The sequence below is a fragment of the Aptenodytes patagonicus genome, chromosome Z (genome assembly GCF_965638725.1).
Source record: "Aptenodytes patagonicus chromosome Z, bAptPat1.pri.cur, whole genome shotgun sequence".
In the NCBI taxonomy this organism is placed as follows: domain Eukaryota; kingdom Metazoa; phylum Chordata; class Aves; order Sphenisciformes; family Spheniscidae; genus Aptenodytes; species Aptenodytes patagonicus.
Genome location: NC_134982.1, coordinates 50,936,452 through 51,080,630, shown reverse-complemented (window position 1 = coordinate 51,080,630; position 144,179 = coordinate 50,936,452). Strand labels below are relative to the sequence as shown.

General features: G+C 41.9%; 2 protein-coding genes across 3 annotated transcripts; one reads left to right on the top strand and one right to left on the bottom strand.

Annotated features, from left to right (window-relative positions):
- The first annotated feature begins 29,530 nt into the window (after positions 1–29,530).
- On the top strand, positions 29,531–64,871 carry LOC143172972 (tubulin polymerization-promoting protein family member 2-like). Its single transcript, XM_076362899.1, has 4 exons — positions 29,531–29,636; positions 63,968–64,144; positions 64,305–64,458; positions 64,615–64,871. Exons 2-4 carry the CDS (start codon positions 63,975–63,977, stop codon positions 64,795–64,797), a joined length of 507 nt encoding a protein of 168 aa, XP_076219014.1. The 5' UTR covers positions 29,531–29,636; positions 63,968–63,974; the 3' UTR covers positions 64,798–64,871.
- Positions 64,872–72,970: 8,099 nt separating this feature from the next.
- SYK (spleen associated tyrosine kinase) lies at positions 72,971–133,781 on the bottom strand. Of its 2 annotated transcripts, XM_076362876.1 has the most exons (14): positions 133,754–133,781; positions 109,008–109,460; positions 107,388–107,548; positions 97,177–97,315; positions 95,600–95,681; positions 94,557–94,606; positions 89,700–89,768; positions 82,193–82,283; positions 81,330–81,507; positions 79,854–80,063; positions 79,225–79,414; positions 77,219–77,359; positions 76,866–76,978; positions 72,971–75,271 (listed from the first exon to the last, which is right to left on the bottom strand). In XM_076362876.1, exons 2-14 carry the CDS (start codon positions 109,419–109,421, stop codon positions 75,199–75,201), a joined length of 1,911 nt encoding a protein of 636 aa, XP_076218991.1. In that variant the 5' UTR covers positions 109,422–109,460; positions 133,754–133,781; the 3' UTR covers positions 72,971–75,198. The 2 variants fall into 2 exon arrangements, with proteins under 2 accessions (XP_076218991.1, XP_076218992.1); XM_076362877.1 differs by lacking the exon at positions 89,700–89,768.
- Between the last annotated feature and the right edge of the window lie 10,398 nt (positions 133,782–144,179).

The following is a 144,179-nucleotide window of genomic DNA, read 5'->3' as shown; positions in this document are numbered from 1 at the left end:
ATTAGGTTGAATCTCCTAATTCTACTGTAGCTTAGTTTCATAAGAAAACGAGGCTTATGCAATCTTTCTTTGTCATCAATCTGTCTGTCTGCTAGTCCCCCTCACAAGGAGATTCTGAGCTTGTTCAGTCTTCAACTGGATTTGAAGAGGGATTACAGGTAATTACGTTTTGACTAGATTTGTGAAAACTGCTTTCTGTCTAGAGGAAGAGAGGCAGAGGGGGTGCCTCTGCAGAGGGGAAGGCAGGTAAAGCATAGGTGTCAGCAGTCAGCACGGGGGTCCTTAGTGCAGCACACACTGTTTTGTGCATACAAAACATGCATGCACCAGGGATATAGCGGGGACTGAGGAGACAGGTTTGGGCAGAAGTGACTGGGGAAAGAAAGCTGATGGGAAAAAGACTTGACCTCCATAAGTAACCAGGTTTCATTTCAGTGTTCATGGAATAATTTCTTTTTCATATGGAAAACAACAGCAGAAGAAAAGGGAATGACTCTGTGTGGTAAAATGGTATGTGTGAGCTTCAAAGCACAGGGCAGGCTTTTGGTGTTTCTGAGGTTTACTTGGCTAAGTAAACATTATTCTGCTTTCAAAAGGAAGAAACCGAGACACTTCCTTCACAGAGATTTGACTTGCTCAAAGGCACCAAATGACTCAGCAGCAACCAAGTACAGCATACAGACATGTTTAGGTAGCTTAGAATCATAGAATCATAGAATCATTTAGGTTGGAAAAGACCCTTAAGATCATCGAGTACAACCGTAAGCCTAACACTGCCAAGTCCACCACTAAACCATGTCCCTAAGTGCCACATCTACACGTCTTTTCAATACCTCCAGGGATGGTGACTCAACCACTTCCCTGGGCAGCCTGTTCCAATGCTTGACAGCCCTTTCGGTGAAGACAGTTTTCCTAATATCCAATCTAAACCTCCCCTGGCACAATTTGAAGCTGTTTCCTCTCATCCTATCGCTTGTTACTTGGGAGAAGAGACCGACACCCACCTCGCTACAACCTCCTTTCAGGTAGTTGTAGAGAGCGATGAGGTCTCCCCTCAGCCTCCTTTCCTCCAGGCTGAACAACCCCAGTTCCCTCAGCCGCTCCTCATAAGACGTGAGCTCTAGACCCTTCACCAGCTTCGTTGTTCTTCTTTGGTCACACTCCAGCACCTCAATGTCCTTCTTGTGGTGAGGGGCCCAAAACTGAACACAGTATTCGAGGTGCGGCCTCACCAGTGCCGAGTACAAAGGGATGATCACTTCCCTACTCCTGCTGGCCACGTGTGGCAAGCAGCTTACACAGCTTCTTGCTGTGTAAATCTTCACCCGCCACGTGTCCTAGCCACCCCAGATACTCTCCTTCCTCAAGGCCCTGGAGACCAGCACTGGTCCCCACTCCTGCCTTTTGGGTTGCTCTTTGGGTCCTTTAAGTCTGCACCTGCTAGTACTGCAAGAGGAGAGTATTGCCTGTTCAAGCCCTGCAATTTCTTGACATCCACAAAGGTTGTTGTATGTGTTGTCACGACAAGGAAAACAGCTTCCAAATGACACTGGTTGTTTTGCTTTTCTGCCAGAAATGAGGAAATGTTTCTGAAGGAGGATTGCAAAGCAGCAAAGTAACCTGCAGAGAGCTCCAGGCAGCACAGACAAAAGTGCTCCTGGTACCTGAGTTAGCTTGTTTGAAGTTAACTTGGGTTTGTCCATAGTATCCTGCCCTGCTCACCTGCCTCAGATTTGGCAGCTGATGGTCATTGCTGTTTCATACTGCTCTTCTTTCCTGACCTGTCCATCACCTGAAGGACACTCAGAGACTATGGGGAGGAATAATCCCACGAGGCAGTCCATGCCTTCTCTTCAGATGCTACACTGCGTGGGAGGAAGCTTATCGGCGGTTTGGGCTTCTCAGCATTGGTGCGGATAGGTTTACAAACACCTTGTATTTGCTTTAGGAATGGTATTGCCCTTATGGTACAGAGCACTGCTTCAGTCCTGCTGCACCGCTGAAGCACTGTGTTGAGGCCAGATGCTCCATCGTAGATTAATCTGGGTGTTGGGGTAGAGGAGGGGGGAGGCAAGGAGCAAGAATTGCTCCCGGTACCATGGTTAGTATGTATATAGGAGTGCGGTCACATTGGCAAAGTGCTAAAGGTTGGAGGGGGGAGCAGGCATACTACTGCAAATTGCTGCTGCGTCTTCTAGTAAGACAAGCTGATTTCTCTTTGCTCAAATGAGCATCAGATGGGGAAAAACACTTTTAGAAAACTTAAGCCTTGATAGTACATTTATTTCTGGGACGGAATTATGCCTGCTGCTCATGTGACTTGACTTGAATGTAATGTGCTTGTGCGCACACACAGAGTTTTTGATTTTTATCACACGGCTGCCAAAAATAACATTGAAACATATAAGTTAAGCATGCCACTATAACACAATGGCATTTCATTACTGTTCAGGGCAGCTCAGGTTTCCTTCTGAGCGTATCACCAGCAGGCAGTAATGGAGGAGTACAGGGGGCAAGTAGAAGGAACAGTGCAACCTCATGGCATTTTATCCTAAATGTCAGGCATGGTCAGCATCCCCTGGTGAGTTCCCCAGTGTATGGATTTAGCATCTTCAGTAATTGTCTCTCACAGTGTTCAATTTAACATAAATATGGTAATATCAAATTGGCTGCTTCTGGAGTTTTTTCCAAATTACAGCAGTTGGTCTTACGAATAATTTCTCTCTAATCAGCTGAGTTTCTCTTTCCTCTGTAACTCTTCTTCTAATCTTATTTTCATAACTTGCTACCTCTCTGACTTTCAATTAACACTTCATCTACATTCTTCACTTAGACACAGTAGGTGTAGCCTTTTGAAATTCTTCCCTAATATGATTTTAGTGCTGTCACTTCAGTTAGGGGTATGGTAATGACTAACCTCTGCTCCTGTAGCTCTGTTGCTATGTTGCATAATGACTTTTCAGAAGTTCTGGATTAATGCAGGTCAGTTGACAATTTGGGGCCACACAGCAATGTGATGCCTGGAAAAAATCCATTTGTAATCTGAAAGATCTTACAGGAGTGTTGCATAACTTGAGGAACGTAATAGCTCATTAGCTAGAAGTCTGTAGAGTGAGGATGGGTAAACAAAACCTGATTAATATCACTTAAAAAAAAAGAGCTTTATTTCTTAAGTACTCTTCTCACAATACATCGTAGTAGCTTCAGGTAATGGTAGATATTGCAAACACACACTTCTGCTCTGGAGTCCTGTTTCTGGAGTCCTGTCACTTACCAATGCTCATCCTACGTGCTGGCACAGCACACCCTCTGCTCCGAGTTTCCTTGCTAAACATGCCAGGTGTGGTGCTGCCGTAGAAAACCTTGCTGTGCCGTTTTCTCCATTCTGGTTCGTTCTAGCCTGTATGCCGTCTGGCAGCTGTCAACAGGCAAACATAATAAGCAGAAAGAGTAAATCCCATGGTTTTCTTAGCAAGTAGGTTTTTAGGAAGTTGATGGAGGAAAACACAGCAGCTAATATCTATAAATTGTGAGTGCTCTTTCTGTCTAGAATATAAGTTTTTTTCCACCCTGATGACAAGATTATTTTTTTTTCTTTAGCTCATTATATAATGAGAATTCAAGATGAGATCATGATAGCAAGACCACAGCAGTTATCAGGGAGTGTCCTGGAGCACTGAGTAGCTGGCATGGTAGAGAGGGTTGTTATGAAATAGTTTTTAAAAATAATTCTGGAATCCTGCCCCTCTTTCTGCTTATTTTAAGGTTCATATGCAATGTGTTGAATGTCTATGTCCTGAATTATGTGGCTAGTGGATCCTCCCAGCTGGTCTGTTGAGTAACTGTTGACTAGTACGATCATGTTTCCATGTTAAAACTTTAAAAATAATTTAATGATAGCTATGTTTAGTGACATCATTTTAGCACCCATATGACTTAACTCTCCCTTGCACTTTGCCTGAGACCGTACAACAGCTGCGTTGTACCCATATACGTCCCATCACTTCAGGCACAGTCAAATTTTTAGAAAGAGGGAATTACACTGTCACAGATCACTGCATCTTCTTCAGCTGTATAGGTTCTAGTTTCACTACAGAGCTGCCTGAGCTTTCTTTAGTCTTCATAAATCTTTGGGGAAAAAAAGTTAAAAGTTTCCTAAAGGAAAGGCTGTACTGATTCTTTTTAATAACATTACTCCTTTCAGGGTGAAAAACATGAATTTGGAGACAGGATTTCTTCTTAAAATGGTGTATTGTATTTATTATCACTTAAGTGATGCAGGGCAATATTAATAGGATTATTCTATTAATGAAGGATAGTATTATTGAAATAATAGTTGAAAGATATTGATCTTTCCATTAGAAAGCTTTTGCACAGAGAACCTCTATTGTTTAGGGACAATTATTTCTGGAAAACCTCCTATCACCTGTCTTCCCTACCTAGCTGCTCTGCTATTTTCATGCAGCTGTGATTGGGTATCAGTTTGCATGTTAGCAATTCTGTTTATAGTAAGATAAAATGCACCATAGTTACTGGCCAAAGTTTGCTCTTAGCTACATTGCTAACAATTCAGGGTAAGTTGGCTAGTATCATTGACAGATGCAGAGCTGTGAACAGAATTTGTTCGCCTTTTTCTATCGATCAGAGATTTCTTTTTGTTCATTTAAGAATACATTCTTTTCATTTCCATATGTAGTGAAATAGTGCTTCTCATGGCCAACATCAGAATATTTTTCCATCAAGTAAGAAAAGCTCTTGCTGCAGATAATGGTGTAATCTCCTGATGTGGGTGGAAGGGCAATCTGTAAAAAATGAATATTGAGTGTGATGTCTCATATGTGGCTGTAACTGGCATGTAATAAAAAGCTCCCCTGCTATGCCTTATGTTTGTATTTCACAGGACAGCTAGTTTAGAGGATTCTGTCAAAAGTTTTACACTATCTTTACTATGGGAGAGATGGGATAACTACTTTTCGCCACTCCAACTCCAGTTCAGGTGTAAAGCTGTCGTATTTTAGCCTTCAAGTCTGTGTAGCAAAAATGTCTGAGCAAAGTCCACTCAGGGCCATGCATGGATTTAGCCGTCCCTGGTGTCTCTCCTTTTGAAGTCCGGGTTGCAGACTGGTCCTGTAGGTAAACCTGGCTGTGCTGTCAGTTTCACCCCGGAGAGGGTGATTTTTTTCATCTGATTTACATGACAGGCATACTTCAAAACCTGTCCTGAGGTCTCCAGTGGCAGGTGACAAAGCTGAGGTATTAACAAAGAGAAGAGGTGATAACACAACCTGTGTAATCGATCACCAGATCCTCAGAGCTTTGGTCTGAGTCCTCCAAGGGAGGAGCAGCCGCCGGGCTGCTAGGAAGGGTGTGTGGTCTGCCCCAGCTGGCTGCTGGCTACTGTTCCCGTCTGGTTATAAAATTCATTCTGGTTAATAATAAATTCAGTTAAAAACTAGCTAAATGAAACAGCCTGACGTGGCTTGTCAGACACAGTACTGTGTCAGGAAGCCAAAAGATGCTTTTGCTCCCAGTTTTCTTAGTCTTGTTTTGCAACAGCAGGCAAATTGCCCCTGCCCCCACTCAAAACAAATCCATTGTCAGTCCTGCTCGTTAGACAGACAAATTGCTTTGGGAAGAGGCTGTATTTCAGGATGTGCTCGTAAGGTGTCCAGACAGGCCTCGGCCGAGAGGGGAACCTCTAACGCTGTATGAGCATCTGTGCTAGATGTCACTGTTACAGCACAGAATGAGCCAGCGTGTCCTTGGATGACGAGTCCCCTGCTCTCTCTCTAACCTGCAGTAGGTTTGGGAGGCAGCTCGGTAAAACCAGTTTTCATAGAAGAAATCAGGTCTCCAGGGAAGAGACAGTGAAGTGAGAGGGACAAGAAGACTGATGCTGTTACGAGTTAAGAGGTTAAAATACAGTAAGAGGTTTGGGGTGTAGAGTAGAGCCTGGTTTGAGAGCAAAGGCATGATGGTTGCAGCTGATATAACAGGAGACGGCAAATCTGTGAAGTGGCTCAAGTAAGGGTCCAAATTTTTCACCTGTCCTCTATAGCCGTGGCAGGTCAAAGCACAATTATCCAGGCTGAGCTGGCAGGGTTGAGGGATCATCGTGCACGGGGCCTTTGCGCTCTGCCCAAGTTGTGACCGACCATGAACACAGAAGTGATTTCCCCTCCTGCTGGAATTGAACGCTCCCTGGCCTGATCCCAAGCCCCATGGGAGAAAATTGGAAAGCAGATAATGAATCAGTTTCTCCTCTTCTTTACTCAGTTGTAACTGTGAAGTAATTCAACTGAAACTGGAGTTGGAAGATTGCAAAGCTGGTGTTAGTGAGAAGAAAATGACGCCAATATGTTTTTCAGTCTAAGCAAGAAGAAAAGCTGTGCAACTTCATGAGGGCATTTGCTCAATCTCTTGTAAAAAATTAAAGAAGAGTCAAGAGAAGAGTGTAGAAAGTGTTTTAATAATATTAACACTTTATTTTATTTCCTAGCTACCTTGTTCTGTTCTTGGCCCTCCACTAGATGTAAAACATTGGGAACTGACGGGAGTCCAGAAAGCAGCAATGAAAATTATTAATGGGATGCTGTCATTTGCTTTACTAAGAAAGTGCTTGTAGCTGACTGATAGACAGTGCTGTGAAAGGGCCAGTTAGCATTATAGATGGAAGTGAAATAGAGATTAACAAGATTAAGATTATTTAATTGCCAGACAATAAAAAAGCTAAGATACATCATCTAACAGAAGGTACAGTACAGAGGTGAAGATTTAGTTGCGTTTATTAATCTCTTCTCTAATACAATCACTTAAATACATACCATGAAATTTAAAGGCAATGTTTCCAAAAAGGAGGAAAAAAAATACTTCTAATGCACTGCATAATGATGATATAGGGCATCACAGTTAGCATAAAGCACTTAAAAAAAAAAAGATTAGACATGTGTCCAAACAAACTGAAGTAGGCACTTGAGTTCCATAAAGCAAATGGGCACTGCAGGCATTTACCTGCATTTGTGAATTCTGTCCCCCTGAGGGCTGATGCTAAATGGGTGATTTCACACAGTAAGAAAAATCAGGTGCTTAAGTTATTCCACTTACTCACCTGATTTGCCTGTGCAACTGTAGCTACCTGGCCAGCTGGCTGAGCTGCAATTCTAGGAAGGAAACACTGATCAGTGACTCTTAAAAATGTGGCAGTGCGTGTAAAAATGAGTAAATGAAGGCACAGAGCTTCCGTAGCTACGCTAACCAAGCAAGCATTGTTTCACGGTTTTAGCTGATCACCTACTGACTTCCTCCGTCATATTTGAAGACAGGTCACTTAATGAAATAGTATACTAGGGATTTTGCATGTATCCAAAAGCAACATGAATCTCTTGCAGATTGGTTTTGCTGTTTCAAGAAAGCATGGTCACATACACAGTCTTGAAAGAAGGTGGGAGTAAAGCCAATGTAGAATTAACCACACTGAATAACTTGCACATTTTCAATGAAGTCTGTCATGTATTCTCTGCTTTTCAAAAGTGAACAAGGGCCAAAACCACCCACACCACTTGGACGTGCTATAATGAACTCCTGCTTCTCTGCAGTCTGAATTTAAGCCACTATCCTACACATACCACATCACAAGAAACCACTAATCCTAACCATGAGACCAGCACATTCATGTCTCTACAATACGTTCATTACACTCACAGTAATAAATGAATAAAATGTTACAATGGCTGTGCCATTAAACAACACCTGTTCAATACAATGGAAACAAGGCGCTCCATGATTAAATACATTATCGTCTTGACAAAGAACTGCACAACTGTTTGGCTAGAGCTGTGAAGCAAACAGTGTATTTACATATGAAAAGGAATCTGTGTACATTTGATGAATGACAGAATAATTGCTATATATGGCAAGGAAAAGGGATGTAAAATATTTCGTATACTCATTACTGCTATTGCAAGTAAATGGGAAAGGCCTTGATATAGCTGTAAATGTACCTTTCTTGACCACTGCAGCTGGGCGAAGCGTATACAGGCTGCTGGCAGCATTACAAGAGTAAGTTTTAATCCTAGAAATCTTAGCTGGAAAAGGTCTGGTATGATGTGTCCAAATCATCCCCTGGGAGCAGATGCAAAATGGATGTTTTGTCCACTTGAGTTTCAAGGGTCTCAGATGTGGGTCTTCCACCATTGCGCTTGGATGTCTGGTCCAGATTTTAATAAATAAGTCTGGTCCAGATTTTAATAAATTCCTGACAGTGATAATTTTTTCCTTTTTTTTCAGTGAACATTTTTCTCTTTTCTTGGTTTCATTCACATTAGTCTCACTATACCTTTCTAAACCACACACAGTTATGGGTCTTGGCCCTAGCCAAACCCCAGCCCAAACCTCTGGAAGCAGTGGGGGAAAAGTTAAAGAGGGTGGAGCACACCAAGGTGGGCTCTATACCTTCAGCAACAAGCTGCAGTATAGAAAAGAAGACGGGATCAGAGGGTTATAGACAAGATACTAGGTAAAGGCAAGGGAAAATGATCGTTTTCTACTTCAGTCACCTCTGCTACACACACGTGCACGCACATGCACAAACCGCGAAGGAGAAACTTTTCATTGCAAATTTCCCCTGAAATTGCTCTCCTCAGCAGTTATCTGGAGCTGAAAACTAGACCCAAAAGTAGAGATGCTGTCCTTCCCGCAATCCAAATCTTACTGCCCTGGTAGGAGGAGGAAGATGGCAACTTTGGTGCGATACAGTCACTGAAAGGGTGAGAAATAGCAGGTGAAGAGAAGGATCCCGGGTGGATGGGGAAGCACAGTAGGTTCTTGATTTAGGAATATCCATGTTTAGAGGTGTTGATCTGATCTGCAGAAATGCTAAGCCCTCACAGCAGAAACTGATGGCAGTGAGAACCATATTCAGCAAATATAGAGTGCTATCAAGTACTGAGAATTGTAGTTGGCATCTCAAACTAGTCCCCCAAATTAGCTTACAGGGTGGACAAATTCGACTTTATTCTTGCTGAAACACAGCTTCTTGTGCATCTAAAAATGGTCATAATGACATCTTACTTTTAGTAAATGTATTCAGGTTTATTTAAAGAAAAAAACCAAACAGAAAACAATGGGTACATATTATGATGTAAAAGCCAGATAAAAGCCCAAGAAAAAGAAAATTGTCTTTTCCTTATAGGGTTTGAAAGGCATGCAGCAAATGACACCTGAGATCCCATGCTGAATGAGTAGGATAAACATAAGTATCGAGTAACTGCCCATTCACTGGAATAAGGCAAGGTTCCAGTACAAGAATGTCTGACCACGTTTTATATTATGTACCCGCCTGTGGGTATGAGATGTGTAACTGAACGCGGCCACAGGAACTGAGCTTGGGGACCATTGGGGAGGCTCAATTAAGAGGCAGTGGAAAACCTTAAGCCTGCTGGTTAATTTGCTTATGCTCAAGGGCTTGATTTTGTAAGTCTTACTATTCTTTTCACAGTTTTCTTCTCCGGTGCAGTTCATGGGTATGGAAACAACGACAGTGCTTTCTGAAAGACAGGTGGCATGGCTGATTCCTCAGAGCACAAGACCACAAACCAAACCTCGTACTGTCAGCCTACGTTAATCTTTGCTATGGCTTGCTTAGATTAGTGACCCATCAAAATGTGGTGGTGTATAGTGACCCTTTCTTCTACACACACTTTTCCCCTTGTGTAGCTGATCTTTATATCTGGACAGTGTACTGCATGCTGCATAAGTAACAAATTCCTCTTGGGTCATAAGCATACCCAAGAAACAGTGATTGCCTGGTGAAGATTTTTAGGCTAGCAAGCAGGGATCTCTGTAATGAAATCTTGTACAACATTTGATCACTCTTAGAAGATCAGAACATTCCTTGCCAAACCCTCAACCTTTAAGTGGAAATAGGACACATTGCCCTCCCAAGAAGACACAGATAGGATGGTACAATTCTTCTGACACAGACCAGGAGGCCTAAAAGAAGCGTCTCATCTAAGAAGACAAGTAACCACAATTTTCCTCTTCTTACCAACTCTTGTCAGTAGGTTTGTGCGTTTGTGTTTTGGAACATAATGCATAGCAACCATGTGTGGGCAAGCAAGATGATATACAACTACTAGTGCTTTCATACCTGATGAATAGGACTAGAGCTCATAAAAATGTTATATTTGATCTGTTTCCAGTTATTCCTCACTTTAGTAACAAAATACAATTTATCAAAATAACAATGATAACTATCATTTACAAACACAGCATTTTATCAAAACTACAAACTGTAGATATACCAAACAAATGTCTTAAATATGGGGAGGGAAGGGGAAAGGTTATTTCCCTCCCCCCTTTTAATCACTAACTGGAATAAAAGGATAAATGACTGCACTGAATTCTTTTTCTTCTATGATTTTTTTTTTGGTGTTTCATTTCTTTCCCCATTTAACTTTTCAAGGATATTGACATTTGATAAAGCTGGTAGCAGCACAAAAGAGAAGGGCAGATATTCTTCCTTCTTTAGATTATCCCCAAATTCTGATCATCACACCGTTTGTTGCATCAAATGACCATAAGAAAAAAGAGGGGAAAAGAAAAAAATTTCTGAAACTAAAAATTTTGCAAAGAAAAAGCAGAAAAAAAGTAATTCTTCAAATTGTGAAATGATAAATTGGCCAATTGGACTTTTTAAAAGTGCCTCAGATCAGTTCTTGAACAATCAAGGTTTAGTTTATGGTCATGGATTAAGGAATGTTGCATTGTGTTGAGATTAGTATCAGACTCAGTAGAACATGTATACTAAACTCCCACTCTCATTTGTGAGTGTTCATCACTGTCAAGAATAAGCATAGCTGTAAAGAAGGAAATATTCAGTAATAGGTTTAACTTTAAATCAGAGCCACTGCCAGAAAAAGTGACCAGGATAATACAATTTTGCCTGCAAATGTTATTCTTCTTTTCTGATCTGAGTTAAACAAACTTTGTGGACCTAGTGAAAATAATGTGGCCTTACTCCATTGAAAAGGGTTCACATATTTTGTTTAACAATAGAGGGCATTGTGTTTATTCCCTTAGATCAATGTAGAGATATAATGTCACAAAGTAAGCAAACTCTTGTTATGTTCTGGCATTTTTGGCCAGTTTTGCCCTGAGCACACAGTTATTAGTAGATGATGAGGTAACTCTGTTAGTAACCAAATGAACAGAAAATATGTTAATGCTAAGATGAGCCAAGGAGGGCAGCTAGAACTCAGAAAAGGCACTTTTCTCCCACTTCTTGTTAGGCCAGTCAAAACCGAAATCCCAAGATTTACATGGTGTAATATCAGATATGCTCAATGCACGGGAAAAAAGCGTGGTCATAGCACAGTAAGACAGCAGATGTTATGACAGACAACCTTCAGCTGAGGTTGTCAGAAATTTGTGTGGCATCAAAGCATCCCCATCTTGCCAGATGTCCTACTCCATGAGCCAGATAGGCACCTACAAGCTGGCTCCCTGGCTGGCTTTTTCTCTGAGTCCCTGAGCAAAAGAGAAAGCTGATTAGCTTGAGATCCAAGCAGACTGCAGTACTAAGCACCACTGATAAATTAAACTCATTTACATTTTGCTCATAAAGATTCTTCCTTGAGAAGAAAAAGTTTCAGATGTGTTGTCTACTCCAGACGTATTACATACTCTCCCCCCCTGCCCCAGTTTAGGTTTTTAATTGAAAAAGAGGTATGTAGCTGGAAAAAGCTAGATCTAGACTTTGAACTACAGTGCACAATGCTGCTTTCTCAAGTAATAGACTGGGCACACCAAATTTGGAATGGAAACGCACAGGGAGTTTCCACCCCTTACAAAACTTACCCAGCAACAGCCCACTGACTAGGCTGGCACAAGGGAGCACAGAGTGTGACTGCTATAGAGCGGCATACACGTGTCCATCATTTGTAGAAAGTTATGTGTCTTATGTGACGTTGTCAGGTACTATATTTTTCAGTCATTCTCCCCCATAATTTTTTTACTTGAAAAGGCAGAAGACTGTTGACTTCATCTTTTCCATTGGGCAGATGCTCTTTCTTTTCCCCTCCCGTGTTTCTCAAGATTATTTAAATTAGATTTTAGCGATTTTAACAGACATGAGAGTTGTCATATTGAAAACCCTGACAATAAAGTCCTGCGTTAGTTTCATTTACGCAGATGATGACACAACAGTGTTGTACACAGGCTACAGCCAGCAGACCTTGGTCATATTCTGAACAGGTCAAGGGCAGGTTCTATGCATATGAAACTAATTTGGTTTTTTTTGTTTATTTCCTTTTGAGCTCTCTTCTAAAGCTGGTAATGATGGCACCATTTGCATTATCCTGATACCACAAGCATGTCTTGGCAGGGCTTATATTGTACTCTGTCTAGCAATCATAATGCCAGTCGCTAATGACCTAAGGTAGCCTAGTGCACTAGCCAGTACGTTTATGTGTTAGGTTAGTGTTATTAATGAGACAATTTCCCAAAAAGTAGTCACAAATAAAATCATAAATACGTAAAAATTCCTATAGCCCCACATGTACTTATGCACAGAAATGTACTTTTGTACTCGTATAGTTCCTAGTAATGCGGTGATTCTTCCAGTGGACACAGTAGTAGGACAATTGCATAGAGATTCATTTTCAGTTCCAGTAAGTGACAGTCTGTCTCCCTAAGTATGGTAAGTAAACAGCTTTGCAAGATTTTTATCCATATTTTTTAAAAATCATCTCTTAGGTTTTACAACTTAGGAATTAAAAATCTTGTCTATTTTAATGTCAGTTTAAAAAGGGCTAGGAGAGCTGCAAATAGTGTGCACAGTAAATCTGTGCCATGGCAGAAACAATCAGAAGAGTAAAGAGTAATGATTAAACATTTAATCAGAAGCATTATACTTTGTTGTGTTCTCTTTGTAGCTGCAGGAAAAGATGCTGTAACAGATCTTTAAATAGAAAACCTGAGGCTAAATTCTACTTCATCCATCAAAAGCAGCTGCTAGGAGATGACCTAATTTTAGTGGCTTATCAATTCCTTAGTGCTTGTTGGTTGATGTAACTTTGATCCTCTGATGCTAGATGACTTTTGTGCTGAATATAGCTAGAATTTAATGTGAATCTTTTGGATGGCTGCCCAGTCAAGCTGCATAATCCAAACAAAGAGAGCGAGCAGTAAATGATTCAAGCTACTCACGTGTACAATAATACAAATATATGTATCCTGATTCCTTTGGGCAATCAGCTCCATGTCACCAAGCACATATTTCAAATACAATGTCCTTGTGGGGTTTTTTGGTGGTGTTTTTTTTTTTTTTCCCAAACAATGCTTTGCTTTTCATTGGAAAAACAACACAAGATGCAGTGAGACTCAGCTGCTGCCAAGAAATAATGATAGAGTCAATAATTGCAGGACGTTTTTAATGAATGTTTTCCAAGCAAATCATTGCCATTTCAAAGGGCTGTTATTTCTATTTATGTAGAGATTAGCCTACACGTTATCAAGGAGAGGGAATGGTTCTATGTTTTTTTATCATTAGTTTTTGTAGCATTTTTAAGGGATTTTTTTTTAATACTAGAAAATGTCTTTGTCTCTCTATCTTACTCTTTATCTGGACTGTAACTTGTTTTCCTTTTCCTTTCTCTCTTTCTCTTTTTGGCTCTTCACTAAAACCATCTGTGACACACATGCAAGTTGCTGGGTGTGTGAGCAATGCTTCACACATATTTACTTGCCCTACTTGGCATTATTTGCTAGTCATTAAAGATTATGCAGGAGTTTTTCATGTCCCATTTTTTTTTATTCTCTTAGCAAGCTAAGGTAGGAATAAGAGAGTGGTCAGGCTGTTGTAGAGCTTCCCCCCCCGGGAGAGACTGTGTCTAGAGTTTAGACTGGGGAGGATTTAGACTGGGAGGATTAGACTGGAAGGATTTCTGGGTTTTCTTCCTGGCACTGACAATCATGCATTGTGTGAGCTTGGGCCAGTCACTTAGGGCCTGTTTTTCACACTCCAGTTGAAATAAATGGGAACTTCATGTGCTCAGCACCTCTGCAAAACAGGTCATTTATTTCTCCTCCTTTCATTTATGCACTGATAAATATAACAATCTTTTCCTTTGCATATGCAAACTGGGTAGAAGGATACAAATATGGACAGTTAAACATGCAAGTCCCTCATTTTGATGCACAATCGTCCTTTTTATACAACCAGGGATTTCTACATTTGTGAGCCTTGGGTTCTTTTTGGAAAAATGGGCCATAAATAACAAAATCTATACAGACTTGTCAGGGAGGCACAGCTGAAATCGATATGTTTGTGTAGCTTCTTTTCTATAGTTTCACTTCTGTTAAAAATACTATTAGCTATAATAATTATTTTAGCCTACTTTATTACTGGGTTAAGCCATGTTGTCAACGTGCAGATGCCTTGGGCTTTACATGCTAATTGTAAGTTATTACAAGACCCAGTGTTAGCTGTTTGACACACTTTTGGATTCTTAGGTGGGCTTAATTATCCTTTCATGGTACCTGTATTTCTTCAGTGACAGTAAGGGTGTCCAAAGTGGCTAGCCTGCAACTCAAGATTGCCCCAGTGAAATGCCTATACTGAGGCAGTATAGGCATTTCACTATGCCCCATGGACATACAGAAAGGGCCAGATCTGGTACGAAAAACAGGAGAAAGAAAATGTTTGTAATAAGCAGTCAGATTGACGTCTGTTTTCACTCTGCCTACCTTTGCTCAAAAAACCCCCCCAGTAATAAGAACAGATTTCTTCAATAGAAATGAGGGTGATCATTTAAATGCTGCTGTTCTTGATATAAAAATGTCGGTGGCTCCTGGCTCGTGTGTTCTGCTGGTATAGGAACTTGCTGGAAGTCAGAAGAACTGAGGGTCTTTCTTGCAGTCACAAGATACTGTCCACCAGCATCATTGCTGTTCTGTTTTAGAATGATCAAATTTTGGTGAACATCCCAGTTAAAAAAAAAAAAAAAATCAGTAGCTTTGTTGTGGAAAAATTTAAATGCTTATGTTTTGCCCAAAGTCTCACAAAAAGACCGGAGCATAACGAGGACATCCCACCTGGGGCTTCAAATCTGGATCCTGCTTGCTGGGACAGTTCCTCCTGTCTATGCTCCCTTCTTTGCCACTGTCCTGGTTTTGGCAGGGATAGAGTTAATTTCCTTCTTAGTAGCTGGTACAGTGCTGTGTTTTGGATTTAGGGTGAGAACAATGTTGGTAACACACCCATGTTTTAGTTGTGGCTAAGCAGTGCTTACACTAGCCAAGGACTTTTCAGCTTCCATGCTCTACCGACTGAGAAGGCTGGGGGTGCACAAGAAGCTGGGAGGGGGCACAGCCAAGACAGCTGACCCAAACTGGCCAAAGGGATATTCCATAGCATATGATGTCATGCTCAGCATATAAAGCTGGGGGAAGAAGAAGGAAGGGGGGGACGTTCGGAGTGGTGGCGTTTGTCTTCCCAAGTAACCATTACATGTGATGGAGTCCTGCTGTCCTGGCGATGGCTGAACACCTGCCTGCCGATGGGAAGTAGGGAATTAATTCCTTGTTTTGCTTTGCTTGCATGCGCAGCTTTTGCTTTCCCTATTAAACTGTCTTTATCTCAACCCACGAGTTTTTCTCATTTTTACCCTTCCGATTCTCTCCCCCATCCCACTGGGGGGGAGTGATCGAGCAGCTGTGTGGTGCTTAGTTGCCGGCTGAGGTTAAACCACAACAGCCACTTTCCGTAGGACTCCACAATGTTCCCTTTCTCATGGGACAGACAAGCCCATCACACAACTGAAATGCAGAGGGATGTCCATACATCCTAGGAGAAGCCTTTATTCCCAAGACCTTGCAATTTCACATGTCTCTGGCGCATGCACCAGTCATGGGCTCGGGAAATGCTTGCCTTTTCCTTGCCTGATGTACACACTTCTAGTGATGACATGGGAGGATTCACAGTGTGTGTACAACCCTCAGCTGCATTTCAGGCTGCAGGAATTGCCCCAGACAGAAGTTCTGCCACTCTTGTGGCAGAACAAAGAGGTGAACCCACAGCTCTTGTGCTATTGCCCCAGCCTTCCTGGTGTGCCACTCAGCTTCCCAAATTGAACCTGATAATTAGTGTTGTGTGTAACCATGAGCTTACCAGGATTCTTCAGTGAAACCGGACCAGCTTAAACATTTATGACCCAATTGTGTTCCCACTGGACTGGACAGATTATCATCTTCAATGGAAATAATCTTAGATGCTCTATAAGTGTCACAGAACAAACAAACAGCTGCTGCCTCTAGAAAGGAGCGATGTATTTTGAGAATGGGGCTGTCAGCCAGGGATTCCAGACTCCTCATGCTGGCCCTGGGCAGATCCCGTATTCTTGGTGCTTTGTAGTCCCCGTGCAGCACAGACAGAATTGTTTTGCCTTCCTTCGTTGTGGATGTGTGTGAAAATTAAATAAATCACTTGAAAATTAAGAGCATTCAAGTTATTATTTTGTACAGTCATCAGGAGCCTTATGCTTCTGATGTTTCAGTTAAAAATTCATACTGGTGGGATGTTTTTTTCTGCATTTATGGCTCTGTACTTCGTTGAGGGTTTTGTGATCCTTGTTACTAATGAAGAAAGCTCCTACCTTATGTGATATTCTAAAGACTAATTTCATTCTTCATGGTAGTGAGTCAATATTGCAAAATGTCAGGCTTTACTACTGTCAAGATGGGTATTAAGTAGTTAGGGCTAATAGGAGCGAAAGTGCCCTGCTTGCAGGGTGAGCTGCTAAGCAGCATCACCAACTGGCCCAGTGGCCTGCTTTACAGGGGAAGCCAGCTGAGGCAAGGGTGGGCTGGGAACCCAGATGCATCTCATTGACCTGGATGTGGCAGCTGTACTCTTCTACCTGTACTTAACCCACATTCTGGATATCTCTGGATGTGGGTTAACCTAGTTGCTGAATATCCCTGTGTGTTTTTCAACCCACTTGCTATGTTTGTGAATGCAATGTAAATGAGGCTACAGTGCTCTAAAGTATGATATTACCTGTGTGAAAACAGGCTTTTAAATCCAGCAATGCATAACATAGTTACAAAAGCAGATGCGCTCAAACATGTGAAATGACCCTGAAATGTTTTTGGAGGCCTACTTGTTCTTCCAGCATCCTTGAACTTTTACTTTTCAGCAGTGTGAAAACCAGTTTAGGCAGGGATTACTTGTTACAGAGTCATTAGCACTAAGTGTCGCTAAATGATCACAAATGAGCAGTTAGCAATTTGAAAGCACTCAAATTCTGAAATATTTGTTTAATGGAACCAATATCCTAACTAATGTTTGCTACAGGTCAAGTGAAAAAATGTGGATACAAAATCTGATATAATAAAATACATATCAAATTCTACCCTGCTTTCTGATTTTTATGCTTATTTGCACTTTATCCATGAAGTGCCATGTATAAAAGCTCATCTTCATAAACACTTACGCTTTGCGCCAAATTATATGCCACTGTAGTTACTCTGGATTGACAGTGCTAAAACTGAAAACTGAGTTTTCCCTGTCCAAAATACTACTATTTGTTCCTGCAGTCAGACATTTGTGCATGGAAGAACAGCATAAAATACCAGTTTTGCCTTTCAACAAGTGAACAGAGACTTCTGGGCATTTTTTGGCACTTTCTGAGGAAAAGATCTCATGTATGTGTGATTAAAGTACCAAACATTGATCACAAGCGCGCAGTCCCTTTGCTAGTAGTCCATAAAGATCCACCTGTCTAACTAGACTTTTGGAAAATACTTTGAGTAAAAAAAAAGTGTTCGTTAGTCAAGAAAGAGACTCCAAAAAATACCTTATCTTGACGTGCATCAGCATGTAAGATCCATGGTGTTGGAAATACAATGTCAGTGGTGATCGTACTTCATTCAAACTTTAGAAGCAAACTTAGTTCATGGCTTTTGCTGTAAATAGTGTAACAGCCACCATCAGCACTGTTTTTGGGCAAAAGCCTGGAAGCCCATGGTCCTTTCTGGGGCAGCAGGGCAAAATCAATGAGGGCAACTGTGCCCAGCAAGTGCCAACAGAGCTCTGGAGGCACCTGAGCAAGGCTGCAAGACCTCTGGGCAGACACGTCGAAGTTTTGCCTCAGTACATTATTGGAAATAGCTCTGTATGACTTGTCCCTGATCACACGTGATAACCATGGGTGAGCAGGGAATGAAACCAGGTCTTCCGCACCCTTGGCAAGGGCCTCAGGTAATGCACCATCTTTCTTACCTTTTTCTGATGTTTTAACTCAGAAGAAACTGGCACTGAAGAAACAGTGAGTCTGCTATAGCCAGCGTGACTCAGACAGCTATGAATTTCTTTGCTGTTTTGGTGATTTGTTGTGTAAAAAAACCCCCCAAAATTAACAGTGCTGCAATTATGACGGTTGTAACAGAGTTAGTTACCAGGCCTAGGTTTTCAAAAGCAATATTTCCTTAGTTTATTTTATGTTTTTATTTTCTTACAGCTTGAGAAAATTCAGGAAATAAGACGTGTTATTTAAGAATGCCCAGTGTCTTTTTTGGAAGGAAGAGCCAGGCTGTGCTACATTGCCATTAATGGAAATGAGAGTTAAGAGCCTAATCCTTTTGCAGCAGGGGAGATTAGAGCATATTGTGAATATGATTTCAGTATATATACTAAGTTTCCCAAGGGTATCTCATCAACAGCAACTTCAAAAGTTACTTTTATGCCACTTCCACTCAGCTGACAAGAACACTTGACATTTTGAGAAGGTTTAGAATAGAAAACATTAGCAGTTCGTGTTGATCATGTAACTCATTGGCAAAAACACTACTGTTTAAATATCATGTTCAGTCATCGCTGGATTGCAATCTAATGAGCGTAAAAAATGAGTACTTCTCAAAAGTGACTTGTTTTGTAACTTCTACGGTTACAAACTTGCAAAATGAAAAACATGGACATTTACTTCCCCCCAAATACCATTTTCAAGGACAGTGTCCTTTCGTGCCTTGGAAAGGCACTCCAAAGAGCTGTAAATAAACAGTCATGATTCTGTACTTTCTGCTCAGTGAAATCTCAATAGGAAATTTTCATTGTTATGAACAGGATGAGTAATCTTGCTAATGTCATAGTTACCCAGTATGTTCTAGCTTGTCTTTGAACACCTCCAGCTTTATGGATGTATTTAGCCATTATCAAGGAGTAGCGTTCCAGGTAATCCTCAAGTAAAAGGAAATGTAATGTCCTCTTTCCTTCAACTGACATAATCACTGCTTGACTTTTCCTCTAATTGACCGACCAGCTTTTAGAATTCACTTTGGCAAGGATTAAGGAGTGGGATTGCTGATGTCTTTAACTTGCATGTTTATTTAACTTCCTAGTACATAATCAGTTGAATAAAAATGACCTTCCCCTAAATATATCTGAGTGGCTATACTATATTATACTAATGACTGCAACATGCAGAAAGCCAAAACAAGTGTTTTGCCAGTATCAACAGAAATGATGAAAACACAGTTTGCAGCAATGTATGAGTTATTGCTGCCAGCTTGCAGTTCCCAAGTTAACTCTTGATGAAGTTATAAATTGTAACAATGAATACTGTTTCTATCTTGAGTCATACTGTGGGCCAATTTCTGCTGTCATAAATTGAGACTAAAACCATTACAATTAGATGGTTCTATTTCTGTCCAACTAAAATCAGAATTTTCCTTCCAAAAATCAAATAATGATGGTGTGAGATGGAAAAAGACATACATGGTGATTTCTGTTGCAGGGTTTCCACCAGTTCAGGTACAGAGGTGGAAGGTAACTCAGTGACTCAGTCTGGGAGTTAACTTATGCCAAGATGTGTGCTTCAGAGCCTTGTTTGCGAACAAGGAAGTAAAAGAAATCTAATTTCAAGCTCCATTGGAAATTGTGGGGAAGCAAACAGTGTCTGAGAGATAGAAAGCAAGGAATGGATAGGATAAAAATTCATGAGAGATATAAGGGGTTGGGGGAGGAATGGAATCGTTTATCTGAATCCTCCCTAAATGTCTTCAGAGACTTCATTCCAGACCATCCTAGTTTTAGCTTTTTAAAAACAAATCCTCCCTCTTATTTTAAATAGGGGTATGCTAGAATTAGAAGCACTTATCCAAACCACCCAGGCTTTAACTTTCAGGGTTCAGAAAAAATGGGACCTGGAACTGAAACAGCTTTGGTTTGGCTTTTGCAAAACCCAAACCACTCCCCCCCCACCCCCCATCAGCTAGGCTAAAGCCTCAACCAGAGAACTAGCAGTGAATGTGTAAAAACAGCACACACTAAAAAGAACAACTGCAATTCAGCTCTATGCAGTGCTGACTTACAGGATACTGGCAAGATAGTAGAACTGTTTCCACCCAGGAGTAGCTATGGAAGGAAGTAGGATAGTTTTGGGAGCATGGAGCTGTACTGATGTAACAGCAAGGCTGTCTCCACAGACTTCCACTGACGTTACATCCCAAATCTATCTGTGCTAGATAGCTTGCGTCTTGGCTGAGAATAGCTGAAAGTCTGAAACCTTTTCAAGTATAGTATGTGTACCCAGTTTCACTTCATTGCTTTGCTTCATTACTGTGGTAATCTTCACTGCGAGTGTTTATAGAAAGCTTGTTCTCCAGGTTAGAAAACAAGAATTGCTTTCATTGTTGGGCTTCTTCCAAGCTCCATTGTTAATTATAAACATATTTTCTTCAAATCTTTTTTCACAACCTTTTGTTTGGAAACATCACTATTTAAAGACCTGGGTAACGTCACAGTTTGCCAAAGGCCGTATTGTCCAAGGGGAAGAATATCCAGGATGAAATGCTTATCTTCTTTTTCCCCTTGTGCAATAATGCCTCGTTACTGTTGTTATTTGCAAAAGGGAGGATTTTTCTATTATCAGCATATCTCCTGTACTGCACTTTCAACATTTAATAGCCATTAAAAGAAATAAATTTTAAACGTGTTTTGCTACAGATGAGTTTGGATTAACTCCCCCTCAACCTCTAAAATCTTGGGGACTTTTTTAACAGTAATTTGCCAGGACTTTTTTAAAGTTTCTGGAGCAGAGCAAGCTTAGCAATTCTATCATAATATAAGCATTTTCAAATGAGAATATTCCTTCTGAAAATATGTCCACTAACAAATTATGTGGAAAAAATTAAAAAAGTCTCAGAAAAATTCCAGGCAATCTTAGTGCATTTGTCATGAAATAAATCTCCATTTTATGAGCGTTTCACTGATCCTTTCCAGTTCTTTTCATCTTCTTTTCTGTAATGTTTTGTTAGAGAATAGTCACAAACTATTTGTCTTTTCCAGGTAGAATACGGAAGGGTTGTTGCATGTATCCCTGGAGTGTCTTGGTCAGAGTTTTTACTGGAGAGAATACAAGTCACATGTACTTCCAATACTTTCCTGCACAGGGTCAACTGGATGCTCTGGGACATGTTTTGAAATAAAAGTGTAGCATAAAATTGTAAAACCTAACAATGACTTCTTACCCTGGAAAACTTCTGTACAGAACGATGATGTGTACAGAACAGTGATTCAGTATTAGTGTAATTTCCTGTAATACGAGAGCCAAATTTTAGGACACTGCATGGAAGACAAACATCTGCTGACTCACCCTCATCTTGCTCCATCTTCATATATTGCAATATCTCTGATCAGTATCAGCCTTGGGTTGATGCTGCTGCTGACGCATCTGTACTGTGTTAATTCCCTTCTATGGAAGGAGCTTAGGCCCAACTTAAGTGTGATGTGAAAACAGGTAAAATTCCCACCTGCTCTTTTACACTCTTTTTCCTATGCAGGAAAGGCTGAGGTTTGGTTTGGTTTGGTTTGGGTTGGGTTGGGTTGGTTTGGTTGGGTTGGTTTGGTTTGGGCTTTTTTTTGTTGTAGTTTGAGTTAACATCACAGACAGACTCATGGGTGGGTATATATCCAATACATATATTGCTCTAAGAACAGGTGGGAATAGCTGTAGAGACTCATTAGTTTTATAGTTGCACTGTTGTTGCCAGAAAATGACATGCTGCTTTTCCCCAGCCCGTTTTGAACTGGAAGAGCTGCCAGGATCACCCACTAGAACTGGAAAACAGTTACTCCAATCTATGACAGAATTGGCATAGAAAACAATTGTGAGATTTTTGATATTCCAAACAGAAGCGAAGGAAGGGACCTCAAACATCTCTGCTTTTTCTGCCTATCCTCTTTTTCTGCTGTAAGTGTAGGAGCATGCTGTCCTTCTGGTCCACAATGAAATTTCCTCTCAAGTGAAGCATCTAAATCTACAGTGGTCTCAGGGGACAGAATATGTTGTGGGAGCTCAGTGTCACCCTAAGTGAAAAGAGTGGAGGTGTTGGGTTTGAGGGCAGGTGTTTGGTCCTTCTACTGTTGCTGATGGGTTTTGGAGACTGGAAAACCTTCAGGCCTGGCCATTCCCAGGGAGTGGAGCAGATCAGCCTGCTGGCGTGGCATCCTCCACCATCGCCTTTTGCCTGCAGAGAGGCAGGGAGTACTGCCTTAACACAATAGCCATGGACCTGCTTTGTTCCTAGAAAGGAGAACGCCTCGCCCAGGAAGGATACAAGAGTTTTTTGAAGGCCCCCATAGTATTTCGGGTGCTGAGACTATGCATACCAGAGGGCGGGGGGAGGAGAGAGGAAATGCAAGATGCTGTTAAGTGTTGGCCTGAGAGTGGAAGAGTATGTAGCAACGTTAAATGTAGTTTGTCTCTGTGTGTAATGTTCTTTGTTGTGCTTGATAATTTAGAGAATTACAAACTGCACTTATGAATAAACAAATTGGAGCATTGCTGCGGGCATGCGGAGAGCACAATATATGCATGTGATGTTATGTAGTAAATAGTACAGTGTTGTCTTCGTGATATTGGGGCCACATGCTTTGCATGGAGGACTTAAACATTTACTAGCAGTAGAATCTATTGGGAAAGGCAATTGTTTCCTCATATTGGCTTCCTCCAAAGCCAGCACATTGAAAAATAGGCTGTTTCCTTCTCCAGACATTCCTTTTGAGATGACAGAACCATCCCCCCACCGCAGCCTTAGCACAGGAACATGTTGACTTAATGCTTTCTTTTCATTAATGATTTTGTATTTTGGACTTTGTTGATGTACTTCTGCTGCTATCTTAATGCGGATCCCAATTTGATCTTGAATTTAGGGAATGGAAAATCCTGATAAACATCCGGGCTGTTGTGAATGCAAAGGACAAAGCCTTTGTAGTAAAATGTCTCTGACATACGCCCATGAGAAGTGTTTGATGTGTTGGAAAAGGCATCTGTCTAAAAAAAAAATGTTTTTCCTCTTTGGCTTTGCTGAGCAGACTGTCGAAGTAAATGACACAAAGTAACCCTTCTTTTCCTCTCCTACTGCCCTCTTTTTTGTTTGATCTTGCAGCATTGTGATAATGGTGAGTCTGTAACTTGAAAGTAATTTCTGTAATGACTTATAGCATGAACAGAGGGGGTTTTATTTTCTGCTGCTAAAGGGAGATCAAAGTATGATCTAGAGATTAGACCTGTTTTGAGAGAGAGAACTGAGCAGCCTATTTCTACCTCTGTCACTGAATTGCTGTGTCAAACTGGGCAAGTCACTTAACTTCTCTGTGCCTTGGGCCTTTGCTGTGTACTGTAGCATTCAGCTCTTGCACTACTAGCAGATGTTTTGCATGGTTTAATCATAAATGACTGCCTGCACGCTAATTAGCCTCAGCCGGTGCAAAGTTCATTATCCTTGTTTTCAACCTTTACACCAATTCAGGGGATGTGATAGCTGGTTTTGATTTAGGTTTGGTCACAGCTTGCAGGAGAGGAAGAAAGTGCTGAGGTCTGCAGAAGAGATGCAGGCAATGGCATGGACTGTAGGCTGATGGGAATTCCTGGGCTGAGGGCTGTACTGTATGAAGGCATCAGAGAAGCATTATTACAGCGTTTTATCTTGGCGTGGATTAGTTTAAACAACAAGCTGAGCTACAAGCAGCAATATACACAGTGCAGGCCAACCTCCCAAAACCTCCCTGTGTCTCACATTGGCTGCGCTTGACTTTTGGTCACCAGGTTTTTACTGTGCTGCTGCTCAAACTAGTTCAAATACTAGCTGAGGTAGGCTGGCCGTCTCTCGCAGCTGTAGTTCGGAGGTAGTGCATGCTTGTGAGCTCAAACTGGCAAATGAAAAAGTCAGGTCTGTCAGTCTGCCAGCATGCTGCATCTGCACGAATGCACAATCTGCTGAAAAGCAATCGACTGGCCAAGCCCTCCAAATAGAGGGCAAAGTTGTGCCAACAGTTGTCTCCCTGACAACCGTGTGAGCGCTCTTATACGTGGAAGAAATCGGTCACAATCAGTCTAGAAGGAAAAAACTTGTGGAAATCCCTCTGCTCTAGACAAGGCTGCAGTTCTGCCATCTGTAAAGAGAGAAAGATGGCAGAAGTGTCCCATTTTATGGCAATACTGGAAATTTAATCCGTAAGTACATGCAAAGGCAACATGATTAAATCAGAAGTACGGGAGCAATACAACGCTGTATGCAAAAGTAGGCTCACTTCAGTTCTGCATTTTGTACACAGGCAGCATAAGAGAGTAGACTCCCTGCTGTAAAATGTCTGCAGTCTGCGTCCCTGGAGAATCAGTAGGAGTTGAAGAAAACTTCCAAATGTTGCACGCATCTGTGAGGGAAACAAGGAAGCTGCCTTCTCCCAAGTTATCAACAGGGAAACTCAGGAATAAAGAGATTAACAGGCTCTGTGTGTGGTGCAATGTGTTTTTTCTTTTTAATGCACCTGAGAAAGAAGCAAATCCCCCAAATTTCCCAGTACGACACAGCAAAGCAAACTCCATGAATCCCTGCAGCAGTTTCAACAGTGTCTTCTTGCCCTCTGCCCTCTGTCCTTCTAAGAGGAAATGTTGGGTGGCATACAACATTTAAAAAGTTAATGATAGGCTAGCCACTAAAAGCTAACACTTGCGGCTTTGGGTTCCAGGAGCAGAGGAACAGGAGGGCAGCCTGTTCATACCAAATATCTGAGAGTACCTTACTCACGGGAAGCACTGGCAGACTATAAAGTGCTCTGTTAATTATTGTTGACATTGCATAGAGAGCTTCATGCTGTTCTTTCTCTGCCTGCTTCAACTTAATTTGTTTGAGAAAGTACTTTTTCTGTGCTGCAGATTGCGTAAATTCATATACTCTACTGCACTGACAGATGTGTCTTTGTTTTAGAAGAAACCATTATTTTTTTCAGTGCTGAATGCGAATGGAGCATTTCACATTGGTGGCTTCCAAAAATATTTATAAAGCGAAGCTGAGCAGCTCAAAATATTTTGCCCTCCTACACTGACATTCACAAGCCTTTATAACAGTGTTATCAAAAGCATTTGCAGTGGAACGTGCATGAGTTGGCCACAAAGACTGTGTTAGTCAACAAATGACTGCAGGCACACATTTTAGTCAGCTCTACCCCACACAATGTGTAGCACAACCCAGTTAACACAACTGTAACTAACGGAGCAATTATTCTATATTGTGGCTCAAAGACTGTCTTACAATGATCCTTAGCTCTCATAACACCTGCTTATCTGAGGAAACAGAGGGTGAAATAGAAAGGGGCTAAAATTCCCCTTTCTCCCTCTTCCTGCTGGTAAGATACGGTTTGACTCTTCACTGACCTCCACAGGCAGTGCTTGCTCTGAGGCATGCCATGACTCTGGTAATCTGGCTATGAGTGGTGGCATTGTTCGCCTTCCACATTTCACTGCTGACGATTACCTAGGTGTCCTTCAGCTCACTCTCCTATTCATTGATTCTTCCTGAACACGCTGCTAAGAAATGAAGCATGCTGCATCCACTTGAGCAGAGAGAAATGCTCACTATGAGCACATAAATGCATCAAACTTACTCTTAAGTTTCATTATAAATTAAATGACCTCTCTGCCAATTGATTGTAATGATTTCCATAATCTTTACCACCATATTGAAACCAGGGCTTCCCACGTATTTCTTCCCACAAGCAGTCATCTGAGTGAACTAAATCTGCAATCAGTGCCCTCCAGCTGCAAGTAGAAGAGCATGGCTGACTGACCTCATTAGTTATAGTGACAATAATTGACACTCAATGATTTGAATGATAAAACCATATGTATTCCATGTCCATTCTCAGCTTTGTTAATTTCCACCTTTAAAGTCTTAAAATGCTGTATAATGAATAGCAGCGAGTCCAAGGAAAACTACTTATAAACCTGCTAAATAATGTATATCACCATTGGCTTTGGTCAGCCCATCCCTGCCCCAAGGAATGAGGGACAGTGAGGCTAAGCACCACACTGAAACACTCTGATTCTCCTCAACAGGCAAATGGTTAGAAAAGACATTTTAAACAGTGGGAAGTCCCCCTTGCTGAATAGTATAGCAAGGAGCTCAACAGCAGGAAGAGGCATGGTCTGTCCTTCTACACTATCCTGCGTTCCTAAATATGAATTTGTGGTGATGGAAAAAAGGTGGGCAGCTTTACTCAACAATGAACAGGAACTCTACCTAATGCCCCTCCTTCATTATTTAGGAGATAAAATATCACTCTAATATACCCAATGACTGCACCCTGGGTAGGATGCCATTTCCCTTTAATAAGTGTAGAAGTTTCTTTCCTCATAATCCTTGCATTGTTTGGACACAATCCTTTTCCATACATTTGCATTTTTCCATTGCTAGATGATTTTTTCTTTTTAATTGCTGGTGGGTGTGTGACCCTTTTGTCATCTGTATGCAGTGTTAATTCTGTGGTATTTAAGCATGTCAAAATGAAAAGTGCCTCAGCTGAAGATCATTTTCAGTGGAGATCAGTGATTGATTTCCTATTTTTTTTGTAAAAAGCCACTTATTTTGTTTTTGTGCATTTTGGAGGCTTGTGGATTGAAGTTACTTCTAAAACTTTGAAACAAGAAAGAATAGCACCCTTTCAAGCATGTATTGCAATCTATTTGCTACCCTCTTGCTTATAGCTTGCAGCAGGTGAAAAAGCAGTAATGGGTGACCCAGAATGCAATTGAAGAAAGAAATGTGGAGACAAGTAACAGCAGACACGTGGTCTTTTGTACCCTATAAAGTGTTAATTCCCTTTAATGAATTTGTAACCTAATTAAACCCAAACAAACTCAGTTTTCCCATTTGGTCAGCGCAAAGTAAGAGAATACTAATCATTTTGATTAAAATATTCTTGAAGAAGCTACTCCTCTAGTATTTTGTGAACTGGGCTTGAACAGAAATGAGATATGGAGTTTGCCTCTAATGTAACTATGCCAAGGGAAGCAGGAATTGATATGACAGATCATCTCAGACTATCTGAAGAATTGGGTTAAAGGATGAGGGTTGACAGGGATGTTCTTCTGGCACGAGGCAGCCTTCCAGATGAAGGATGACGTGTATCTGTGCAGAAGGCATTTGTTTTTGATGGCCAAGCCATGACTGTGAAGTAGGCTTCCTTTCCTCTGGGAGCTTATCTCAGATTTCACCAGCTCCTACTGCAAGTGAAGAGCACCTTTCTTTGACCTTGACGGTTCTGGCATAAATGTTTAGGGGCGTGTAAAATCACAAAACAAACGCTCCTCTCCTTGGGGAAAGGATAAGTGAACAAACACGTGATAGATGATAGTGACGTTACTTAATGCATGACTGATTTGCACATTTATTCTGCTCTCACTGAAGTTGTAAGTGGCCACAGAAGAAAAACAGGGCATGTTATGACACCAGTGTGCCTGCTGCATAAGTGAGCAGGTACATAGGCATATGCCTAGATGTAGGCACAATGTTTGAAGATGCTTGATTTCCCAAGGAAGCCTTGAACTTGCCTGTAGAACTCTTACTAGAGCTTTTGAACTCTGTAAAAATGCAGTTTCAAAATTCACCTCCTGCTCCAGAAGTACAAATAAGGTTTTGCAACCAGCTCATGAGATGCTCATCTTCCCATTGCAACATGGTGTCTCTGTCTTAAGAATGCGTTTTTTGGAAAACATCCGTGAGTTACCTGGGCTTGCATGCTTATGCTTGGTAGGTGTACAATGCTGTACCCCTTCAGTGAACCACCTTCTATTGAGAACAGCATTGCCACTGTCCCTCACCAGGTGGGGACAACAGATGCTGAGCAACAGCCACAGGTGGGTAATGCACGCTGAGATGTCCAACTGCATGGAGAGACAGGAGAAACAGGAACTGGCCAAACTGGTTATAGAGGCCCAATTAGGGGCTTCCTGATGCTGGGTCTTGTTCAGGCAGGCTATGAAACCTGCTGCACCAGGGTGGCTTCATTTGGAACGAGCCTGGCACTCCCGTTTTTTTCATCCTCTCCCACTCCCATTTTTGTCCTAATTCCTTCTCCCCTTTTTATAGCGTTTTGATTGAAAGAATACACTGGCAACACTGAGTGCTGCATTGGAGGGAGGCCCCAGTTAAACTGATTCCAGATGTGCTCGAACTGGCCTGGCCGTGTGCACCGAGGAGGAAAGCGTGCCTCTCCAGTTAGGAGAAGGCACCCATGTGCCAGGCGATGCACGTGGCTGACTGCCGCAGTTACTAACCTAGTATTAACTGCATTAATTGTGGACATAAACAGTGTTTAGTGCCAAGCATGTCACAAGCTGATTATAAAAGCCGCGGTGTAGGTAGAGTTTCAAATTATGCTTCACTTTTAATTTTAAGCGCCTTTCCCTCCCCCCTCCCCCCTCCCCCTCCGAAATTCCTTGAATGTGTCTGTGTATTTACGAAAACACAAACGTGTATCGAGCGGGAGAGCTATCAGGTTGTAAATACTATGAGAGTACCTGCTAATGGCTGGGAGCAAATTGTCAGCAGACGCCTGGAGTCGGGGCCGGAGCGCCTGCAGCCTCCGGCGAGGGAGAGCCCCCCCGCCGCCCGCCCCGTCCGTCCGTCCGTCCGCCCGTCCCGCTACGCCGCTGGGCGCCGCTGACCTACTTTTCCTCCCCATACTGCCCGGACCCCTCCCACGCATGGGGCTCAAAGGCTTTTAACCCTTCGGAGAGCAGCAGCAGCAGGAGCAGGAAGAGCGCGCCGCGGCGGTCCCCCGAGGCGGGCGCCCGCTGCGCGCCCGCGCAGGGAGAGGCGCAGGGGGAGGCGCAGGGGGAGGCGAAGGCGGCGGAGCGGGGCGCTGGCTCGTCGGGCCGGGCCGTAAACCAGCCTGTCCCCGCAGCACCACCTATTGGAGAGTTCATGGCCCGGTACCGGCTGCCTTCATCCGAAGCACGCTTTCTATTTATTTGGCCATTGCCCTAAGCTTCCCCGGGATTGGTGTCCGACCCGGCCAGTACCTCCCAGTAATTAATCTTTAACAAAGCAAATAATATCCATATTAAAATATGACGTAAGTGAAATTCCCTGTATGCACAGAAATGGTGCTGATGGCATTTCTGTACAATGCAGCCCCACCTTCCTGCAAGGGGACAGGCCATCAAAGTGATTTGGAAAGGCTCTGGCCTTCGTGACTCACGCTCCGGCACTTTGTCTGGGAAAGGCCGTGCAATTGTTGTGACAACCTGCGTCCGGCACAGCACATGCCGAGCGCTGGCCCGGTGTGAAGAGCACATGTAAGTGCTTTGTAGCAGGCCGTGTGCTTAGCATGGTGAAATAGTGCTCAGTATGATTTTCAGCTGATTAATTGTAACTCGCTTTTGGACCGCACTTTGCCTTCCTGTGTTTCTGCTAAAACAGTGGGGTCTTTTTTGCTCTTTTTAGAAGAATGTTAGAGGAAAAGCCCTTTAGTTGCCTAAAAGTTTGGAAAGGGAGAAGATAATACTGTCTCATTTTTAAATACAAAACTCTTCCTAAACAGGCCAGAAGTAAAATGTTCTGAAATTAAAAATTTGGTTTGGGCGCACACCTTTTAGAGTACAATAATCTTTGCTTGGTTTGAAAAGTGCATGCTCGGTTTTAATAAACATTATTGGATTATTGGAAAACTGTACAGAACTTGTCAGCAAAGCATTTTCTCAAGTATATAAACACCACTGAGTATACAAACAAAGTGCATGCAAGTTCATGCAGATAATGAAATGGGCACTTTGTCCAAAGAAGTTAAATCTTCCCTGGTGCAGCTGGTAAAACTTGGAACAAAAGCAAAACTGCTGGGAAAGGAGTTTCCTGACAGCATGGATTTTGTAGGTTCGGGGCCAATGGGCATCCACGGAGTAATCAAGCTCTGTGGGCACTGTGACCCTGGCGTAACGGCTGTGGGTCACTCTTTTGGCCGTTGTGTTGTTGAAGGATGGTGGGGATGGGCCCTGTTTCTGTTCTAGAGGAAGGCAGGTACTTCTGTATTTTGAGAGGACAGGCTGTCTTGTGCGCTTGCCTGTGCTCCATTGCTTTAAGACATTTCCCACTGAGGTCGTCTTGGCTGCTTGTGGCTACTGACCTATTTGTAACCTGTGTTTCACGGAAGTTTTATTTTGAGTGTGGTAAGTGGAGAGTTGCAGGGACATCTGGACTCGATCTTCCCCCTCCCGCAAAGGAGGCACCTTCAGTCAAGCTTTGGGCTATCTAATGGTGTTGGATTATCCTTAGCTAATGGAATAGTGTCCTGCTGTTAAGGGTAGTAAACAAATCCCCTACTGACTGTCAGATCTTTCAGCAGCTTTGATATGAATAACTGCCAGGTGTCAGCAATAAGGCCGTGGTCCTTGGCAGGACTTTAGGGTACTGTCCATGAGATACTGGGGTAATTCCTGGAAAAGAAGGATTTTATAGAGGGGTTATAGGTATTTACTTGCCTAAATGTGTTAGAGTGCTGCTGCTTCCCATGTGTCTTTCTCAAAACACAGTATGAATATTGGGTTACAGATGGCAGTCACCCAGCAGTATAAATTAGAGGGACTGCTGTGTACAGCCAAGTGCAACTCTCTACCTCCTTTGCAGTTGTCTCTTTCTCAGTAGCTATCCTGGTTACCAGATGGTTCAGTCAGGGTTTATTTCTTTTTTTGTTTGTTTTCAAACAGTTGTATGCAAGTTGCGGTGAACAGTAATGTGCAGGGACAAAGAATTTGCACATTACACAGGGAGTGAATTTTAGGTACCCATCCAAGCAGAAAAGTGAAGATTTTGCAGAATAATTGGTAGGCAAAATCACTTCGGCTCAAATTTAGTGATCAGTTTACTATCATAAACTGATCTTTAGTTTTCTTTTACACAAAACAAATTATTTTTGACTTTATTAACGATTAAGTTAAAACTGAGTAGTGACTGCAGGAGTTGGTCGTAGTGACAGAGTTCATGGGATAATCTTATTAAGGGGGATTTTTCACATGTTTACGTTAACCCACAGAATCTGTGGTATGGGAAGTAAAAATGATGTTGAATGAGTGCCACCAAGTGTCCTCCTGCTGTATATGAAAGCCCAGGTCTTAAGTGGGAGAAACACAACATTGCACCACGAAGTTTTGTAACTTTGAGAGGGACATCACAGAGACAGAAAATTCTGTTAGAGTGAGAGGAGTTATAATTAATATCCCATTGAAGTGCAACAGCTATCTCTGGAGATTTGATAAAGGTGAGATGTCTGTGGTAGGGGCAGAAATACAGACATAACCCTGGTTATCCATCCAGTTCGTCTACCTGTCCCATCTGAGTGACTGGTGCTGCTCAACGTTGACACTGTGCTATCTGTGGCTGTGCTGCTTTATGTCAGATGATGGTATGATACACCTGACCTTCCCTTAGCAGGGCTGGTATGTGTCACAGGACTTCCTGACAGGTGACATAAGTTACAGATTTGGCAATTAACATCTCCATTTTGGCTCTACTTCTGCTACTATTGATCCCAATGCCAACCTTATCAATAGATGCAGTGGGGGCAAGGTCGAGACCAGGTGTGTATGAACAGCAGAGTTTCAACAAACAAAACAAGCTAAGCATCGCCAAATGTCCTCCAAGACGGTTTCATCCCGGCTTCTCTGTAGATTAAAAGGTTCTGACGGATCTTCAGATTTTCAGTTCATACACAAGAGTGTGATTAAAGAAGGAGGATTTGTATTAGTATATCTTTAGTCTTACAACTTGCTGAAATTCAGATGTTTCAAGCAATGGACGCCCAAGTGTGCCAAAACTCCAGTCACATTTCTCTATGCTGGAAGCTGGGGCAAAAGAGAGATGCCCAAAACCCATTTTATGTTGCATGCAATAATAACTGCACCTTGTCATGCTGGAGCTCATTGCCTGAATTTCCACACTGCAGCCAGAGACAGTGTCTAAAGCAGCTACACAACGAGTACGAAGGAGATTTTTTATCTGTTACCTCTCCTCGGCAATATGAAGTGCCTTTTCTGCTGGTGAAACAGCAGACGGGGAGTAGACTAGGACAAGTGTCTAGCCAAAGAGACTGTTTATTGTAGGGTTCTGGTAATGTACTTATTTGGAGATGACAGAAATATTTTAGGTCCCAAAATGTGCTGAAGCCTGCATGCAGAATTCTAACATTTTTTACTGGAATATATTTATGTATAGATAAACTGATCAGTGCCGTGGTACATGGCACCCATTAAACTTGGAGGAGTGCCAGGGAACAAAAGGGAGCGTCGTACATTGTGGGGACTCTGGGCAGTGAGTGAGCAGCAGACTCACTCTGTTTAATCAGCAGCCCATTGTATGTCTCAGGGCCTTTCCACAGGAGTTAATCGGTGAACAGACTTCAGCTGCCACAAATTTTCCCTTGTATCTCTCTGTGTTCTGCTCTGTTTTACTATTTTGCTATAAATTAACTTTAAAAAGGCAGGTTTACCACTGTCTGAGCGTGCTGTGAAAAACCTCACTTTTGAAACAGTGTGTAAGTCTTCTGTGCATGATGAAGGGTGGAACTGGAAAGTACAGAAACAGGAATCAATGTAGTGGCCCTGAGCTATTTGGAAGGACTTTCACTTTTTGTATGGGTGATGTATATTTTGTGGGACCTACAGTGTCCAAAGGGGGCGACGCTCAAATAATTTGGTCTCACAACATGTAAAATACATGCTATTGATTAGGTATTTACCAGTATGCAGGGCTTTCTAAGCACCACTGTGTGGTGTGGTAGATAACTAAACTGCCCTCTGCGTGTGGGTAGGTAAGGCAAGGTGCTAGATGTATATGAGCAAGGTGAGAAGTACCTTTGTAAACTCAGATAAATGTCTAAGGTTTGGTTTAGACAAAATTAACCTTCTACGCAGAACAATAAGGAAGTAGCTGTCCTTTTCCTCTTGTGTCCTTGCCAAGCACAACAGATACAGTTATCAGTATTCTTGCCAGTAATTTACCAATTATCTCAGTTTACCAGTATTTCATTGTTTCAAGGACATTTTTTAATATACTGGAGAATATTCCTGTCAGGCTATGGTATCTGGGCACAATCTCACCATTCATACAAGAGGAAAAATAATAGCTTCTTCTCTGAAATGGCCAACCTTACTACAGCTTTAGAAGCGCTCTTTGGGGAGCTGAATAGAAGGAAATGGCAAACTGAAAAGGGTTGCTAAGAAACAATTTCAGATGCTTCCAGATTTTATGAAAAAAAAAAAAAAAAAAAGACACACCCACAAAACCAGACTAATCATTTCCAAAAGGAAACGATCAGATAGCTATTCTTCTATAGCCAACAATACTAGTTTACTAAATAAGGAAATAATAAGGAAATAAGAGCTTTGGGACCCAGTATAATTAATAAACATGAATGGGGAGGCTCTGCTGAGGAAAAGCTTTGCACAGGGCCTGAACTTCTAATAAAGCTTCCACTTTAACAGCCTTGGTGGAGAATCACTTAAACAAGTTGCACAGTTGATTGGACGTGTTGCACTGGTGAGCATCAGGTGGCAAAACCACAGTAATGGTCTACTTTGATGCAAGGAGAGTTCGTGCTGTCATGACAACTGATGTGTGATATGTGCAGGCATGCCCTGCAAGGCAGTCCCACACTCCCAATCAGTTATCCGTAGCAAAAGATGTTCTCATCTTCCTCTTTTCAGCTATTAAATAGGTATAAGAGAACAACCTCACAGCTGCAGCTGGTCCCAGACACATCTTCAGTAATGCATGCAGCTTCAAGTGTTTGGTTTTCTGTGTTACCTACCAGCATTTCTTCGTGTTTCTGCTCAGCTTAGCTGGCTGTTGAGGTTTGGTTTTGCTGATGGTTTGGTTTTCCTTTGTTTCTTAGACTTTCAACAATGTGGGTTTTCTCATCCAGTGTATGAATGACTATTTTAATATATCCTAATATCTGGCTACAAAAGGTCAGAAATTATAAAACCGGTTCATTAATAGCTGATGCCCAAGTAAGTCTTTTTTTTTTTTTTTTTAGTATGAAATCTTACACTCATCACAACTTGCTACAAGAAACATTACCTGCGAACAAGTAAATGAACCAAAAAGCAGATCACTGGGCACAAATTAGCAGAGTAGAAAGCCACGGAATACCTCTCAAAATGAAATGGCCAGTATGTTTTTGGTCCTGGAACAAACTATAGTTACTTTAGTTTTTATTTAATTAAGTAACACAGGAATATATTGATATTGTGACTCTATTCTCCCATGTTCTTCTTAATGTTATTATACCTTTCTACATCTTTGTCTTTGTCAAATCTTTTGGTTTTTTTTTTTTACAAAACCTACAGAGAATTATGTTAAAATGTAAAAATAATTTTAAATAATTATGTGAGACAGTTTCCCTCCTCCAACAGTTAAAAAATTTCCATTTTTAACTAATAGCAACAATAAAAAATTACATACAATGTTTATTTCATTGAGGACAGTTTTACTAACACCATGCTAATTGATGCTTAATCCAACTTCTTTTGAAGTATTTCAGTTAAAGGCATTTGGAATGGACTCTGAAATACTAGTTCACATGTAGGAAGATAGTTATTCTGACTTCTTTTTATTCTAAGGTTGATTGGACCTCCCTTTGACTGTAGGGTGAAAAAAGTTGGCATTCTTCAAAGAGCAGTTTCCTTTTATTAAAATCTTCTACAGTCAGAGAAACACAGCTTTCATTGTGCTTTATGCTATCTGAGTCATGTGCTCAATGGGTGATTGATCAACGCTTAGTCAAGCCTGGACACGGTGAACTACAAAAGCAACATGATGAATGGAAGCTAAAATGCGTTTCAAAATATAGTTCCTTTTTTATGAATAAAATGAAGGAAAATATTCCACCAGGATCTCAAATCCAGGCTAAAACTACGAAGTTAAACATGACAAAGTTTAATTTAAGATTATATTCTGACTGCCATGTAGACATCAAAGAGAAAAGTCAAACAGAAACAAGAGATCACCAAGTGGACAATGTTACACTTAAGTAGCAACTGAGCCTTTTGGATCTCAACATTTACTCAAGCATCTTGGAAAATCAAAAAACAAGTGACAGTATCTGACCACATTCCTGCACTAAACTGACTCTCCTCCTACTATCTACCTCAGTCCAGATCTTTTGGAACAGTGTCCAGAAGACAGAAGGGTGTTCCGTCTCCTTGAATGCCAAGGTCTCAACTGCTGTGATTTCCCCCTATCTTTGGTCTTCTTCTGCTTTAATTATCTTCTCCTTTAATTTTTAAGAAACAACACCTGGACATATGACCATACTCTTCTTCCTTAAGATGTCTGGGTTTTTTTTTCAGTTACTAACTTCATATCTCATACTCCTTCACAAGGGGAGTACCTGCATTTACATGTAGAAATGGGATCAATTTATAGTGACCACATTGTATAATTCATTATCTTTCCTCTCCTTCAGTCCCATGTGTGTCCTTGTAGTTTTGGACTATAGGCTTTCTGGATAATCCCTTTCCCAGAAAGTTAGACAACATAGAATCATAGAATCATAGAATCATTTAGGTTGGAAAAGACCTCTGAGATCATCGAGTCCAACTGTCAACCCAACACTACCATGCCCACTAAACCATGTCCCTAAGCGCCTCATCTACAAGTCTTTTAAATACCTCCAGGGATGGGGACTCAACCACTTCCCTGGGCAGCATCTTCCAATGTTTAACCACTCTTTCAGTAAAGACATTTTTCCTCACATCCAATCTAAACCTCCCCTGGTACAACTGGAGGCCATTTCCTCTTGTCCGATTGCTAGTAACTTGGGAGAAGAGACCGACACCCACCTTGCTACAACCTCCTTTCAGGGAGTTGTAGAGAGCGATGAGGTCTCCCCTCAGCCTCCTTTTCTCCAGGCTAAACAACCCCAGCTCCCTCAGCTGCTCCTCATAAGACTTGTTCTCCAGACCCCTCACCAGACTCGTTGCCCTTCTCTGGACACGCTCTAACACCTCAATGTCCTTCTTGTGGTGAGGGGCCCAAAACTGAACACAGTATTCGAGGTGCGGCCTCACCAGTGCCGAGTACAGGGGCATGATCACTTCCCTAGTCCTGCTGGCCACGCTATTTCTGATACAGGCCAGGATGCCATTGGCCTTCTTGGCCGCCTGGGCACACTGCCGGCTCATATTTAGCTGGCTGTCAACCAGCACCCCCAGGTCCTTTTCCACCAGGCAGCTTTCCAGCCACTCTTCCCCAAGCCTGTAGTGCTGCATGGGGTTGTTGTGGCCGAAGTGCAGGACCCGGCACTTGGCCTTGTTGAATCTCATACAGTTGGCCTCGGCCCATCAATCCAGTCTGTCCAGGTCCCTCTGCAGAGCCTTCCTACCCTCGAGCAGATCAACACTCCCGCCCAACTTGGTGTCATCTGCAGACTTACTGAGGGTGCACTCAATCCCCTCATCCAGATCATTGATAAAGATATTGAACAAGACCGGCCCCAAAACTGAGCCCTGGGGAACACCGCTCGTGACCGGCCGCCAACTGGATGTAACTCCATTCACCACAACTCTCTGGGCCCGGCCATCCAGCCAGTTTTTGACCCAGCGCAGAGTACACCTGTCTAAGCCGTGAGCCGCCAGCTTCTCTAGGAGAATGCTGTGGGAGACGGTGTCAGAGGCTTTACTGAAGTCCAAGTAGACCACGTCCACAGCCTTTCCCTCATCCACTAGGCGGGTCACCTGGCCATAGAAGGAGATCAGGTTGGTCAAGCAGGACCTGCCTCTCATGAACCCGTGCTGGTTGTCCCGCTCATGCTTTGTGAGCGCCCTCCAGATGAACTGCTCCATAATCTTCCCCGGCACCGAGGTCAGGCTGACAGGCCTGTAGTTCCCCGGATCCTCCTTCCGGCCCTTCTTGTAGATGGGCGTCACATTGGCAAGCCTCCAGTCGTCCGGGACCTCCCCCGTTAACCAGGACTGCTGATAAATGATGGAGACCGGCTTGGCGAGCTCCTCCGCCAGCTCCCTCAGCACTCTCGGGTGGATCCCATCCGGCCCCATAGACTTGTGAGCATCCAGGTGGCGCAGCAGGTCGTTAACTGCTTCCTCTTGGATTATGGGGGGTTCATCCTGCTCCCCGTCCCTGTCTTCCAGCTCAGGGGGCTGAATACCCTGAGGATAACTGGTCTGCCTGTTAAAGACTGAGGCAAAGAAGGCATTGAGTACCTCAGCCTTTTCCTCATGCTCGGTGGCAATGTTCCCCCTTGCATCCAATAAAGGATGGAGATTCTCCTTGGCTCTCTTCTTGTCATTAATATATTTGTAGAAACATTTTTTGTTGTCTCTAACGACAGCGGCCAGATTGCGTTCTAGCTGGGCTTTTGCCTTTCTCATTTCCTCTCTGCACGACCTAACGAGATCCCTGTACTCTTCTTGGGTTGCCTGCCCCTTCTTCCACACGTGGTAAACTCTCCTTTTTTTCCTGAGTCCCAGCAAGAGCTCCCCGTTCAGCCAGGCCGGTCGTCTTCTCCGCCCATTCTTCTTACAGCGTATGGGGACAGCCTGCTCCTGCGCCTTTAAGACTTCCTTCTTGAAGATCATCCAGCCTTCCTGGACCCCTTTGCCCTTCAGGACTGTCTCCCAAGGGACTCTCTCAACCAGTGTCCTGAACAGGCCAAACTCTGCTCTCCGGAAGTCCATGGTTGCGGTTTTGCTGGCCCCCCTCCTTACTTCACCAAGAATTGAGAATTCTATCATTTCATGGTCGCTAAGCCCAAGACGCGCTCCGACCACCACATCTCCCACCAGTCCTTCTCTGTTTGTAAACAGCAGGTCAAGCGAGGCACTGCCCCTGGTAGGCTCACTTACCAGCTGTGTCAGGAAGTTGTCTTCCACACACCCCTGGAACCTCCTAGACTGTTTCCTCTCTGCCGTGTTGTATTTCCAGCAGACGTCCGGGAAGTTGAAGTCCCCCACGAGAACCCCCCAAGGGCTAGCGATTGTGAGACTTCTGCCAGCCACTTGTAAAATGCTTCATCCGCCTCTTTGTCCCAGTTGGGTGGTCTATAACAGAATCCCAGCAGGATATCTGCCTTGTTGGCCTTCCCCCTCATCCTTACCCATAAACACTCGACCGTATCATCATCACAATCGTTGAGCTCTAGACAATCAAAACACTCCCTAACATACAGGACCACCCCACCACTTCTCCTTCCCCACGTGTCCCTTCTGAAGAGTTTATAGCCATCCATTGCAGCACTCCAATCGTGAGAGTCACCCCACCATGTTTCTGTGATGGCGACTAAGTCATATCTCTCCCGCTGCACAACGGCTTCCAGCTCCTCCTGTTTGCCGCCCATGCTCTGTGCATTGGTGTAGATGCACTTGATCTGGGCTATCGATTTCACCCCCAGCATTGGCATGCCACCCCTAGGCTCATCTCTGGTGAGCCTGGTTTTATCCCCTTCCCCCTTCGAACCTAACATGATCTTGACTAGATTGTTAAACATACCAGCACAATAAATAATGAATAATGAATAGCTTTTTTTCTATAGTAGCAAAGGTGGATTTCAGTGATGACGATTACTTGAAGTAGGTACAACAATATTTTACAAAGTTACTGTCAGGCATCTATCAGTAAGTAGCCGCCTGATAGTAACACCTTGTGATCAGTGTCCCCAGGAGATGGCAATTTCAAAGGTACCCACGGCAGAAACCAAATGGTTTCTTTAAAATATTTCTTCTGGTTGATGAATGTTAGTGGCCTAGCACTGAGATGCGTGCTTCTTACCATCCATCATGTACGACTTGGATGTGATCACTGTTAGGTTATGTGATTAATTGTGTGATTATGTGTGGCTCCTCAGCCTGACAGAGGAGCCCAGCATGCTGCTGGAAGGGTGGGGAGCCCCAACAACCCCATGAGAGACCTGAACCCCTGCCCCATCTCCCCTGGGCTGCTCCAGGAGCCAACTACTGGAGGGATCCATATGGTGCATATATTTGTATATATTTCCCACTAACACACCATCATCCTGGCCATCCAGCAAAGGAACAGGACGAGGCTGTTAATAGTGTTTGTGTTTGCGTGAGGGCTGAGCAAGCCTGTATGTGTGGTTGGCCATGTGGGCATATATCTATGCTCAGCCTCACTACTGGCTGGACCAGGGAACATGGCGTGGTGGCAGCCTGACCTCTATCAGGCCACCAGGTTTGTCAACCCCAACTTTTGTAAATCCTGTACGCACCATTAGGATTCTGTTGACAGGGAAAGTGACACAATATGGCAATTCCAAGGTATTTCAGATGTTTTCAAAATAGCATGTCTGAAAGCTTAAAAAACAAGTCACATCTTTTTATACGTTTGGTTAGAAATTATATTTTAGTTTGCATGCATACAGTTACTGGAAGTATACCCTTGTATCTTGATTAATAATAACTTTTTAAATAAGTGTGGTTTTAAATGAATGGGAATTGTTTCCCTTGGTGTGTGCTCACTGGAGACTTGTCAGAGTTTGTATAGGCTAACTTACCTTTCCTGTATCCCAAGAAGATACATTCTCATGCAAGAAAATCCTTTGGTAGAGTTGAGATGCACATTATTTTGTTTGGTGGATACTGTTGCCCCCTGGAGGCCATTTCTCAATTATCACAATATTAGATTGGAACTTAAATTAAAACTTAGAAATGTTTGCTATTATAAACAAAATATTCCCTTTAGCAATTAAAAATACTGTGATTTTAATTAAAAGGTTTTATGAGCTTATCAGAGAAATAACTGATTTCTTACTATGCTAATTATTTTTCTACATTTGCTGTTTAGATTTGCAAATTACTAGACAGTAAAATTTAATTGCTTTTTAAGGAAGATGAATATTTAATTTGAATACAGTACTTGGGAAAAATAAGGATTTTGTGAATGTGTATGTGGATGTGTGTTTTAAGCATCATAGATAATCAAACTAGGGAGTACGAGTGTCCCCACGTGCACTGTAGACACTTTTCTACATAGTGCTACTATTGCTCATGTAAGTGCAAGAAAAAGGGCAGTGCAAGGCTGTGAGTAGAGGCAGCCCTGGACCTCATTCGGGCTTTGTAGCTGCTGTATTGCTCCTGGTTGGAAACAATGCTAAAGTCAAAGGCAGCTCACAGAGCCAAGAGTTTTGCTTGGCCAGTGATAACAAGGGTTAAGCTGGTGGCCAAGCAGGCAGTTACTCAAACCTCACATCCAGCTCCTTCTCTACTGCATGGCCTCGTGGCGAGGGCGCCTCGCTGGGCTCCGTGCAGGGGGCACAGTGGGGCACGCAGTAAGTCACACCCCCAGGGTGTCTCGCAGGCATCCTGAAGTGGAAGCTAGATTTCTGCATTTGTGTAAAAAAAGCGCCTGCTTTTTCCTTCATTTCTGGGTCTGCTAGAGACTTTGAGCTCATTACAACAGTTTGGTGGATGACCGTCTGCAGCTGACATCCAGCCTAGATAGCAATGACTGTTAGTCCTTGGCCATTGGAGTAAAATCTGAACTACTGAGACAATTGCATTGGTAATAATTACTTGGGCTCCCCATGCAGAAAGGTATTTCTCTATGTAAATGAGTCTATTTCTAAATATTTAATTCTTACAGGCATTGCTAATCACTATCACTAGTAGTATGTATTAAGTATTAATTTATACATGCCTAATTGTTTAGCTTTTGCAATTAGTCCCTTGTCTACATTTGTAATTGACTGTTTTTTCTTCATAAATGCTGTACCTCCCAGCCTTTTTTCTCTGCTGGTGCTCTGATTTCTGCTGCCTCCCCAGCCCTGTGGGGTGCTGGAGTTAGCTCTTGCTATTCTTCGCTGAGCTTCCTGCCCAGTGAGTGCCAGCATTTCAGGAGATAGCCACGCTGGCAAAGAAGCAACCCCATAGTAGTGCAGGGAGGAACAGAGCTATCTGTGAAGGAAACAGGACAAGGGCAATACTTGGTACTGCTTCTCGTACGTATTGCCTAACCCCAGTGAGGCCAATGTTGCTGGCAGTTAGTGAGCCGTGCACTGTGACAGACGCCCAGTTCTAGACCCATTCTCTGGATTTGGCTGTTGCTTCCCATCCTCACATCAACCCTGTGCTGCAGGAAGGCCAGCAGCTTTCTAGGCGTACGAAGAGCATTCATTTCTCCTTGCAAACTCTTCTTTGCCTGAAGGCTGTAAGCGTCCCTCCTTCTCTAGCTCTTCTTTCTTCCTCTCCTCACCGTGGGTTCAGTACTCCCTCTCTGTGTGCAATTCATGTTATGCTTTGTAACCTTTATGCAAAATGCCAGTCTGGTGCAATGAGCTTCATTAGTACTTCATGTAAGCTGAGTGGCAGTCTTAAAACTGCTGCAAGGCATAGGAAGTGTGCCTGTTAAGGAGTGCAACAACTGGGCTTCCACTAGTTATTTTCTGTCAGTAGTATCAGTACTGCATGTGGTATGTTCAAGTATTATGATATAGCAGGGTAATACCAGTTCAAATTATTATTGCTTTTTCTGGGCTTGGGCGTGAATAAAGATTTCATACAAACTGAGATGCCAGGAATTTGTAGTTGAAGCTCTCTCAGTATGTTCCCTAACTAATTAAAAGGATTAAATTTTCCTCCAGTGGAAATATTCGGTCCGTGACATAGCTCAGCAGTGTTGATATACCGAAAAATATTTAAATTTTGAGGACGAGCTGATGGTTTGAATCTCATCGTATGAGATTACGTACATATACCTCCACCTTGTTTTTACATATCTCCTGCATACATTAATGATAAAGTTTCAACAGTTCCATATAAACCAACAGGAATAGTCTATTACTATTCCTTCTACAATTCTAGCTTTAGAAATAAAGACATACACAGAGAGAAAAGCATTGAGGATGCCCATAACAGCGAACGGAAAAGTCCTTACTCTCCTGCCTCTCTGCAGGTTCCCTCTGTTTCTTCCTGGCAGTTCCCAACCTGCCTCTCCATACCTAATCCTCCAGCCAGGGTCCTCCTTATGTTACTTTCAGTAGACATATATATATATATATTTTTTTTTTTTTTTCCTTATTCCACTGTCCACAGCTCCTGAGTGACCATACTTGTTGAGTAAATGAGGTTACGCCCCCCAGCTGCCTCCTGCACTCCTGCTGCAGAGGTGCTGGCACAGCCTGGGCAGCTGGGGGTCCCAGCTGGGCCCCCAGCCTGCGGGCTCTGAGCAGCCACTTTCCAGGCAGAGGCAGGGAAGGAGACAGGTGGAGCAGGAGGATGTAGCAGGGGAGGAAGGAGGGCACTGTAGACACTTGCACCCTGTAAACAAGCCAGCTCAGAGGCAGGTGGGATGTGCAGTTCATCCTTCAGGGAAGACCTGGCACAGCCCTGCCAAAATTGTGAGAGTCGGTCTGGTCGGTGGACCTTAGATTGGGGTGAAAAAGGGGCTTTCAGGAGGGGGGGAGTTTCACCAAGTTGAAAATGGGTGAAATATCCATCTGCTATCCCTTGGGATAAGGAAAAAAAAAAAATCTGTGCATTATTTGCAGGCAGGAAGCTTAAAATAGGGAGGGAAAAATCAATATTTTTGCTTTCAAAATGTCATTTTTTCCCCTTGGTATGTTTGAGACTTTGGTCATGACAACACTTGAGAAATAAAGCCTGCATATGAAATGAGGCCTCCTGTGAAAAGAAAGGCTTAGGACTGAAGCTGGAGGAGGGTGACTAAGGTCAAGGAGGATCAACAGCACCATCTGTGAGTTGAGCCTGCTCAGCTAACTCTCCAGTGAATGCAACCGGAGAGTCTTTACCGTAGTGTTTAACACACAGAGAGTGCTTTCCCATGAAAGTCTTTGAGAAAACTGAACAGCTGTTAAGGGGAGACTGAGGCACCAAGGAAAAATGAGGTATTGCCACAAGGCAAATTCTGTCTTGGAGATAAATAATCCAGGTGTGCTGACTTCTGCTATATATTACTTCTGTTGGTTAAAAAAGGGGGAGGGGGAAAGGTAGATCTTAAAGCCATATTGCTCTGGCGAGGAGAGGAAGTTAAGATATCCACTTCTGTTTGAAATATACCTCTTTTTCCTGTTAAAACCTCCAGTTTTAGGAATGGGGCTTTAAAGGTGACCACAGGGAAGGTTTAGGCTAACCATGGTAGCACTGACAACTAATCCCACCTTCTGTTACTGCTCTGACCACAAAATGCAAACCCTAACAGGCCCAAAGGCAATGATGAGGTGAAAGCTGCCCTGCGCACATGCTGGGTGGTATTCACAGTTACAAGAATATGAATAAAGCGTGCTCCAGAAAGGCGTTAATTGCCGTCAGTTACAAATACCACGGCAGGAAGGAGAACTAAAACCGGCACACAGTTTCTCATGTTGGTGATGGAGGGCAAGTATAGCCACAAACGGAAGATTTGAGAGAGAAAAAGGTATTTGTAAATAACAGCGAGGAGGAATTCTAAATTGGAGCAACCGCATGCCGACCACAGTGTGGCCTCGGGGCCATCCGTGCCGTCGGCGGGGCCAGAGCTTGGCTTTTTCTGCCACTGTGAACAGGTGGATGGATGGAGGATGTCACTGCTGCATGTGTGTGTGCGTAGAGCAGCTGGCCAAGGCACTGCAAAAATTGGCAGGACTTCCAGCACTTTTCTCCAAAGTAAAAGGGAAGGGGAAAAAAAGAATCAAAAGGACTTACTGACACAAAAGGGTGTTGTGCATTGCAATGCACCAATAACCTCAACCTTAAAACTCCTGGGAATCACTAGCTTAGGTCAGGAGTATAGCTCTTGCTGGGCCTAACAGCCCAGTAACCCCCAAGCCTCTGCACAGCTGTTCTGGTCTAAGACAGTGTGACTGACTGGGGGAGAAAAACACACAAGACCTTTGGAAGGTCCCGTCCCATAAATTACTTCCAATGAATTATTTACAGTTTACATTAGCAGCCACACCCTACACAATATTATTAAACTTTACAAGGGTTTGAATGAACAGCTGCATCTTACACAATATTTTTTCATCTTTACATGTAAGACACTGGTTCTTTCCAGGCTGTTCACTAGGCAAGTAACATTATTTTTTTATTCAGCCACAGGGCAAACTGCCATTACTTGCTTGAAAAATTGTACCTCTGTTTATAGTGAAGTATTAACAGTATTTCTTAAAAGCTAGCTTACTTTGGCCTTACAGATAAGGTGTGGGGGGGAAACTTGCTCTCACAGTAATTTAGAAAACTAGTTTATTTCAGAGTTATGGTTACAGCTACAGTGCTAATGACTCATGGCATAAAAATTTTTTGGGTGATACCTGTGGTGGAGAAAGCTCCCTGCCTTCATTCTCATGTTAACATGGGGACTTGTGCAGCTGTCAGATCAAAGGCTCCAGGAGCTGCCCCTGCTTAGAGGTTGGAGATGCTTTAAGCTTGGGCAAGTTTAGTCTGGTGGGGATATAGTGTTGAGGCCAGGTTTTGCTTACATGCAAGCTGATGGAACCCAAGGAGAGTTGGTACCTGGAGTCTGATAGGACTTACAGGGCTTTCCATATAGGGCCTAAGGTAGACAAGGTCTTCTGCAAGGGGCTTAGCCACAGCTGGCTGAATGCAAAGACCAGTGGAGATAAAAGTAGTATCAGATTTTCCTGTAATGCGAAGTGTGAGGATGTTAACCTGAATCCATACACCTGGGTGCCAATACTGGATGAAGTTGGCATGGCAGATGTACCTGGAGCAGCTGTGTAGCAGCCACACTTGGGCATCTGCCAGGCTCTTAACCTCTCCCATCTTTCAAACCAAGAGACAGAGACTGGCAGTTCCTTCACATCTCAAAACAGCTTCACAGCAGGGGGGATATGGCTGTGCTCCACATTCTGGGCCCCTCCTTCTCCTTGAAGAGACTTGAAGTAAGGATTTCCAAACCAGAGGCTGGGTCAAAAAAAGGTGGTGATCCACTTGGGAGTGAGCCTGATGGACAGGGAGAGATGGTGGAACAAGTCACCTGCATCCAGAGCTAGGCCACTGTTAGCTGGCTTTTCCTAAACTGTCTTGCACATTTGTTGTTTGTTTCTGACATATACAAAGGAGCAGCGTCCAAGTGTGTTTTGTAAATTGACAAATGACAAGAAATTAGGTGGCTGTTTTTCTGATTTCTCTTCCTGATAAGCAAGGTCTCCCTTTCCCCCTGCTGCTCAGCAGAAGTAAACAATATTCCTTGGGTCAAAATTTAGCTTTCCTCTAGCTCTTCATAACATTTAGCTCACGGCAGTTAATGCCATTAGTCAGAGATCTCCAATTTAAGTGTCATAAAATACTAATTAAAATAAGGCCTTGGTGTCTCTCACCGGGTGTACCAGCTCAGGATGCTGCCAAAGTCTTATTGGGCAGGAGTTACTGGGACAGAACGAGAAAGTTGTTTTGTCGTGCTACAGAGGAGGTTAATTAGAAAACTTCTCACATTATTGGTGAACCTAATTAATTTCATTACTTCAGAAGAGAGTCCTGATTACATCTGGAAAATAGCTGATAACCCCAATAGCAAATTATGGGTAATTGATACAAGACCAGTCAAGTTTATGGTTACACGGCAACAGCATATTTTGCTGACTTTTGAGTAAGAGTAATGACTAAGACCTGGGCAGAGAGAGCAGCACAGAATATCCACGCGGCAGAAAGTGCCTTGTTCTGGTTTCCCGGGAGGAAGTCCTGACGATTTCAGGGAGTAAAAGAGGATGTTGCCATGGAAGGAGACTCACTGTTTTTTCATCGTTTTCACTAGGCAAATTGTGTCTGGACATCACCTTCACAAGGATACTATTTGTCAAAGCTTACTTGCTTGCCCTATGTTTAAACTCTACTGCACAGTACTAACGGGCTGCATTCTTTATTGTCTCTATGGATTTATAAATGAATAGTTCTTGTCAGAGTCGTTATGCACATAGACTTACATGAACTTAAAGTTAATGTGGCTTTCAGCCTCCCCTCTACACCTGCCCTTTGTGAAGATGTATTTCAAAAGCCATTTTCCTGCCAGCTGCTGAGCTGGTGATAGATGGGATTTCATTAGTAAGGCGGATAGGTACAAGCTGACATCCTGGTTGAATTGGTTATTGGAGCTGGGGATTACAGAAAATCCTTAGGGATGCGTGTACAGGCATGTAAAACCACCAAGGAAAAGAGCAATATAAAGAAAGTCTTTACCTTTGTTATTGCTCCAAAGGTTAGGCTGGCTTTGGAACTACTGGCTGAATGTAGCAAAGAAGCCCTCTTGAGCTAAATACACACCTTTTATTTTGTTGTACCTCCTTCCTTGTAACACATTTATTAAACCTTGCACGTTAACATAATAAATACACTATTACATCTGGCTTGCTACAGCCTGTTGCTAAGAGTGACTGGGAGGCTGGCAGAGCTTCCCGGGGATTCACCAATGCTGGGAAGTCCAACTGAGGTTTTCAGGGCGTTCCCCCCCTGAGCTGCCAAGCCTGGTCTGGGTTCTGGTAGCACAGGGTGGAGGAGCAGAGCCTCCTGGACACGCGCTGCCCCACGCCGCTGGGGCACGCAGCAGCGTGGTGGGCAGAAGGCCTGGGACTCCTCATGTAACTGTGAGGTTGTATATGAGCTTCTAGCTGCCTCAAATGGTCATACAGGGGCCATGTAATGAAAGGAAGGAAAAATGAAGATGAGATCTTGCCCACACTGGAGAGGGTTTGCTAGCACAGATTTCCAAGGGACTTCTGTTAAAACAACAGGGGAATTTTTTGTCTAAAGGAGTTCCTTTTGGCTGTGTTGGCAATTATGACTTTTTTGCCAAAAGGACCTTGCATCTAGAGCTTTTGCCATTGTAAGCGTGTCAGGCAGGGAATGAAAAAGAAATCATAGCTGCGCTGACAGTACCTTTCAACGCTGATGAGGAATGCCTACGATCGCACACAGAGACAGGCGATGAGTAAGAGACTCGAGGCCACGTTCTGCTCCAGCTATGCAGAGATGCTGAAGAACAATGAAGTGGAGCAGTTTGCTTAGGAAAGTCTCTCAGGGCTGTGGGATGTTGGATATGTGCCCCTATTCTTTCGGAAAGTAATAGCATTAAGTCATGGATAAGAGAAAGGAAGACACATACTCTTCTGAAAAATGGCCTATTAAATCTCTGTTTTTTCCCTTCAGTCCAGGGAAAATATTGTGCAATGCAGGTGATGGATGTGTTGCATTTACAAAATCAAAAGATGAAGTCAGTTCTTGCAAAACTCAAACTCAAGATGGGTTGCATAAGAGAACAGACCTGGCACTGCACACGATCTGATCATGAAGAGAAAGTTGTACATGTGCTTCTGTGTTTCTATAGATCAGGAATTTGTAGCAGATTGTGTCCTGCTCCACCAAACTTTCACGCCGTTAGTAGAGTTAGATGGTGTGAGACAATTTCTGTCAGGGGGCTTTGGCAAGCAGAGTGCCCAACTGCTCCGGGCCTTGCAGCATCAGCCTGAATGTTTGTGACAGGCAGAATGTTGATCTACAAAATTTGAAGCGTTCAGGTTTGCGCACAGACTACGTCTGCTTGGAGTTTCCCGTGCCCTTTCTAACCAAAAACTGAAAACTCTGATGCTGAAATTCTGCTCGTTATTGCCTTGCCAACAGAAGGATTTTTGTTTGCTCTCTCACTGCAGATACCTGAAGAAAAAGCTATTTGTCTTTTCAGAAGATGCTTAAAACAATTTACCTGACATTTTCATTTGAGTTATTGTAATCAGTTTATGTCTGGGTATGATTTTTTTTCTTTCCCATAATTAGACTAGCTTGTAGTCTTATCTTTATGCCATAGTTTAAACCTTGTGAGTAGAATCTCAATAAAAGACAAATGCCAAACCTTTTTATAAGCATTATTACTGTTTGTTGGATATGTAACGTAAGCATTGAAGTCTGAAAAGGTTCTGCCCACTACGCTTTCAAACGCATTTCTGTGGCAAAACTTACGGCACACTGAATGTTTACTTCTCATAACTGTCCCACAGAAATTGCAGTAATGCCATCTTAAATATGTTCTTTCCAATGCAGAACTAACATGATTGTAAAGCATAGTTCTTTTCATTCAATTTCTAATAATCTGGCTGTTCTGTACCTGCTAGCAAGTACTGCAGTGTTTATGCTGAGCTGCAGGCCTGCTTTCACAACCATAATATGTTCATGAACACATCCAAAAGGAGCTGAGATCAGCCCGCATATGGAGGGTTGACTTTCCCTTTAATGTGTAGCCAGTGGAGAGTATTTTTGTAAACACAGAAGGAAACCAAGCATGTAGATGTTTGGGGACAAGGTTCTTAATTTATGGAAATCAATGCTACCCAGCAGAAGTCAGTGAAATTATGACAGCTCATTCCCTGCAGCAGATCTGCCCTTTGGCTTCTGCAAATGCATGTTTGTGTGGGTAATGTGGGACAAGCTGAATGTGGCCATCCACGCTGACTAATGTCCTTCCATGAGAATAGGACACCACTCAAAAACTTTACTTTTGCAAACTGTGTGCTGCATAGGAACGGGTTTCTTTCTGGCAATGCAATAAAATGATGCTGCAGCCTGCACTCAGAAAGACTCTATTTCTTACCGATTATTAAAAGCTCTCAAATTACATCAGTGGTAAAACTCCTATTGCCTGAGAGGAACTATCTGGCCAAATCAGAATACATCTAAAAACTTCAGCATGTATTCTTACAGGTAAGAATATCAAATCTGCTCCTACCTTTCTAGGTGTCAGGACTGAAGACTCCAGCAGGTCTCCAGGTCTTGCTGATTCAGACCTCTAACAGGGACAGTATTAAACAGGTTCAGGAAGGATTTCAGTATTCCTGCCCATCTCCGCATCTTTGCAGGGTTTTACTGTTACTGGTGGTTTTTCTGAGGCAGATCATTTTGCCAGCAGTGTGCACATGTAAATGAATTTGGCTCTAAAAAAAGAAAAAGAGAAGGAAAAAAATCCATAGTTGTAAGCCAGAACAACTTATGATGGACTTGAAAAGAAAAACAATTTGCCATCCCTTCTTCAAAACACAGTGTAATTTCCCTAAATTGATTCCTAGTCGTTTTTTTTGTCCTTGGTGGATATGACATGAAGAAACAGACTCAAAGTGAGGGAAGAAAGACTTAGGCAAGGCATTAAAAGCAGAGATAGTGAAGCGCTAGGACAGATTGCCTGGAGATGCTGTGGAATCCCCATTACTAGTGTTCGATGTTTGTCTTATTTCGTCTAAGATAAGACAAACATTTGTAGGGAATGACAGAGACAGTGATTTTGCCCTAAGAAAAAGAGTGGGTAGCCTCTTGAAGTCTCTTCCAGATTCCTGCCATCCTCCCCTCTCCTTTCCCTGTGGTTTATGTTTCCTTGAGGTTTCTGCCTGCCCTCTCCTATTTTCTTAACTGCATATTATGGAGGACTCGCATATAATTGTTGGGTATTTGAGTGTAATAAGCTGTTTTTCATTTTCTTTGATTTTCCAACTACATTTTGGTTGTTACATATCTGAAATAGCATATGACCTTGTTAAACCACACTTCAGTAAACTGTAGTTTGGAACAAAGAATGCAGTTTTGGATTTGGAGTTCAGCGAAGAACAAAACAATCTCATGCTACTGTCCTGCCAAAGAAAGACGTGGTACGCTTGAGGTGAAGGTCCTCAGAGGCCACTCAGAGGCCAGTGAGCCATCTCCTCAGCCACAAAGTGTACGGGTTGGATCACAGGGAGGGTATTAACCATAGGATCATCTGGGTGGTCTTCATGCCTCAGGCTGGCTGATTTGCAGACTATGCAAATCCTCACTCGGCAGATGAGCAAGGGAAAAGATGGAAGAGTGCTTCTTTCCACAGTAGGTAAACCACACATTTGTCTCTGCCCTTCAATCCTGTTGCTTGAAGCCAAGCTTCTGTTGAGTCATGAAGCCAAAGGGACTGCTGTGTTCCCCTGTGATGTTAAAAAGCTAAGACCCATTCTCCAAAAAAATTGTTTTGCATGGAGACATTAGGATGCCTTTTCCTGAAGACTTTTACAAAACCTCCAGAGTAGAATTTGAGGGTTATTCTCTCTTTAATCATAGAATCATAGAATCATAAAATCATAGAATCATAAAATCATAGAATCATTTAGGTTGGAAAAGACCTTTAAGATCATCATGTCCAACCATTAACCAAGCACTGCCAAGTCCTCCACTAAACCATGTCCCTAAGCACCACATCTACTCGTCTTTTCAATACCTCCAGGGATGGTGACTCCACCACTTCCCTGGGCAGCCTATTCCAATGCTTGACAACCCTTTTGGTGAAGACAGTTTTCCTAATACCCAATCTAAACCTCCCCTGGCACAACTTGAGGCCGTTTCCTCTTGTCCTATCGCTTGTTACTTGGGAGAAGAGACCGACACCCACCTCGCTACAACCTCCTTTCAGGGAGTTGTAGAGAGCGATGAGGTCTCCCCTGAGCCTTCTTTTCTCCAGGCTAAACAACCCCAGTTCCCTCAGCCGCTCCTCATAAGACTTGTTCTCTAGACCCTTCACCAGCTTTGCTGCCCTTCTTCGGACACGCTCCAGCACCTCAATATCCTTCTTGTAGTGAGGGGCCCAAAACTGAACACAGTATTCGAGGTGCGGCCTCACCAGTGCCGAGTCCAGGGGCACGATCACTTCCCTACTCCTGCTGGCCACACTATTTCTGATACAGGCCAGGATGCCATTGGCCTTCTTGGCCGCCTGGGCACACTGCCGGCTCATGTTCAGCCGGCTGTCAACCAGCACCCCCAGGTCCTTTTCCGCCAGGCAGCTTTCCAGCCACTCTTCCCCAAGCCTGTAGCGCTGCATGGGGTTGTTGTGACCTGAGTGCAGGACCCAGCACTTGGCCATGTTGAATTTCATACAGTTGGCCTCGGCCCATCAATCCAGCCTGTCCAGATCCCTCTGTAGAACCTTCCTACCCTCAAGCACATCAACAGTACTGTCCAACTTGGTTTCATCTGCAAACTTACTGAGGGTGCACTCGATCCCCTCATCTAGATCATTGATAAAGATTTTAAACAGAACTGGCCCCAGTACGGAGCCCCGGGGAACACCACTTGTGACCGGCCGCCAGCTGGATTTAAGTCCACCACAACTCTCTGGGCCCAGCCATCCAGCCAGTTTTTTACCCAGGGAAGAGTACGCCCATCTAAGCCAGAACTGCTGATAAAAGATTAATGCGTATATGCATGCATATACATGAATATGCCCATGGGTAAGTAAGCCTACAGGGCTGGGTGCTGCAGCTCTTATGCAGGTAGTCCCCTGACTTTGTTTTGAATATTTGCCACAGGTAAAGTGAGAAGGCCTCAGGAGGACTTATAAATCTTGACCCCACGCTACCTTCTCATAGCCTCAAACAGCATTACTTCTGAATACAAAACATCTGTGTGTTTTATCTCACTGCAGGCACAAGTGACAAGGGTCTTTGCTGCAAGCAGAAGAGCGATTAGACCATGACAAGGTTTTTCTTCTCTCAGCAAAGGTTGAGTGGGTCAGTCTAAAAAACCTTCTACTACCTGACCTCCCACCCTTTGTGCCTGGAGCACCCACTGATGCTGATGGATACTGGTTTAACAGTATGGGTACCTGGGTTTAAGACAGCAGGTGGCCCAAAGTATTGGATTTCATATCACAAAATTGACCTTAAGAATCAGCTATGGAAATAATTCAAGGGTTAAAGTGAAGGGGGGGCAAGGAGAAGAGTCTTTGGGGTCATCAAGGTCTATATTTATATCTTGTTGCCATGAAGGAACCAGTGCCTGAAATTGGCGGTTGAACGGTTGTACTCACAGAGAGTGAGCACGAATGTGTGTGCGTGGGGGGGTGTTTTTCTGCTAATATAGACCAGGACTCCCCTATAATTAGAGGTGGCAGGTGGTGAGGTCCTGCCACAACCATGCGTTCACTCTGGCTCCTCACTCAAAAATAGGATTTGGGGAAGCGGGGAGGCGTGCGAGGGGATGTTGCAGGTTCTTGGTTTTTGCACAAGGCGCACCTAACATGGTAACGCTGAGCATGATTGATATCAGTTTGAAGCAAGCTGGGTTTTATTTTTTTTTCTGCCCTTAACCAGATCTGAAAAGCAGTCCCAGGCTGTGGCTTCAGCAACCGGCAGCATGAGGCCAGCTGAGTTGTGTAGAGTCCCACAAAGGGTGTCTTGCTTCCGGCAGATGTCCCAGATACCAAGCCATTAGATCCCACCACAAAAATAGTTGCGTAAAATATTGTGTGTTGGCTTTGGCCTGACAGCGATGGGACTGTTCCGCTTTGCTGGGCAGGTGGAAACATCCCGCCAGGGCTGTGGCTTGTGTCCAGCAAGCCTTCTCCCTCCATGGGGCAGCGAGGTGCCTCTGTGCGAGAACGAGAAAGGGGAGAGAGATGGGGGAGTCTTCCCTTCCCTTTTACAGTCGTGCTTTTAAAAAACTGACACGTGTTTTCCTAACCAACTGCTGGCATCTAGCTTTGCTGCCACGAGGGATGGGAGAGGGAAGACAGCAGGGCTTAAGGCTTCTAACACATTTCGGGAGTGTTACTGTGCCTTCAGAAAAATAAGAACCTACAGCCAAACCCTCAGCTGGTGTCAACTGGCAGAGACTGGTGACTGCAGCACCGGGAAGCTGATTTACACCTGCTGGGGATCTGGACCCAGAGAAGAAGTGTGAAGGAAGTGGAGTGTTTTGCATTGCACAACACAAGATGGTGAGGAGCCTGCACACTCAGGAGCACCGTTAGTGTCAAGACTGCTGTTGGTCTTCTTAACACCACTTTCCCTTTTCAGTGTTGTGTGCTTCCCACCCGTGGCCTTTCCCAGCCTTGCCAGGAACAGAGCTCTACCGTTGCAGAATTTGAAGCTGGTAACCACTACTAACTGCTGCATACATATATTTTTCAGAAAATTGTACCATAAAAATCATGCCACAAATTATCCCAATTCCACAAAATAGTCCCATGTGAATCAGTCAGTGAAATCATGCAAGAATGCTGCTTTTGAAAACAAAATGTTCTTAGCCAGAAGAGGCCTTCTGTTTTGTTCAGTGGGTTTCAGACCTGGCTGAAAACTGTCTCTGCACTCCTTGTCCTTCGTCCTGGTTTTATGGGATGTGTACTGTCAATCTGAGCTGTGAAAGTGGGCCAGGCACCACACCCAGAGAAGCAACAACCTGGTACCGTCATCAGCGAAGTGATGGCAGTGCAGCCCAGCGGCCTCAGTACTTCTGCTGGGTCACTGCGCGTGACAAAGCCTGCGCTGCCTGATTTGCAGGCAGAGTGAACTAAGTTAATCCCCCTTGGGAAGTTCAAATGTGTTGCAGCCACACGTGCTGCCCCAAGTCTCTGCATCCATCGTCTTGCACCGCTTGAGTAATGCAGGGTGTGCAAAACAGGTGTCAGCTCTTCTAACGCAGGCTGGAAAATGTCACTGTTGCTTAAGTCAAATGTAAGTTATTTTACAAGCTGTAAAACAGTGGAAAATGAGCACTTGCACTCTCCTGCTTTTCATGAGCTGTCCTCTTTGTTTCTGGTGTCCAGGACTCTGGTAATCCTCTTCAGTGTAGTTGCAAGTGTGAGCTGCTCTGGCTCCCAACTGCAGCAGTTCATGGCTTTTACAACCTTCCCAGCCTAAAAGAAGGTGTATTTTGTGGTGCACTGGCAGTTTGTTTGTTTGTTTATTCGTTTCAGAAGAATCTCCAACCGCAGCAGATTTTTCCATTTTCTAGGAGAAGTACTGTAGGCCAAAAGTGGAAGAATGAGAACTGCGAGAAAATATAGGTTAATATCTCCCTAGGTCTGGAAAGCAAGAAAGCTAAATTGACTGTCAGTATGAAAATAACCATATAGGATCAGAATAAAAGTTCATTCACTCACACGTCCTGTCTCTGGCGTGTGCTTAGACCCGAACAAGCACGTGCTCCTACAGCACCCTCCGGTATAAAACTTCCTGGCTACCAGTCAGGCTCAGAGACTTGCCATGCTGGACACTGTTGCCTCTCTATCTTCAGTGGCCCTTTTAAGGACCTCCCTCCCTGGCTTTTCCTCATTGCTTTTTGAACCACTTTATAGTTCTGTTACACAGAGCATCTTGTGGTGGCGAGTTTCACCATTTCACACTATGAGGACAGAGTGAGGGGCTGTCGTTTCTCAGCCTGCTGCAAGAACACAGAAGCTCGGAAAGCACAGGAAAACAACCCCACTGGACTGTGCCAGCACCCAGTGCTGATGTGAAAATCAGAGATGGCAGGTGGAATGGGATTTGTCTGTGCCATGGAGCAGCAACAACTAGTCTTAAATAAATGTTCTTGCTAGCCTCCATCCAGGTTAGAGTGGTACAGAAGGCCGATGCCAGGTCCTGGTCTAGCTAGGTGAGTCCCTGACTGCTAGGATATCATTACTATTGATCAGTTTTATTGCAGCAGTACCTAAAGGTCCTAACTTGGATCTGATCTGCATTTTCGAGATGCTGTAAACATGCAGCAAAAAGACAGCTCAGCTCCTGAGAGCTGGCCACTGAAATATTTAGTGAGCAAGAGCAGGCGGATTCAAGTATGTACACAAGGCTGTAGATAACCACTACCTTTCTTTTGCCATTTCTAGATTTGCTGGATGCCTGAGTTGGTGCTAGACAGTGCAGGTTTTGGGAACACCTGTCAGACCATAACCAGAAAAATGAGAAGGCCCGGTTGGTTTCTCGGCTTCTTATGATGCTCTTTTAAGGAGCACCCTCTGCCCTGGGACGGAGTGCAGGGCTGTCCCTGACACATCCGCCAAATTAATCTCTGCTCTTGATATGCCTGGAAGGTGTTAGTTCAGTCAAAACTGAAACTCTCTTCTTGTCAACACTAGCCACTCAGAAAGGCAACAGAAGTGTGTATCTGCGTCTTAGCCAACACAGTGCTTCCCTGCAGAGTTGTTTAAAGGGGAGGGTGCCCAGCTCCCTGTCTTTGCTCTTTGCCTTCACCAAGATATTTGAAGTCTGAACCATTGCCTGACAGTGAAGAAAAGACAGCCTTTTCCTCTGTAAGCTGCAGTGTGTTTTGAAATAGGTTGTCAATTTCCTTAGTAGTGATAGATCAGAATAGGAACAGGTCTGTAGCTTTAAATGTACGGTGTCCTAGACCATCCTTACATCTGCTCTGGGACTTTACAATCTGCTGTTAACAAAACAACTAGTTAATAAACTAAACTAGTTTAGGATCCAGAAAAACTAAGCAATCAAGCAGGAAGCTCTAAAACATAATGTAAATCCTCTTGTGTTTTTTAAGTCTGGCTGTGCTCAGTGCTTTTAGCTGGGGTATGTTGTATAAGTGATTTCTTTGCTTTTATGGAAGGCAAGGTAGAAGAGAGGGTAAAAGTATAGTGCAAGAACAGTGTAATACTAAGACTGCAGTTTGTGAGATTGGCCATTTTATTGCTTAGTATCTCAGCAAATAGGGTCAAGTATGTACTTTTAAATATTAGTTAAGCCATGGCCTTTATTGACTGATGTTGAAGGATATTGCTGTTTGATAAAATAAGACACAAAAATAGTGCTGGTAATTAGTTATTAACATTTTTTTCTTCTTTTGCTTGAAACTCACTTTTAAAAGCTTGAAATAGAATTCTCTGGTTGAAACAGGCCTGTGCAGCTGGTCAGAAAAGGACCAAAGACTTGAGCTATCATAGGAAAATTATGGGCCAACATCAGGTATGGTATAAATGAGAATATCTCAAGAAGCTCATTGAATTTGTTCATAAAGGTGCTAAGTGATAAGTGATGAGGAAGTCTGCTTGTCCTATTTGTACTTAATGCATGCCAGAATCTGAGTTTTCTGTTGGTCTGAATGACAGCACACAACTGATGGCTTGCAAATACCTTTCTATAAGGATCAAAGCAATTTAGGAGCTTAAGTTACAATAGATATCTAGAGGTATGTTTCTCACAGGCATCTAAAATGTGATCTGATGTATTTAATTTTTTTTAAAAAGCATACGATACACTTGCTTTTTGTGTGCAAGTATATTAGCCCTAAAAGATGCTTTAACTTAATATTTCTTGTACCTCTTCCCCCCTACAGAATGTTTTGACATGTTGTGGAAACAAATAAGCAGCAACAACTGTGTTTGTACAGTAAGTACACACAAAAGTTCTGTACCTTTTCAGATAGACTTCTAGATCGGAGTTGAAGAACCAAGAGACTTCTGCAGGCAGAATGATGTTGTTGGAACAGTGTGCAAATGGCTCAACTTGTTGAAATGAGCCAAAACAAGATCATTTATTCCTAGATAATTGCATCAAATCAAGTCTGAGGTAAATGCAATTTTGCCTGTGGAGGGAGATAATATAATGTAGCTAATATAGAATAGGAAAACAGACTTCAGGACCAAAATTAGTTCCTAATATAGCTTCAGTGGAATCAGTAGATGTTACACTGGCAATGAATATGACTCATATTATCCTATAGAAATGATATATATATGAATATGACCTTTTCAATATATATGAAAATGACCTTTTTAATATGTTAGCAATCACTTTTAATAATGCATTTATTAAATGCCATATTTCCTAATGAGTTAGTTAGACTGTTGTAAACCTATTTATCTAAGATTTTTTTTTAAGTCATGGGAGAGGTTCAGCAAAGTGGCACACCTGCTTAGTACTCCAGCATTTTAACATGATAGCATGGGCCATAGTCTGCTCTCATTGATGCCAAGAAACCCCAATGTAATAGGAAAACAGGACTTCTGGCCAAGGGGAACACATATTTGTCCTAGATGAATTAATTTGAGAGAGGATGGTTATTCTGCCAATATTCCTATAACAAGCAATAGCTTCAAAATACAGCTGTAGTGTCCCTAAAATTAAGTTTTGTACTCTGATCAGAATACATTGACTAGGCTTAGCATTTGATTTTCCTCTGTGGTTGATGTCTTTAAAAGGCCTTTTCTTTTTTTTTTTTTTTTTTTTTTTGGTGACTGAGATGATTCTTGAAATAAAGTGTGCCAACTGTGGGGGAAAAAAAACCTTACAAATTTTCATGAAAATAAGCGAACATTGTGTAAAACTGCTCAATCTAAAGCAACAAACTTCTTCACAGAGGTCAAGATCATGAGATGTGTCTAGACCATCAGAAGATTTCACACTGATTTTACTGTCTAAAGAGAAAAGCGAAGGAATGAGGCATGTGAAGGCCAATAATCAAGATAGAGGGCTGTGCCGGAGCCCTTGTGTGGGAATGAGGCTTGGGGAGCAAAACTTCTTCAGCTGTCCAGCTAAAATCAGTTCCAGCCAACACTGTGATATCTGTTTATGTACCTTTTTCAGTTCATGACCTCCTACAAACAGCTTGAGAAGGACATTCAAGTTAAACTATAGGATAACATTTGTATTATGTAAGGAGCTGTACAAAGCTCTGAAGGGCAGTGGTGACACAGGTTATCTTTACCATATGTCTGTACCAAGCACTGAGCATGATCTTACTTAGTGCCTCCATGAGCTGTCAGACCTACAGTATGACTACTAAGCAGACTAGTACTAGCACTGAGAAAAAATGAAAAATGTTTAAGTACTCAGAATTTGAAGGGAGGGTAGTGAAAATTGGTTATTGTTTCATTTCTGCCTCAGCCCCCTCTAGACACATAAAGATGGTAGACTGAGTGTGGGGTTTCTTTTAAGGAGGTAATAATGGATGTGAAGTGTGAAAGAAATGCAGTCTAATGCTGCTTCGCACTCACTGTAATCACCCTTCCTCCCTGCACAGCTGCTCCATGCAGCCCAGCTTTTGGTCTCAGTTTACCTCCTCCTCAGCCTTGCTGTGGCCAAAGTGGTCACAGGAGCTGCAGGGCCTCACATCTGGGGCAGCCAAGGGCGGCGGGGGACAGCAGCCACAGCGGCAACCTGCCCCGGCTGTGTGTGCAGCAAGTATTTTCTGGCGTGGTGTGGGCTTCGGTGCCTGTCCTCCATCATCCATCCCATCACTGCTGGGGGACACCTCGGCTCCTCCAGCACCAGCGCAGGCTGCCAAGCAGAGAGCCTGGCTCAGACAGGACCGGGCATCTCCCATTGCAACGACTGCAAAACGTCACTCACCAGAGACAAATTCCCATGAGAAGGACCGTCCCACGGGTGTCCCCATAAAGCACGTATTTCCTGGACAGATGCAGTTTCAGACTGACCACAGGTCAAAGAAGAAATCATCAGTTCTTCCTGTGCTCAGCCTCTGAAACGAGAGGCAGGTGACTTCCATAGATAGAGAGGGAATCTGTTTTTTTGTAATTATCCATTTTTACTAGAGGGATATGCTCAGTAAGGTCAGTGGTTCAGCACAGGGGTAAGGATGGATAATTTCTTGGTTTATATCTGTGGGCTCACTGTGGGGTTTGCGGCTCACCAGAGACCCCAGGACAATGCAGAAACAGTTTTCCGCATATGGGTTTCCAAGTACAGGACAAGACCCTTGAGTTCACATGGGCTAGACTGAGGCATACAGAAGGTCACTTCACTGCAGGATTATTAAACTTGTCTTAATTTACTCCTTTGAACAACAGTCTGATCTACATGTCCATAAAAGGTTTCCTGGTTGTGTATGTGTGTGCGCGTGCCTGACATAAATAAAAGATGCACTGAAGAATTGAAAAGAAATCCCATAAAATATTTTTACACAGAACAGCTGCATGTCTGGTCTCTTTAGCTTTATGTTAATTTCTAACAAGTAGCTTCAAATTTCTCAGTGCAAGATTCTTGTTTTTTCTTCTATTCTGTAAAACTTCTCTTTTAAGCCCAGGCACCAACATGTTGCTCTCTTTTCTCCTCTTTCCCCATACATCTGCATCAGACAGATTATATTTGTTCAGCAAGACAGCTAAAGTCACTGCCTTTCAAACTTGTGTGATGTATTACATTCTCCTACTTGACTCTCATTTTAAATAAAACTTTGTTCTTCATCTACTTGGAGACCAGGAAGGGGACAATTTGGCTGCAAAAGGACATACTCTGGGATCAAACGGGGGTGGTGGGCAGGGGGGGCTTGTGGAATGGGTACGGCTCCACATCTGAGTTTCCATTCACCTTCATCCTCCATCGTTTGGGGTTTTTTGGGTCTAGCAGTAATCCGAGCAGCTCGTTTTGACAGATTTAGAGTGTTTCATACAGTAATTGGAATCTCACTGCTTTAATGTCTTCATTCAAACAGTTTCTCTGATCATGGCACTGAAAGGGAAGTCTTAAGCTATACATAGCTTTATGTGAAAAAAAGGAGGTTTATGTGATTATGGTAATAGTTCATAAAATCTAACAGACAAAGAATAATGTAGAATTCATTTATTCATAACAGCAGAAGTTAATATTCTTCTTGCCTACAAAAGAGTTTCAGACATTAATCTTTTCTCCTGGATTTCTGGTATTCTGCAGAGCTAGTTTGGATTGCTTCACTATTACACATGCTCTAACTTCTTTTTTTGTCCTTTTTAGTCTCGTCAAAATACTGTTTTTCCTTAAATAAATAATGCTGATTCCATGAAGATGGTATCAAAAACTGTCTTCCAACTTTCCTGCAGATTTATGTAAATATTTGAACAGAACACTGAATTCTGGTCTCTGTTTTGCAGCTAAGCATTTTAGTGATACAGAATAAATAACTTCCATGCAACTGAAGATTTAAGATTTAAGCAACTTAGCATATCCTTTCATAATTTGAGAGTTTCTTGTTAATGGTGCATTTGCTTTGGGAACAGGGGAATAGTGTGTGTGCATGTCTGTTTATATATGTTATTTATATTATTTCAGTAGGATACTGCTTTTTCCTTTATTTTATTTTCTTTTATTTTTCCTGATGATCCTCCTCTATTTCTTTACTGTCTGTCTTATCTAAGATGCTTCAAACCTCCCTAAATGTAATTTTAAACTGAGCTCATAAAAGGTTGGTAACAGCTTCAAATACTTAACTAGTTACTTGGGACCAAACTGTATGCTCCCTTGGCCTGACTTTGTCGAAAGCTTGCAGTTGAAAGCAGAAAAAATTTGGCATGTAGCCATGAGAGAATTGAAGACCAAAGAGCATAGGCACAGTGATTCAGATTAATCTCTGTATTAACTTACTGAAGCAATACATCTGGAAGATATTAAAACAATTTTGCTGTGTGATCTGTCAGTTATGTGCTATCATTCTAAGGAGTGGCTCTTTAAAGCCCTGTCCTCCAGGTTAACTGAATTTTGTGACGGCAAATTGACAGGTCACAGGAGATGCTTTTCCTTAGAGGTGTCTGTGGGGAGAATCTGCGGCTTTTGGTGTTAGGCCCAATGCCTTTTCATGGTTTTATCAGGGAGCTGAAAATACAGGAAAAATTGCTGTTAATAAAATTTGTGGATGACAACAGGAACAGAGATCTGCTAGAGAAATACGAGTATAGAGAAGGGAGGAAACTTCAGAAGAACAGCAATCTGGCCATTTGCCTTTTTCTTAATAAGGCGTGTTGGCTAATAAGAATTCCTGACCATACATGCCTCTGTGTGTGCGTGCACGCACAAGGATGGAAATAACATAGTTCTCTTTTTTCGTAAACATTGGTGACCTCTGGTGAGCTTCTTGCATGCTCACTCTACCTGTGAGGTGCATAGCTGGAGAGAGGGCTTTGTTCTTTGGGTCAGATGGGGGTTGGATGAGACCACCTGTCCAGGCCATCCAGATCCACAGGATCCCCACCTTCCCTGGCAATCTCTGCAGTTTTAGAAACTTGGCTGGTTTGAGCTCTTTTTGTTTATGGCTTTGTTGAGTTTATGGCTGGGGAGCATTGCTCTAAGAGCTTTAAGGGAAGTGACCTTTTGGTTTATTCATTGCCACATGCAGACTGTGAGGAGCAGAAACAAATAAGCTGTTGGCATCACAGAACCAATATGAAGTGGTTTTGAGTTGCAGGCCAAAAAAAAAAGAGGTGAACTCCTGACCTTGAAATTTATGGGCACTTGGCTACTCACTCTAAGAGAGTATTGCCTTCTTTCTGGGTTCTTCAGCTTCACTTAATCACCTAAAGCTAGGTATACATTTTTCAATTTTAAAAATAGTCATATGCTGTAACTAAAAGGGGAAGAAAAGTTCAGTTCCAAAAATACACTCTGTCACAGAAAAGAGACATCTTTCCAGAATATAACAAAAATCCCCACCAACAACATGCACATCTGCCCCCCACATCATCATTCCTGTGATGACAGCTAGTGCCTCATTTCTTCCCTGCTTTCCTTGCACAGGCGGTGAGAGTGGCATTCCTGCTGGGGCAGCCCCAAAACAGGCCACCTGCAACAAGGAAAGAGGAAACAATTCATTGGAGTGATCAGCACTTGTCTAAAAGGCAGAAACAGCACTGCTAGCAATTGTTTGTCTGAGGTTTACGTTGGCATCCTTAGTCTCTGCCCCTGGCTCATCAGCAGCAAGTGGTACCAAAGAACCGGTGCACTGCACAGCTGTGCCAGGGCTGTGGCACTGTTGTCACCATGGCGGGGCAGGATGCCAGGCCGTGTTCCTCAGCAGTGGCAGGAGGTGGCACCAGCCACTTTTTTGCCATTTCACCCTTGCCCCGCAGAAGCCTCTCAAGGCTGACAGCTGTCCGATGCCCTTTGCACAAGACCTGCCAAGGGGCAAACAAGTTTCTCTGGGTGGCAATGTAATTGGTGAAGAATTATGGTCAGTCCAACAGGAAGACCAAAGGCCATGCAAAAGTGCAGAGGCAGTGAGCATGCAGCAGTATCTGCAAGGTTTTCCTCCTGGAATGGGTAAAACTTGGCCAAGCTCACCCCGCTGCTGTGGGTTTGCTGCGACTAATAGCAAGATTGGAAAGTACATGCCTGTTAATTAGTGGTGAGAATAAAATATTTCTGAAATAAGACATATTGACACATGGCTCAACGTTGCTAAGCACAGCTTAAGGAAAATAAATATATCAACCAATGAAGGCACATTAATTTAATCTTACATGGGCCACAAAGATGAAATGCCTTTTTTAACAGTGTGCTATCACAGTGCCCCTACAAACACGGTACGACTGCCAGGGTGCAAGCTGAGCTTTATTGCTGGCCTGAACTTCCCAGATCCAATTTCCAGCTACTTTAAGTTTGTTAGCTTATGAGTGGAAAACTGTGTTTCTCAAAGCTTTTTCACAGGTGATGTGTATTTTTTCTCTCCCCCTTCCCACCCCACCCCACTTTTTGGAGTTACTGATTTCCTGGTGACCCCCAAAGGCATGTGGGCACATGCGCTAGCCAGGACACAAGCACGCTGGCAGCAGATCAGCTCCTCGAAGAAGGAGGAGCAAGGACTGGCTGCACCTACTGGTTATAGGGATAAATGCCCCTTCCCTTTGGAGTACATGTCCCAGTACAGATGACATTTCCAGTGTGTGATGGCTATGTTAGCTGAAGAGTGTACGGTATTTGGTTTTTGTCCCACAGTGGGCTGAAGGTCCAATACCCCCCTGCAAGGGATTTGGACCACCACGTCTCTGGTGGCACAAGGTTGTCCCCCGCTCTTCTCCCAGCCCCCCCACCCCCCACCTCCCGCCCTGTCATGGGCATTCCGAGGACTGTGACATGCATGGGTGCTGAGGTGACAATAGGCCAGCAAGGTGCAAGGGGTGGCTCTGAGTGCCCACTGCCTCCAGGACAGCAGGGAAAGTGCCAGCACCACCACCATCACCACCGGCTCACGCAGGTGAGCTGGGTCCACACCTCCCAGGGAGGGAGGGAAGGGTCCTGGGAGGGAAGGGTCCTGGGAGGGCCCCCAGCAAGGACACCTGAAGCCCCCTGCTGCCCCCTTCATGTTCGCAGCACATAGCCTCCCTGGTAGAAGCCTGCCTGATTTTTGCTCTAGAGAGGTGCAGACCCACACAAGATTTATGTTAAATGGCAGCCTGCAAACAACTTTGGGACCCAGAGCCCCTCGGTGAAGCACAAGGCTGTAGGAGAGGCTGGGTATTTCAAAAGGATTTGAGGGTGTCTCACAAGCAGCACGAATTAGCTGCTCGAGTTGTGGTGGACTGATTTACAGTCCGAGCGATGGCTTTTATGTTCTCAGAGATCCCTGATACCTGATTGTACTGGTCTAAGTCGATCAGTAGTGGAAAATTTATTGGTGTTGGGAGGAGGACAACCTAATTGAGGGAGCAATTCAGGGGATGAAGTGTGATGGGTAAAGACGGGGACAACTCCTTGGTGACTACTTGCAAGAAGGCCTGTGAGATTCAGGCACTTATCTGGGCCCTGGAAGACAAATCTGGAATCTTTATCATCAAATAGCAGGCAAAGCATAAATCAGCTCACAAATGCAGCCATTTGTTATTGAGAAAATCTAACTGAAACTTGTATTTCAAAAAGGTTCAGAAGCTTTGGATGTCTTGTTCCTTCACATGCAGCAGTCATTAATTCACCCCAGAGCCCTACCTCCACCCCTCCTTTGCCTTGCCTCGGGTCCCAACCTGTCCCTGCCCAGTCCTGCCTGGATCCCAGGTGTTCTCTGTCAATACCTGTGTGGTCATCATGGTTGTCCCATGGTGGAGAGATACCTGTGGGTGGTACCCCTTGCTCTTCTGGAGACAAGGTGCGTAGGACATGTGTGTTCAGCAGCTGCAGATGGTCCTCAGCTCCTTCCCTGCCAACTTCTTTTCTCCACAGCAGCAAGATGTCAGAGGTAGAAAATACTTTCCGTAAATTTGCAATATATGGTGACACATCTGCCAGTGGCAACGATATGACTGGGAAAAACTTCTCCAAGATGTGCAAAGAGTGTGGCGTGATGGATGGGAAAGCCGTGACCAGCACTGACATTGACATCGTATTCAACAAAGTCAAGTGAGTGTCGCAGGGAGGCATGGTGGGCAGCACAGCCAGGAGGGAGGAAGGAAAGGCAGGAGGCAGGCAGGCTCTTGCGCGAGGGGCAGCCCTGGGAGTTTCCCATCCTGCTGCCACCCAGCAGCAAGGTAACTTTCCTCTTGGTCTCCCGTTGCCATAGGACTAAGGGTGCCCGCACCATCACCTTTGCTGAATTCCAGCAAGCCATGAAGGAGCTCTGTGGCAAGCGCTTCAAGGGCAAATCGCCAGAGGAAGCGCTGCAGGCTGTGTATGGCCTCATTGAGGGGAAGGATCCCGGCAGCGTGGGTGCCACGGTCAGTATGAGTTCCCTCGCCTGCTGTTCACCTTGAGCTGCCTAAGCTGCCATGGAACCATCCCTGCTGTAGGGGCCCTCCTTGCTCATAGGGAAGAGTTTGTTTGCAAACTGTTTGCTAACACTGGCTGCCTCTTGCTGGCCTCCTCTCTTGCAGAAAGCCACCAAGGTTGGTGGGGTCGAGAGGCTGACGGACACTAGCAAATACACTGGAAGCCACAAAGAGCGTTTTGATGAAAGTGGCAAAGGGAAGGGTCTTGCTGGGCGCCAGGATCTGACAGACAACAGTGGCTACGTTGGAGCCTACAAGGGAGCTGGCACGTATGACCAGAAGCACTAGGACTGAAACTGCTTAAGGAAACAAGGACTTTTCCCCTATAACATGGGAGGAGAAGCAAATAAACATCTCATGCAACCAGCCTTCTGTGTCTGTGCACCCCAAATCCGACAGGGTGGGAATGCATTGGGTGGGCACTGGATGACTCGAGTGGTGCAGGTTCCCCATCTGACCATACTTTGATTGCTGTGTGGTGGGGTTAAATCCAAGCACAAGCTAGCCTTCTGGAGGAAATTCTATGGGCCAGCTAGTCCACTGCCATCACACTGCTTTGCATTTCCAATCAAGCGAACAGTAGGTTGGTCTCTGAATAGTCACTCAGTATTTTTATTCTCCCCTCCCAACACGCTATACTTTTTGCTATGATTTTTGACTTGGGGAGCAGTGTGTGCATGTGTTTGTATAGCTACACTGGGTTACATTTGAGTTGATGGTTTCTGGTGGCAGACAGCCCACCAGTGGTACCTGACCACACCTTGAAGAGCACTCTTACAGGGCATAGGATGCAACATGTACCACACTGTGAAGAGGGAAGGGGTACCAATAACACCAGTTCCTGCTTTTTGCTTTCCCCTTCCCCCAGGTTAAACCCGTTCCTAGCACTTGGCATGGTCACTCATTACTATTTCCCCAGGCTTCAGGATGCTGGCAGCTGGGGAAGAGTTTGTGAGCCTAAGGAAAGCAAATAAAGAGCTGTGGTGCAGGGGATCAGGAAGGAGGGAAGGCCTGTGTGGAGCATAGCAGGCCCTCTGTACTCAGGAGGACGGTTTGCAAGCTCTGCCCGCACCCAAATCCTCTCCCCAGCTCCTCTCTCTTTTCCCCCTTCTGCCTCCCAGCCCTACCACTGTGGTGGCTTATGAGATCTCTAGTGCTGACAAGTCCTAAAATCACACGTGCACTTGTTCTTTCCCCCTGGCATTTTGGCAGGCTGGTAGGACTAGCAAGTCCCTTGTCCCTGCTGCTGCATCTGTGGCTGTGTGGCCAGTTTTGGGGTGCCCAGTGTGGGCACCCATCCAAGACACACTGCTGGGCAGCAGAGGGCTGTGAGGCGCTCCTTGGGTATGTGACTGGCTCTCAGCCCACCAGGGCTGCCTTCCCTGCTGAGGACTTTCAGTCTCCTAGATTTAGCATAACTGAGCATTTAGGTATAACTGAAACAGCACATTTGGGACAGTTTCCCCTGACATTATGGAGAATTACATAGCTGTGCTATTCCAGTCCTACAAGCCCTCATCATGGGCCATGATATAGGTACTGAAGGCACAACACTTGCTCAGAGCGCATTGCTCTTTACCCCATAGCACTCACTAATGTCCTCCTTGCTGCCCTAACCCCAGATAACATAGCAGTTGGGTGGATCTGGGAATTAACGAATCCCACTCACTCACTCACTCACTCACTCTTACGCTGTCCTTACACACTGATGACATTTTAAGCTACTTTAAAAATGATCCATTATGCCCCTGGGTAACTCAAGTGTGTGAAGTGATTTGGTGACTCTGGGATATGTGGCAGAAAGTCCTACATAAAAGTGAGCAGATACATTGGGCATAATTGACAGGGTCTTGGTAGCTGGGGACTGCAGGGGTGACCTGGGAGGAGGAGGTCACAGACTACCCTGTGCTGGCCCACAGCCTGAGCAGGGCTGGAGCAGACATGCCACCAGCAAGTGCTGTAGCAAAGAAACCCCTGAGCAGGGACAGGCACACAGAAGACACTGGAGGAGGTATGACTCTAGAGGGACTGCGGCTGGTGGAGAAGGCCACACCAGAGCAGTGCAATGAGAAACAAGGACCAGCAAAAGAAGAGGAACCACAGTGGCTGACCCCAATCTCCTGTGCTGTCCATGGCCTCCTCAAAGGCACTGTGGGGATGGGACACCAGGAAGTGGGCAGGAGAGGTGTCTGGGGGAAAACCGATGTATTTCCCCTAAGTGTTTGTTTAATTGCTTGTCTTTATTTCTCAATATCAAAGAACTGATAATTTAAGGTTTATGTTAGTTGGCAATAAATAAACTGTGAAATTCAGACTCAGGACTGCTTCTTTGCCCAAGACAGTAGGAATGGGATATAGTAAAATGAAAAGAATAACACTGGAACATATGTAAAAAAAATAGGCCTTATGCCTGCTTTTTAATTTTTCGTATACCTCAGATCTTTAAAACACATACTCAGGGTGGCTGTCCTCAGCAATGCTGTCTTGGTACATCATCCTGTACAACAGTTTAAGCAAGTACCTGTAAATTAAGAGGTAACAGGATGTTGTACAAAAAAGAAAAGCTAATGCACTCAATAAAACAATGACAGAACGTTCTCACATAGCTCTGGTTTTGGTCACATAGCATTCCTTATTTAAATACTGTCAGCAGGTAATTGCAACAAATATTAATATTTCAGAGCTATGATTGCTATTCCTGATGCTTTCTCTTATTAGTTTCTGAAGTGGCTCTATTCATCCTGTTGCTCTTGAGACGCTCCTGCAAAAACATGGCTGAGAGGCTGCAGGACTGTATGACAGTGCCCCAGACCTGGACACAGCTCTTCTACTGTTTTCTGTGCTTTGGTATATAAGTCATAGTCCCCTGGCCTTCCCAGGATGAAGGGCTGATTGATTTCTTCCCCACGACATAGCACTATGTGGGGTGCATAGCTGGTGCGTGTTACAGTGTAATCAAAGATATAGGTTTGAGGTTCTCCCAGTATTTTCCACACGCCCTCGCCCCCAAACGCTTATTAACGCATGATGGGTAGTAATCAGCAGGGTCCTGCTGATGCTTAGTGGCCAAGCAGAAAGGCATACCGGCTTCATGGGCCCAGCAGTGTACTACCACCAAATAATGCAGTTTTCAAGCAAAAGATGTACGTACCAGCAGCCTCACAGCTGTATCAGTGTCCAGGTTTGGTGTGGCATATGATGTCTCCATTCCTTCTAGCTGCACTTCAAACACCTTGGAAACTTTTAATTTTGGGGGAAAGAAAGACAAGGACTGCCCTCAATAACCAAGCAAACCTTGAGTGTATTTCTTTATTCAGGCTTCAGCCTCCCTGCAATTAAATGACTCAAGAAATTGCCCACATACAGTTCTTCAAACAAACACAAGAATGTGTTGCATTATTAGTTTCTTATATATATACATATATATATATAGCTGGCATGGAAAAAGCTGTGGGAGCTTTGGGAACAAACTGAGAGCTTTGTGCTTGTGTAGTGTGAGTTCTGGTTTGCATTAACTTGGGTACAATGTGACACTGGAGGGTGAATTTCTGAGACATGATTCAGTCTGTACTTCATCCTGTAATCTAACTTGTGTAGTGCTCCAGCACCAACAAGAATCACTACTTGTCCTGCCTATTCCTTATAAGTAGGAACCACAAAAAAAAATGAGGAATGCCACGCTCACTCCCTACGGCAGCTACAGAATGGACAGATAAAAAGGAAGTCATGGTTGACTGAAGAGTTTAAAAATAGTACCTGATTGCTGCATGTCCCTGGGGAAGCAGTAATACCAGTGAGTATAAGATTTTAAAATAGCCAAAGACATGCATGTATCAATGACAGAGTCAGCAACACATTTGCAAAAGGAAAAAAAAAAAAAAGAAAGAGTTTATGCTCTAGTGCATTGGGAGCCTGCAAAAATTGAGGTGGCTCTTCAGTGTAAAGGTGTGTGGGGGGGTCCTGTTACACCACTGCCATCTGATACTAAATATCTGTACCATTTTGTATTTGCTCTCTTAAAGAGGCCATATTACCTAGAAAACCAGCCATTCTGAGAAGAAGAGGTTAGGAACCTTCCACTCGTCGGTGGCTGATGTTTATTGTGCATCACTTCTCTGCGCTGTCCTTTGACTGTCAGAGGGAGCATGAGGGCTTTGGGAGAGGGCTGGCTGCTGCTGCTCCTGTTGCCATTTAAGCATGTGTTTGCATAGTAGTCAGAAGAACAAGGCCCATGGAAGCTGCTAGAAGAGAAATGTAGCTGCATGCATACAAACATCCCAGATTGGGGGATTTACTGGCAACAGTGGAAATCTTGCTGAAACAAAACGACATTGATAATCCATGTTTACACCCAGCTATGGCTACGATGTGTCATTACTGTGGAAAAATAGGGAAGCATTGGCTCCAAATTACATATCTGTTGGGGAAAAGAAACATCAAACCAAGCCAAACAGCCAATTTACAACTACTCCAAAGTAGAGTGGAAAAAATACCCCTAAGTCCTGCTCTTTGGCAAGCTCAGTGAGCTTGTTTCTCTCATGCGTCTCTTGATGTAACCCTGCCCCCACCCCACGGTTCCCTTCCATGCACTTTCCTTGCTATCTTCTAGACTCAAGACCAACACCAGCAATTCTTTGCCAGCTGGTCGTTGCTTCAGGGTACTGGAGGTGGGACCTGATACACCAGTCAGATAGAAATCACTTGATAACATTGATGAGATCTGCACACAAATTAGAACAAGATCTGAAGATACGGCTACAGTGGCTGTGTAGTAAGAACTAAGGCAGTAGGATAGGGCATTATCAAATAGGTAGGAAAAAATGACGAGAAACTACACACGCGTGTGTGCATGTGCGTGTGTAATGTTTTTAAAGCAAAGTCTTCAAACTGTGCAAAAGACAGCTATAAAAGGCCTCTTCTACCTACTCCGCTGCTCAGGCATGCAGTTACAGTCTTGGCACTCCTGCTGTAGCTGAAACCGGCACAATTTCACTTTAACAAAGCAGGAAGAAAGAACCGATGTTGATGTCAATGCGTCCACTGGCTGGTGGCAATGCAGCAGGATAGACAAGCAAGTATCCATGCAAAGTAATGCTTGCGCTGCAGCATGTGCTGATGGCTCACACTATTTTCTGTGCTATCGAACGCTTCTTTGCAAAGTTGCTTCTATTTTTTTTTTTTTGTTGCAGGTTGTATTTCTAACCTGACAGAGGCACGGGGAGCCCGGCACGTGGCTTACTGACCTGCTGTCACACAAGGCCTGCCAGGCAGGCAGCTGTAGCTGCACCCATGTGGCAGTGGGACTCCTCCATGAGCAGTTTGTTACAGTTAAGCAAGGCCTGAACCTAACAGGCTCTTACCCTGACAGTTTTAAGGCACTTGCAATGGTAGACAGATGTGAGGAGTTAATCATCTATCCATGTTTATACTGGACTGGTCAGCCAGGTGCTATTTACATTCAAAGTTATGAATTTTAATGGACAGCAGTGTAATTGCCTTCCCTAGCTGCCTCTTGTTTCCTCTGCTTCTCTGGTTATGGAGAAATGTGCACATCTCCACTGCCTCAGGGAAGCAGTGGTTATACTCAGTGCAGAGTTAATTATATGCCAAGGAACCCAGTGGGTATTCACCTCAATTAACACATATATGACAGAAAAGAAAAAACACCCATTTGGAGATTGATGCACAGTGGTAGCCTGGCTTCAGAGAGCTCTGTGTAGTTGGAGGACTGCTGTTTTCAGTCAGGTTTGCGCTACATCACTCTGTTGTTTCACAGGAATCCATGGTGTAATACAAGCCTGAAGGAAGATGTGTATGCCATAGGCTTGTCTCTTTTTTCCAGCACTATTAATCGGTCTAATAGGAGACAACTTCTTTCCCTACACACTTTGTCTTTCTGGTAGTCACTGCATGCTCCACCCTCATTCTTCTCCTCCTTTTCCAGCTGCAAACCTTCACAGGTTACCTGGCTGCCCCAGTAAAGGTGTTTGCGTCTCAGCCCCCAGCTGCCCATAGTTACTGCAGGAAGCATTCAGCTGAGTCTTGCCCGTCAGCCCTACAACCACTCCCCACCACCGTCGGGCCCGCAAGCTGCCCCGGCAGGGAGAGCTGGGGCCCAAATGCAGTTGTGCCACTGTCTCGTGTCGCACCGTGGTATGTAGCACTGGGACACACTGCTGGGGAGTGGTGATACTGACTCTTTTCCATCTGAGTCTGGGATCACTTTAGGTCTGATATTGTTTTTCTTCACTGTCAAACATCAGATGGTGCATTTTCTCTCTCTCTTTTTTCTTCTTCTTCTTTTTCTGCATGACTTACAGGCTTTCTGTCCTCACTAAACTTAGGGTTGGTAATTACAATTGCTGGCTTAATTTTCCTCTGTACTATTCAACCCAGATGCCACCCTCACTCCCTTCTATGCATGTTCTGTATCTTTCTGCCTGCAAGCCCCTACTGCTAGTATCACTTAAAAGACAAGGGGACAAAGAGTCTCAGAAGTCTTTGTTAATCACCCACAGTTAACCATTCACTATATAAATCATTGACGATTTGTCCTCACACGGAACTTTGCATCACAGCAAGCAGCAAAAAGACGAACAAGTTCCTCCGTACCGCACAGGCACAGAGGCAGAAGGGAGGGTGCCAGAAATGCTCGGACAAGTGCATCAGTCAAACAGCGTTCAAGTATTGCCACCTCCTGGCAGGGCCAGGCCATCCATACAGCTGCCTCGGCGCACAACCCGCTCTCTGTCGATAACCTGCAGTTCTGACTGTGACGATTTCAGGTGTGAAAATTATGGGTATTTTTCACCGGCTGATTAAAAGTCCCTTTTCTGCAGAGTGTTTGAAGCAGGCGGAGATTGTGCCAGGTTTTTAAGAAGTTTGGGTGGGTCTTTATGGGAAAAGGTGCATGGCCTCCTGTGCTCCAAAAAAACTCCATGATTTTGTAGATTTGAGCCCTAACCAAAGCTGTAATTACACTGTGTTTTCCTTCACTGAATATCCCATTTAACATGTTCTCACCTGCTCCTCCTTCTCTGTTACTCACACCAGCCTCCCTTCCTCCATGCTGCAGTTTGCTACCCCTTTGTCGGCAACTAAGCACCACACAGCCACTTGCTCACTCCCCCCGCCCGGTGGGACGGGGGAGAGAATTGGAAGAGCACAAGTGAGAAAAACTCATGGGTTGAGATAAAAACAGTTTAATAATTGAAATAAAATGGTAACAATAATAATAATGTAATAATGATAATAATAATACACAAAGCAAGTGATGCAGAGTGCAATTGCTCACCATCTGCCGACCAATGCCCAGCCAGTCCCCGAGCAGCAGCCCCTCCAGCCAACTCCCCCCAGTTTACATACTGAGCATGACGTCACACGGTATGGAATGTCCCTCTGGCCAGTTTGGGTCAGCTGTCCTGGCTGTGCCCCCTCCCAGCTTCTTGTGCACCCCCAGCCTTCTCAGTCGGTAGAGCATGGGAAGCTGAAAAGTCCTTGGCTAGTGTAAGCACTACCTAGCAACAACTAAAACATCGGTGTGTTACCAACATTGTTCTCCTCCTAAATCCAAAACACAGCACTGTACCAGCTACTGGGAAGGAAATTAACTCTATCCCTGCCGAAACCAGGACACCCTTAGCTCTGCTGTGACAACTACTTGTGGGGCTACACTGCCAACTGGCATTTCTGATACGAGTCGATCTAAAAATAAAGACAACCAAATCCAGACAGCCAAAAGACAAAAGCCCCTTCCTTTCAGTTGATGGTGTAGTCCCACAAGTGGGAAGGTGGAATAACTAGGTCAGATTTGCTATGCAGGAAAACAATCACAGCAGTACAGTGTAAGTCAGTCCCTGACTGATCCCCCCCAAAGGTAAGTACCTGCCGGAAGAGTTGTCTACTTTTTGGCCTTTGTCGTTTGTTATTCAGATCCACATTCAGTCCCATCCAGCCTTTGCTCTCCTAAGGACTTGAGCTTGCAGCAAAAGCTAAATGAAAGACTAAGATCTCTCTGTTGTTATTTCAGAATACCTAGAACGGTTGCCTGCACCTTTGAGGGAGGCTCCATGTGGTATAATGTGACTCAAACCCTGCACAGGTGATACCTGTAATGCAGAAATCCTTGGGTAGCTGATAGGCTGCACTGACTCCTGACACCTCTAACCTTCCAGATCCAGCACAGTATTGTTGAAAAGCAGTATCTTGGAAAGGCTTGGGTGTAATAACAACATGCATATTTTGGGAGATTTTCCTGCTAGTCCCGAATAGCTCCAAAAGCAGCCCAGGCTTCAGTGGGCTTATCTGTCGTGTCAGGTACCTTTCAGCGTCAATAGGGGAATCTCAATCTTCCACAACAACCACAGTAATTCAGTAAATATACGCTCTGCACAGCATCAGCATTTTTTAGAAAGCACTTAAATATTAAAGGATTCTTGTAAAAACAACATATTTTGTAAAACAGCGTCTTTAATTTCAATGTAAAAACCTAATCCATTTATTTCACAATACTTTATATTCTCATTGTAAACTTTTATTACATAATAGTGAAGTCAAAAATAATCGAGTAACAACAGAAAGTGACATTCGCTCAGAAGAGAGGGGAAGAAATATTCCTCCAGTTTTGTTGTATGAGATAACACTTTTTAAAAGAGAGAGCGCGAGACTGAGAGAGAGATATCTCTCAGGGAAATTGAGTACTGTCACTGGCTGGCTAGTAGAGATTTGTGCAATTTGTTTATAACTAATATCCCCATGAATGTACTAATTGCACATGTAGAGCTAACAATTTCTCTGCAACGGGATTAAAGCGACAAAACACCTACATGTAACTATGGCTAACTTCTACACAAGCTGTTCCTGTAGAAAAATGTTTCTTAAAAACAAAACAAAAAAATAAATCATCTTCAATATAAGTCACGTTTGGTCACATTTGAAACATGGTCTATTGCACTCAGTATCTTTCAGTAGCATGTGCTTTCTGAGGTGTCTCGCACTGGACACCCAAGATTAAACTACCAAAAATCACCAGGTCTTTTTTGAAAAATAGACCATAAACTCAGTCAAAAGAAAAAAAAAGAATTACAGTAACTCCTACATTTGTTTATAGTCATCTCTTTTATGAAAATTATTTCACACTTTCTCACTGTAATTGCCCACACAGTTTCTCTGCTAGAGAAAAAAAAAATCACTGCATCTCTAAATATACCCTGTTCACACAAAAACTAAACATGTATGTTCTAACCAGCCATATGCAATAAATATATCTAACTCTAAATCCTATTCTTTATATTCTTCTAAAATCTCTGTATCTAGTAGATGCAATGTGTGTAGACTCCTGAGATATATGTAAGTACCAGTAAAGTAGCTGCTTGTGAGGAATAAGTGATAGAAATTTTGATATCTATAATATTTAAAATGAGATCGAACAAACAAAGCATAAGGATAAAAATAGAATCAGAAGTTGATTACATTATTTGTTATTACCATTGCTATATCTGCAAATTAATGGAGATGCATGGTGCATTACAGAAGGGTGATAAGACAAATACCTTTTCCTGAGATGCTCACAGGGATTAATAACAGGACAAATACTAACATTCAGGAGCGGACAAAGGTAAACTCGATGTCCATATGCCTGTTTTAAAATATTTGAGCTAGGGGTGCAATTTAGCTTTAGAGGTGATAAGGTGTGGTGAATTCTCACAACTGCTTTTCAAGAAAGGTTTGAAAAAAGAAATGATTGCTGCTCAAAACACACAACACAAGGAGCTTTGGTATACCCAAAGAGATACATGGAAAAGGTATCTCTGGAGAAGGCTGAAACAGCACAGACAAAGAAAGGTGCTGCTCCGTCACTTTTCACTGTACAGCTGCTGTCTTTTCAGGAATGCAGTGATGGAGTTTATGTTAAAACCCAGAATCATTGTCTTAGGTGCTGATATGTTTTGCTCCAAGATGAGAGCAAGCCCCTGAGTTCCCAGGTTTCACCTGGAAAAAAAATAACTCCCTGAGGGACAGCTGGGCTTCCACATGAGATGAGGAATGAGAGAAGCTGGTCACATTTAAAGGAGATGATGAAGTTAGAAATTCACATCTCCCAGTTCCCCTCTGCCTACATTACTACTGAGAAGAATACAATTTGGTTTTAAAGGGGCTTGGGTGTAAAATCAAACATGCTGTCAGTCAAAGCAACGGACACACTTTCACAGTGAATTTCCTTCACAGTGAGAAATGTTTATGCTATTCTTCCTTGGGGAGGGAGAAGGCTGGAACAACTCTTAATGCATTTGAGGGCTAAGAATATTAAGAAGAAGAATCTAAATCGCAATCAGCATTCAAATACAAGAGAGGAAGAGGGCTGAAAGACACTAAATAGGTGTTACGTGACCGCAAAATGTAATGCCAATAAAGCTGTAAAGAAAATGAAATGGAATGTAGCAAAAGTATAAGCATCTGCTCTGACGTCCTTGCTGCTCGCTTTGGGGCCTTTCCACTTTCAACACTCTATTTCGGGTCTGGATATTGCACAGAAGGCAAGAAAAGGCAACCCTACAGACACAGGGCTTAGCTCTGAGCTTTGCAGGGTGAAAGCAGCAGTACAAAAATCAAAGTCGCCTGGTTTCAGAAACTGAATTGCTTCTCAGAGGGTGCTGGCTGGAGGCAAGGAAGCTGCTGTTCTTCATGCTGTTAGTGGAAAATGTCGTAATAGTAGTTACGTAATCTCAGCTCGACTGCAACAAATCCTGGTCGGTCATCAACACTGTGGAGAGACAACAAGTAGGAAGGAGAAAGCTGTAAAGGTGCATGGGCCTTGTAATGCTTGGGACTATACCTCAGTGATAGCTCATTTAAAGCTGCTCATAATATTTTAAAGCTACCAAAATGATGCTACAAATGAATACCAAGTGGCAAATGTCACTACAGAGCATCCAGTCAGTGGATTTACTGTCGTGCCTGTTACTTTGTGGATGGTGAAGGTACTACAAGAAAGAAACAGTAAATCAGCTCCATTTCATTTTCTAATTCATTTACTTCAGTAATAATCTAGAGAAAAGAATATTTACAGTGCAATATCTGCCTTATAATGGGTACTACAGTCATACAGAGTGGCTTAGCACCACTGAGAGGAGCCTATGTATACACTATATGGCTGTCTGTCTTTCCTCTCTATCTGCAACTCTTTGTTGATTTGGGAGAACACAATTAAACTGACAACAAGCCCTTACAATATATATTACACATTGAGACAGTTACACTGCCTGACTTTTAAATTTTTTTTCTTTTTCTTTCCACTATTAAAGATATCTGAGTACAAACAAATAAAAAGCAGCATGCTTTATGATATGCTTATTAATCATAACAAAAATGGTCCATTTCATTCTAGAACTGTTATGGCATTCTGTGAGTCAAACCAAAAGGCAGACATTATTTTATGGCTCCACATTCTTTCTAGACTACTAGGTGTAATAAAACTAACAAAGAAGCAAGGTATCTAAAAGTGAAGTACCACAGCTCCTTAAATGGAATCCAGAGACCTTTGTTGGACACACATAATTCTCCAGATGGTGAACTGGAAGAATAAGTGACATTACAGTAGACTTTGGGTGCTTTATGGAGACCTTCCTACAGCTAAAAGTAACTTCAACAAAGTAGTTTAAAATGTTAAATCATAAAACATTTTTAATACATTTTTACAACATACTAATTAAAAAAGAATATCAGGTAGGCTTTCTTTTTTTTCTTCTCTATATTTCATAATTCTAACTTCTGAATTGTTATCGATCAGCAAAAATGTTCCTGACATATTAGGTATGATCTGAAAAGACATTTTGCCTCTCACTAATAGTAAATCAATGTGGGATCCAATCTGAGTATATTCAGAAATGAGAGAAGAGAAAAATAGGCCAAAACAATTAATTATTGAGGAATGAAATGAATAATTTCACAATATGACTTTGAAATTTCAGTGAAGTCATAGAAATGAAAATTAAACAAAATACAATCCAAAATGAAATGAAAATATTTGCTTAATTTCAAACTTTCTCTTCAAAATACATCAGACTGACCTTTTTGTGGAATGACTTGTTTTTTATGATACCCTATTTTTTGTATATAACCGTTCCAGCAAAATCAGCTGTGCAAAATCAGCTTCTTGTAGTACACTCAATAATTCAAATAATTTTCACTTGAAAGTGCAACTGACTGCTTAGTTTGGAGGCTGTTTGTAAGCTAAACACCAGCCAAAATGATGTATTCTGAAATACCCTCCCCCCCCCCCCCCCTCTTTTCTGGCTATTAACTAAGTAGATTAAAACATACTTCAATTAAAAGAGAGAGCATCACATCACACTCACTTGTACGTCCAACACAATTTCATTAGATCATAGACTTCTGTTGGACAGACTTCAGGACGTTCCATCCGTTCTCCTCTTTCAATCATCTGTGCAACTTCACCACCTTTCATTCCCTGGAACAGGGTGACCAGAACAGTCATCCAAGTTGCAAATGATTACAGCACATGTGCTAGTATAAAACAAATAGAGGCCTGGAGTTGATTTTTGGGCTATCCTTTGACTCATTTGTTGCAACAGATGGGGCGCTAAGGCCTCCTTTGGCCTGCAATAACCCTTTTTAGGTAGGAAAAGGTATTGGTTCAAATTTGCTCTGAATTTTTACAGAAAAAAATTTGCCAGGTAGAACTACTCACCTTATATGGCTTTTGCCCATAAGAGAAAGCTTCCCACATTAAAACCCCAAAGCTCCAGACATCACTTTTGCTAGAAAATTTGTAGAAATTCATGCATTCTGGAGCATACCATTTGACCGGCCATTTTCCATGACTTTGCGCCTAAAATATAACAGAAAGGAAAAAAAAGCAGGCTAGAGACAGCGGTAAGCAGCAGACAACATCAGAATTCATATAAGCCAAGTTAACTTAGATCTGCACACATCTGTACTAAGTTCCATAACATTTCTGATGCAGTTGGCATTAGAGAGAACGGGTAGCAGCTTCTTCAAAAATGCTACAAAATTGTTCCTAGTCTTCCACTTTCAAAATAATACACTGAGATGAAATCTATGGTAAAGCAAAGCTTAGCTAAACGACCTGGAGTCATGTTTTTAGTGGCATTTAATTTAAATTTGCTCTTTAGAAGTAAGATTTTTCATCTAGGCTCTCCACAGAGGATAAGAGATACACACCCAGCTACACTGAGTCTCATTATTACTTGAAGTTGATGCTCCACTTCAAAGCACAGCGACTGCCTTGTGACAAACTGCAGTTTGATTAAATTATGCCATAACACTGTGTTATGACAATGCAAGTGTCAAGCTATCCCAGCACAGTGCTAGATCTAGTGAAAGAACCCCACTGCATTTTGTGGAGTTGTAAAGGGACTGGGCCTTTGATACCAATTCTCAAACCTCTGACAAGCAGCTCTGACTAGGCTAGTGGCAGTGATTTAAGATGTTACTGCCTTTTCTGGCAGCAGTTACTATTCCCATGGGAAGGTCATCAGAAGGGAGTGTGTGCTTGCTCCTCCTCTGCTGAAGGGCATTATCTCATGCCAACAGATTGCCTTTTTCTTCTATGAGGCAAATATGAATATTGTATGTCAGCTTGTTAACTCAGACCGACAGAGAAAATCTAAGTTGTCTAGTTCAAAGATTGGGCAAAGATAAAACATGAGAAGTTTCTGAAAAATAAACTGAAGAATTAGAACTTAACTGGCATAATCACGCTAACTACATTAGAAGTCCGTTATTAAGGCTGTAAAATTCAACTTGCTAACATGACGAAATTCCAGCAGCAAGGGTGTTCACATTCTTTCATCCTTTTATTTCCCCCCCTTTTGTGTACTCTATGACACTGTGCTTAAATATCTGACCACATACTAAAAATAAAATAAACCAAAATAAAATACAATAAACCACAATAAAATACAGTAAAATAAAATCTCCCAGCCCTTTTCACTATTCAGGTTAGCAGCAGCTGCCTTCCAGCTCTTCAACACTTTATTTTCTCCTATGGCCTGTTTCAAAGCATTTCATGGCCTGGCTTATTAGTTTTAAACAGCTGATGAAAGGGAACAGGCAGAAGGAAGAAATAATTTGAACTGCAAGAGCAATATATCAGAAAAAAAGATGCAGACATGATTAGAGCCTTTGTCTCCTACGGGTGTTTTTACCTTATTAAATGTGGCAGTTATTTCAGTCCCTTTAGCTATACAGAGAGCCAATGAATTTAAAACCAAGCTAAAAAATTCTGCTTAGATCAAAAGATTATTTACAAATGGTATTCTTTCAAAAAACAAATTCAGTTCTGTTAGTCAATAATACAGTGTGCTAGCCTAAATTTTCCTTGGACATGGTGAAAACTGTAAGTGCCCAAAAGTTCATATCTGCAACATTTTCCCCCTTTTATATAAGGAGGTATCTCATTTCCACCATAAATTTCAACCTTCTAATGAGAAGTTTACCAAAAGTAAATGAAAGAAGTAAGCAAATAAAAGAAGGGACTAGCTTTTTCCTCCCTATACATCTCTTAATGTTGATCATGCATTTTGAAAATCAGTGACCTACTATCAGGCTCTAAAATAATGGATGATACATATTATTTCTAATTTTCAACTTTAAAAACAATTGCACTTCAACTGAAAATAACCTTATTAAGCTATGCTACTATACAGCTTTCATGTCGTGTGCAAACCTTACCTTATAGTAATTTTCATCAGCACTAAGAGCTTTAGAAAGCCCGAAGTCACTAATTTTGGCATAATGTTGGGTGACTAGCAGCACGTTCCTTGCAGCCAGATCCCTGTGAACAAAGTTATTCTCCTCCAGGTATTTCATCCCCATGGAAACCTGATGTACCAGCTCTGTTATATTCTTCTCCGTGACATGTCTGAAAATCATAATTGAATTTTTAAGAGGTCAGGAGTTCATTTTCATGACTTTTCATGGAGTTCAAATATAAATCTTTACTATGAACTTCCCCACATCATACTAGGAACCTGATCCACTTATGTTTAGCTAAGCTTTAATTAGAACAGGCAGCATAAGAATGTCCTGAGCAAGATGATGTGTGATCATATCAATAAATGAGCAAGTGAAGGACGTGAAAATTCTTTCATTTATTCAAAATGCACTATTTTACCAGAAATATTTGACAGTTAGGAGACATGTACAAGATAATCATGTCCCAGTGAAGAGTAATTACAATCATTAATTATTAGATTAACAGCATGTCAATTTAAAATTGCCCTTAAAGAAAAAAAAAAAAGGACCTGTATCTTTTTTCCCCTTTGGATAAATCCTGTGAAATGGAATCAAAGCTTACATACCTATTTTTTTGCAAAAATTTGTTCAATGGCCCAAGTTCAGCCATTTCCATTACTAACATCCAGGCCTCAGCTTCACATATGCCTATCATTCGGACAATATATGGGTTATCCAGTTGCTGCATTACATTTGCTTCTCTCAGTAGTTCATCCTTTATGGCTGGATCATTACTCTCATTCTTAAGAATTTTTACAGCCACTGGTTTGGCACCCCTACAAAAAAGAATCCAGTTTTGGGATTAGTTGCTGAAAAATCTATGTGCAAGCGCACACAATCTTCTTCTGATGTTTCTGTGCACATAGTACAAACTGTAACAAAAGACAGAATTGACATTCAGAGGGGAAAAAACCCAACTGTAACAGGAACATCTCTCTATCAAATGCTCAGAAGACAGCTAGGCAAAAGAGGGAGAATGGAAAGAACCTGAGAAAATTATAAATAAGTCATAAAAACTTCTTAACAAGCCTGAAAACAAATGTACTGGAAAAAAAATTCTTGCCCATTCTGGGAAGAATGCCATAAAGCTTTTCTGGCAAGAAAAGCTTTAAAGGCCTTTCTAAGCGCTGAGGTGTTTTGGGGGTGAGACTAGAACATGCAGCATTGCAAAGCCCCAAGGCAGTGCTCTGAAATCCCGAGAAATTAAGCCTGCTCCTGCAACCTTCAGCTCATACAACTAAGTGAAAGAGTGACTGATGAGATCAACAGAGTTCAAGTGTGAAACAAGATAGCAAATACACAAGCTGGAACCAGAGCCCTTCAAATCCCCTCAGACTGTACTGGAAAAAGAAAAATCCTTCCTGGCTCTGAAAACCTTGGTTAAAGAAATGCCTCCAGCTTCAAGTGGTGAAAGTGTATACATAATCAGCCCATGCACTTAAACAACATACTGATAACATTTTACTATGAAAATACATGAACAGTCAGGTGCTCCCACTTCTGCCAGTATAAACAGCATTTGTTCCTACTGCAATTACATGGTAAAAGAGGTCACAACATGTTCTGTCTTCTTGAAAATCAACATTCCAGCTTCATGAAACAGGTATTTATCATACTTATTTTAGGTGAGAATCTCTTTGCTACAGGTAAGCTGTCCATGGCACTCTACGCTATTTCTCAAAGAGAGGTTGTGCAGATGGGAAATACTGAGTAGCATGACTGCCCATACAAACTATGGAGGAAGGCAGCAGACTTCCCACGCTACTATCCCTGACAGGAGAGAAAATAGTCATAAGGGGCACTTCCCACTTTACAGACAAAAATAATGGCTGGGAGGTGACTACGCTGCAGGCAAAGAAGTGTCTGCAAACAGAGGAGAAGAAAATGACTATGTACAAAGAAAGAAACCAGTCAATGTTAGCCCAAATTACTTACATACAGTCTGTCACCCCAAATGACATGCAAAGATTACTGCTGCTCTGAAAAATAAAGGCTAGAGCTTTTACATATTGGACTCCATGAAAATAGAAGGAAACACTTACTTTTTCATCTTATAGAACCCTTTCTTTACAGTACCAAAGTTGCCAGAGCCAAGTTCTCCTTCCTCCAAGGTTAACAATTTCCTGTCAAGAGTGACATTTTTTGGTTTCATTTCGTCTGGATCAGCATACGGACTTTCATAGACCTCAGTATCCATGGGTAAGGCCTCTCTCTGATCACCTGCCATTCAATCAATGAAAAAATTAGACATTATGTGAGACATTTTTGCTGCCACAGCTACCATATTCACCCTTTCTATATTCAGGAACATCAGTGTGTTTGACTTACGAGGGCATTATAAAGAAACCACATGCAGCCCAGCTATAGGCACTTTAGAACACCCCAAAAGAGAATGACCTCCACCTGGTGACATGCTCTAACTATTGAGCATCTGCATAATGTGAAACCAGGAGGTTCCTTGGCAGAAGGAGGGTTAAAAGCTGGCCCTTCTCCTTAGTACTTCCCATTAGTTACCTCAGACAATTCTTCACTCAGATTGCTGCCTTATATGTAGTTCATTCTTAGGCACCCACCTTTAATTGCATTTTACAGAAAGCCTGAGCACCAACCTGGCACTGTGGATGCAACAGGGTACAATTCTTTTTATGAAGTGCAAGGATGCAGCTTTTAGAGTCAAGGAAGTAATAAACTTTCACTTCAACATGGAAAAAGCTATTTCTGCTAATTGACTTTTATTACAGATGGTGACATCTGGCAGTTTCAGCTACCAGGGTTGAGCTATGATAGTGGCTATACCAATACACAACATGCTGTGAAATATATGCATGAAAAAAGAAATATGGGTTGAGGAGAGATCTCTGGCATAAAGAAGGAAATTGTATTAATGACAAATTACTCTGCCTACCTTTTTCTGCTCCTGTAAGACCTCTCTTCCTTTGCAGCACATAAGGATTAAAAGGTACTTCATCAGGTGGGTGGCCAATAGTTGGCTGAAGCTGTAGCACACAAATAGAGCTTTTATGTTTAACAATGAATAGGTAAGTTAAAAGCATTTTTCCCCCCCGAGGATTATGGCATAATGATTGCAAAAGACACATAGGTGAGAATCAGAAAGTAAGAAAGGGATCCAACAAAGTTTATTTCATTCTGGAGGTTATTGCTTGAGCAAATATGCAGGCCAAATGAAACATACACTGCTAAAGCATAAAAAGTTATTGCAAATACTTCAGAGAATTTGATCTGAGAGAATGAACTGGAATAGGTCATGCACAAACCTTATTCTGCAGATATTAAATTTACATGCTTTCAAATCTGCCTTGTAACATAAGTAGTCATACGGATTTCTATTTTACCTGTCCTTCCTCCCTCTCCAAGTTCTCTCTCTATATATCTAGGCCATAGGGAAATTCCTAGCACAAATGAAAACAAAAAATACTTTCCTGTTTCTCTTGTGGATGTTATAGAGTGACTCCACTTGGAAGAAACTACGGTAAAAAATAATTATTTTAATAGGCTTGTGTAACATCATGGACAAACATCATGGACCAGATACTAGGCCAGTCTGTCTGCTCTGAGGAGGGAGAAAATGACCTCATTCTCACTGTAATTGAACATCTGGTTCAAAGACAATCCCTCTGCCTTTACTCTTTGTCAGAGGAATACTATGGAGCACGCAAACCACCCCAGCCGGAACATGGTGTGTTCTGGAGCTCCTTGGCTGAAGGATGAGTCTGGCACAATAAAGTATAGATGACAGAAACTTATAATCTGCTCTCTTCTGTCTGTGAACTGTCAGGAACAGGGAATTACAGAACTTATTTCTGCAGTTTAGTCCATTTTCTTTCTCAGTATAGAAATTTTACTCTACTCATGAGTGACCTCACCCTCCTAAGAGAGTGTTTTAAAACCAGAAATTCAAACATCAACATGAGTTTGCTCAGTGCGAATAGGAAACAAAGGTATATTGTACTTGCAAAAGACTGGATAGGGCTATTTTGCAAATATTTGAGTATGTTATTCTTCTTTTTAATAACTGAAGCTTTCAGTGGCATAAGTTCCTGCCTGAAACAGTTGTGGTTTTCAAGTAAAGAAAAACAGAGCTTGAGAAATGTCTAGGAGTGAATTATTGGGTGCAACAGAAGATCTATCACTTGGAAACTGCATTTTCTAGGGAAAATGCCTGACCTGGGCGGTACAGACCTTTAAATCGTAATGAAGCGATCTGCCCAGCTGGATGAAGCAGAAAAGATTTCACTACATAGATTTTACAGCAAATGCCAAGTAGGAGGCCAACACTAGGCAAAATTCTGGCCTAGTGGGATGAGCATGGTGGCATCAGGGATGGTAAGGGTAATGTTTCTGACTTGAATCGCTCAATCTTGTGGAACAGTGTTGAAAGGCCATTTGCTGTCAGGGCAAGCCACAAGAGCCCTGAGGCAGTTCTGAGATAGGTCAGGGACCAAACTGACCAGCCAATCTCAAGAACAAGGAGGCAAATGAATGGTATAAAACAAGATATGCAGGACATAAAAGAAGATACGGGCAGGAGTGTTGATCTGCTTGAGGGTAGAAAGGCTCTACAGAGGGATCTGGACAGGCTGGATCGATGGGCCAAGGCCAATTGTATGACGTCCAAAAAGGCTAAGTGCTGGGTCTTGCACTTGGGTCACAACAGCCACAGGCAATGCTACAGGCTTGGGGAAGAGTGGCTGGAAAGCTGCCTGGCGGAAAAGGACCTGGGGGTGTTGGTCAATAGCCAGCTGAATATAAGCCGGCAGTGTGCCCAGGTGGCCAAGAAGGCCAAGAGCATCCTGGCCTGCATCAGAAATAGTGTGGCCAGCAGGAGCAGGGAAGCGATCGTGCCCCTGGACTCAGCACTGGTGAGGCCGCACCTCGAATACTGTGTTCAGTTTTGGGCCCCTCACTACAGGAAGGACATTGAGGTGCTGGAGCGTGTCCAGAGAAGGGCAACGAAGTCTTATGAGGAGCGGCTGAGGGAACTGGGGTTGTTTAGCCTGGAGAAGAGGAGGCTGAGGGGAGACCTTATCGCTCTCTACAACTACCTGAAAGGAGGTTGTAGCGAGGTGGGTGTCGGTCTCTTCTCCCAAGTAACAAGCGATAGGACAAGAGGAAACGGCCTCAAGTTGTGCCAGGGGAGGTTTAGATTGGGTATTAGGAAAACTGTCTTCACCAAAAGGGTTGTCAAGCATTGGAATAGGCTGCCCAGGGAAGTGGTGGAGTCACCATCCCTGGAGGTATTGAAAAGACGTGTAGATGTGGTGCTTAGGGACATGGTTTAGTGGTGGACTTGGCAGTTAATGGTTGGACTTGATGATCTTAAAGGTCATTTCCAATGTAAACGATTCTATGATTCTAAGATCCTCAGCTCTAGTTTTGTTTCTCTAGCTTGGTACACCTTGCCATGTCTGCAAGTTAAGAACTGTATTTCCAAGACCTATATCACTATTTCACACACAGGCCATTCACTAACTCAAAAACCCCACTAAGATTGGAACTCAATCCTAAACGTCTCAAGTGATGGGCTAGCAGTTTCACTGTGAACACTTAGGACAGTCTTTCCCTACACTATGTCAGGATGTATAGGGAAATGCTTATGTGCAGTCAAAAATATTAATAATCTTTTGCAAAGCAAAAACAAATCAGATGGTATTATACTTACTGAGACCACACTGAATTTAGTTTGTGCATTTCATATATCCTGTATTGCTTTGGAACACATCAAGACTTCTAAGGGTTTTTTATCTTATTGATAGTTACTATGACCCATTCAGTATTACTACTAAGAATCGATTATAGTTTCACTGGATAGCTTCCTGAATGTATTCTTGCTTCCTACGTTAACTACATTTATACTTTAAAAGGGAGATCATTTTACATTCCAAAAGGTAATTGGAATCAATTAACTGAGTGGATACAAAGCAATATGGACTGACATTAATACCTGTTGCTAGACAGATACAAGTTCAAAGGAAGCAGGTGCTAATTGCCACATTGCATGGATTTTATGAAGCCTCTGGTTGACACTTCTTGGCCAAGGGGTCCAAAAGTAGAGTGGGGAAAAAAAGGGTAAAAATACGGTGACTACCTAAAAGGGACTGAGATACTGAGTCTTCAGTGGCAGTTTCCAGGATACTGGAAGGAAAGTTCTGAAATACTTTGGAATGATAGAATCACAGTTTTAAAGGATACCTTTTGTGTACTTTACCCTTAAAATAATCTTCCTGATAGAAATGCAAAGTGTTCAGAAAATGACATCTAGAAGATACTGCATCACTCTGGGACTCCTTTGCTTTTTGAAAGCTTTGATAGGACTATCAATTGTCTTCTGTTCACTGTGGGGAATACCTCAACTGTGCACCAAAAAGTGTGATGGGATTATCCGAACCCAAGCCTTGAAATGTCCCACAGCACACCCTTCACTTAAAACTGTGAAACATTTTCTGTAGTCACAATTAGGCAAAGTCACACGGGTGTAGCTGTAGCTCCAAGCTCACCAATGAAGCACGGCAGCTACGTTTTCTTTCTTTCCACAAACAGTCAAGTGCTGGATAGAGTTTGTGTAGTTGCTGTTACATAACGAGGAATACAAATTCAGCCCAGAGAAGGGTACAACTTCAGCAGATCTTCCTCGTTTTTAGATGAGTAAAAAGATTGTGTACCACTTTTCCTCATTGTAACCCAAGCTTACAAGAAATTATATACAAGCACTTTGGGAAAGGCCTTTGAAAATGACAAGCTCAAGGTTTCAAATGGACTTGAACTTACTGTTAGAAGAAGTGATGCTTTTTTGATGGGAATATAACCCTGCAGGCTGAATCATAATGATGGAAATTACCAATTCCACTGCAACACCTTCTATAGGTCTGATAAGTAAGCTTCATCTGATTGCTGTTGAACAACAGGGCAGAAACACTTAAGAAGTACTCAGCCAGTACTGGATAACCCCACAAATTTTAAAAAACTTAGAGGGCATAAGGTATCATGTGAATAGTTGCACACTAGAGGTAGTTAAATATCCCTGATCCTAGGTCTCAGTGTATGAACTGGCATACTTTGGACTGGCCAAACAGAATTCATGTACACCAAATTCATACATCTCAAGAATCCATTCACTAGTGCAGAACAGCTGGTAAAAATATAGCTCTGGCCATGACATAGCTGACTCCTCAAATAGGACATATACAGACATTTCTGCTCTTTGCAATTCAAGAACAAAATAAAAGAATCAGAAAGGATTGAATACTCTTGTTCAGGAACTGCATTAAAAAAAAAATGAGTGCATCACTCCCGTGCTTGTGAATAAAACTCTGCAGCTGTGAATTGGAAATGACAGTGCCACCAAATCTAACAAAGTGGGTTCTCTTTCTCAGAGAGCTGCTCATGTTTAAGATGAGTGATAAGGTCTTACATATCATTAGCATTAGCTTAGTTAACTAATATATATGTATGTGTGGAATGATATTCCCCATTGTTGCAGTTTGATTAAACAGCTTAACAATGTTTTTTTTTCATTAATATTTCTGGTTGAACTGCGATTTGATGTTTCACAGGCACCTTTTCAGCTCATATTAGTAACTTGGGAATATTGTGCAGCACTCAGAAAACCTCGAATATTTTTCTTTAGTTCTGCCAGTTATGTGTTTGTGGCATGTAGCACCCTGCATGACTTTGAACAGGATATTCTAGCAGAAAGGTTGGAATTTTTCTCTTGAAGTCAAGCAAGGCTAACTAGAAATGGTGCATGAGGTATGTATCATTGCATGTACAGTGGTTTGCATAATTGTACAATAAAATTTCCTTTTTATTTAACTGCCATTTAAATCCAGAGTCCTTTCTGCCCTACACTTTAAGAACAGCAAGATTAATTCTGCAGATCTTTTTCTAACAAAGAGAGCTTTGTCTTAATACAACCAAGGTATAGGCTAGGAGATTACTCCTTGTGTTCTACAAGAAGCAGAGAATGAGCAAAATGACCACGGATTTGCTTGTCCAGTAAAAAGGAATACAAGAAAAGAGTCCACTAGAGGAGCCTGTTAAAAATGGCACATACTATGTGACACCTTGTGGTACGTACATTTGTAAACTATGGGGCAGGCTGTTATTTTATGCTCTCATACTAGCTGTTGTGAGCCTGTCCTATTTTCACATCAACATTTTTTTTTTCTTCCGCTAGGGTTTAATTTTCATTGGTTAAAATTCCCAGGTACCCACAGTTAAGCTAATCTAAATGTGCCATTCTTCCCCTTAGTAGGGTCTAGCTATACTAGTGTGGCACTTTTATAGTAATATAGCCACATCCACAATGACAGGAAAGCAGGAGGCAGAGAGTTTGCATTGACTCAAGGATATCTTTTTAGTAAAAAGAATACCACTTTCTACAAATGGATAAGGCTTTAGTAGGATAACCCCTAAACAGGTTTGATAGCATCTAGTTGATGCAATGAGAACAAGACCCACTTACTGTTTGCTTTAAAATATGAATGAAACGGCTCTAACTACTCTAAGTCTGATTTTTATAGTAAAGATTATCTTTCTATAGTAAAGAATATACTTATGAAGGCAATCCGTACAGCAAGTGTGATTTCTTTTCAGGTTAATAATTCTGATTTGCAAAAACACAAACCAAACTGAATAGCAAAATACTCCATGGCAAAGACCTTATTTGCCAAATCCTCAATGAGCTTTGGCTAAGACATCTTAGTCGCCGCTAGGTGGCAGGAGTTCATCTATATTGTCGTCTAAATTGCGAATTTCACATTAGTGAGTAAAACAGCTTGAAAAATTTTGATCTGAGTGCTAAAATTATACCCAAATAACCCGTTTGTGAAAATTAAAAAAACCCCATAATTTCCAAGACTGAATAAATGTAACAGTGTAAATTTTCTATTTTACTGTCTGAAAGTTTTTGACATAAGAGAAGTAACTGCCTAATTAACCAGGTCTAAAGTAAACTCTGCATGTTGGGGTTAATGGATGGTAAATCTTGGAAATGTTGAGAGCAGGACTTTTGTTTAGAGTCTAAAATTTGGCAGTATGATGAAATGTGTGGGTTTGAGTATTCAGGGTTAAGTACACATAAATGGTGATCAAATCAGATTTCTGAAATTATTTTCTTAAATGATTGGTCTTTCTCTGCCAATATGCTTCAGTCTGTACGCTGTGTATGTTCCCCAGAAGGCAGGAAATAGGTATTTGACTGCAGAAAGCAACCAGAGAGAAGCACAAGTTTAACCAGGTGACCATACAGCAGAGTGACCAAAGCCACGTCTAGAGAATTCAGACCCCACACTCACTTTTCTGAAAAAAACCAAAATACTTCTCTTGTCTAATGTGCGACAGTATGGCAATTTTTTTCAGATGGCTTTAGAATATGTCCTGACACTCTATATGTATTTGTACAAGATGACAGCACATTAAAAACAAGACACGGGTCCTGTAAGGGTATACAGGTGACAACAGCTATTGGTACTTTAGTATTAAAGTGAACTGAAGTTATAAAAAAAAGAATAATTATTATTTACTAGGATTATCAAATACAGTATGTGTCAAACATAGTTTTTTTACTCTGAACAGCAGCGTACCTCTAGGGCTTTCTATGCCTGCTCATTTTTGTTGAAGAGCAACTGGAAATAACTAAATAAATAAACAAAAAGAGAGACTCATGGGTGGAACAGGGACACACATGTTATTCTCAGCATGCAAAGAAAGCTCGTAACTACATGCTTCACAACTACATCAATTACTGGACAGCATAATTTTCTGGCCATGCAGCAGCATTTTCATTAGTACAGGGCTGGGTCCCCCTTGACTCCCTGACATCTTATCACCTTTCCCATTCTGCTTGGTCTTGTGATGTCTTACACCTGCCTAAATGTAATTAACATCAATGCATAACAAGATTTGTGCACGCAGGTTCTGTAAGAATATATTTTGTGGTTGTTATTAACAAATTGTTCCCTAAATTTGCTCAGTAATAGCACTGTGTAAGCAAGCCAATTTTCTGATTAGGAATGATAGTTCAGAGTAGAAATATCATTTTGTTCTGCTATAAGTGACCGTTTTTTAAAAAACACATTATCACTTACATTTTATTTGCAGACATGTTGAGATCTGCAATAATATTTTGGGATGTGAGAGATTACTTTAAAATAGTCCCTCAATTTTTAAAACTTCTCTAAAACCATTGCTTTAGTTATAAAATCAAGGCCATAATTATGCAGATGATTAGGAAAGAAGCAGAAAGCTTACAAAATCTTCACAACCTGATTGTTAGTAGCCAAGACACACATTTAGTAACAGCAAGCCAAAAGGGGGGGTGGGAGGGAAGAGTGAAATTAATCAAGTGTAAGTCCTTTTAACTCAGTCAAAAACCTAAAGAGACTATGAGGCACCTTTTTGCTGCCAGCCTTTGGAAAGGTGTACGATTTGAGTCTTGAGATAATTCCACCTCCTGTCAAACTCTAGAAACCACAATGTCAAAGAGGAACAGTAAATGTGTCAGGAAAATAGCTGAAGGTATTTTATAAAACAGACGTAGTATACAAGAACAAAACACTCCCAACCTCTCTCTTGCGTGTGCCTGCAAGTACATATATGATGCATCAAACAAATGTAGTAAAGGAAATCTTAGTACTAAATTTTCTTTCAACTATATTGCTCTCAAACCATCTTGAATCTGTAGATATACCCTAAGGCAGTTTTTAAATTCAAGCACGTTGCCCTTTCCCCAGGTCTTTTAGGCAGTATGTTTCTCCTGCCTCTGTTACTGAACTTTAGCCATCCCCAACGTATTTAGCAATGTAAATCAGCTGATAACTTTAGTGTCTTGAAGTATGACTAATATATCAAGCAAGATTTGAAGCACACCTTGGTCTTACAACAAACAATGTGGTTATTGAAGCAAAAAGCACACAAACTGATATTAATTCCAAACAAAAATGAACAGGCTTTAGATTTTACATGTGCACTTATGTTCTGTATAAAGATACTTTTAAAAGAAATGCAAATATATTTTACAATTATACATTAATTTAATTAAATGTTACTAATTAGCATTTCTAGGGGTCACTGAGAGATCATACCTGCCTAATTAAAACTGCAATGCAGTACTTACTGACCAAGCATTTAGGCTGATGCTGAGGTTGAAATAATAATCTGAGCCACATTCTCACCCACTTTAAAGAGCCTTTGAACTGACTTACAGTTAGATGTTCTGAACTTTTAATTGACCCGTTTGGACTTTTTTTTTTTTTCCTGAAAAGATAGCTTTTCTAATGCATAGGATTGGTATTTTTCCTAGCTTTCTTTTAAAAAAAAAATGTTTGATTTCACATAAAAAAGGTATCTTCTGTTTTAAAACACCAAAGATAGCCATGCAGTCCCTATTCCTGCTGGAAGAACAGAAACTTTTTTGATGCTTGACAGTCTCCATTGCTGTGATACATAAAAATTCAGTTACTGCACATTGAAAAAGCTTACTGAATCTGCTATTTTCTTTTACCTCACAAAATTCTCTTTCCATATTGGGAATAAATGAAACCTGAAGTACTTCTTAGCTATAGTTTTGCAACAGATAAATTCTCTAAGAGGTTAAGTGCTCTTTTGCACATGGTGAGCACGGTTCATTATACTTTTCTGACAAGAGTAGCTCCCAGCACTTTACCAAGCAGCCACCTGTACTGCATTGATAGTAATACTTCTTAACTCAAATGTTTGTATTAGACATACAAATGCATGCTAAGAGGAATACTTAATCAGGGACAGCAACAGTACTAGTCTAAAGTTAGTAATAATAGACCTAAACCTTATGAGTACAGCCTATCTGATAAACTGTGGCTAAACAAATAAAATACTGAAACAGGTTAAGTGGAGAATTTGCGAAGTGGCCAGAAGTTGGCAGCTTCACTGTAATGTCAACAACTGATTTTAGGCTCATATCAAAAACTCCTCTGCATGTTTAAATACATATTAGGATGACGTGCAGGGAGAAAAAAGTAATTTACAAAGTCAAAGGGGATCAAAATCACCTTAAATCTAGTTATGGTGCCTCTGGTGAAAGGCAAGAAAAGTCCTAGTCCATACACGTGCTGAGAGAAGTAAGGAGTAAGCCTCCATATTCTGCATGGAGAAATTATCTCCAATACAGACTTTCAGCAGAAAGTCCTTCCATTTGCAGAGGAAGCATATTAGTATCACTAAAAAGGAGATGTCCTTTTTAAACCTAAAAGGATTACAGAAAAGGGGACAAGAAAGAGTAACATTTTGTTACTCTAAGTTTGCTCTTGGAGCATTAGAAAATACTACACAAATCCCTTCCCTGATGTCGTAAATTTTACTCCAAGCCCTGACACACTAACAGTTTACAGTTAAATTAGTTGAACAGTATGCCTTGCATATCAACCAGCAGATCTTTCTACAGTGGTCATACATTCTCTTAGCTTCAAAGCAACTTCAGATTTGGGAATGCTCTCCACTAAGGCTTTGGAATCTTATCAGTGTATTTCAGGCATTAGTATATATAAAAATAAAAAATTATTGAAAAATTGGTCTGGATGGGAGCACCAGTATTAGATTGTCCCTCAGAACAGGCCACTCCCATCCTTTCTTCCCCTGTTAATCATGTTCTGTCCTTCTGCTCTCTCTCTTTTGCTTCTTTATTCTAATCAATCTTTTCTCACAAGTCATGATCATTCCTGTTGCCTTGCTCTGCATTATCTCCTGTTGGACAACACTCTTTGATACAGTATCAAAAAATGGTGAAAGTATTCCAGCTGAGACCTTACCAGTGTTGAACAAGCTGGAAACACTCTTGATGTTTCCCTTTCTTCTACCAGCACGGTGATTGCTGGTCCTTGTTCCTGTTTTGATCCATTACAGGCATCACATCCTCTGAAAAACTGCTGCTGCTCCCCATCCTGTGTTCTACAGCTGACCATTAGAAGTGCAATATGTTGCACTAGTTTCTACAGAACTTCACCCTGTTTTTTCCAGGACATTTCTCCAATTCATCACAATTATTTTGAGTACCAATTCAAACATTCACAAACCTAATTCACATATTTTGGCAATCCATTTTGTAAAATAAAAAAGATGCAGTACTTCAGAAATGTCAGAAACTCTTAAATTTATATCTTAATTATGATGGTGTAAATAATGTGAAGATAGATTGAACATCCTCTACATAAGACTTTGTGATTGTATTTGTTCTTTTCAGGATGCATTTTTGTTTTTGCAATCTGAATTCATTGTATTTCAGGCTCTGTGTATAAAAAAAGCTACATGAGTGGTCTGTAGTGAGTTACTGCTTTTGCACAAAGATATTAATGCATGAGAACCTGGAAATATTAACTGAAATCTTTGAGCTCCATAAATAGTAACATTAATTTAAAATTTTTCACTTTCTATTTTTATGTTTATACTACAGGAAAGTAACTTAGCAGGCCTGTTTTATAAAACTCCTAAATAAAACACAAAATTCAGATTTCAGTTTTAAGAAGTTCAGAATGTCAAACATACTGCAGCTTTAAACAGTATTTTAGGAGAATATTTGCAAAATATGCACTCAACACATCTCACTCATATCTTCGGTGCTTTTCCTTCTATCTGTCATGTAACTAACATCCGTCTTAAATGTAACTACTGCTGATCAATCCTGAAAACATTAATGGTTGTATGTAAAATGTGCAAGTGACCAAGCATATTTAAGTCAGCTACTTGCTAGAGAAGTACATGTTCATGGGTGGAATTAATCTCACCTAACTATGGCTACCTAGAAGCAAGGCATATAGTTTTGACTAATCACCTTTCCACTTTCTGAGTGGAAAGACACGTGTTGGTGGAAAGTCATTCCACCACTTTTAGGCGGAAGTGACATGTGGATGGGTATGTGTCTTTTTCTTGCTTCAAAATTCCTCAAAAGTGAGCCTTTGTGATTTGCTGAATGACTGGCTCTTCATTTCAGTTCATTAATGTTAGGCAAGGTTAATCATACCCTGTTAGCATGACTGAGTTTTTCACGTGTAAAGCATCATGAACAACTGGGGAGGTATTACTGCAATGCACTGATGAAAAGAGAAGAGCTTGGCCCATTTCCTTTCATTGCACAGTCCTAAACATCAGTCAACTTAGATATCAAAGAAGTAGTAACAGAAAAAAATATAAGTTAAATACCTAAAGTAAGATTTCTTGAATTTACTTTCATTTACATTTAAACTGCAAAATTTTCTATGGATAATATAAAACCTACGTAGTATTCCCACACTGAATGCGCTTGCTCCATCACTATAACTGAGTGTATACCAGATGATATACATGTGGTCTCATGTGCTTAAACTTCATGGTCGTCCTTGTAAATGGCAAGTGGCATAGATCCAAACCTCAGGACAACATTTAAAAAACAAACAGCACCGATTTTGGTTGCTTAATTTCCAGTGATTTAAAAGGGCACCTGATTTTCAGAAAGTGGTGGTATGAGAATGGCTGTTCATGGACCCACAGGGACTCAACAGTACTGAAATAAATGTAATTGCCTATTTGAACAAAAATATTTTTTTCTATAATGTGGGACTGCATCAAGATAATGACCTAGATGATTAGGCTCTCCAGGGAGTGGTGAAACAACTAAATTAAACTCCCTATTTCAGATGAGATCAACTACAGCTAAATGAGATGGTGTTATGTATCACACCTCAGGTGGCTCCTCTAATCAATGGACTCTAAGAACTCAGGCAATTATAATCACAGATGGGCTTGCTCACTTTTCATGGAGTTGATGAAAGAAATTCACCTAATATCACTGCACAAGGAATCAAACCCTTGTGCAAAGTCTGATGTTAACTGCACACACCAAATATGAAAATAAACTGAACCTCCATTTCTGCTTCAGTCAGCATATTCTCAAAATGGACAACGTAAACAAAGCATTATCTCTCCTCCTAGTGTTGATAGAGTCACTATAGAAGATGATCATCAATGAAGCATTTTGCATATGAAAAATATTGATTTTCACATACATTATATCTATGAAAGAAGTTCACAAAATTAAATGTTGAATAGCTCATGCAAAACACTGATGAAAGCAATAACCATGCTAGAATATGTTAAGCTTATTCTTTTCAACTTACTGTTTATATCCCTAGAAAAACAAATTCACTGCTGCAATAATATCCAAGCATTAGGATTCCTAGAGCAGGATGTGACTGTAAGCCTTCTCAAATGAACACTACTGCTGTATCACCACCTAATCTTACCTTAGAAGGGGTTCCAGGAAGGTGAGGACGAGTGTTAAAAACAACATTATCTGTAAAAGAATCAAACGTGTAAGGATACTGAGCAAGGTGAGAAATGTACTGTAAGAACAGAAGATTTTACACAGGGGACCAACTTTCTAGTTTTTAAATCACATTACAGTGTTTCTCCTGGTCCATCTTCTTTGCTTTTGTCTCTAGTGTGCAGCAGACTGGTATGTGCTGCCACAGAGACAAAAGTATGTGCAGTGCCTAAATGATTCAAGGGAGCAGAAAAAGTGCGGGCATATCCTCTCACCACGGCACTGGTATCCAGTCAGAATGACAGAAGGCGGCCTTAGAGAGAGATCACCACTTCTGGAATAGCACAAGTTAGACAAGGATCAGGCAGAAGCATCTTTTTTCCCCTGGCAGTCAGGGCAAGAGGGAGGATAAGGTCTCATAGGTATTTAACATGACCAAAGAGCATATTGGACCTCAGGACACTCCCCCCAGCCCCTTCCCCTCCCTTCCCCCAAGTTATCAAGGAATGCCTCTCTGACACCCATTTTCAGCATCAGGTGCAGCCAACCCCTTGTTCTGTCCTGCTCTCCCCAACATGGGAAGTAACTCCTCATCTACCAGCAACTCACCTGTTGGGTGCATCTCTCACTGCACTCAACCTGAATGCCTATAGTAGCGCAGTTGACGTGCTGGCCTCAGCTTGGAGTAAGGACTGTTGGAGGAGTCCTGTGATGACCACCTTGCTAGTGTGTATGGGCCAACTTTGAGTAGCAAAGCACATTTTGGATCTGACATTAATTTAGAGCCAGCAATAATTGGAGTTGGTAGCCTCCCTTAAGCTACAGGATCTGCCTCCATCCCGCATGGTCTGGCAGACCTTAACTCATTTGAAAAGTTGGAAATTTAACACTGAAATTTTTTTTTATCCAACTTTCATCTACTATAATCTGCACCCACCTCCATGGCAAGTGGAAAAAATGCACACATCTTTATCATCATTAGCATGGCTATTTATACATATCAAAATAACAGGAATAACTCACCATTTTCTGAGCCAAGTTGTGGACAGGGAATGGTAAGAACCCTTAATAATCCATCTGGTTTGTATGAATAATGCTCAACTAACTACCAGAATAAGAGGGGAAAAAAAAAAGAGAGAAGGAGAGAAGAAGATATGAAAAGGTAAGGGAGGCATAGTTAAATACATTGTCTCTTTAAAATTTTGTGCATATGTACAATAATTGGTATATATTACAGCAAATGAACTGGGTATACAGCAGATCTTTACTGCACATGTTCTCACCTCATCTTTACTTCTCTTTAGCAGGGGTGCATGTTTCTGAATTAAACTTGTGGATGAATCTTGAACCTGATCCAGGAACTGGATTTGTAAGACTCAGCAGTCCACACCTGGTTCTGCTACTAATCAGCTTTGTAACTCTGAGCAAATCACTTCTTTTTATACATCTGAGTTCTTGCCCTCTTTTTTGTTTTTTCGAGATGGGTATAACTACAGTGCAGGAATTGTCCTAATACGCAATGCTTTCTTTGGACCTCAAAGTCACAATGGCATGTAAACAGTTAATAAATGTATAGCACCAACAGTTGTGGCCATCGGTGTTTCTGGACTGTCTTGTCCATGCCATTTCATTACAGGTTCATTACTGCTATTTTGGCTTTGGTGCATTTGGGTAGAAAGGAGGGAGTCTGTGAGTGAAAGAGTTGCAGACATATTCAAAAAACTTGTAAGATAGCGTAGCTGCTTTTAAATTTCAGGTGACTCCAGGAAAGAAATATGCAGGACATTTACAGGAAAGGCTAAGAATTAATATATGCAAGTAAAGACTCATATTTTAGACTTGTGACTACTTTACTTGTTTTAATAGAATTTCAAGCAAGAGGACATAAGAGATTTCTGCAGGGGTTTCAATTCCCTTAGCATTTTCAGTTTATGCAGTCATTTCTCCAGTATTCAGTTTTGTTATCAACTATGGCATAGTCAACTATGCATTCTTTAACTGCTTAATCTTTACCAGGGGTCAGACATGTTTTGATGGTAACCCTCAGCAAACTATGCTTTTTCAGCCTTGAATGTAGAGAATTACAAAGTTAAAGAATGCAGTATGTGTATAGGAAGGAAATTAAGTACATGTATAGGAAGGAAATTAACTCTATCCCTGCCGAAACCAGGACACATCCTAAACCATCCCCTTTGTGCTTCCTAGAATTCTGTTTATTGCTGTCATAAAGGATATTAGCAAAAGACTATACCTAGCATAACTATTATTGAATATGGTCACTTGCAAATGCAAACTGTGTTCCATTCTAGAGAATGTTCAGCTAACTGAATAATAATTACAGCAATTTTGAACTCGGCCAAGCTGCAACATCACATTTAAAAATGATTAAACTCTCTACACTTACATAGCTTTCTACATTAACATGTATTTTCTTCATGTATAGAAACCACATAAAGTTGGAAACATATGACAAATAACCTGCCAAAACATGTTGCTGTTTAGCTAAAGACTGTTGTTGCACAGCAAAGTAAAACAAGCTGCCTTAGTTAGTTATATGGAAACATAATGACAGATATCCAAGTGATTCAAATTTAACAGACCTGCCAGAGAGTGTCAAATCTTTTTCCATCTGGTATGGAGAGCTTTCCTGTCTTATCTCTGTCAATACGGTAATGCAGTACCTTTCCATCATTCAGCAGACACAGGGCATAGGAACCATTGCCGTCCCTTTCTCGGATACTGTAGGAATAAGAGAGATTTTCAGGGTTATGCTTTACTAGGAATGAGCATCTGGGTTGAAATTCTTTTTTAAATCACCCTTTCCTTTAAGCTTTTGAATTAATAACAAAGCAAGATCAGCACTGCAACTTCTGAAGACATTTTGTTAAGCCTTTCATTTATTTCTCAGTGTCATTTGTTTTCAGATAGAATTCCCTAAAGGTTCTGGCCCCCCCCCCAAAAGGCAACAGATGACAACAGAAAATCCACCGTGTGGAGCTCTTTGCTAGGCAGCTACAGAACACTGTTCAGTGCACAAAGTGCTCTCTGAACAAGGAAGCCTTTGAAAGCTTGTGCACTGCAGGCCTAGAAAGCTCATGGAAGTTTGAGGCCAGGATCCAGCATATACAAGAAGCTACACTTCAATCTCCTCTACAGCTGACCTAAAATTAAAAACAACAGATAAGTGCCTTCATTAAAGCCAGATTTGTCTCTTATATCTTTTTATTTTGAAATAAAGAGATGACAGTAAGGGCAGAAGATCAAATACTAAAAGAATATAATGTGAAATACAAATAAAGGGAAAATCTTTGTGCACTGAAACAGCTTGTTGTTTGGCTGGGAATTTAAAGTAAATCATACATTTCTGTAATCATCAATTCTTATAATTTCTGTAAAGACATTAATGCTTTGTTGCAGATTTCACATACAAGTCACATGAAGTATCACATGGTATTGGGGTATATAGCTGGTCTAAACTTCACCAGGGAGAGATCACAGAATGTAATATAAAAACATTGTCTAAACCTCATAGGTAGCCAGGATGACCTCCTTCCAGGAGATCTGCAAGCAACGTCTGAGATGCCTGTAAAGTGTTGCAGAGTTGTTTTACGTGTACTCAAGGCTAGTTCACACTGAGACCAGCATCTTCTGGTGACTGGACCCAGAGTAGATAGGAATTTGCTACTAGCTCCATCATTGTTGACGTAACATTTCTGAGTTTAGAAAGTAGGCTTTTTCTTTTAGGTTTGAGTTGCCTGTGTTCACTTGCTGCTGACAGTGAGATGGCAATAAAACTAGATTAAAATTTTCTGGAATAATGGGTTTTTCCTACCAAAAACCCAGATTGAGCAACATTGAAACATTTCTTGTTCCAGTGTGCACAGAAATCTACTCACTTTCCCTTGAATTTTTCAAAAGCCCTGAAAAGAAATATAGCAGGATATGCTCACTAAGGTGTTGTGAAGCTTTGCTGGTGCACCACTAGTACTTGCTATCACATCTCAGAAGATTGCAGAGGCAAGCATTAAATTCAAGGCTGAACTAAAACTGTGTTTTGTCTGAACTACTCATGCAACTATTTTTTCAAGCAGAGTGATTCTTGTTGCCTAAGATGTGAACAGGACACTGGTTAAAGGAAAAGGGGAGTAGGGTCAGGTTTTTTTCTGAAACCAAAGTAACTTGCCTAGTGTCTCTAAAGCAACTTGAAACACATTGTGGTTTTTCATGACATGCGGGTATTTTCTCAGCATGCTGATTTCCTGTGCTGACTGACCAGTGGAGAGCAACAGGTTCTGCTAAAATGAAGAATGACTTTTACTTTGTCTTCCTCTGACTTGCTCTTAGCAAATAAGGCTTGGAAAAATATTTTCAGAATAGAGGGCATTGTTTCTAAAACACAAATGAATGGCATTTCATTGCATTCAGACTTCTGTTCAGAATACAGCACAAATAAGATTATAAAAATGCAATGGATTGTTTCCCAGTAACAAATGTCCTTCATGTTTCACATGAGGAAACGGTGGCTCCAATACAATTAGCTCTACTGAAACTGATTCTCATTTGCAAGAGTTGTTACTATCACAAGAGGCATCGTAAACATTTCTTGAGGGCACAGGCATCAATGGGAGAAGAAAGTCCTGATTTCTAAGGACCATGGCACAGATCCAAACAGCCCTATCAGTATCCAGTGCAGGATTTAGGCAGAGTTCAGGTTTATGAGGTTGCAGTTGCATTTCTGAGCTCTTTCTTCTCCCAACCCAACAGCTATGTAACTCTGAAGACATCTGCAGTTCACAGTCATGGCAACTTCTGTCAGACAGCTCTATCACTGCACATGGGAAAAATCTCCATTCTAACATTTATGATTGACCAGGGTCCAGAAGGAGCCTCATTTTCTTGGGATTATGGTCCAGGTGTTTTTTTAAACTGTAGCCAGTCAACTCCAGTACAGTTTGGATCCCTATAAAACACAACAACAGAAGGTACTGCTATCCTGCAAAACACGTCTGAAGAGCAGAAGTATCAAGAGCATTGAAGCAACAGCCCAATGATGGCCTAAATCTTAGTTTTGGCAACCAGATCCCTTACTAGTCCAAAAAGCGCTCTCACAGAACTTACCATCACAGTCCAAACCAAAAACTTTTACTGCTTCTGGTGACAAGGATTGTCACAGGCCATGTTTCACAATTTTGTTTTGGTTTTGTAGACTGTGATAATGGCTGTCTAGATTAGGCTAAGCCTCCAGAACTCCAGCTGGGTACACAGTATCCAGTACCTTACAGCTACTGTAAAAAAACGGAATCAAAGAAAAAGGCTGCTCAAACTGAAAGGTTATAAACTGAAACCTCTTCAAATGGAAATCAAGGTTTTCACATCTTCTTGATGGTGCTGCCTGTACTACTCAGGGTCATCACATCAGATTTGGAGGCTCTCTTCATATATGGAATTTTCCTTCTATGAAAAGTTACAATTTTCAGAATGTTGAGAAAAAACTCCAAAATTCCAAATGCATTATCTGCTTTAATGTGCTCTGAAATTACACACAATATTTACTGTTCTTCAATAGAAACTTATAATAAAAAAATCTTCATTTTAAAAAGCTGTATTTTTTTTTAAAAGCATTTTGGCAAGGAAGGAAGCCAGCAGTGAAATATAGCCTGGTCTGTCATTTCATGGAATTACAGATCTACAGAAGAAAAACATAAAGATAATAAACACCTGTAAATAAACACCATTGTCCTTCATCCACTGAGATTAATCAGAAACATGAACAACTTCACTGAGAGCAAATTTGAATTCATAGATAACTTAGAGAAGCACCAAGGTATCTAGATTTTCCATGTCATACATTTTAGAACAGCAATTTTAGAAGGGACTGAGAAACTCAAATTGTTACATGATGCAGTGCAAAGAAGGTTTAGTTATTGATTTTAACTTTCATGCAATCTATGTTTGACTATTTTTTATGTTTTTGTGAATATAACCCGAAGAGCAACCACCAACTCCAACTACTTGGAGTATCATTACAGACTGTGTAAATAGCTATCCATTCTCTCCTTTGGTAAAGTCTCTATTTTTGCTCGGAAGCAAAAAGAACAATGTCCCAATTTTTTCTGCTTCCAAGTGAAAAGCCAAATGATCCCTTTCTTTCTAAAGGAAAAAATCCCTGAGGGTAAAAAAAATAAATTGCTATTACAACATGCCTCATTGACTGTGTAGAAAAAAAGAAGTCACAGCATTCTACAGTGGAGAATAATGAAGGAAATAAACTCGCAAAATGCTTGTTTTAGGAATGGTGTGAAATTATTCTCACTCCTGAATCCAAGGGCATGTTAAAGTTTGTTCTCAGCCTTGCTTTGCCTTCTCAGCGATAACTGATGCTGGAGATACTGACATTCCCCACTGCTGATCAAGCTCCAGCCATTCCCTGCTTGTCTGCCCTTATGACCATCTATCTTGTAATGTTATTAACAACATGGCTATTCATTATCACTTCAAGTATCTGCAGCACACTGCACACGTTCCAAGTTTGAGGGCAATAAGGAATAAACTTGGTGCCATCTATAAAAGGATCATATAAAGGAAAAAATGGATTGACTGAAGTCTTAATTTACATCATTTCTTCTCCCCTGTTTAGTAACATATTCAAAGCTGTTTCAGAAATGTCAGCACACTACAGAATGTAGGAGCTAGTTCAGCCACACACTATTGCTATCTACAATGGAACCTAAAACTTCATCTCCTGCTAAGGCTATTGTGGTGTGCTGCACAGTGACAAAACAACTTTGCAAGGATTGCATCACTGTAGTCTATTTTGCTGGCATTGCCCTGCCAGCAAAATACACTATGCTCCACCAAAACCCTAACAAATAGCTTTGCTGTATAACTGCATCTGCAACAGGGGATCTTCTCAGTACAGCTATCTCAGTCAGGGATCGCTTCTTTTCTTCACACCTCTGACCCACTCTGCTGCTGAAGCACACAGCGTAGAGCTAGCCTTGAGAAGACATAGCCCTGCTGCAATGGTCTGCAAGTGGCATGTAACTAGGTACCTAACTGAAGATCAGTAAACAGCTCTCCCAAAGAGCTGTGAGCATCATCCAGGCTGCTGTGGAGGAGAATACAGCACCTCCAGAAACATGGTTCACTTTCTGTATTTTATCATTTATCTTGGAAAATTTTTATGGTCATCTAAGCCTAGCAACTGCTTCGCATTTTGAAGAGGAAATTCATCATTAATTAATATCCCTGAATTAAGGTAATGTTTAGGAGGATTGTTTTCACCTTGTCTGATGTCAACAATGTCGAGTTCCATTTATGGATGCAAACATAATACTGACAGATTTATTTAAAGAATACTCTACAAGGTCAGATAAATCACCTAGCTCAGTATGCACTCCAGTAGTGGTAAATTCCTAGAGGAAGACAATAAGATTAATGTAAATACAGACTGCCACAATGTATCAGAAGCACAAATTCTTGGTCAGACAAAAGACAAGAAAACTCTTATGGACAACTGCACTTCAAAACTTGTTATTTTGAAATGGTGTTACTAGTGTTAACTATTGTAACATATAAGAGACAGTTTAGTCTCTAGATGTCATGAGATGCTGTGATGAGTAGTACTGTGAGTCATTCTAATAGTCTAAACTAGTTTTGTCCTCTTTAGTATAACTCATTGCATATTGAAGATATTCTTATCATACTAAAATTACTTTTTACTTTCCTTTTACACAACTGTTCACATTTTATGTGAAATACATATGGCTATGAACCCATATAAAAGGTTTATAGAGCCTAAACTGCCAATTATGCAATCCCTTCACTCACAATTTCCTTAATGTTGAATTTTTAAGTTTAACACTATTTCTGAATATTGTTTATCTCCCTTCAGCTTCAGAATTTCTGGTTCTTAACATATATGCAAGATCACATGTTCATGTAATTGAAGTGGTCACTACCGATGAGAAACCAAGATGTGCCAAGAGCTACCACACGCTTACCAGAGTTGTTTCCTATGTGAAACTGCAGAGAAAACTAACATTTCTTATACTGCTGGTCTGTCATTGTTAGCAAATTTTTAGTTTATTTTTCAACTGGTCCACACATACATGCACTCACATAGATAATATTAACAATATCATCAATATTATTATATATTAATAATATAAATATTATTCAAATATTAATAACAGTATTAATAACATTAATAGTAATATCGATGATCATCTAGACAATATTCATCATCATATTCTACAATTATGACCCCTACCAGGCCAAGTCTAATGAAAAAGCAGAAGTCTGGTAAGAACAAGCATCCTACACTGCATGCAAAGTAGTGTTAATGAAGCTAACGGGCTTGAGGCTTAAATAAAGTTCTCTGTTTTCAGTTGCTCTTCAGGTCATTTTAGAGATATCATATTTACCTTCTATTCCACTGCTATAGTTTTTTCTCCAAATTTTGTGGCTAGAGTGGCAATCTTTCATGAGTGTTCTTCCCAGAAGAGGTAGGCACTGCTTCCTATTTCATTTCATGACATTGTTTCTATATTTGGCTTTGAAAACAAACTCTATAGCACGCACATACACACTTATTTAACCAACTTTTCAGTCATGACAAAAACTTTAAAAAGACCTTTGAAAATTCCCTAGTAAAACATGCACAGTTAGCTCGGAACTTATCCAGCATGGACGAGTCGCAGTGTTAGATTTATGATGCTATTCGTGACATTTTGAACTGCAATCAGGAAGCTTTTCAACTATTTCCATATTTATTACATAAAAAAATTCTAGATTTGATGATATTGTAGTGCTGCAAAGCAGCGCTGAAGAAATCTAGGTGTTAGATGTGTTCTCACAGACACCACTGTACTGGATTTTGTTTCAAGGTAGGTAGGTCAGATAGAAGATTTCTGGTGTAATGAAGTTTTAGAGACCCTTGTAAAAGAATATACAGAAATATTCTAGCCTTCTAAAATTTATTATTTATTCCATAATAAGCAAGATGATTTTTGTCATATACCAGTACCTGCTTGTGGACTTGTTGAAGAGCCTAGAGTACCTCATCTCATTGAAAATCTAGCTTCCCTCTATGCTTTCAGGCTCCAATTCCTACCTCAACAAGCGAACTTCTCTTAGACATTGAATGTTTCTAAGTTTTACCTTTCAGTCAGCTACAAGGCTTAAGTGCCTTGACCAACGTGAGAAAAACAGTCCCTGAGCAGCTACATCCACAAGCACAAATTCACAGTCATCAGTCCACAGATGTACAGAAGATTCTGACACGCACTGCTACTAGGTAAGGAAAAAGTATGCAATGCCCATGCCTGAAATGTAAAACAATTTGCACCTCTCTAGCACTCAACAATTTTGCTGCTACTGTTTCATTTAGCTAACAATGAGTGGTTTATTTCTCAACACCTGCTGAGCAAGCCCATGTTAGGCAAACCACTGCAGAAAACGGAAAACCTCTCTGAATTAGACAGTTCTGTTATTTGCTATGAGCCTCTAGGTCTACCGATCTGAGGGCTAGAAGAGCTCTGGAAGGAAAAGTAACCGATTTCTAATGCAAATGAACAAAACATTGCTTCTCTTGCTGGTCTGGCTGCTGAATTATGGGGCAGATGAAGATCTCATCCTGTTTCTTCCCTGGGAGCATAGGAGTAAATGGCAGCTAAGTGGTTACTGAGCTCTAAACCTGCCAGATAGGCAGTCCATGCAAGAACAATTAATGCGTAAACAGTGCTGTCACTAATAGGAGGGACCCAAGCTCAACATACTATCAGTTATATTTTCATATTATTTATGCTCCAGTGGCACTCCTCACAGTATAAACAGAGCTTAAAGTTAGCATTTTCCCCTCTATGGGTTTATCTAACTGATGTGAAAGCAGCCGCCTGAGTGCCAGCAGAACTATGTAAGATATGCACCCACTGACATAACCAGTCCCACAGGAGAAGGTCTGACTGCTCCCTGCACAGCTCATCAAGCTTGTCACTGCAAACAGCACCAGAAATGCCTCTTAGGCCATCTCTAAGGGAAACAGGAAAATGTTGGGGAAGCATTTATATTTAAAGCTGTAGGAATGCTTATAGAAGATTAAAGAGAGACCAGGGTCTATAATAGAGACTGAAAATGTCAAGTCTGCTAAAAAGTTACACTCTCTCACTCCAAAGCCCATCCCTGTTGTTAAGAAATGTTAGCTAAGGCATCTGCTTCTTTGAAGAAAAACTAGATTTCTTTTTTTTCCCCGAAGAGAAGCACTTTGACCATATTGAAACCAATGTGTGCAAGAGGTAAACTGGAAAATCTGCAAGTTTGAATATATGATCAATGTCATGACTCAGCTGATATCACACTGATTTGGTAAGATGTTAATACAGAAAGTAACAATTTTTTAGAAAAACAGGTCATTAAAAGAAAGGGTTGCTGCTTTGTTTCAGATTATATATCCACCTGCCCCTATGTCTAAAAAGTAGGAAAAGAAACTAGCAAAGTCACAGGACAATGAAAAGGAGAGGTGGTATGGTAATGCTGTGCTGGTAATCTACGACAGCGACTACGTTCATCAAATAGATGAAACTTCTCCTGTGCTATAGGAAGAAGCATTCAGAAAAGATGAATCTGTGATAAGGGGAATCTTTGGCTCCACAAACTTTTGTAACAATTTTTTGTTACAAATGTAACAAAATTTGTAACAAATTTCTAACAATTTTTTGTTACAGATGGCAACAAAAGCAACCAGGTAAATGACCCTGTAGATGTGACCCCAAGAAATGGGGAATATGAGGCTGAAAATGTGAAGACGCATGGCGATTTGGCTGACAGTGACCATGAAACAGAAAAAAATTAAAGGACTGAGGGAAGGAAAGAGATTTCAAGAAATGAGATGTCAGTACACTCAAAGTATTCGTAGGTAAGACCTGATAGGAATTAACTCTGCTGGAAATAAAGATTTAGAGGAGTTAGCGGTTCCTGACAATTAAGATTGAAACATGGAAACATATGAAGGTTGCATTTACATTAGAAATTAGTGTGGTATAATTATGGCAAAACAGTAAAGTGAAAGAGTTGGTACTGAAGCAGCATATCCATCCCACACTCACTCCTGGGGTTTTACTTCAGACTAGCTTTAAAAAAGTCAAATATAGTTGAGTGCTGAAGGAGGCTATGTAGGTAGGTGATGAAATTTCTCTCAGGAATTATACAGCTCTAAGCGATCTTTCCCTGGCCATGACCTTCAAGCTTCATTTTCTATCATTATATAAATACTTCCATGTCGGGGGGGGGGGGGGGGACGAAAAATGGCTCAGTGAAAACATTGATTTTTTTCAAATGAGGATTTTCCAAAAGAAAAACTTTTTTGTTAGAAGATTTTGACTGGCTCTAATGCTCACGAGATGATGGCTGTTAGTCACTATCCTAAATGACGCATTTGTGCTCAGAAAATGAAAGATCATGAGGTTGAGTAAATGCAGACAGCAGCAGACAAAAAATGGCGTTACCAAGGTAAAAGCAATTCCTTCTGTTGTTTAACTGCAAAAGAAAGCATCACCACTGCCCCTGGGAAAACCAACAGTTATGGATCCCAACAGTTGTTAACATAGGCAGTTTGTCTGTATTTTTACCACTTTGGTAAGCCAGCGTATTGGGTGCAGGTGGCCAGGCTTTGGTGGCGGGGCTGCAGGGGCTCTGTGAGGAGGCCAGAGGCTGCCCTGGGACGGTCACGACTGGTTCCAGCTGGCCCCAATGGACACCCCTGCAGGGCACTACCAAGCCCCTCAGCCGCATATGCCTCCGCCTCCGTGAAAACATCCTTAAGAAAGGGCAGAAAAATGCCTTGTAGTTGGTGGCAGAGAGAAAAAAACAAACACAAAACAGAAGCAGCAGCGCAAACACCAAGGGCGGAGGAGGAGGAGAGGAGGAGGCGCTCCAGGCACTGGAGCAGAGAGTCCCCTGCAGCCCGTGGGAGAAGCCACACTGGAGCAGGTGTCCACACTGGAGCAGGTGTCCACACTGGAGCCCTCCAAGCAGATGGGTATCTCCTGAAGGATACTTCCTGTGGAGAGCCCACGCTGCAACAGGGAACAGCGTGAGGAGGAAGGAGTGGCAGAGAGAAGCTGTTACAGACCGACTGCAGCCCCCATTCCCCACCCATCCTCCCCCACGCTGCTTGGTGGGGAGAGGGGCTGGGTGTGAAGGAGTGAAGTTGAGCCTGTGAAAACTGGGGGTGTGGGTGTGTGAGGGGAAGGTGGGTTTTTATGGTTTTGTCTTTGTTTCTTACTGTCGAACTCAATTTTAATTGACAATAAATTAAATTACTTTTCCCCAAGTGGAGTCTGTTTTGCCTGTGAGAGTTAGTGCTACATGATCTCCCTGTCTTCATCTTGACCCACAAGCTTTTTCACCCTGTTTTCTCCCCCTGTTCTGCTGAGGACAGGGAGTATGACAGCAGCTTGGTAGGCCAAGGTTAACCTACCACAATCACTTAGTACTGCTTATCAGTTATAAAACGAAGTTCAATGAATTTTTCTTGGTATTGAGTTTCTCTGATGCTACCTTTAGAATTAAACCCATTATTTGATTAAAAAACAATGACCCACACTTTTGTTATAGTTTCCCATCTTTAGTTAAGTGGAAACCTAATCTTGGAGACACTTGCTTAGTACAGGAATGATTATGCCATGTATGGATATATGCTGGACTGGGCTCTCTCACTGTGGATAAGCCACCTTTTAGGGCATACTGTCATTTGAGATTCATTCAAGGTAACACTGGTGGCAAAGGCAATACCACAGAAAAAAGCACTCACAGAAATTTTCCATTGTTTCTTGATCCAGTGAGGATACGGTGTTCTGACTCTTCCCGAGAGATCCTCCCGTGGAACCACGGCATCTTCTCATGCGCTGTAGTGGCAATCAACTTCTCCAGCTGAGGCTTTTGACTGATGATAGCTTGTTCAAGAGCATGCCCCTAGAGATTGGTAAAAACACAGTGGGACAGTCAAACTGTTTTGTGCAATAAAAACATGACAGGTAGACTCCCAGTATTGGATTGCTTTTGGGACATCCAAAATCTGTACGTATTTGTTGTGTGTGAAAAAAAGATCTGGTTGCTATAAAGATATTAAAACAGAAAATAATGTATGGTTATCTAAACATCACAAAGCGGGGATTCTTCCTTTACCTCTGAGAAACAAAAGGTAAAATAACCAGTAAATTAAGCCCTTAATATATCAGTATTTCAACTGAAAATTATGTCATATTTTTATGCTAATGAGACATTGCTAAATATACTTAGCGTCATTCTGAGATGTCATAGCATACCTCCATATTACCTACCCTATGGCAGTTTACTGAAATAAACTGAACACACTTCGCATTGTTGCAGCACGTCTATGTTGAAGACATCAATGCAAATTTCCCAAAAGCAGACAAGACAATCCCAATTTTAGAGTGAATTATGTTAATATTTTAGGTATAACCTAGACACTTCTAAACCCATCTACAACCTATCACTTCTAAATTTGGCCCAGAATCTGAGGGCAAAACCCCCTAGTTTCATCAATTTTCAACTTGAGTTCATCAACTTCCTTGTAGACTGGGCTCAGACTCATCAGAAAAAACTGTAAGCCTCAGCACTTGTAGTAAATGTAGTATAAGTTTCAGGCTTTTCCAGTTTGGGCATTGCTCCACATATTTTACAGAGCAGAACACACAGGGTTACTTGCTAAAGAGATGAAAAACCTAGCGTAACTAGGTGAGTTCATAATGGTAACTCATGGCATCCCAAGGTGAAATAATATTCCTGTTGCAGCCTCCTACACTAGTGTTTTCATGTTAAGATTGGCTTCTTCACAGTCATTCTAAGGAAAAAATCCAGCTTGTCTTCCTCAGCATGGAACACTCCTGCTTGACACATGCAGTACCGAAGATGTATAGGCAGCGCTCTGCAGTTAGGAAACCAAGTTCTGTGTTGGACATAATCTAAATAAGCATCACAAAAACAAGGCCAGCTAAGAGGGGAGGAGGTAAAACAAGTCACCATGTTGCCACGCGTGCCTGCACATCAATCTATAAAAATTCAGAATCAAAAGCAATCAAACCATTTCTGTATCTTGTTCATTACATCTCTTAATTTTTGGTGCATGTGAAAATCTGATGACACAAGTTAGTGCAGTGGTAGACAAGGCTATGCTAGCCCAAGACATCATAAAAGTCCTAAGTTTTGTAAAATTTCAGGAAAATTACACTTATGGCCAAGTTACTGCATGTACTGGGGGGGGAAAACCCCCACTGTTCAAAACTCGAACAGCTGTGATTCCGTTATAAAAAAATACTACATAGCAGCAGCAACAGCTGGAAACAAACACTGCAATCTCTTTTTCTCCTAATTCAAAGACCACTTTATGGCAAAATCAGCCTGGATTTACCTGCAAATTCCAAGTTTGTTTGACATACTCTCTGATGAGGTTCTCTTTTAAATCTTCAAAGGGTCCTGTTTTGGGTTCAACACCTGGTGGTCGGTTGAAAGGTTTTCTCAGTAGACAGATAAGGCCATCCGCTTCCTCTGAGTGATAATTAATGAGTTCAGCAGGGCTGGCATGCGACTTGCCTCCTGCAATAGCATATGAGCCACTCAGCTCCCTCTCAATTGTATAATGATGAACCTTCCTTCCATGGGCCAAGGATAAGGCAAAGCCCCCCAGATAATTCCGGCTTTGGCGGAGCAAGTATAGTCCATCACTCACTCCTCCTTGCATCAGATATAACTCGGCTTCTTCACGTGTAATATTGCCAAAGAAGTATGGCAAATGGTTAGCAGGGTTTGCCATGTTGGAAGCCATGTTTTTTCTTTTCCAAGTAGCAAACTTATTATTCTATATCTGAAAAACAAAGACAGAGACATGAGTATCAGTTGAAAAAAAGAGGATAAACCAGTAACATGGCAGTTCACATGTGGTATGTCAGTAATACTTTCTTTAAAAGATTTTGGGACAAAGATTACATTTTTGTTTTTATCTTGTTAGAAGTTGTCTTTATAAATCCCAATAGAAAGTTTTTCCCTGTTATACAGTAATGTATGTTTCCTATAACTGCACAAGTTTCCTTCAACTCTTTCCCTCTCTGCTCCTCTGCCTAGCCTTATAGAGGTCCTGACATTTTCACTTGCCTGAATGCCTCTATCCATCCTTTTGTACTGGCCTTGAGGTGTTTCCCAATGAAAGGAAATAACTAGGTAAGAAAGATTCAGTGAGAATAGTTTTTCATTCCAGTTTTGTGCCATTTTAATTTTGCTTATAAGAGTAGCTTATGCCAGTCTGTGGGCTGAGTATGGACAAAAGTCCTTTATTAAAATCATTAACATTCCTCTCCACAGAAATTTACCCATCGTTTTTTAATGGTGAAAAAAAAAAAGTGATAGTGTCTTTTTGAACAGTTTTCATTTCAAACAGCTTATATTGAAATAATACGGAGGCACACTATCAACAAAAACACAGAAGAGAATCAAGTTCAGCATCTCTGAAGAATAATAGTGAATATAGCATAAACGGCTTCAATTCTTTTATTCTTAATTTAACAATAAAATTAATCTCATATATATTTAATACATATCTATAAGAGATATTATTATATATATTAATATATATTTAAAAATATATATGCACACGGACTCTATAGAACTCTAGCTACAGGAATACTGTTCTTCTTGTGTCCTGTCTTCCCTGAGTTACCTGAGCCTTTAACCTACATTGTCAGCAGAGAAATTTGTTTTCATTAACCCCCCATGGCAGATTTACACTGCCTAGACAGCTAAGATTTGTGCTGGAATTACTTTTGTCTCTTTCAGGTTATTAAAGAGGAGACATCAAAATGCAAAAGCTGAATTTGGTTTATTATTCGTATTAGTGATGTTTAAATGACTATCTAATGGATATTGTGGAGAATACCCCAGCTACCTGCTGATAACATTTTATGTGGATAGGAAGTGAATATATTGACACCAATGAGACCTGTATTCTTGCAAGTGTATTTGCAAGCTCTGTTTTATCAGATGAAGTGGTCCACAACTGCAATTACTTATGTAACTGCAAGTTCACCAGTCAAGTCATTAATTGTCTCCTGCAACATTATGAGTTTTTCATACACTTCCTCCTCCAAATGCTTCCCCAATCCAATGACTGTTTAATCAGGACTGGCCACAGACTGTTACATCTACAGTTTATGGGGCATAAGAAGGAACACCATTTAGGAACAGTTCAACATCTTCTTTTAGTCTAGAAAGAAAAGCAAAATCCCACTAAGTTTTATTGCCTGCGTGTCTGTAAAATGACTTCATCATCTGAAAAATTACTTTCAGAGAACACATGAAATGCTGAATAAAACTAGCAGTACATGCTTACATTTTTATTATTTGTGTGGGCTAGATTAAACTTTTCCTTAGGAAATATCTCACAACTTCATTGCCAAAATTTTTATTTCCTTGTCTTTTAAGTTCAGTTGTGACAACTTGATATTGAAATACTCTCAAGTATACAAAATAGGTGACAGCCTCTGTTATCTGTAGTGTATTATGCAGATTTTAGGCTAACTAGGCAACACTACAAGTATATCAAAGGAAAAACATTATTGTTTCTTTCTATTTACAAGATCACTGCACATCTTGTATTCTTTTTTTCCAATGTATATATACTAAGTAAAAGGTATATATACTGAATATGAAACCCATGAACATTAACCTACAAAATACTGTTATCTGTGTTTTATTCAGGTTACTGCAGCTCTCTTTTCCCACCTTCTATTACCTTGGCTAGAAGCGGACAAAAGGATTAGAAGTTCCATTCCTATTTCTATTGCTGTGCAGGATATAGCAGTAAAAACAATGCGCCCTTCACAGTTAAACGAAGGGCACGATTTTCGGGAAGCTATGCAGCAGTCTGTGGAATCAGCATTAAATAATTCAGGATGTATGTGAACGGGGTTAATAGACCTCTCGGCTTGCAGCTGGCTGAAGTGTGCCACTGAGTTACGTGAGCACAGGTGGAGAGGACTTTATGGAAGACCATGTAAGAAGGGAGGGTCCATAATGCAAAGCTGCAACTGAGGAATGGGTGTCTTAATGTAGGGCCTTTGGCACTCAGTGCTTCAGGCTGACACCTTCCCTGGCAGCTCTGCAGCAGGCAGAGCTGTGGTGTGCCTACTGCTTAGTTCAGATATGGCCCATCAGTGGCCCATAGCTGATCTGCTGTCTCTTGCACTTGGGTCAAGAAACAGTAGAGAAATAGCTGTGCTGCTCTGTGAATATGTGAAGGGGGCGGGGGGGAGGGGGGGCAGGGAGGAACACCCAAGTCAAATGAACAAGGCTCACACAGTATAGAAAACTAGACAGGACACAGTCAGGACAAATCACATGTTGTGCAGATCTTCCGGTCTTCTCCCACCTTCCCAAAGAAGGGAGACATCAAAGCTGCAGAGCTCCTGCAGCCCTACAAAATAGAGCTGTGTGCAGCATGTTATTTATTACTCTTGTGGTTTGTAACCAAAGATTACTGGTTTAAGATCACATACTATGCTCAAGTTAATCTTTCTGGCATTTGACAAAATTTCCCTCTACTTTCCCATTTAAATGTCTCAGTTCTGAGAATTCATGTTCTTAACCCAAATGATCTACTAATATAACTTTTATTAATTGCAAAAGAAAGCTGTAACTGAAGAGACAGAAGGTGGCAGTCCTCAGTAAGTCATCACCAAACATTGATTCTGCATAAAATACTATGCAAAATGACAATTTTGACTGTACCAGATAAAGACGAAGACAGCCTTCCTTAAACAGAATGCATTCTCTCAGTAACGTAATGCAGGGCCAGAGGATTGTAATCAACAGTACAAGGTCCAGCTGGAGGCCAGTTAATAGTGTTGTAACCCAGGGTCAGTACTGGGGCCAATACTGTTTAAGATCTTCATTAAGGAGGTGGACAACAGGGAGAGTGCACCCTCAGCAAGTTCACAGACAACTGAGAGTAGTGGCTGAAACACCACAGGTTTGTGACACCATTCAAAGGGACCTGGAAAGGCTGAAGAATTGGGCTGAGAAGATTTTAATGAAGTTCAACAAGGGGAAACATCCTGTGGAGCAGGCTTTCCCCCTTTGGGGCATCTGCCTTCTTGGCTGGATGGCCGTCAGGGCCAGCCCCTGACACGCCTGTGATGTTGCTGGGGATCGGCTATGACTGCCCATGACCTCGCTACTTTTCAGCAGCTGCAGCCTCGGTGCCCACACATTTTGCCCAGGGCTCCTGTGGGCACACACGCAAGGCGTGCAGGCTCCAGCAGGACCTTCGGCTTGCTCTACCAGCTTTGGCATGGGGGAGAGCAGCAGGTCTGGGCGCTGTGCAAAGGCAGCACCTTCCAGCGCTCCTCTCCCCTCTGCGCTGTACTGCGGGGCCCATTGGTGCCTGTCCTGGAACTGTGGGTGCAACAAGAGTGCCGGGGACATCGGCAGTGGTGAAGACTCCCAGCAAGTTCCTGCATCTTCCCTGACCACGTCCTGCAGGTACCCTATGCTAACCTGTGGTGTCTGGGGGAGAGCACGGGGAGTTGGGGGTCTTGGGTGTACCAGCTCTTCTCCCAGATACCCCCGACAGCTCACCCAGAGCCCGTCCCAGGTGTCTCGCCCAACCCAGCTTGAGCACTGGGGAGGTGTGGAAGAGATAGGGGCTTCCCCTCCTGCTCTCCTGCAGCCCACCTCCAAGGGGGCGCAGAGATAGGGGCACAGCCCAGCCTGGCCCCACATCTCTCTGCCCTGCCCCAGGGCTGCGGCTGCTGCTTTCTAGCCCGCAAGGAGAGCCTTCGGAAGGCCCTTGCCTCCCCTTTCCCACAGCCTTCTGGGGCTTCCTTGGCTTTTCTACCCTTAGCACCAGGCAAGCTCCAGCACTTTGTACATCTCTCTTGGCAGGAGATGGAGTCAGGCGCCGAGGAAGCCATGGGGGAAGTGGCTGTCCTGCAAGGGACGGTGGCATGAGCCAGCTGCCCCAGGCAGGGCCAGTGTCAGTCTCTTCCCAAGTGTGACAGGATGAGAGGAAATGGCCTCAAGTTGCGCCAGGGGAGGTTTAGATTGGATATCAGGAAAAATGACTTCACCGGAAGGGTTGTCAAGCATTGGAACAGGCTGCCCAGGGAAATGGTTGAGTCACCATCCCTGGAGGTATTTAAAAGACGTGTAGACATCGCGCTTAGGGACATGGTTTAGTGGTGGACTTGGTAATGGTTTACGGTTGCACTCGATGATCTTAAAGCTCTTTTCCAACCTAAATGTTTCTATGATTCTATTAATCTGAAAGTCATCACAAATATGGAGGCTTTGAATGCTCTAGTTCCTGTTTCCTTCATTCCTGCTTACTTGTTTCCCTCAGACACCCCATGTCATTCTTTTTTACTCCACTCTGCACCACAGACACTGCTGGTTAGGAGATGAACATACATCATTCCACCTCTGGCAAAGTGCTCCTTGAAGGCAGGCTCCAAGTCTTCAATCTCACTCTTCGGGAAGGGTAGAAGAAAACAGGTTTGCTGCTAGGTTTTCAGTAAGGAAAGAGCTTAAATCATGTTCCACCACAATTAAAACAAAAGAACAATGGCTATAATTTCTATTCTATGTGAATCTCTGTGGTCCTCAACAGCAGAGGCAGCTGGGACACAGAGGGCACAGCTGCCAAATGTTAATCCTGAGACTGCAGGAGGTTTCTACTGGCTTATTGGTAGGGAGGTTAGCCTGGACACAGACACATTGGATGCATGGATGGATGAATGATCCACACTGGCTCTTCACCAGCACTGTACAGCTAATTTGGAGAAAAGACCAAAATAATCCCATACAATTCTTATGCCAAGAATGGTACTAGACTGCAGTACCTGTTTGAAACACCTCAGTAATGTTGTAGTGAACAAAATTCAAACAGAAGAATGCCACCACACTCTTTATCTGTGGGAATTTATTTTCATGGAAGTATTTTATAGAAGTTCCTTTTCTCTGTACCTAATTTAAAAAAATGTTAGGAACTTCATGTCTAAAAAGGATAAAGAACTTCAGAATAAAAATAAGAGCTAATAAAATAAAAGTGGGGTAGGGGGTGGGGTGCGAGGGGAAACTCACATTCCATGGCTACAAAAGATCCTGATGCAATGGCTACTGAAATTAAAATTCACTTTGACGTATTTCAGATAAGGGAACTTCTCAGAGTATTGTTTAGTCTCAGATGAGTCTCAGTAATTTCTATACACTCTTCAGGATGAGTTGCCCAGACACGAGTTCTCTTTGGCGGTCTGCTTTTTGTGTAATGCCAAGTTTTTCCATTGCTGACAATTCAGCATGTTTATGAGTATTAAAACAAATGATGAAAAAACTCATATATATTCATTAAGAAGTCACAGCACACACATGAAACAGAAGTGATAAGTATGCAAAGCAATAGGACCAACAGCTGCTGAGTAAAATCTCTCTACTCTTTCTAAAAGACGTTCCAAACCACTCTCCAAAGGGGGAGCATGCATAGGCATACCAAGTTAAATTGAACTACTCATCTCAGATACAGAAAGCAGAGAAGGTGGTACATCAGGACATTCATCGGGGTTTAAATCATGACCTGGAAATCTCACTAAATGCTCAAAAAACTAGACAGTGCTGAGCTTTGTGCTGCTGTTCTGGCAGTGTTGTTGTTACCAAACCATTAGATTTGAAAATAGTTCAAGTATAACTACAAAAAGTGCAGCCACACCTTTGGGGTCACCTGTGGATAGACAGCAGTAAGGTTGAAGCTGGAATCTGCCCAGTCAGAACTGAGATACAGCGTGTTCCCGGAGGGTCCTCACCTGCACACTCATCATTCAGACTGTGGGACTGTGATGGGTGCGCTCAACCCCTGACCAGACTGGCGGTGGTTTGGTGTAGGCTCCGGAAGGGGTAAAGGCCTGAGCCGTAGCCAGGCGTGAACTCCCCTAGTTTCAGTCTGTTCTCTGAAAACTCACAAAGGAGCAGAGTGACCCAGTGAGCATCGATGCATATGAGCTTCGTTCGCCGATCATGCAGTTAACACATGAATAGCGGGTGGCTTTTCCAAGACTCATTTATCAAGGAACAAAGGATGTTGTGGGTACAAGGAGTCTCATGCATACCTTTTCCATCGCGTGTAATTTGACTACAAGCCAACCACTTTATCCCATAAACATGGGATAAAGGCTCGGTGAGCCTTCTTTGAGCTCTCCCTGCTAGGCAGTGTGGCTGCATGGCGGTGATCTCCCCTTGAGCTGGGACACCTCTCAAGGTTGCTCCTCGAGGCAGGGAGACCTTTTACCAACAACAGATCTTTGGTAAGCAAGCGGTATCACGCATAACGTTGTAGTATGGTAATTTTGATTTTGTCCTGGTAACTTTGATTGCATGCTGAATTGACGCTAATGAAACATTGCATATACAATCCCTTAGACGTAAACCGTTGACCAACTCTGAGACTAGGTTTGGACCTAGCCACACCTAGACTCCTCCCTGAGAAGGGGCTTAGAAAGCAAGGGGGTCCACTCTGAACCTCATGACTCAACGGGAGGGTCTTCCTCACCCTTTGTGTCTCCGGTCCCTCTGTGAATCATTCTAACTCGAGCGTAACTCAATTTTCCTTTGTATGTTTCTACCATGCAGTAATTAATAGAGTGAACCTTGCCATCAAACTTGTTAAGTTGCACTTTTACAATGTCATATTAAACCCACTTTTGCTAATGACTTTGGCGGTGATTCTTTAAGCTAAATCACTCGTTTCCGCAACAAATTGGTGTAGTCGGCAGGATGGCAAGTAGTATCACTGAGTACTTACGGAAGCATGGAATAAGTCCGTAATTCTCAGAAGAATGGGCTCATGACCACTGGCATGATTGGGAAGCTGTGGAAGAACAGCTAAAGGTGGCTGCGGGGCATATAAAGGATGCAAAAGGGAAAGGAATTATTTGCAACATGCTAGGAACCTCTTTAGAAGCTGCTTATCAGGATAGGAAGAATAACAATAAAAGGGAGCAGGACCTAAAAGAAGAAATAGAAGGCAGAAAGGCAGCTGAATTAATACCATCTTTGAAAATTGAGCAGCTGCAGAAACAGTTACAGGAAGAAAAGGAGAAAAAACAAAAGTTGGAAGAAAAGATCGAGATGATGCTCATGCGGGCCCCACACCCACCTAACCGCATGCAAATTAGGAAATTAATAGTGTCCCCAGAGGATTGAGATGGTGATATTTGGGGTGATCCTGATGACTATGACGAGGGAAATTATGACCCCTTGTTCCCCTCAGATTCCTCTGAATATGAGGCTAGACCCATCATCAAGGCAGAATATATTCTGATTCCAGTTGGTCCTCGACAACCATTGGTAAAATTCCTAATAGATAAGGGTGAACACATTTCAGTACTAACACAACAGGATGCTGAGAAGCTGGGTATGCGACCTGGAAGGCAGAGAGTTAAAGTCACCGGAGTAAACAGAGCAAGTGTTATTTGCTAAACCGCAAAAGTTAATTTATGGCTCCTGGGGGAGAAGTGCACATATACTCACTTTGCGATTAAAAAGCACAGTGAAAATATTTTGGGATGTCCTGACCAGACAAAACTGGCACCTGCCACATGGCAGGGTGTGGTCCTTCGGTACAAGTACAGACCCCAACCCCGGTACAAATTGGGAGGCTACAGTACGCACACTCTGCACTCCCTGACTCCAAGATTACTAATGCACCGCAATATCTGATTTCTGCTGTGGCACAAAATGGAATTTCTGAGATAACAGCAGACTTGGAAAAATGGCACATTATTTCCAGAACTCACTCCCCATATAATTCACCCATCTGGCCAGTCCAAAAGCTGGATAGGAGATGGCATCTGACAATTGATTATGGGCACTAAATGCCAACGCAGCCCCGCTAACAGCTGCAGTCCCTAGTATTTCAACTTTAACAGCCACACTACAAGCAGCCGCACACCCATGGATGGCAGTGCTAGACATGAAAGATATGTTCTTTATGGTCCCCTTACAGGAAGAAAATAAAAATAAATTTGCTTTTACTTGGGAAGGTATACAATACACCTTTAACAGACTCCCACAGGGGTGTAAACATTCACCCATGATTGCTCATGCTGCGCTTGCTGAACTCTTACAGACAGTCTCACTCCCTCAGATGTGAAACTGTACCAACATATAGATGATATCCTAATCAGAGGAACATCCCCTGAAAAAGTGGAAAAAGTGGCAGCAGCAGTGTGGCTAATACCTTTGATGGTGATTCTTTAAGCAACCTAAATCACTCATCTCGTGACAGGGACTGGAACTAGTCCTTGTTACTTCTCACTGGAGCTTGTGTTTTAGTGACCTTCAACTGCCTGACCTGCTCACATGTCATGGTGTTGGCCAGGACTCTTACTATCCACTAGCTGCAGTTCTACACATAGTTCTTCAATTTCCTTTAAAGCCCATTATGATACATTTTATGCTAGAAGGAAATAATCTGTTGCCCTGAACAGTCAGGTTCAACTCTGCAAGTGAAAGGGTATTAGTTTTCACAAATTCAGTCTTTATACGTTCCTTTCTAGTAGATGAGTTATGGATATTACATCTAGATTCAATAGTTAGCTTTGTTAATGCAATTAGAGTTCATGGATTTGAGTCAGAACTTCACTCTTAACTAAAACGAGGCACTCAGAAATGCCACTGTTGTACACAGCTATAGCACTGCTGAAATAAAATACACAAATTTAACTGCTGTTAAAGATCTTCTTTTTAAGGCCTGTTTGCTTCTTATTGAGTGACCTAGTTTTCTTTCTTTTTTTTTTTTAAAGTTGTATTTAAACGTGGCAAAGCAATAGAAATAAAAGATTAAAAGAAGAAGTGTTTACTTAAAATTCCCCAAAGATATTGGCTGCTGTAGAAGTCATTGAGATGAATTCTGTATAGTTATTTAAAGATATAGATTGGGTTCTGTCTTCCCCTTCATACTCTTTGACATAAAAACAAACTCCTTCATCCTGAAAAAGTATCAGCCCTGTTGGTAAATGTGCAAAGCACAGTGAGTGACTCAGCTCCATGTCAACATAGGGGTAGAGACATAGGGCAAGTGGTTCAACCATTCTTCACTGATCAGTTACACTGCTCCATAGGACCCATTTTTTAGAAGCAGACACTGTCTAGAAGCTTGCAAAAAGGAAAAACTATTTTTCCTTTCAATCCTCTTTTCCTTTTCATCTGTAACTCCAACTAATTAACAGCATGCAAAGCTCTCCTTGAAACAGCGAACTGCTCTGTGAACAAGGCCTAGTTTCCTATGAATTCATGCACTACAGCCTTCAAGCAACAAGCCAGGCTCCTCCTATTAGACTCGCACTTGCTCCATCTTCCAAAATTCTCACAAGCACCAACTCAAGTACCCTCAACTTCCTCCTCATCCATTAACTACTGGATAGCAGGGAAACACATGCTGCAGCTATGGATTTACTGTTTGCAAGCTTAGAAAAATGGGCACATGTGGAGCTCGTGCTTTCATGCAATGGAGGTACTGTGTTGGTGTGTTCTCCTCTGGGCACATTTATTTATTCCCATAAATGATTGATCAGACTATCCATGAGACCCTCTCCTCTGAGAAATTAGGCCAAAAGTAAAAAACTATCAGGGAGAGCCTGACAGGATGGTGACTGCATGAGCCAGTTTCTTTAGAAAACCAGGCAAAAATAGTTGAAATGTGGTCTAGCACTTCACAGCAAATTCAGAATTCTCTCAAGTACAAGAAATACCACAAAAGCCAAAGTAGACTCTGGCCTCCAGCAGGACAATGGCACAGACGGGCAGATAAAAACATTTTGAAGAAACAGTAGATATGGTGGAGTCTTGAGTGGTAAAAAGCAGGTGTCTGTGATAGGTCTGTATTTAGACATCTTGGATTCCTTATTGACACTATGACCTCTGTTAGCAGCAGTCATGGGCAATACACTCCACAACCTCCAGCTTGTGAAGAGACTTCATTCCAGCACAGATAATGACTTGGCTGCAGCATCTTGCATAGTTGCAGGACCAAATTGCCTACGATATCCCAGAATTTTCCAGAACGTTTGTTCAAAAAGTCATCATTCTTTGGTAAACTTCAGTCACAACAAAACATTAAAATACATCTCCTCTTTAAGGTGCTGGACGCTCTGAGCTTAGGGCATCATAAAAACTTCTAATTCTGAGATGAAGACTGTGGGCAATAATGCACTTTTGGCACAACAGATCCCTCTATTAGGAGATTAAAGTTTTCCTGATAGAAGCTTTGACCAACACATTGAATGAAAGAGCAGTAAAAAGGGCTGTTCCAGGTGCAAGATTGGTTTCTTTGACTTTGCTTATCATACCTACAAAATGACCTCCCAAGAGACAACAACAAACAAATATAATGATGGCCACCCCAGCTCCTAGAAGCCTATCAACATGTTCTACGTGCTTCTCACTTGGACCAAAATGTGAGAGAAAAAGTAACACTTCGTATGTTTAGTCATGCTGCCTATGCCCTAAATTAGAGTTATTCACATGTCGTCATAATGAGAACAATTTAAGTGCCATCTCTGGGTTCCTCCCTTCACCTGGCTGCTTTAGGCATCTATGTGACGGTACCCAAGAGGACAGAAACTCTCTTTCAGGCATGCTGCATGCCTATTTCCAAGACCTAGAGTACAGGCAAGCGTTCTATTGTCTTAAAAATAACCAGTAAGAGGCTTTTGTTTTATGATGATCTTGAGATACAGCGTTCACTAAAAAACTGCTCCATTTCACTGGCATTTGTTGAAGACTCATTTGGAGTTTGAGTTCATATAGGTCAGAAAGTCCATGAACACGAGCCAGCTCATACACAGGTGACTTAATTCTTCTACTCCCTACAAAAGTTAAACCAAAACCATACAGCCTTCCACAGAGCACAAATATTTATGTATAAAACTAAGTAGGCAACAAATATAGATAAAACTTCAAGTTCTTTCTTGAGTATTATCACTTCTCACAAAAAAGCAAGGTTACAGCCCACCAGTGACCTCCTTAATGAAAATATGCCATTATATGTCATATATAAAATTACCATATGCTACTCCTGTAAAATATCAACTAAAAATTCGTAATTAAATTATGAAAAATATCAAGGCAATATTTTGGAAGGAATAACTAGAAACTTCCACTGCCAACGCTCAATATTGTTCTACTCTAGCTGGGTAAGCACTGCATGGTTTCAGCTGCTGACGGTTCTCACTCTGCCACTTCAACTTAGAGTGTTACCTGGAACGGTACAAATTCAGTAGTCTGAATTTAAGAAAATTTGCTTCTATAGAAATCTGCATTTCACAGATCAGTCAGAACAACTCTCACATCTGATTTTATTTTCTCATAATCCCATGAGTTTTTAGTCAAGATGTTGGCTAAAGCTCAAGGGAAAAAAAAAAAATATTTTCTTCACTTTTTTAAAAGGATGTTTCTACACTACACCTAATGCCTTCCTGTGATGGGTACATTTAAAAATGTTGTTCCTTTTTAACAGTTTATAATTCCTAAAACAGAGAGGGGAAAAAAATCCACTGGTTGCAATTTATATGAAATGGCAGTGGCAGTGATGAGGGACTATCTCTTAATTCTTCAGAACGCAAAATGGAGAAGTTCAAAGCTCAAATAAATAAGAAGACCTCCTATAAAAAGTTTATAAAATATGGAGAAGATTTCTCAATTATCACTGAAAGAACAGCAGCAGGATCCTTATGATCTCTTAGATTTCACGAGCAATTTATTTATAACTGTTTCAGACAACAAAGGCCTGATTTACTTTTGCAAAACAGGTTAATGTTGATGGATTTCAGGCAAGGTTTCTCCACCATGTCTAAGATATGAAGAATATTCAGTGTGTAGCAATGTTAGGAAATGTTCGGACTGATGTAGTGTTTCATGGACATGCAAAGAGCCAAATATACACACAAACCACTAGATAATAGTTAAAAACTTCTTATCTATTTTGGAAGAATTTCTGAGTTTCAGATGGCTGTTCTCTTTGGTTGGACTTTCAAAATCTTGGCTTCCTTTTGGGAGTTTAATACCCTTCTAGGATCAGTAATAGAGTAGAAGAAAATATATTTGGATTCACACTTTTCTCCTCCTCTAAATTTCTCCAGGGAACAAATAATGCTGAGCTTGTCAAGTCAGCACAGTTATAAATGTGAGGCTGTAAAATGGAGATTAAGTCCCCAAAGGGCTAAATGTAAGGCTTTACCCTTGAGAGGGCTGAAGGAAGTGCAGCTGGTTACCTGAGAGATGCACTTGAGCATAACAGTAAAAGAAGGTCTAAAGTGCAACTGTCCCCACAGCCATTAAATTTGACTCTTAAGGAAGCTACAAATGCAAGCCAATACCATGGCTATCTTACAGGAAAGAAAAAAAAATATTATGCAAATACATAGGAAAATTAGGTACCCACTTCCCCTCAGATAGCTTCCTCATCGATGTTGCAGACAGTGGGTACTCCAGACATAGCACAAGAGTTTAGTATCTCACACATTTCATGCTTGCAGGGAAGCAGAACATTCTTATAAAACAGAGGAGCAAAACTCAGGAAAACTCACCTGGAAAGCATTAGAAAGAATCTGTGCTGACAATATTGCTACCCTTAGCTTGCTTCCCTTTCATCTCTCATATTTAGACAAGGATAAAGGTAGAATAATTGTTTTATTAAATGGTCTGCATAGCAGTGAGCATAGTATTACTGCGGCACTGATCTCCAGTCTAACATAAAAAATTATTAATAGGAGTATGAATCTTTCTACAAAGACCAAACAGGAACGTGGAAGGAGACTTAGGGGCAGTGGATTGATTAGTTTACTTGTCCAACTATTTAATGAGTAAAAGGACTCAAGTGTGACAAAAGATCAAAAGCCATGTAGTGGTGAAACAATGTTCCGAATAAGCTCTTTATTTGAACAGAGATATTTTTTCCCTTCCCTTGTTTTTCAAAGTAGTATTCTGTGGGCAATGCATGCAAGTAAAGAAGTAAAGTTTAGAGCAAGTATCTTTTGCATGCAAAAGACATAAGAAAGACTCACTAGACAGCACAGAATAATGAAAACACGCTAACTGAAACAATCTGTTCTAGCACAGGGTGATATTTTAAGCACCCAAATTCTAACTTCAACAGTTCTCTGGTCATACACAGAAAAAAAAGATATTAGAACAATGTAAATATGCATTTTTTTTCTAATATTCTTGTTTAATTAGGATCCTTGGAATCAAGATGTGTGCCTCTGTGAACAGCACTACAGTTTTTCATTCTAAGATTCTTTTCTACAGTTCCACCTTATGTAACACACCTAAAAGCTCAAAGGAATTAAGCATGCATAGAATTAGAAATACACATTTGATGGTGACTTCACGTAGTATATTAAATATTTTGGTACTTTCAGGGTTTAGTATAATCTTAATGGTATACTCCAAACTGATGTAAATTCTGAAATAATTACCATTAAGGTATTACAGATCCATTGTTATTGCCTCACATTTAAAGCAGATATTTACATTTTTATAGTATTTTAACAAATAAAATGGATTTAAACAATTGTTCTATTCTCATTTCTTCACCTTTAAAATCACCTTCCAGTCTGTCTAGGCAGCTGAATGGGTGGTCTTAATTTGATTCACCAGATTACCTTTAAATGTCTTCTTTACCTTCCTGCATAAACATGAAGATTTAATTTCTATCCAGACCTTAGGAGAGGAATTTTTAGGATAAAATTATGCAGAAATAAAGGAAGAACACATTACATGTTTAAAAGTAAGTCGTTAGACAAGGAAATGAAGCAGAATACCATTTTCTCAAGTCATTCAAACAAACTAGAGTTTGATCGGGACACTAGGGTGAACTTTCTGACCTATTGAAAAAGATATGAAATCTTACTTAATTCAACTGGTAACACTGATGATTTTCACAACTTTTGTAGACAGTGACATCTCCAAACAATATCCCATTCATTGGGGACATTGTGTGTAATACTGTTTCAAAGGGAAAAGTTGACATACGTGGGATCACCAACATGTTTCTTCCAGTATGCTGATCTTCCTCAGGCAAGTGCCCTGGCTGTGTACTGATGTCTAAGGCCGTATGTCTCAGCCTCCCCCTACTGCATCTCTAACCAGCTTACAGCCTACAGCAACCTTTCCATCACTCATGCTTGGGCCTCCTCTCCATGTGTTTTCTCCAGCTTCTCCATGAGAAGTCTTCCTCGTGCAATCAAATGCCCGTCTCTGATCTCTGCATCCTTTTACTGATGATCTAAGCATTATGCTGCACTGTTTTCTTCCCTGCACTTCAGACTCTAAAACATGCCTTCTTCCATCTCCAGAGGCTTTCCTGTTGTTATACACACACTCCTGGGCAATGCTGACAGATACACAAAGCGTATCTGTTAGTTTTGAAGCAAATTTCACTTTTACTATTTCTTCAACATTGGTCTCTCTCCTTAGCACTTTTATCAGACATACCTGTCTTGGGCGCCAAGTTCTGTATTTTACCCTGTAGCAGTTCACTTTCAGAAGCATTTTCCTTCTTTCAGATATTTCTGATTTCTCGCAATGTTTTTAGGATAACTACAATGTTCCTACTAGGGTTTTTAAACACTGAGATGTATTCTTTAACATAACTGTTGCTTAATTAAAGTCTGTATGGGAACAAATAGGGAATGTAGTAGCTTTGGGCCCAGAAGACTTTTTTCTGCTGGGGAGTTCACAGTCTGGATCTAATAACAACATCAGTGACCTGTGGGATTGTCCAATCTGTGGCAGGTTTTGTGTGTTCTCATGATTCTGAAAGTTAGTGGCCTTGCTAGCACCTTTCTCAGCTTAAAAGAAAACAATGTTTGCCCTTGTTCAGGTAAATCCTCAGCATTTTGGCCACATTAAAACAAAAAACTGCCTGCTGAACAGGTGGTATTGGTGCCTCATCTACTAGGTTTAGGGAAAACACCATTTACCTCCCCTCTTGTATCAAAGAGTTATTCATCAAAAGAACTGAAAAAAAAATCACAAACACACCTAAAGTTATTATTATCTTCAAAAAATTGTGATTTTAGAAATATTTTTCTTTGGATTTGCTTTTCAGAGTCATTCTTGTCTATACTGAAGACAGTTAGATAGGTGTTTTTATCTCCACTGAAACATACCAGAAATGCCCTCATTTATTCTAAATTGCATCTGACATTCTGATATAATCAGACTACTCCAGGCACTCTAGCTATTGAAATATTTCCTGAGGAAATACTACTTGGCTTGGCAACACTGTTACTGCCCTGTTACAAGGCAAACAGATGCTCAGAAAAAGCACCACAGCGTTTGTATGTTATTCAGGGGTTTCCTATATAAGCTTCTGTACTGAGGTCATGGAGGGGCATTGATCACTAAAAAACATTCTTCACTGATGCTAGGAATCTATTGTCTCTCTTCCACAACGCCTTCCTTTTGGGACTCTCCTGTATTTGGTAACATTTTCACATGTCATAGTTTTCCTCTAAAAAGATTTTTCTGCTTTGATCTTTTAAAAAGCTCAGAATGCTACTGGGAAAAAAAAAAAAAAAGAAGCCAGGCATTTATGGATTCTTTCCCTGGCAGTAGAAACCCTAAGATTTTCACATATATTTAAGAAAAACAGAAAAGAAAAAAAAAAGGGTAGGTTTTTTTTCTTCACTTTAGAAAAATAAAAAAAAACCCACCAACACAAAAATATTAACACTTCCTTCCACACTCTTGCCATGCTCTACTAGTCATTCCCTTGCCTCCTTTTCCAGGGAACTCGTACACTGTCACAAATGCAACCATTGCCTCTGGCTAGAAACGTCTCTTGTCAAAGCAAGCATTTCTGCCTTAAAACAGATGGCATCGTTTGTATGGCAGCCTGCTCCCTTTTGGGCAAAGTACTTTACTGTGATCGGTACCCATTAAACCACCATAAAAAAAGTGGAACCATTGGGGATGAGCTAACATCCACAGGAAAGCATTCAAGATACTCTAGGCAGACCCTTCTCTAATCTCCCATTTTCCCGCTGTGACAAGGTGTGAACAAACTTCTTTGGGAAAAGACAGACCTTCACCAACACCAGCTGTGGGCTCTGCAGTGACTACGGAAGAGTACAGGGATAACTGTTTCTTCCCAACGCTGACAAAGGAAAGCCTGGGTTGAGGTGCAGTTACAAAAGGCTTTCTCACGGAGCCCAAAACTACCTCTGAATACCTCAGGAACTACTGAGCTGAGTTACATAATACACAAAGTTCCTCTCTGGTTTTGTTTCAAGTTTAGTGCCTTTCCAGAAATACAGCAAAAAGTAAAACTCCTCTACATACCACAGAGGCTACTACGGCTGCACAGCGCAAGCTGTGAAATGAACTTATAAAGTCAGTGAAAACATGTGAAGAGCAAAACAAAAATATTTTCAGCCTACTTGCAAGGAGAATCACTAAAAATACACGGAACTGCCTACCCAATGACCTGGATATTTTCAGGTTCAAAGATACACTGGCATTAAGTATGTCAGCATAGCCCGTTTCCAGGTGGAATATATTCTTATTTTTACAGGAGACATTTACAGACACAGCTATGTCAAAACTGTTATGGACAAGATAGCACAGTAAAACCAAGACACATCAAACTATCACTAAACGTTCACAAAAATTTACTCCAAAATCTTTTTTTCAAGGTTCACTACTGTCAATTGTTTTTCACAATTCAGAAAGAAGTTGCCAGAAGAAGCAGATCTACCAGAATGTTGTACCAACAACAATGTTGAACCAAAATGTTCCTCATTTTCCAGGAAGGCAAAACCTGGAATATCTGCCAATTTCCAAACACACACAAAAAGAGAAAACTGCAGCCCTGAGCACAGAGCTGGTGATACTGTGGATTTTTATTACAATGAGAACTGAGAAAGACGGTCTTCATTCAGAAGGATCAGGCCCCAAGTGTGGATACATGCACAATCCGTAACTTTGTTTTTCATTCCCTGTGGTATTTTTAGCAAAATCTCTCATAAGCAAGACATCTCTCAGAACTAAAGCATCATCAGTTCTAGAAGGAAGTCACTACTATCAAACAGAAGATGGAAGAAAAGTAATACCTCCCTCTTGAAAATAAAAGATATCCCAGCAGAAATTGAACATTATTACAGCAGTCTTGAAGTTTGAAAGCCATCACAGGACTAAAACAAAATGCCACGTTTCATTCAAAATTTGGTATAAACACCACTCCGTTTTTACTAGTGGGCAGACCCAAAAGATATGTTTGCTTTTTGGTTCCGATAAGTATCTTCATTTAACTTTGTTTTAACTGGTTGTTTAGTTGTTGCAAGCTGACATTTCCAAAGACATTATGAGTGTATGAGCTCCCCTTCTTTGCGCAGCTTTGTCTGTCTCTACTTAGTTCCCGGTCTAGGGGCTACAAATGTAGGTAACGATCTCAGTTTCTCAGCCACGAATATTAGCAATCGCGTATTGTTAAGTGAACAACAAAGCAAGAACATCTGGATCCCGTTATACTTCATTCATTTCTCTGAAATTTATTGCTCTATCTCTAGGATCACTAAAACCTGTTGCTGAATGGATGCCTCAATGGACTGGCCTCATTGTGAGTCAGAGTGGCAAAATTAGGCAGGTTCCACTTTCAGACCAAGGTTATCTGTCATCTGAAACAGTCTGCAGTATCCTGCTTTATATAAAGTAGAGAAAATATTGCAGGAACAAAAATAACTTGCTTTTCAGACTCCTCAAATAGGCAAGTTTCTACAAATATGATCAAGACTTCTCAGTGCTACTTCCTAGAGTCCATAAAAACTGTGCCACGTTACTTTATTCTTTGAAAAGCTCCTGGTAGGAGGATATAGCAAGGTTAATGTTCTGCTATAGAGGCACTGTAACTGATAGTGGCTCATCTCCTGCTGGCAATTACACTCAGAAAGAGTTCATACCCACAGAGGTATGGAAGCAAGGAAAAGCATTTTTAATTTATTTTTTTGAAAGAGAGATGTGATACTAGCTCACACAGTCAGACTGCCAACATTAAGGACCAGTTTCTTAAAATCTATGTAATAGTTTTCTAATTAGGAGCCAGATCAAAGGAAGGCTTCTCTCCAAAAATAGTATCCTCCAGCAACGGAGCCAGCTCTTCCTGACTAGCTTTTTTGAGGACACGTACATCAGAAAGGCAGACTGCATAGCAAAAAAGCTCCTCATACCAATTAGTGCATCAGCAAATCAGCGGTCCAGAAAAGACTAAGTCTGCGTCGTCTCCCCATGCCACCCTGTATCCTCAGAACAAGCAGCACAGCTAAAGCTTACTTCTCATTGCTATAAAGAGTGGATCAAACAGTCTCTCAGCAGGCAGGAATTCCTTTTAGCCAGCAAACAACCACTTGGATTAACTGTAACCTTACCTCTCTTGTAAAACATGAGAACGTTCCAGAAAAGCTATGCAGAGAGAGGCACGAGCCTTCTCCTCCCCTCCCACGGAGGAAGCCTATTTGCAGCACCTGGACCAGTGAAATACCCTGACAAGGCCCGTTTATCACTCTGGGCAGAGAGAGGATGCACCTGGCCTCAGCACGTTCTGGGCCAACAGGCAGTTTTTCCCTAGCTCTTGCATGACAAACTGCCAGGCTGGAAAAAAATAGCTCATAGTCAGGCTTCTTTTCTCATATTGTGCCATTCTCTGCACAGCATCAATGGTTACACTGCTAAATAGTCCAGTGGTAATTGTCGCTACAGATAGTTGCTACAGCAGGATACCAAAAAGCTGCCTCCATTTGATGAAACTTGTCCCTTGGGAGTCAGAGGCAACTGGATTTCACGCTAGCAACATCACTCCTTCAACACACCACTGCTTCCAAGTGAACACAGCTCTGCAACCTTTGTAGGAAGCAGGCTCTGGTGGGTTTGAGTTCACTCTTTCCTTACTGGATTTTTTCCTGCACTTCCGTGCGTAGGAGTACCTGCAGACCAGATCTGTGTTACATCCACTGGATGAAGACAGTCACACAGTTGTTCAGCTCACCTGAGGCAGCATGAGATTTCTTACCAACTGCACATGACAACTGCGGACAGAATAGTCACTCAAAGCCTCCCTCGATGGCCACTTCAATTCTGCGGTGTCCTGCTGCGTGCATGACCGAACTGTTCAGAGCAGCGCTCCTCCTCTTGATGCTAATTTTAAATACATCATCATTCTCAGAAACGTGCAAGATGGTCCACTGATTCAAAAGATAGCTAATCCCATTAGCTGATTTACAAAAATAATCCTTGCTTAATCATCCTGCTTGCTTTACTAACTTTTGAGCAAAATACTGCGCAATTCATACGTATTCTTTGAAATACAGCAGTAAAATCTAACACTTTATGTCAAAGATGACTACATAAATACCTCTTCCTTTACTTACATTCCCCATATGTCACATATTGGAGATTTTCACCTTGCCAAAATCTTAGTTTTGTTTTTTGCATAGAGTGAACTTGTTTTCTTGATTCAAGTTATCAAACATGGGCTGAGTTTCCAGAGTAGGAACTTATCCATAAACGACTGCTTAGTACACTTACTAGCTTCCTTTTCTATGTTCTCTCCAAATAAAATGACAAAAAGGATTTTTCAGTTTAAGTTTTCCTGTAATGTATTTTAAAAGAGTTGCGGGGGGAGGGGGGAATTGTCTTTATAGCATGTTTCTAACCTCAGTTTTCCAATCTAGATTAAGAAATCAACTTTTGGGGCAACCCTACAAAAAATCAAGAAAACTAGTTTCTAAAAAAAATAAGACATTGTTTTAAACTGAGCTTAATTCCTCTGAAATTTGTACAGCCAATTTTGAAATCGGCACTAGAATTTTTAAAAGCAGAACTACACATTCAGTGGTCAGCAGCAGCACACATTTTAACATTTTAGCTCTAGCATCCCACAGATGCTCTCAGCTACACCGTCTTTAGCTAAGAGACAGTACACTGGCTTCTACATGTTCTAGAGTCTGAGTTCTCAAAAGTTGTGTGGTTTTTTTCTTTTCTCACTTACTTCATTATTTTATCCAAACAGGGAAAAAAATAAGAGAAAGACTATCCAAGAGGGTAGGGGTAGGCTGTGGCTGATGTATTTGATGATGACCCCTGGTCCTTTTACTCATTTTACTGAATCTGTTGCTTAAGATAAGGATTTTTAAGTGGGTTTTTTTTAAAAAAAAAAAGCTCTGGTTTTTTTTCTTTATGCTGTTAAAATATTTAGGCAATTGTATGCCCATTTCCTTGGTACATATTCTACTCTAACACTTCCTGACTGTGTTTTCTCCAGCTACCTCCAACCACAATTGTGATTCCTTCCAATTTCAACTCCATCCCCAGCCTAGGAGTTGCCTCATGGATTTACATGGCTAGATTTACGTACTACAGTGCCACAAGTCCTACTTCTTTACAAAAGCTTTTAGCATCTCACATCTTACCTCTACTGAGTGTCAGTGCTGAAAGAGTCCTTGTGTCAGTCACCTCCTTGCATTTTGAAAGGAAGAGAAGTTGTTGGACATATTGTCCATTCAGGACACCTGGCATCCCATATGTGTTCTGAAGAATGCTGTTCCAAAGCAAATTAGGATAAAGCTGGAGAAATTACAGGGTAGTCCTAGCTGGTCAAACTAATACATTCCAACATTAGCTAGTTACAAACTGAGAGATAGTGAAACCGCATAAACTGTCTATATCACACTCCTGTACGCTGGTTATTTAGGTTCTAATACTTGTTAATTTTTTATTAGTTGCTCTGTTACCTAGTACAAAGGGAAGGCTTGCGGCATTTTGCATATACTGAAGTCTCCTTAGAACATTAGGATCCCTGCGAGTTCAAAAATATTTTTCCTCTTTCTTTCCTTTTTACAATAACCACATTTAAAGAAGTGGCCATTTAGTCATTTTATGCATAGGGACAGGAAGTTATGACCTAATTTTAATTTTTGAATGTAAAGACAAACTACAAAATTTTATTTTATTTCTTTGAGGCAGGCGATATTTTGTGTCAAATGTTATGAATATTTATCAATTATCCTTTCCTACAGCAAATCCTGGAATCATTTCTTTTGATGCAGGAACATACAGGGCTCCTTCACACTTCTTGCACTGGCAATGCTGATATTTCCCCATCACCCTGACAAGCAATGCAGAAGTCACTGGCAAAAGGTTTTCTTCTGCTTAATTGTATGCCTCCACATTACCCTGTGTCATGAAATTAAAAGCTAAACAACATCAGCTACGTAACCTTGCTGCTGAAACCTTAAATTAAAGGAGGAAAATGCAAATACTAACCAACAACTTTGTGGTCAAATTATTTTCACTATGCTCAAAATAAATATTAATAATTGTGTACTGTACTATCCTCTACTGCATACAAGAATAGGGAATGATCCTGCAAAGCCCAGGGCTTCTTTTTCTCACAAGAGTGATCAAAGGGCTTAAATTAAACTGCAGAAATTAATAAAGTTTCTCTGTAAATGTGGTGCAAATATTAGCAATGTTTCTCTGTAAAAGCATTTCTAGAAATGCCAGCTGAGACATTGTGAGCTACCATCACCTCCTCCCCCAAGATTTTCTTCTTTTGCCAAATGCAAGCAAAGCTACTGTTAAATTGGATTACGAAACTGTTTCCCTGTAATAAAATGCTATTTTTTTCCTAAATTGGAAATTAAGAAGCTGATCCTGCAAATCCTTGCAAGGTGTTAAGTTTTCATTCATATGACTGAACGTTATGCTCACAAATGCCTGCAAGACCATCTTCAGCTTTTAAACAAGCACCTTGAATGGTACAAGTACTCTCCCGCCCCAGTGGAGTCACTCACTTAAGCACGTGTTTACCTTTAAGTAAAAAACTCATTTTAAATAGCTCATTGGAACGATCTTTCTGTAACTATTACTCACATTCGAAGATAAGTGTTGTATTCCTTGTAATTATGGCACAAAACCAGACAAGTTCCCCTTTTCAGCTGTGTTATTCCGGAACTAAACACATGCAACTGAAAGCAGATTCTGGCACAGCCTGTCTAATGTGCACACAACAGTTCTTGAGGCACTGATCCAAAAGTCTATAAAGCTGGAAAAAGGATTACACTACCTAGTATCTTCAGTGGATTCAGATGCAAACACAATTTCTTACAGTCACGATATTCAAACCATCAATGACAACAGACTCATTGCTTCCTGCTAAATACTGCATATCAGAAAAGCATTAGGAACGAAAAAAGAAGTGTAATTTGCAAAAAATAATTATGATTGTGAGACCATGACCTCTGAACACAACATACATTTTAGAAGTGACCTGCCACTTCCAATGCCTCTGGTGTAACAGATCCAAAAGAAAGGATGGGAGACTAAGGAAATGTCCCTACATCTTTTTTTTTTTTGGTCATCAGTATCTTCAAAGGTGCTTCAATCCAATTTATAATTTTACCATCAGTCTTCTAAACTGTTGTTTTGTGTTCAACATAACCCGCTAGCTGCTTCTAAAAATAAATTTCAGGTTTTGTCTTCCTGCGACTTCAGATCAAATTCTGCTCTTGTATCAGAATCACAACAACATGCAAATGGGAGAGCTGCACAGTTCACCTTTGCTTTCACAGAGTGTTAATATTTTTTAACAGAAGCGAAACGAGAACACTTCAACTTGGGATTTTGCAGTTATTTCAAGCGACTGTGAAAACTGAAGCAATTATTTACTTTTATCTATTTTAGCCATTTTTGAGCATCCTAACTGATTCCAAACCCTTCAGTTCAAATTATTTTGTCTTCACCACACTGTACTCTTTCTACCCCACAGGATAACTGCCAGAATATAAAGAACATTCAAACTTCCTTATTTGTCTATCACTCAATGCTCAACAGAGGGATGGAGGGGGGGGGGGGGGGGGGGAAGAAATAAAGAAGTCACAGTTCCTCTGAGTGGACTGCCTTAATGTACTCTACGCTGCTACAGTTTATGGCCTCCAAGCCTGTAAAAATACACAACTTCGCATGCTGATACTAGCTCTGTACCGGATGGCTGTGCCCATTGATTAGGCTGCAGATTCAACCCAAGGGCTCAGGAGATCTAAGCTTCTGTGGATAAAAAGAGCACGAAAGAAGCCTAACAGAAAAGAACATTAAAAAAACCCTAATTCCCTTAAAAGGAATAATTTTGTTTTAAAATGGAAGTACTCTACAATATATTATGAAATTTGGCCAGACTAGGATGCCACTTGCTGCTTTTCTACTTGAGTCCGTGGCACCTAACAAAAATATTGCTCATCTTTGTCCAAAATAACATCACTTCAAACCAATCTGGCCAAGTACAACACAAAGTTTATGCAGTACAGTGCTAAAGAAGAAAATTGAATAATGCTGGCAAAACACATGAAATGAAGGGCAATGACTCCGGCGTCAGGCTCGTAGTATTCAACTACTTTCAGCACTTCTAGTAACACACTATGGTTGTTTTCTTGGAAACAAAACAGGGAAGTTTGATATGAAGGAAATACATTTTTAAAGACATTTTGTCAGGCACCAAATCTTTGACATACTACGCACCATTCAGACAGAAGCCCTACACTTTGCTTTGTTTAAAACCTACCACCACAATAACATACCAAGATATAATTAAATCTATTTTTTTGTATTCGAGTTCTAGATTTAAGTTCCTCAAACGCTGGGCTAGTGGTATTTATTTTCAGAAACACTGTAATACTGGAAGGTTCCACGCTTCCTTTCAAGCTGGTGCGTTTTTAGCCGGCCGCTCCCTCCCCGACACGAGTGCCGCCGGTTTGCTGTCGCTCCTTACGACGCTCCCGCTTCCCAGCGCCGCTTCACCCTTCCCTCCGGTCAACGGCTGAGCGCTCTGGATGGCCAGTGACCCAGCGGGGCCGGCCGGCTCCTGTTTTTGCCGGTTCCCCCGCACGCCCCGACACCCGCGGACCCCACGGGAGCCGGCAGCAGCGCCGCCCGCCCCGCCCCGCCCCACCCGGCCCCGGCCCCGGCTCCGGCCCCGGCCCCGGCCCCGCCGCCGCCGCCCGGCGCACGGCGGCGGGCGAGCCGCCGGCGGGGCCCCGGTGCTGGCGGCCCAGCGCCGCTACTCACCGCTCCCCGCGGGTCTCTCGGCCCCGCGCCGCCGCCTCCTCCCGCCGCCCGGCGGCTCCCGCCGCTGCCGCTGCCGCCGGGAGAAAGCCGGCAGGGAGGCAGCCCTCGAGCGGGCGGCTCCGCCGAGCCGAGCCAAGCCGAGCCGGGCCGGGCAGTGCCGGGTCGGGGTACGACCGGGAGCGGGTCTGGACCCGCGCTAAGCGCCGCGGGTGCCGCCGCTTCCTCGTTTTCTCTCGCAGCCGCGGCCACTTCCTCAACGGGGTGTCGGCGCGCACTCCCTCCTCCTCAGCGGGCGCAGCCGCCGTGCCCCCGGCCCCCTCTTTCGGGCGGCAGTCCCGGCGGGAGGGCGCCCGGCCCCGGCGGCATGGCACGGCACGGCCCGACACGGCCCGCCCGGCCGGCTGCAGCCTCCCGGCCCCTCCGGCTGTGCTTCTCCCGGGGGCGAGGAAGCATCCGTGTCCTCCGGACGCCGCGGCATGGGTCTGCCCGGAACCCTGTGATGTGGGCCCTCTTGGTGCCGCGTGATGTGGCTGTCCTTGGGACCCCATGATGTGGGTCTCCTTGGTACCTTGCGATTTGGGTCCCCGTGGCAGCGGCATCGCCTCGCAGGTGGCTGGCTTTGTAAGGTGGACACGCTGCTGCTCAGCACCACGCATGGGACGGAGGATCAAAGTGTATCAAATGTGGGCTTTTCTTAAGGAGAAAAGGAATATGCATGCTCTTGGTGAATATTGAAGTTCTGTGTCTTTCGGTACTTGTGTGTACTTTGGTGAGAAAATGACTCTTACGAGGGTTTCCTTTTGGAGCAATACAGGGGCCTACCATAGCACAGTATCTCCCCTTTCTGTTATATTTCACTCAAAAAAATCCTGTATTTCAATCAAAAATACTTTTGTAGCAACTCCAGGTGTGGAGGAGACTCCAGTGTGCCCAGACACTGACCTGAAGGAAAGTCCCACTTCAAGGCCTCCTCAGCACCCTGTGTGACAGGGAATTAACTCCCTCTGCAGATGACCCCACACAGCCAAAAGGTGGCAACTATCCTTTGCCAGGGACTGTCCAGGGACGAACTGCTCCTGCTGTGGGTCATACAGGGCTGATGAGTGGAAGGCCCGAACGGGCAGGTCTCCTTCAGCTGTGACTCTGCTGCATGACACCGTGATGGGCAGTGCTAGTGGGAGGTAAAGTCCACTTCCTTCTTCCCCTTAATAAATCAGTGTTAACTCTAATGTGTTAACACTGGCTCTCTTTCCTCATTGCAAAATGGACCATACACCCCTTATAGTTAACAGAGCCACCAAAGTACAAAACTCTCATATATTCATACCAGCTAAAAAGGTCTCTGGTTTTGGCCCATTTCAATGAGGCTTTCGGTAATTGCTGTAGTGGTGATGTGTTTCTTATTGGCACTGCCTACATATTAGAAAAAAGGTAAGAACTTAGAAAACCTAATTCTTGGGCGTGTTTTGATGGCACAGTTCTTTTCCTATCAATACCCAAGTGCAAACAGAGCATAATCTGCAGGAAATAGCTTTTGGAAAATCATTCTTGGACTATGAACTGTTTTTTAATGAATAGTCTCATCTTAAATTGGTGAAAAAATCATCAATACTGCATGGCTTTAAATTATAAATGAGCAATTGTACTGGACCTGGCTGGGACAGAATTAAATTTCTTCATAGTAGCCAACATGGTGCTGGTTTTGGATTTTGGCTAAGACAATATTGATAACACACTAGTAATTTGGCTTTTCCTGGACACTGCACAACGTTGAGGCTTTCTCCGTTTGCCACTCTGCCCCTGTCCCCAGCATGTAAGCTCGAGGTGGACAAGAAGTTGGGAAAGGACAGAGCCAGGACAGCTGCCCCCAACTGACCAAAGGAATATCCGATACCATACTCAGCAATCAAAACTGGGGGTAGATGAAGAAGGGTGGAGGGGTGGGGGTGTCTTCCAAGGTGGCCACTGCTCAGAGACTTGCTGGGTGTCACTGTGCTTGTGGGATGTGGAGAGTGACCACCTATGCATCACGTGGGTTGGGTTTTTAGGGTTTTTTTTCCCTTTCCTTCACCTAATAAACTGTCTTTATCTTGACGGATGACTTTTCTTGCTTTTGATCTTCCTATTCTGTCCTCAGTCCTGGTGGGTAGGGGGAATTGAGCAATTGGCTGTGTGGGTGCTCAGCTGCTGGCCTGGGTCAGCCCATAGCAGCAGTAGAGGGGAAATTCAGTAAGGGAAATAAATATTTTTTAATGCCGTCCACAGTTTACTTTTTCTTTCATTTCATGTGAGATTTAATACAAATAATTGTGCTATGGAGTTCTGCTGTATGATTTTTGGTAAGGGACTCACAACAGTGGAATATATTATTTAATGTGTTACATGTAATGTTACGTATTATCATATCTTAACATATATGTTATCGTTCTGAAGCTTTTCTGTCATGTGTGGCTGACTCTATAGGAGGCCAATAATCGGTAAAGTGAAATAATTTCTCTTCTTGTCTGGCAAAATTTGATCAGAGTATATCTGGGCTTTCTAGAAAGTGTCAGTGAATTTGTGGAATCCCCTGCCCAGTATGAATACATACAGTAGAAACCAATAGTTTGTCCATAGCCTCCCACCAGTTGTGCTGTATAATAACTGCAATAATTAACTTTGTAATCCTCCATACTTTTTGGGAACATCTGAGGGAGTTTCAATGCTTTCATTATTGCAATACGATTTGAAAGACCTCTGCTTTCAGGAGGCATGACAGTTTGCACAAGGCCAGGGTACATCTCTTGTGGTGGGAGTCTTTACAACTACATGACCATGTGCCATGCCAATCAACGCTGGTAGAAGAGGAGAGAGGTGGAGCCTGGGTGAAATGCCATGTCTCTTTCTGGTCAAACTTCAACCCTGAAGTTGGACTTAACTTTTACTGTAGACAAAGTCCAGATTTCTCCCAATGTAAAAAACCTGAAAAATTTCTCACATACCATGACACTGTTACAGTCATCAGCTGCTCTGGTGGTTCCACATGTGATCTGCCAGTTTTTCTGCATAGTGAAAGCAATTTGGATGACCCCTTGAACTCACAGGACCTAATGCGTGGAAACAGAGGGGTATTGCTGTTGGTAATGATGAAATTTACACCACTGGTTTGTTTCAAATCTATTTTTTATCCTATTGTGAATCACGATAGAGTTGATTAAATGATTTAAAAGAATATTCCCAAATCTGATTTCTTTACCATACTGACTCTAGGATCAATATAATTTATAAAAAGTAATTACGTAACCGAGCCTCTTCAAACTTCAGAAATTTGGAGTTATGAAGTGTCTATTCTGTTGACTTCCCACTATCTGTCTTCACTGTTACAGGGAATAGATGGTTAACAGAAAATACAAGTAGGTAGGTTGAAATAGACCTTTCTTCAGCTAAGCTACCATATTGAAGCATTATTATTTATTTCATTCTCCCGAGGGAATTTTTGGGTTGGTTTGTGGCTTACAGGTGTAGTGGAATTTGCAGATGTAGTCTGCAGATGTAGTTTGCACTAGTGGAATTCTGCTCCAGCGCAAAGGGTACTACTGCAGCTTACTCTCAAGGTAATTACAGGCTGAAGCTGAGCATTTTTTCGAATTCCATCTCTGTTTCCATCTGGAATGCTGTAAGCTAAGCTGATGCTTTGTTGTCTGAGTGTTAAATTCTCTAAAATACATAGCAACAAAATATACACCACCACAGACAATCTCATCTGATGTTCAAATTCTTGATACTTGACCATACCTACAGCTAAAAGTCAAGGGTCTCTATCATAGAAGCAATTAGTGTCAGTAAGATGGGACTCAACATCTATACAAAGAGAAGAATGCGTGACTCATTTTGCCTAAGGAATATAAAATTTCTGCACAGTTCATTTAATTCAGTCATGGTTTGAACAAAAATACATGCTATTTGGGAGTTATTTATTATCTACTTCATTTTAATTTTCACGGAAGCAGTGATTCAGTGTTAGCACAATAGCAGTAAACAACATTTAGAGAAAATCAAAAGCCAATAGCCTGAAAGCAGTGTTGTGACACAAAAGCAAATGTCCTGTATTACAGTCAGAAAGAACTGAGCTGGATCAGAAGCTTCAAAAAGTAAGGACCATAATCTCATATCCTTTGGCCTCTTTCTGTTATCCAAAGAGCAGCAAAGACTCCTATTTTACCTAAGAACCAGGCCTGAAGATATTTCATACATTGTAAATGCCAGCCACTTGTGTTTCCGTAAGGATTTCACTTACTTATAGCTGAATTTAAGTGGAAAACAGAAATAAACTGGGAGAGAGATGCAGCAAATTAATTGGCCTGCCTGCTCATTGTGAGAATCTATAAATTATTACTATTTTGGTTATATACTAATTTACTGCTTTGACTAGAAATGTCAGTAGCAATATTCTTTGCTATATGAAGTTAAGAGTAACAATTAGAAAATTCAGGGCCATTAAGGTATTTTCTTTATCAAGTCACAATAAATGTAATGATATCCGCATTATTTTATGTGCGTATAGCCACAACAATTTAAATACCGTAATTTTGCATGCAATAGCCACATTTCTCACCTTTCCCCTCTATTTTTACCTTAAAACAAAAAATGGATCATGCTCATTATGTAAGTCTGTTATAAAACTGTTGATAGTTTTGCTCTGTAGTGATTAAGAGTGTAGTAGTAGTGTAGTGATTAAGTGTGCTCAGGATGTATTCATTACATGTGAAAGATCATGATGTGAGGAGTTATGATATCTACGTTTTTAAATTTATGTGGGACAATGCAGGCTGAGATTGTAGATTAGCTGAAAAAAGATGTTTTCTGAACTTACATGACTTTACAAAATGTGTAGTTACGTTAAAGATGTAGGCTTGGGCCAGTCCAGTCTTTATGACTTCATATACCACACGCCCATGGCTAGTTATTAGTTCTAGCTTTTGTTTTTATAGCAACAATGTCTCTGTTTAAACCAATATTAAAGAATGGTGCATTGTTTGAGAACAATGGCTGAAAGAAGCAAAAAGCATATACAATAGCAAGTTATGATAGGACAAAAAGCAGGGCTTTTTTTTAAAGTAAATTGTTCTTTAAAATAATTGCCTAATCGTAGTACAGAAAGTAACCAAGGCAGTGGGTAACAAGGAGCTGATATTCAGATTTTTAAGAAGTCTTGAGCAAAACCCTTAAGAAGAATTTCTTAGCAAAAGAATGGGTAAGCTCTGCTTTGGATGAAAACCAGCATAAAGGTAAAAATCTGGGAGCTGGCAGAGGAGCTCGCCAAGCCACTCTCCATCATTTATCAGCGGTCCTGGTTAACGGGGGAGGTCCCGGGCCACTGAAGGCTTGCCAATGTGACGCCCATCTACAAGAAGGGCCGGAAGGAGGATCCGGGGAACTACAGGCCTGTCAGCCTGACCTCGGTGCCAGGGAAGATTATGGAGCGGTTCATCTGGAGGGCGCTCACAAAGCATGTGCGGGACAACCAGGGGATCAGGCCCAGCCAGCACGGGTTCATGAGAGGCAGGTCCTGCTTGACCAACCAACCTGATCTCCTTCTATGACCAGGTGACCCGCCTAGTGGATGAGGGAAAGGCTGTGGACGTGGTCTACTTGGACTTCAGTAAAGCCTCTGACACCGTCTCCCACAGCATTCTCCTAGAGAAGCTGGCAGCTCACGGCTTAGACAGGTGTGGGTAAAAAAACTGGGTAAAAAACTGGCTGGATGGCCGGGCCCAGAGAGTTGTGGTGAATGGAGTTCAATCCAGTTGGCGGACGGTCACAAACAGTGTTCCCAGGGCTCAGTTTTGGGACCGGTCTTGTTCAATATCTTTATCAGTGATCTGGATGAGGGGATTGAGTGCACCCTCAGTAAGTCTGCAGACGACACCAAGTTGGGCGGGAGTGTTGATCTGCTCGAGGGTAGGAAGGCTCTGCAGAGGGACCTGGACAGACTGGATCAATGGGCCGAGGACAACTGTATGAGGTTCAACAAGGCCAAGTGCCGGGTCCCGCACTTCGGCCACAACAACCCCATGCAGTGCTACAGGCTTGGGGAAGAGTGGCTGGAAAGCTGCCTGGTGGAAAAGGACCTGGGGGTGCTGGTTGACAGCCAGCTAAATATGAGCCGGCAGTGTGCCCAGGCGGCCAAGAAGGCCAATGGCATCCTGGCCTGTATCAGAAATAGCGTGGCCAGCAGGAGTAGGGATGTGATTGTGCCTGTGGACTCAGCACTGGTGAGGCCGCACCTCGAATACTGTGTTCAGTTTTGGGCCCCTCACTACAAGAAGGACGTTGAGATGCTGGAGCGTGTCCAGAGAAGGGCAACGAGGCTGGTGAGGGGTCTGGAGAACAAGTCTTATGAGGAGCGGCTGAGGGAGCTGGGGTTGTTTAGCCTGGAGAAGAGGAGGCTGAGGGGAGACCTCATCGCTCTCTACAACTCCCTGAAAGGAGGTTGTAGTGAGGTGGGTGTCAGTCTCTTCTCCCAAGTAACTAGCGATAGGACGAGAGGAAATGGCCTCAAGTTGCACCAGGGGAGGTTTAGATTGGATGTGAGGAAAAATGTCTTTACTGAAAGAGTGGTTAAACATTGGAACAGGCTGCCCAGGGAAGTGGTTGAGTCCCCATCCCTGGAGGTATTTAAAAGACGTGTAGATGAGGCGCTTAGGGACATGGTTTAGTGGGCATGGTGGTGTTGGGTTGACGGTTGGACTCGATGATCTCAGAGGTCTTTTCCAACCTTAATGATTCTATGATTCTATGAAACAAAAAACCCAAAAAAACCCATAATCACCTTCTAACTGTCAGAAGATTGAGTAGCTATGGGGGAAGATTCTGTTTCAGCACCATTTCCAGAAGCATTTCAGTCTGTAAAATGCTGGATCTGTAGCCTTCTGAGAGCCATCTTGGACTGTCTCAATCAGCAAACAAGAACAGTGTTGGAAGCCAGTGTGCCAGAGCTGAGGAGTGCATTAGCATAAAGCCATAGCATCTGTGGAAGCCTTTTTTTCGTCGTTGGTTGTGTACTGACATGCTGGAGCATGGATAGCACATTTTCTTGGTCCTGTTCCGTTTGGGATTCCCTCTGGTTGGGGGATCAGTTAACGGATGGGGTAATACACCTTTCCACCTCTTGTATACTGTAATGATTAGTGCCTAGATAGGCACTAATAGTTAGGAATATAAGAGCAGAGCACTACTAGATGGAAGCATACTGTTAAGGGGGACTGCATTGGGTGAGACATGGGGTATTATTAGCTGTCATGCCTCCTGGTCATATGCATTGGTATTTAAGCATCTAAAATTACATTCTAAGACTATTATATATTCACGTGGATAATAAAAGCAGCCACACTGCTGCTGAACCTAGGGCATCAGTGAATAGAGATAAATAAATAAATAGATGTATCTATTATATATAGATATATAATTCTATATCCTTAAGAGTATATAGAAATGGAAATAGAATAAAATGTTCCCAGTGTAGGCACACAAAACTCCTAATTTTTTATTTTCAACTGAAACATGGTTGTATTTAGTATAACCTGCAAATAGTACAGAGTACTTAAATAGTATTATATATGTATTTATATACATACTTACAAATAGTGTGAAGCTAATTCAGTATAAGCCAAGCTTATGGGACTTTTCTACAGTATTTCTCCCAAATTCCATGCTCCAGAGAGACTTTTATTAGTTGGTTGTCTCATGTCATGTCTTTGTTAATGAGCCCTTCTCTAATCTCAAGGATTGAGGAGCAAACATGAGAGAGAGAGAGACTGCAAGAGTCAGCTTGGATCCAGCAGTAGTTTTATTCTGTCTGTAACATTTGTCAGCCATTTCCTACAGAGCCAGTCACTACCTTTGCCCTGTGGTCTAGGACCTCATATTTGCTTAGATGCAGTGCTGGCATCTTAATACTTAATCTATTAAACCCTTCTAGAAACTGAATTAGCTCTCATCCATAGTGCTCAGAGCTAATAATCTAAGCTGGACCCACATTACTTCCTGAGGAAGCAGAGTGTTCCCAATAGCAAGAAGTACTCCTCTTTGTGAGAACAGGTTGTGGAGATCCACAGTCTGTCTTTTCATGAAGCCAGTTTATAATTGTCACAGATTCTGATGCACAAAAAGCAGATGTACTATTTCTGGGTTAGTGCTAACCCTGGAAGAGGTGTGATGCACTTCCACATCACTGCACCTGAACTAACGAGCCCTGTCAGATCTGAGCTGACCTTGCATCCCAGTCATAGATATTCTTCCAACCAAACAGCATGGCACCTCTAACTCAGGATACACTGTAAATGAATCAGGCTATATAATATTATAAAATATTTTTTATAATGCAAAATATTAACCATCTGTTCTCATAACCTACTTTCCAGTCAGAATAAACACTTCCTTAATATCGGAGTCCTCATGTATAATTTAGTTTTAGTTTGTTTGCTGCTATAAAGTAGCTGGAGTCTTCATGCTGAAGCAGTATACCTGAGATGTTGTAACCCAAGGAATATCTTAAAGTTGCACAAGTAGTGCCTTCCTGTTTTCCATCATATTTTGTTTTCTGAGACTTGACTGAGCACTGACTTAACTTTTCCACAGTCTGTCTCTGAATAAAAACTACACTAAAGTTAAAAAAAAAAAATCTTAACTGTTCCGAATGCTTTGAACACCACTGTCTTTTCCGTGGTAGAATTGGTTTGGGAATCCCTCCCTCACTGGATTGCAAGAATGTTAACAAGCCTTCCAGTCTATGGGAGGAACAGCTGTTCAAATGAATATGCCGTTTATACTGGTACTCATTTCCTAATTTTGGACATACAATAGGATTTTACCAGAAAGAAATTGTCCTAACAGCTATAAAAATGCATGTCGTCACGAAGATAGATTTTCTGCCAAAAAGCAGAAGGCTTTCACAATCAGAGGTTACTAGCCCTGAAACTTTAGGCTGCTTTTTTCTTTTTCTTTAATCCATACTGTAAGAAAGATATAAAATAAACCGAAAATTTGGTAGGGTCTAATAACATGTTTTTCTCTGTATGTGTACACGTATACACACTCGTGCATATTTTAAATGTCTTTAAAACAATAATGTTCTATCTTGAACTAAATCTGTTTGAACTCAAACATGCCTTTAAAAACACACTTGCCTTTAGAATTATGCAAAGCCATGAGAAAGAATTAAATCAGCATGATAATAGGTTTTTTTGTCTCTGTGACACTACAGATAAGGTCCAGCTGGTCTGTGCAAGAGTGGAAGCAGCACATGGCCATAGAAAACCTTTAGACCTCTAGGGGACAACCCAGGAGCAACATCCAGTTTAAGTTAAAAATGGCGCTCCAGAAAGCAAAACAATTAAAAAATGTTTAGAATGAATCATGAATATGGGACAGTTGTAAGATCTCTTTTATCTTCCCTTCAGAATGTGAACATGGGAAAAATTTTCTCAACCAAGTTTCTGTCAAAGGCGACGCCAAGTGCACATATGAAAACATTTGTAACTTCTTGAGAACTGAAACTGTTGGGGATCTCATAGCTTTAAAACAGAAAGCAGAAGTTAGCTTGATTTTAATCTTATTTACATTTATTTTATACAACAATGACTTCTCTATGTCTAGTAGATGTCTTGATTAATGCTGTCAAAATCATCCTTTATGACTATAATGTATGTTGTTTCTAGCCACGTTCATAGTGAAACAGAACTCTGACAAAGCTGTACTGAGAAGCTGAATGAACGGACTTTATATGAAAGACGAATGTTTGTCTAGATTATTTTTAAAATGTAGACATGATGGTTGAGTCAAAAAGAAAAAACAGTAGTTAAAGAGTAGCACTGGGGGGTCTTAGTCAGACACTGTACTGCAGGCAGCTGTCGTTGGGGGTGGAAGTAGAAGCACTTAAGTATGTCCGGCAACCTTAGCCACACATGAATAATGTCCTTTCCGATGCGTCACGACCACAGCACTTCTAATAGCATGTGAGTGGTAAAGAACTAAGGCATGCTACATGCTAATTGTCGAAAGCTTGTTCTTTTGTTGTTAGTCTCTTTTTTTCTTTTCATTTCTAAATGCGTGATGCAGCAGGCATAAAAAATTAAAATCCAACAGTTTGAAATTTGGAGTTATTTAAAAGGACTGGGTTTCTTCAGCCTCTCCTGTGTAGCAAGATGGGGTGTTTTTGATGGGGTGTTGAGCAAAAAACACTCTTCTGTATTTAGCATTTTTCAAGCACAAATCTTGAAGGACCATGTGTGAATGCTGTACTTACTATCTTCGTGTTATAACAGGGGAAACCAAACTTTGAGACTGGAGACAGCTACGTAACAGAAAAATTTTGAAGGCAGATGCATTCAAAAGACTTCCAGTGGCTCCAGATACCCAAATAACACTCAGATCTGGGCTGGGGTGT

Coding starts and splice junctions, on each gene's coding strand:
- LOC143172972 (XM_076362899.1), top strand. CDS start 63,975: ATGTCAGAGGTAGAAAATACTTTCCGTAAATTTGCAATATATGGTGAC. Junction 64,145..64,304: donor ATCGTATTCAACAAAGTCAA/GTGAGTGTCGCA, acceptor CCGTTGCCATAG/GACTAAGGGTGCCCGCACCA. Junction 64,459..64,614: donor CCGGCAGCGTGGGTGCCACG/GTCAGTATGAGT, acceptor CCTCTCTTGCAG/AAAGCCACCAAGGTTGGTGG.
- SYK (XM_076362876.1), bottom strand. CDS start 109,421: ATGGCTTCCAACATGGCAAACCCTGCTAACCATTTGCCATACTTCTTT. Junction 97,316..107,387: donor AGAAACAATGGAAAATTTCT/GTGAGTGCTTTT, acceptor TTATTCCTACAG/TATCCGAGAAAGGGACGGCA. Junction 76,979..77,218: donor ATGGGCAAAAGCCATATAAG/GTGAGTAGTTCT, acceptor ACCCTGTTCCAG/GGAATGAAAGGTGGTGAAGT.